The sequence below is a fragment of the Lotus japonicus genome, chromosome 4, assembly GCF_012489685.1.
Source record: "Lotus japonicus ecotype B-129 chromosome 4, LjGifu_v1.2".
Lineage (NCBI taxonomy): Eukaryota > Viridiplantae > Streptophyta > Magnoliopsida > Fabales > Fabaceae > Lotus > Lotus japonicus.
In genome coordinates this window covers 6,742,417-6,884,782 of record NC_080044.1, presented here as the reverse complement: position 1 = coordinate 6,884,782, position 142,366 = coordinate 6,742,417, and the positions used below count along the sequence as shown (strand labels likewise).

At 35.2% G+C, this 142,366-nt stretch overlaps 12 protein-coding genes, 2 long non-coding RNA genes and 1 other non-coding gene across 18 annotated transcripts in view; 7 read left to right on the top strand and 8 right to left on the bottom strand.

The window, feature by feature from the left end:
- The window catches only part of LOC130715262 (uncharacterized), a 4,347-nt gene extending 217 nt beyond the window's left edge, over nucleotides 1-4,130 (bottom strand). Inside the window, exons 1-3 of the mRNA XM_057565341.1 lie at nucleotides 3,963-4,130; nucleotides 2,854-3,165; nucleotides 1-2,421 (exon numbers count right to left, since the gene is read on the bottom strand). The exon at nucleotides 1-2,421 is cut by the window's left edge and continues 217 nt beyond it. Coding sequence (XP_057421324.1) covers nucleotides 2,124-2,421; nucleotides 2,854-3,165; nucleotides 3,963-3,964 — 612 coding nt within the window. The 5' untranslated portion in view covers nucleotides 3,965-4,130 and the 3' untranslated portion in view covers nucleotides 1-2,123. The remainder of the gene's footprint in view (nucleotides 2,422-2,853; nucleotides 3,166-3,962) is intronic.
- A 5,977-nt stretch (nucleotides 4,131-10,107) lies between these two features.
- LOC130716440 (small nucleolar RNA R71) lies at nucleotides 10,108-10,214 on the top strand. Its single transcript, XR_009012053.1, has one exon. It is a non-coding gene; the product is annotated as a small nucleolar RNA R71 (small nucleolar RNA).
- A 5,672-nt stretch (nucleotides 10,215-15,886) lies between these two features.
- Nucleotides 15,887-18,301, bottom strand: LOC130714589 (uncharacterized). Its single transcript, XR_009011345.1, has 4 exons — nucleotides 17,804-18,301; nucleotides 16,862-16,949; nucleotides 16,482-16,549; nucleotides 15,887-16,078 (listed from the first exon to the last, which is right to left on the bottom strand). It is a non-coding gene; the product is annotated as an uncharacterized LOC130714589 (long non-coding RNA).
- A 6,396-nt stretch (nucleotides 18,302-24,697) lies between these two features.
- Nucleotides 24,698-25,794, bottom strand: LOC130715037 (VQ motif-containing protein 4). Its single transcript, XM_057565028.1, has one exon. The coding sequence runs from the start codon at nucleotides 25,689-25,691 to the stop codon at nucleotides 24,885-24,887; it is 807 nt and encodes a 268-aa protein (XP_057421011.1). The 5' UTR covers nucleotides 25,692-25,794; the 3' UTR covers nucleotides 24,698-24,884.
- A 13,762-nt stretch (nucleotides 25,795-39,556) lies between these two features.
- LOC130712195 (uncharacterized) lies at nucleotides 39,557-43,674 on the bottom strand. The gene is made up of 3 exons (XM_057562032.1): nucleotides 43,465-43,674; nucleotides 42,947-43,354; nucleotides 39,557-42,886 (listed from the first exon to the last, which is right to left on the bottom strand). The coding sequence occupies exons 1-3, from the start codon at nucleotides 43,672-43,674 to the stop codon at nucleotides 39,557-39,559; spliced, it is 3,948 nt and encodes a 1,315-aa protein (XP_057418015.1).
- Nucleotides 43,675-54,125: 10,451 nt separating this feature from the next.
- LOC130710962 (serine/threonine/tyrosine-protein kinase HT1-like) lies at nucleotides 54,126-58,276 on the bottom strand. 2 transcript variants are annotated; one of them, XM_057560371.1, is made up of 4 exons: nucleotides 58,158-58,276; nucleotides 56,647-57,795; nucleotides 55,612-56,067; nucleotides 54,126-54,609 (listed from the first exon to the last, which is right to left on the bottom strand). In XM_057560371.1, the coding sequence occupies exons 2-4, from the start codon at nucleotides 57,388-57,390 to the stop codon at nucleotides 54,337-54,339; spliced, it is 1,473 nt and encodes a 490-aa protein (XP_057416354.1). In that variant the 5' UTR covers nucleotides 57,391-57,795; nucleotides 58,158-58,276; the 3' UTR covers nucleotides 54,126-54,336. The 2 variants fall into 2 exon arrangements, with proteins under 2 accessions (XP_057416354.1, XP_057416353.1); XM_057560370.1 differs by lacking the exon at nucleotides 58,158-58,276 and having other exon boundaries at nucleotides 56,647-58,119.
- A 13,959-nt stretch (nucleotides 58,277-72,235) lies between these two features.
- On the top strand, nucleotides 72,236-74,461 carry LOC130709892 (serine decarboxylase 1-like). The gene is made up of 6 exons (XM_057559022.1): nucleotides 72,236-72,380; nucleotides 72,576-72,776; nucleotides 72,857-73,088; nucleotides 73,215-73,408; nucleotides 73,532-73,668; nucleotides 73,784-74,461. Exons 1-6 carry the CDS (start codon nucleotides 72,344-72,346, stop codon nucleotides 74,354-74,356), a joined length of 1,374 nt encoding a protein of 457 aa, XP_057415005.1. The 5' UTR covers nucleotides 72,236-72,343; the 3' UTR covers nucleotides 74,357-74,461.
- A 1,327-nt stretch (nucleotides 74,462-75,788) lies between these two features.
- Nucleotides 75,789-83,122, bottom strand: LOC130714325 (uncharacterized). 3 transcript variants are annotated; one of them, XM_057564225.1, is made up of 12 exons: nucleotides 82,849-83,121; nucleotides 81,898-81,954; nucleotides 80,860-80,955; nucleotides 79,896-79,955; nucleotides 79,740-79,779; nucleotides 78,669-78,847; nucleotides 78,487-78,525; nucleotides 78,259-78,345; nucleotides 77,736-77,796; nucleotides 77,429-77,553; nucleotides 76,383-76,474; nucleotides 75,789-76,023 (listed from the first exon to the last, which is right to left on the bottom strand). In XM_057564225.1, the coding sequence occupies exons 3-12, from the start codon at nucleotides 80,905-80,907 to the stop codon at nucleotides 75,909-75,911; spliced, it is 846 nt and encodes a 281-aa protein (XP_057420208.1). In that variant the 5' UTR covers nucleotides 80,908-80,955; nucleotides 81,898-81,954; nucleotides 82,849-83,121; the 3' UTR covers nucleotides 75,789-75,908. The 3 variants fall into 3 exon arrangements, with proteins under 3 accessions (XP_057420208.1, XP_057420209.1, XP_057420210.1); XM_057564226.1 differs by lacking the exon at nucleotides 81,898-81,954 and having other exon boundaries at nucleotides 82,849-83,122; XM_057564227.1 differs by lacking the exon at nucleotides 82,849-83,121 and having other exon boundaries at nucleotides 81,908-81,976.
- A 765-nt stretch (nucleotides 83,123-83,887) lies between these two features.
- On the bottom strand, nucleotides 83,888-86,491 carry LOC130714973 (uncharacterized). Its single transcript, XM_057564958.1, has 3 exons — nucleotides 86,122-86,491; nucleotides 85,221-85,446; nucleotides 83,888-84,553 (listed from the first exon to the last, which is right to left on the bottom strand). Exons 1-3 carry the CDS (start codon nucleotides 86,401-86,403, stop codon nucleotides 84,123-84,125), a joined length of 939 nt encoding a protein of 312 aa, XP_057420941.1. The 5' UTR covers nucleotides 86,404-86,491; the 3' UTR covers nucleotides 83,888-84,122.
- A 5,955-nt stretch (nucleotides 86,492-92,446) lies between these two features.
- On the top strand, nucleotides 92,447-98,076 carry LOC130711085 (probable hexosyltransferase MUCI70). Its single transcript, XM_057560544.1, has 9 exons — nucleotides 92,447-93,176; nucleotides 93,489-93,725; nucleotides 93,933-94,146; nucleotides 94,306-94,415; nucleotides 94,490-94,689; nucleotides 95,023-95,126; nucleotides 96,524-96,711; nucleotides 96,797-96,996; nucleotides 97,480-98,076. The coding sequence occupies exons 1-9, from the start codon at nucleotides 92,918-92,920 to the stop codon at nucleotides 97,702-97,704; spliced, it is 1,737 nt and encodes a 578-aa protein (XP_057416527.1). The 5' UTR covers nucleotides 92,447-92,917; the 3' UTR covers nucleotides 97,705-98,076.
- Nucleotides 98,077-100,493: 2,417 nt separating this feature from the next.
- LOC130714386 (GTP-binding protein At2g22870) lies at nucleotides 100,494-103,105 on the top strand. The gene is made up of 4 exons (XM_057564288.1): nucleotides 100,494-101,133; nucleotides 101,227-101,296; nucleotides 102,240-102,402; nucleotides 102,500-103,105. Exons 1-4 carry the CDS (start codon nucleotides 100,656-100,658, stop codon nucleotides 102,707-102,709), a joined length of 921 nt encoding a protein of 306 aa, XP_057420271.1. The 5' UTR covers nucleotides 100,494-100,655; the 3' UTR covers nucleotides 102,710-103,105.
- Nucleotides 103,106-103,350: 245 nt separating this feature from the next.
- Nucleotides 103,351-109,974, bottom strand: LOC130712194 (linoleate 13S-lipoxygenase 3-1, chloroplastic-like). The gene is made up of 8 exons (XM_057562031.1): nucleotides 109,600-109,974; nucleotides 106,103-106,340; nucleotides 105,677-105,964; nucleotides 105,474-105,559; nucleotides 105,241-105,348; nucleotides 104,874-105,157; nucleotides 104,532-104,798; nucleotides 103,351-104,222 (listed from the first exon to the last, which is right to left on the bottom strand). The coding sequence occupies exons 1-8, from the start codon at nucleotides 109,972-109,974 to the stop codon at nucleotides 103,466-103,468; spliced, it is 2,403 nt and encodes an 800-aa protein (XP_057418014.1). The 3' UTR covers nucleotides 103,351-103,465.
- A 4,955-nt stretch (nucleotides 109,975-114,929) lies between these two features.
- Nucleotides 114,930-117,265, top strand: LOC130713955 (uncharacterized). The gene is made up of 4 exons (XR_009011082.1): nucleotides 114,930-115,619; nucleotides 115,740-115,828; nucleotides 115,937-116,102; nucleotides 116,823-117,265. It is a non-coding gene; the product is annotated as an uncharacterized LOC130713955 (long non-coding RNA).
- A 4,829-nt stretch (nucleotides 117,266-122,094) lies between these two features.
- Nucleotides 122,095-126,697, top strand: LOC130714803 (50S ribosomal protein L21, mitochondrial). Its single transcript, XM_057564751.1, has 5 exons — nucleotides 122,095-122,601; nucleotides 122,709-122,789; nucleotides 124,679-124,780; nucleotides 126,030-126,104; nucleotides 126,190-126,697. The coding sequence occupies exons 1-5, from the start codon at nucleotides 122,146-122,148 to the stop codon at nucleotides 126,307-126,309; spliced, it is 834 nt and encodes a 277-aa protein (XP_057420734.1). The 5' UTR covers nucleotides 122,095-122,145; the 3' UTR covers nucleotides 126,310-126,697.
- Nucleotides 126,698-134,507: 7,810 nt separating this feature from the next.
- LOC130715698 (probable ubiquitin-conjugating enzyme E2 24) lies at nucleotides 134,508-141,731 on the top strand. Its single transcript, XM_057565814.1, has 9 exons — nucleotides 134,508-134,836; nucleotides 135,955-136,794; nucleotides 137,150-138,608; nucleotides 138,760-138,897; nucleotides 139,153-139,593; nucleotides 139,671-139,734; nucleotides 140,394-140,533; nucleotides 140,773-141,084; nucleotides 141,241-141,731. The coding sequence occupies exons 3-9, from the start codon at nucleotides 137,160-137,162 to the stop codon at nucleotides 141,460-141,462; spliced, it is 2,766 nt and encodes a 921-aa protein (XP_057421797.1). The 5' UTR covers nucleotides 134,508-134,836; nucleotides 135,955-136,794; nucleotides 137,150-137,159; the 3' UTR covers nucleotides 141,463-141,731.
- Nucleotides 141,732-142,366: the final 635 nt, after the last annotated feature.

Below are 142,366 nucleotides of genomic sequence, written 5' to 3'. Positions count from 1 at the left end.
CCCAAGCTCTAAGTTCCTTCCCTTTATGTTCTCTATCGAATTCTCTCTCCAAAAACCAAGTTATCCCCTGTTTTGATCTGTAAAGGGCCTTTTATAATGTGCTGTCACGGGCCTGGCCGCTGAGCGCCCCTTTTTGGCCGCTGAGCGGCCAGTTACTTCAGAGGAGGGTAATTGCCACCGCCTTGGGCGCTGAGCGGCCTCTGCATACCGCTGGGCGCCCTGGGCATCTTCAAATTCCTATTTTCTTGCCAAAATTTGTCTTCTTCATTGAATCTTCATTCCTTAAACACAAATCAAGATCATAATCAAGTTTAAGCACATTCTATCCTAAAGTACATCTAACAACAAGTTATAAACAAAAGAAATTAGATTTGGTCAAGGTTTCTCATGAATTTACAAGGATAAGTGTCTATATTTCTCATTGAAATTAGGTAAAATTGACACTTATCAACTCCCCCTGACTTGGAACTTTGTTTGCCCTCAAACAAAAGGTATTATCTTTCAAAACACATATATACACATGTTCTTGAACAAGCATGAGTTCTGAATAACCATTTTCAAAAGCTCCTCAAAATGCATGAATTTATTTTGTAAAACATTTCCTCAAGGAAGATCATGTGAAGCCCACAACAATTAACCAAAATCATGATAAAAGAGCATATCAACATGAGATTCTAAGCACACTTTGAATTTCCTACTTTTCAATCAAGGATTCACTCGAAATCTTACATTAAATGCACCACTCAAGAGATCAAGGGTAAGTGTTTCACTCACATCTATCAATGAATCACACAAATCTAACTTGCTACCCATCTCAGTCATCATCAAACTGCATGGTTAATCAAGAATCACATAGGTCTTTCTAAGGGTTGTAATGAGGCCTGGTTTCAAAAGAATATTGGTTTTTCTGGATACTCAAAGACTTTCAAGCTAAGAGAGCATAAAATGACATCTATCACAACTATAAACCTTTCACTCTCTCCTTACCCAAGAGTCTCTCTTTTGTCACCATTCCTTTATCATTTATACTACACCTCAACCCTTTCATTCCCTTACACTTCTCAATCTTTCTTTTTCTTTTTCTTCTTTTTTTTTTTTATATATAACATTTCTTTTTTCATTTCTTTTTCATCAAATTTTTTATTTTTATTTTTTTAAAACAAAGATTGAGAAGTTTGGCATTGATCACTACACAAAACAAAATAAATGTTCAATGGTTTCCATTCCCCCTAACTTACACATTTATACAATCTCATTTTCCCATCATTCATGCTCTCTTAACTAAGAAAGTGAGGAGAGACATTGTTTTTCTTTTTAGACCTTGGGGTCATATACAAAACAAGGAAATTTTCAAAATTTTTGGCTTAAGTGGGGTAACAACGTGATTTCCTAAGTAAAGGTAGGCTATATGGCTAAGTAGTTATTTACACTAAAGAACAAAATGCCTTGATCATTTTCTTTCATTTCCATGCAATTCCACAAAATTAGAGACTCAAGCAAGTTCAACTATGTAAAACAATGATGATTCTCACATTCTCTCTAGTGTTTGGTCACACTCCCTCACCCGGCTTAGGTATGTATCCTTGATTTCAAGCATTTTCAAACAAATTGAGCCTAAGACCTCATGTGAATGATGCATTAATATCATGTCATGGCATCAAGTGAATGCAAAACACAATGATCATGAATTTAAAAACACAAAATCATGCACTCAGTTGGCATTTCATAGTTCATGCTTGCTCTCAAACCAACCAATTCCAAAGTAATCAAAAATTTGAGCAAAACAAAGCTCCCATCCCAAAATAAACATAAGCATAGTACCAACATCAAGCAAAGAGCTAAAACCAAAGCACAAAATTAAAGTACCAACATACTAAAGTATTTAAAATACTAAAACTGAAATAAAATGCAGAAAACTAAAAAGTCACTGAATAGTGGAGAGTCCTCAATCCTCTGCATCATCATCCTCATCCATGTCCTCTGCATCATAGTCATCTCCATCATCATCATCAGGTTCCTTCTGAGCTCCTTGTCTGCTACTGCTCTCCCCAACTTGAGTAGTTGGCATGTCCTCAAGCCATTTATTGTTCTGGAGATACTCTGAATATGGCAGGCCCACATAGTCAGGGCGTGAGCCATAAATGCTCTGAAAAACTCTGATAAAACCCAGTAATGGCTGTATAGCACGCCTTCTGCTGCTGATTTTGGCGATCCAGCTGAGCCTGCATCTGCAATAGCATTTCTCTATCTGATAGTGCTGGTGGTGACTCTGGTTCTAGTGCTGACTCCTTTGGTATACGGTTTTGGTCTCTAAGTTTCTTCAACACCTCAGTCAAAGGCTTAGGTGAGCAATGAGTGGTGATATATGGACCAGTGATTGTCTCAATTGTGTCATCATCGGGGATATAAGCTCTACGTTCCCTGCATAATGAAGTGATAAGGCAAGGAAAAATTAGAGAGTTCCCATTGTGAATACACTCAGCTAAGGCATTGGAGATGATTGCAGCAACATCCATAGACTCTTTTTTAATGATACTCCACATCAAGTAGCATTTGCTTAGTGGCAAATCAGATACATGGCAATTCGGATGGATGTTTGCAAGGATGAACGCATTCTAAATCATGGCTTCTTGCTTCATACAGCACCTAAGAAGTGAGGAACCGCAACTCATTTGATCTGTAGGAACACCATCAACACACAAATCTTTTCTTACCTCGTACTCTGAATGAGAATTTTCATTCACCCTAGTTTGATACTTGCACAGCTTGCTAGTTGCTTTCCATGGTTTCCCTAGGAACTCATTAATTGTCTTCTTATCATAAGAAACTTTAATTGTGTTAACCCACGTGTACCTCTGTCTTATTGCATCCAGAGAATGGGAAGCATTAGCATAAAATTGATACACAGTGTCTGGATGATAAGACGGATGTGGTTCAGCCACCTTCTTCCAGCCCCTCCTATTGATTTGATCCTGAAAGACTTTGAACTCATGATCTTTGAGTTGGACTACCCTTTCGGGTGTGACTCTCTTTTCAGAGATAGGGCCATATTCCAGTTGAGCAGAGAACGACATGAATTTTGATTTATCATAATCTTCGTCATCCTCAGACACATATGAGTCTAGACTTGGTGCTCGCTTGTTTGCTGATTTCTTGCTTCTTGACCTGCAAAACAATTAGAAGTTCCAAGATCCGATACTCAAAGAGGTTAGTTTTAGAGAATCAAGAAATTCAAGTTCCTATTCGAAACAAGTATCATGTCTACACATTCTTATCAAAGTAGTTTACATTCATTGTTGCACCACTTTCATGCTCAACTCATATGTACATATCACACATGCATGACAAGGAACCAAAACATATTCACATGTCCCTTGCTTTCCATCATCAAGATTACTAAACAGTACAAGAATCACAACATTCTCATCATTTGTTCATTTTTACTCATTCAAGCATTTCATCAAACACCTTTCATGCATAACCACCTCCCTTAATCTAGGTCCAATCATGATGCTCCAAATTGCACAATCAAACACCCATAGTCCATGTTTTGCACAAGTAAATCACAATTCTTAAACACATACAACCTTAGAGCATCATTTCTTTCCATTATCACAACTTGAGTTCAAGACAAAGTTTCAAATACTCCTAACTTAGAAACTCCAAAGCAAGAGCTTTCATGTAATTTATGCTTTTCAACTCAAAACTTGTACAAGGACACCCAAAGAGTATCTAGGAATCACAAAATTCAAAAACCCCCAATTTCTAATCCTAGGGTTCAATTGAATTGGAGAACCCTAACTTAAGAGGCATCATGAAATTCATCCCTAATCATGCAAATTAAATCATTCATAGTCCATTAACCAACCATTAAACATGAAATTTCAAAAACCCTCTCTTTTGAACCTAAAATTCGTGCATATTGAGAATGGAAGAGAAGAAGAGAAAAAATTGGAACTTACATGAGGAAGGAGAACGAAATTCACGTAACAAGATGGAATTTTGATGTGATTATGGGTGAATTCTTGCAAGAAGGAGAAGAAATTGGGAAAGGGGAGAAGAAGAAGAAGTATGCGTGAGAGAGGAGGAGTGAAAAAAAACAAAAGAAAAAGTGTTGTGTTAGTGACTTAGTGTAGTGTGTGCGTGTGTTTTTAGGTGATTAAAAAAAAAGAAATTAAAACTTTTTTTTTTGGGCCACTGAGCGGCCTCTGGCAACCGCTGGGCGTTCAACCCAGTATTTGAGACTGCTGGGCGCCTCTGCATACCGCTGGGCGGTGAGCCCAGTACATATTTTTTAGTGCAGGACGCTGGGCGGCTATATGATAGCGCTGAGCGCCCTGTACTATGCAGAAATTGAAAAGAAAAAAAAAAACTTAACTTAAGCATTGTTTTTCTCCTTCCAAACAAGTCCAAGGCAAGCCATTTGATTCATTAATTTCAAAAAATCATCTGAAACATGTCTAAGTTTTAAACTTCAACATTCATTACAGATTCACAATTCACACTTTAAGACAAGTTTCATCTAAATCACAACTTAGCATGCCAAGTTTTGTAATTCTCGCCCTCCTCTCAAGTTAGGATTCAAAAATCACTATAAGCATTATTCAGGACTTGTTGAAAGCCTCAAATCATCCATTCACACACTACTTCTCCAAATCACCCTTCAAGCTCCAAAATTGGCACTAAGTAAGAATTAAAGCATCAAACCATTTTGAAAACTCATCAAATGAACATGGAATTATCCTAATTTACACATATTAATATATAACAACATAATTGAGCTTGTTTAAAGAATTAGATGTAATTTTTCACTGTTTATGCAGAAAAAGGCTAGGTAGGACTGATTTATTTACTTGGAACGCACAACCTCATGCATCAATTTTTGCTAGACACACAATTCATGCAAATCAATGATTCACATGCATATTAGTACACAAAATGGATCTGTTACAACATTCAAACACAGATTTTTCACAGCTTCAACACAGAATCCATGTTTCATCCCAGTTCTCAAGCAAATCACAAGTCACAACCTTATATTTGCAAATCTATTAAATCATTGATCCTTAAGTCTTTAAACAAACTCAACATGGTAATTAAAAGCTGTGAAGCACATTAAAGCACAGATTTAAACAACACTTCACAAAATCACCATACTACTTACTAAAACTAGTTAAAAACTGTAAAATCTAACCGAACACTGGGTTGCCTCCCAGGAAGCGCTTCTTTAACGTCACTAGCTTGACGCCTGCATTGTTTTCACTGATCATCCAAATAGGTCACTGCTGCAGTAGACCTATGCACATCCTCACCTAGGTAAGGTTTCAATCTCTGACCATTCACCACCCAAGTCTTCTTAGTTTCTGGGTCCTCTAACTCAACCGCTCCATAAGGCTTGACATCTTTAACCACAAACGGACCTGACCATTTGGTTTTGAGCTTTCCAGGAAATAACCTCAACCTGGAATTGAATAAGAGTACATGTTGACCTGGCCTGAAGGTCTTCTTGATGATCTTGCTGTCATGGTACTTTTTCACCTTTTCCTTGTACAGTTTGGAAGAATCATAGGCTTGAAGCCTCAATTCTTCTAACTGATGCAGTTGATTCTTCCGGTGCTCACCTGCAAGATTTAGATCAAAGTTAAGAAATTTAAGAGCCCAATAAGCTTTATGCTCCAATTCAACTGGTAAATGGCAAGATTTACCATAGACCAATTGAAAAGGAGTTAGGCCTATTGGTGCCTTATAAGCAGTCCTATATGCCCACAGAGCATCATCCAATTTCTGAGACCAATCCTTTCGAGAGCTTGATACAGTTTTCTCCAGAATCTTCTTAATCTCTCTGTTAGATACCTCAACTTGCCCATTGGTTTGTGGATGATAAGGTGATGCTACCTTGTGTCTAACACCATAATGCTCCAATGCCTTAGCTAGCTGAGAATTCACAAAGTGAGAACCTCCATCACTGATAATCACCCTTGGTGCTCCAAAACGGCTGAAAATGTTCTTCTTCAAGAATTTTATCACAGTTTTGCCATCAGCCTTGGGAGTCGCCACTGCTTCCACCCATCTAGAAACATACTCGACAGCTACCAAGATATACTCATTAGAAAATGAAGATGGGAAGGGTCCCATGAAGTCCATACCCCAGCAATCAAAAACCTCAACTTCTAATATACTCTGCAAGGGCATTTCATTTCTTTTACTTATCCCCCCTGACCTCTGGCATTGATCACATCTCTGAACATGAAAATAAGCATCCTTGAAGAGGGTAGGCCAATAAAAACCAGATTGAAGGACTTTTACAGCGGTCCTTTCTCCATTATAGTGTCCTCCATAAGCAGAGTTGTGACAATGCCTCAGAATATCCCTGGCTTCATTTGAAGCTACACACCTTCTCAACAAACCGTCAGCTCCTATCTTGAAAAGATAAGGATCATCCCATACAAACTGAGTTGCATCTCTGAGAAATTTCTTCTTCTGATGGAAATTAAATTATGGAATTACACCTGCGGCTTTGAAGTTGGCCATATCAGCAAACCATGGCCTCTCCTAAACTAAAAACAATTTTTCATCAGGAAATGCATCTGCTATCTCCTTTTCTTTTGCGGCACCTCATCATTCACCAGCCTTGATAAGTGATCAGCTACTAGGTTCTCCTTGCCACTTTTGTCTTTGATCACCAAATCAAATTCCTGCAATAAGAGAATCCATCGGAGCAATCTAGGTTTGGAATCAGGTTTTGTCAGAAGATACTTGATAGCTGCATGATCAGTGAAAATAATAACTTTTGAGCCTATCAAGTAACTTCTGAACTTCTCAAGTGCATACACTATGGCTAGCAATTCTTTCTCAGTGGTAGCATAATTTATTTGAGTATCATTTAAGACCTTGCTAGCATAGTGAATTGCATGAAAAACCTTTTCTTTCCTCTGACCTAACACTGCTCCAACTGCATAGTCACTAGCATCACACATTAGTTCAAAATCAAGATTCCAATTAGGTGCAACAATAATAGGAGCAGATATCAAACTTTGTTTCAATTTTTCAAAAGCTTCTAAACAAGCATTATCAAAGAGAAAAGAAGTATCCTTATTCAAGAGATTACTCAATGGCTTGGCAATTTTGGAGAAGTCTTTGATGAAGCGTCTATAAAACCCAGCATGACCAAGAAAACTCCTGATGTCTTTGACATTTGTTGGTGCTGGTAGCTTCTCAATAACCTCCACTTTTGCTTTGTCCACTTCAATTCCTCTTGATGAGATTTTGTGCCCAAGAACAATTCCTTCCGTCACCATGAAGTGACACTTTTCCCAGTTTAGAACCAGATTTGTTTCCACACACCGCTTCAGTACGGTGTCCAAGTTTTCCAAGCATAAATCAAAGGAAGCACCAAATACAGAGAAGTCATCCATGAAAACCTCAATGATCTTCTCCACCAAATCTGAAAATATTGCAAGCATGCATCTCTGAAAGGTTGCTGGAGCATTACACAATCCAAATGGCATTTTCCTATAAGCAAAAACACCAAAGGGACATGTGAAAGCTGTTTTCTCCTGGTCTTCTGGATTGACTGTAATTTGATTGTAGCCTGAGTATCCATCAAGAAAGCAATAGAATGCCTGCCCAGATAATCTCTCCAACATCTGATCCATGAATGGTAATGGGAAATGGTCCTTTCTTGTGGACTTGTTCAGCTTTCTGTAGTCAATACACATTCTCCAACCTGTGACTGTTCTTGTCGGAATCAGCTCATTCTTGTCATTAGTAATCACAGTCATGCCTCCTTTCTTTGGAACTACCTGCACTGGACTTACCCAAGAACTGTCAGAAATAGGATAAATCATACCTGCATCTAGCAGTTTCACCACTTCCTTTCTGACTACTTCTTTCATGGTTGGATTCAATCTTCTCTGTGGTTGTGCTACAGGCTTGAAATCATCCTCCATCATGATCTTGTGCATGCAGTAAGAAGGACTAATGCCTTTAAGATCAGATAAGGTCCAACCTATAGCTTCTTGATTTGCTTTGATAACTTCAATCAGCTTCTCCTCCTCCTCTGGTGATAGAGAACTGCTAATGATCACTGGCTTACCTGTTTCACCCTGCAAAAACACATATTTTAAATGAGCAAGTAAGAGTTTCAGCTCCGTCTTCTGATCATCTTTCTTTGTATCAGATTCCACTGGTTCCTTTTTCTTGATATTCTCCACTACCACTTTCTCAGAGGCTATTTCCTTGAGAAGATTAAGTTCTTGCACACACTTCTCGATTTCTTTTTCCTCCAGTTCACTGAATTGTGAGCAACAACACATGTTGATGAGAGCTACTTCCAAAGGATCAAACACACAAGGCTTTTTATCAGCTTCTCTGCAAACTTCATCAATTGCATCAATTTTGAAACATTGTCCTTTGTCCTTTGGATGTTGTATGGCCTCATAGAGATCAAATTGAACTTCATCATCTTGGACTCTCACTTTCAGCTTCCCAATGTCCATGTCTATCGCCATTCTTGCTGTCCTCATGAAGGGTCTCCCCAGAATGATTGGAACTTCTTCATCCTCTGGAATATCAATAATAGCAAAGTCAGCGAGAATTAAAAATTTATCAACTCTTACCAATACATCCTCTGCTATGCCAACTGGATATTTGATTGATCTGTCTGCAAGCTGTAAAGACATCCTGGTTGGTCTCAGCTCCATACCACTTGCTCTCTTCATTATGGAAAGTGGCATAAGGCTTATACTGGCTCCCAAATCAATCAGAGCTTTTCCCACTGCTAAAGTACCAATAGTCACTGGAATTGTTACATTTCCAGGATCATCCATCTTCTCAGGTATGAAATGCTGAATAAAGGAACTGCAATGAGCTCCTAAATGAACCACTTCTTCATCCTGAAACTTTCTCTTCTTTGTCAGCAATTCTTTCATGAATTTTGCATATGTTGGCATTTGTTCCAAAGCCTCTGCAAATGGAATGTTGATTTGAAGCCTTTTGAAGATATCCATGAACCTAGTGAATTGCCTTTCCTTGTCCGCCTTGGTAGGAGCATGTGGATAGGGAAGTCTCTTCTCAAGTGGGGGTTTTTGGATAACTTTATCTTTGTCTTTCAACACGTTCTCTTTTCCTCCCACCTTTCTTTTCTCTCCACTATCACCTACCTTTTCCTCACATTTTTCTTTGGTTTTCTCTCCATCACTCTTTTCTTGTCTATTTACACTATCACTCTTATTTTTCAACACCTCCCTCTCAATCTCCTCATTATCACTCATTTTCTCTTTTTCTTCACTACTATCATCTTTTTCACTCACTACTTCACCAACATCTCTACCAACCTTCTTTCCGCTCCTTGTGAAGATCGCATTACACTTCTGATTTGGATTAGGCTCACTATTTGCAGTAAATTTTCCTTTCTGATTTTCTGCCATCTGCTTAGCCATTTGGCCCATTTGGATCTCCAAATTCTTAATAGAAGCATCTGTATTCTTCTGGTTGGCTATGGACATCTGCATGAATTGATTTAGTGTGTCTTCTAGCTTCGCAGTCCTATCCACTGGTGGTTGTTGGTATTGCTGATTCTGATAAGGTAATGGTGGTGCCTTGCTAGATGAGGGACCTGCATCTTGCCTCCAAGGTTGATTATATTGTTGATTTCCTCCCCTAGGGTAGTTGTTCTGGTACTGACCTTGCCTCTGCTGATTTCCCACATAGTTCACTTCTTCCTGATTCTGATCACAGCTACTAGTATGATGATCACCTGCACAAACATCACATCTATATACCTGTTTTCTAGAAGAGGAATCATGCATCTCTTTTAGTTGCTTTGGAAGATCTGCGAGCTTTTGTTTCACTTCATCTAGTTGTTGTTGGAGCTGCTTGTTTTGAGCCAAAACAGCATCATTTGTCCCTAGCTCAATCATTCCACCTCTCCTTGGTGGACCACGATGGTGTTGATCTTGTTGGTCGTTTAGAGCCATAGCCTCAATAATCTGAATGGCTTCAGTAGGTGTTTTAGCCATAAGAGACCCTCCAGCTGTAGCATCCAAGATCAGCTTGCTTTGTTTGTGCAAACCATTTCTGAATATATGAATTTGAGTTCGAGCATCAAACCCATGATTTGGGCACTTTCTCAGCATAGACTTAAATCTCTCCCAAGCTTCACATAGGCTTTCACCTGCAAACTGGGAAAAAGTAGAAATAGCAGTTTTACAATTCATGAATTTTGATTCAGAGAAATACCTTGCCATGAATTTCCTTTCAAGTTCATTCCAATCAGATAAAATGGTTTGTGGCTGATCCAAAAACCAGTCTTTAGCTTGCCCAATCAAAGTCAAGGGAAAGAGCCTCAGGAACACAGCTTCTTCATCAGTTTGTGTAAGGCCAGCAGTGCCACAAAGTTCATAGAACTTTGTCAAATGTGTGTACGGATTCTCATGGTCCAAACCAGCAAATGGGTTGGCATACATTAGCTGCACCAATCCGGACTTCATCTCAGGTGGCTTCTCATTACCTGCAGGTCTTCCGATTCTTGTCATATTCCTCGGTGTGAAGTTCACAAAACCTGCATTATCATCTCCATTTTCACGACCTGGAGCAGCTGCCATGATGTTTTGTTCTTGATTTCTTGAAGAGATTAAAGAAGATGATGCTTCTTGTTCCTTTCTTTGCTTAGCTAATTGTTTTCTCCTCTTTGTATTGCTATTGTTTCTTCTAGCTGTAGCTTCGATCTCGGGATCGAACAATAGTTGATCAGCTGAAGTTTTACCTCGCATACACAAAGTGAAAATACAACCTAGCCAAGAAAGTTAGTAAACAAGATAATTAAAGATAACAAAAGAAAGAAAACTATCTACTATATTAACAATTGCTCAAGATAAGAAACTAAAGCAATGCTTTTGTATTGACGCAATTCCCCGGCAACGGCGCCATTTTGTTGAAAGATATTTACTTAACCACTTTCGAATCCTTCAAGATTCAATCGTAGTATAGCAAATGGTTTTTATCGTCCTCAGGGAATTGGAAATACAACGCTGTTCTTTAGTAAAACCACTTAAGCAATGAATTTAACAAAGTTTTTGATTGATTGTTTCGAAATACGTCGTAAATATAAAGGAAAGCGATAATAACAACGGGTTTAAACAGATTGAGAAAACTTGTTAGGATTGGGTTTCGCACCTTAACTGTTATGAATCCGTTAATTCAACACATATGAATCATTCTATTCTTGATTCCATCACACCAGTTCTTATCTAACTCATTAATTCCTTACATGAGAAGATTAACGGTCCGCTCTCCTAATTACCGATGTCTCGCATAACTAACAAAGTGAAGCGTGATTGATTCGGGTGTTTAACGACTAACAAACCTAACTCTATGTCTAGCAATTAGGATTATTAGATGATATAACCTAAATCCAATTCAAATATGTAGTTTTCACTCACACATCAAATCTCTAATCAAGTTCTAATTGATCAAGTTAAAACAAGCTTTAAGAACAAGATTATGCCATTGAAATCAAGAGATAGATAGGTTCATATGCATAAGAACTAAATTAGATACATAGAGTCAAGGTACTACACCAAATCCTAACAAAGAAAAGCTTAGCTATCCATAGACATGGAAGCTAGACAAGCTTACAAGAGAAATAGGATGGAAGTGATGATCCGTGCCGACTTTGGCGTAGCTCCAGCTCGATGGAAGCCTACCCAAGCTCTAAGTTCCTTCCCTTTATGTTCTCTATCGAATTCTCTCTCCAAAAACCAAGTTATCCCCTGTTTTGATCTGAAAAGGGCCTTTTATAATGTGCTGTCACGGGCCTGGCCGCTGAGCGCCACTTTTTGGCCGCTGAGCGGCCAGTTACTTCAGAGGAGGGTAATTGCCACCGCCTTGGGCGCTGAGCGGCCTCTGCATACCGCTGGGCGCCCTGGGCATCTTCAAATTCCTATTTTCTTGCCAAAATTTGTCTTCTTCATTGAATCTTCATTCCTTAAACACAAATCAAGATCATAATCAAGTTTAAGCACATTCTATCCTAAAGTACATCTAACAACAAGTTATAAACAAAAGAAATTAGATTTGGTCAAGGTTTCTCATGAATTTACAAGGATAAGTGTCTATATTTCTCATTGAAATTAGGTAAAATTGACACTTATCAGAGAGCGACATACAGTTGTCCATGAGTAAACACAGGTCTTGGAACGTACAAACCCACATGAGAAAGAGATTGACATTGACTCTTGTTTATAGTCATTGCAAAGCATAAAGTCACCGAGAATTGCCTTCGAGAGATATTGAAGGGAAGGCCAGAGTCAAAAGGCATTAAAGTTATCCTTGGAATGTACTCTGTTTTACCCACCCTGATTCCTGATAAAACAGTTGCAACCATTATATATTGAGTAAGATGAGTGACTCTCAACCGGGTTCCATTACACAAACCAGCCGCTTGGCCTATGTTTCGAAGAAGCATGATCGAAACTCCAACTTTCAATATCAGTCTGTGGTTTGGAATTCTCGAGCATTGAACTTCGTTTAAAAACTCAGAGGTGAACCATTCTGCGACAATGTCAGAATCTTCATCCGATCTACATGGGGTATCATAAATCAAGTACTCTCTCTCGACACCAGGAAGCTTTGGCAACATGTAAATTGCTCCTTCTTGGAAGTACGAATCATTTTCCAAGTTCGCCACTAAGTCCGGATAAGCAAAATTAACAATTCAAGAAGAGGATCAGGACCTTGTCTAATCAACAAATATAACGGAATCTCAATTGTGGTTTCAGCCTCGTCGATGGTGTTAACTGTTCTGTCGCCCACCTTAAGAATCCACTTTGCAAATTTTCTTATTTCTACAGCAGACGCTGAGGATGAGACACTCTGTAATCTCATGTTTACTGTCAGTTTCATCACATTGCAATATTTTCATAAGTAGGATGAAGTGAAGGTCGACCCCACAATATCAGCTCGGCTTCCTTTTGTAATAACCGGAAGAATTTGCGTGAAGTCCCCTCCCAGTACCACGACCTTACCTCCAAAAGGACTGTCGTAACCAAAATTTGCTCTGGTTTTCATTACGTCATTTAAAGACCTGTCCAAAGCTTCAAAACAATGTTTGTTCATCATTGGTTCCACATCCCATATAATAAGACTCGCCTTTGGGAGTAATTCTGCTTTAGGAGACCCCTGACGAAGGTTGCACGTGGAGACTTCATTTATTGAGATGGATATTGAGAATCTTGAATGAGCAATTCTCCTTCCGGACAACAATAAAGAAGCTATCCCACTGGAGGCAACATTTAAAAAAATTAAACCTTTAGAGCGCACCGTAGTAGACAATGTTTTCCACACAAAAGTTTTACCCATTCCTCCAAAACAGTAAAGGAAAAAGAACCCTCCCTTATTAGACATGACTACATCCAACACCTGGTAATACACACCCATTTGTTCTCTAGTAAGTGAACCGACCAACTCTTCATGAATTTTGGTCATCTCTTCCTTATTGTAGTTGAGCTCATCCATAGCGAACTTATTTTCAAAATTCATATCACTAAATTAGGCATTCGTATGTTTTTAAGAGTTATGGTTTTGTATTGTAGTTCCTTTTCAATTTCAATTAGGCACAAATTTATCAGCTCGTTGTCGTCGATTTGGAGATCTACATCATGGATGAAATGACCAATTAATAGCATGGAAAATTAAATACATTAAAATAAGATTAAGATTAAATTCTGAACAACCATATATCCCTACTACGTTTAGCCATAAACAATTACATAAGCTAATTAAAAGACACTCCGTATGCAATACATTCAGACTCTCCATATGCAACTTTATGTATTTCTAACATTCTTAAATTGAATATAATATTAATTGTGTAATGAAATTTATTTTTAATTAGTGGTTTATTGCTACTACTTTAGTTGCATATAATAGTAAAATGAGTAAGAGATATATATTGATTAGTCTAAGTGAAGTTTGTCTTCTAAGGGATGAGGGCCGAAATATATAGGGAGTTTATTATGTACAAATGAGAGTTTGACGGGAAATAACCAGAATATTCACATACTGTAAAATTACCCAAAGTAAAATAAAACTTATGAAGGAGATCATGGCAAACAGAACCGTGAATTTTGTTTCCGTTGTTGTCCATAAACACCATTTTGATGGACTTTGGGCACTATTGACATTTAACTCTCCACATACTGACAATTTTCAGTTTTATACGCTAGTTCACCTTAGCCAAAGTGATGCTCAAAATAGACTTTATATGCAAGGTCATGGACTCACACAATTCAGCTATTGAGAGAGAGAGAGAGAGAGAGAGAGAGAGAGAGAGAGAGAGAGAGAGAGAGAGAGAGAGAGAGAGAGAGAGAGAGAGAGAGAGAGAGAGAGAGAGAGAGAGAGAGAGAGAGAGAGAGAGAGAGAGAGAGAGAGAGAGAGAGAGAGAGAGAGAGAGAGAGAGAGAGAGAGAGAGAGAGAGAAGAGAGAGAGAGAGAGAGAGAGAGAGAGAGAGAGAGAGAGAGAGAGAGAGAGAGAGAGAAGAGAGAGAGAGAGAGAGAGAGAGAGAGAGAGAGAGAGAGAGAGAGAGAGAGAGGTTCAAGATGACCTAGGTTTTTCAAATGTCGTAATCAAGATTCATCGATCATCTTTTCTTAATTATATAAGCCCTTGAATGATAGCTCAAGTAGTAAGAGCTAGGGACATAAGGGTGGGGTGAGATGAAGGGTGAAGAGTTCCGAGTTCGAACTCGGAGGAGGGATTAATTTACTAACATTTCTTACAACTAACATTTACCTATAAAAAAAAAGCTCCTGAAATTATAACTCCATGTAATTACATGAAATTTGTTGCGATTTTATTTAAGAAAGTTTTTCCTTTTTAATAAAATTTTTCCTTTTTGTTAGATTTTTTTAAAAAACTTTTAAAAATATTATAAAATTTCTGTTTTTTTTTTCAATGTAGATAGGGGTTGTGGGTTTTTCTTTCTTTAATTTATGAATAATGTGAAATATAAACAAAAAATAATAAATTACCTAGTTTATCACCTAAAATATAGCACGGCTTTACAATCAAGAGATGATGAATTCAAAATTTTCATTTTCATTAAATATAATGTTACATAGTGGTTGAAGTTTTTTTTTAGTAATTTTTGCTAGTTTTTACTTGGCTTAAATGCACTTTTGGACCCCCAAGTTTATATTTTTTGCGACTGTTGACCCTGATCTTATTTTTCTACGAATCAAGACCCTAATCTTTCAAAATGTTGCACCATTTACCCTTCCGTCCAAATCCGTCAAAAACTTGACTGAACCCACTTACCTAACCTTCCGACGGAAGGGTAAACGGTGCAACGTTTTGAAAGATTAAGGTCTCCATTCAAACTAAAAATAAGATCAGGGTCAACAATCGCAAAAAATGTAAACATGAGGGTTCAAAAGTGCATTTAAGCAATTTTTTTTAAATCACCCTTTTATCCACGTGGAAGGTCATATCAGCGTGTTCCGTCAAGTTTTTGACGGATTTGGACGGAAGGGTAAACGGTGCAGCGTTTTAAAAGAATAGGGTTCTCATTTGTAGAAAAAAAAAGATAAGGATTGACAATCACTAAAAGTTAAAACATGAGGGTCAAAAAGTGCATTTAAGCCTTTTTACTTTGATTTTTCTAGTAAAAAAAAAAAGTTGATATTTCAGGTTTATTTTTAATTCATGAGTGTATGATATATTTGTTAAGATTAATAGCATTAATCTTAACAAAATCGCTTGCAGAGATTAAAAACTCTTGGCAATGTATGTCATGGGAGAATCTACTATGGTTATGTATGAATTTGACAAAAAAAAATTGAAACATAATTTGACAAATGCCGGTGTAAAAGTTTTTTTAGATGATATATACTCCAAAAATTATAATTGCCATTGGTCTCTTTCATTAAATTTACTTTTCTAACATTCAACAAAATTAATTACACTCTTAATCTATGTGCCACCACCTAAAGTGGACAGATAAAAAGAAACAAAAGAAGTATGTCTTATTCTATCTTGTCTTCCATAGCATGTGTTTGACGCACCATTATCAAACCTCAATCTGTAAATTTAGTAGTATATTAGCAAATTAAATTGAAATCATAATACAAAGTTAAACTAAATCTAGAGGATAGAAATGAATACAAAATATACTCATAGATTTATGTGAAATATTTTTCTGATATGAAAACGAATTCAGGTGAGATCTTTTTTCTCAATACCGGCATCGACAATTATCTTCTTGTAACAAAAAAAAACCGGCCCCGACAACAAAAAGCTTAAAACTGTCCCAAAATTCATTCATAGAAGAGACATAAAGCAATATACATACAAATTTGTAAAATAAAAGAACACATTACCGTTGATAAAAGTTGTATTGTTAAAATAAGAATTGGTATCACAAAAAAATAAATTTTCAATACAATACAGATTGAAAGGATTCAATAGGAAGAAATAAAAATTACCTAATATCTTCATTATAAATTTATCATAAAAGGAATCAACCTTCAAATAAGCTCTTATCTTCGTCTACCTGTAAAAGAAATGCAGATAAATGTTGAAATAACATACATAACAATGAAAAAAAAATGATGTTCATCTATCAATATTAATTTTTTTATCAACAAACACATCAATACATGAACATTACAAAACAATAATGAAACATGAAATGAGTTAAAACATGCTTTGGCGAACAAAAGACACTCAATTCTACTTCTAGAACTACATGAAAGAATCATTAAAATTGAAGAAGAAGGACTACCAGAAATATGACGAAAATGATATGCCTTTGAGTTATAACAATTATTAGTCTACAAAGCCACAAAACATTATTTTGACATACCTGGAATAAAGAGGCTAAAGCAAGAAGTGAGAATCTCGTTTTTGAGTTTGAAGAATATGCACTCTTAAATCTCAATTGTGATTTCCCTCTGTAACAAAAAAAAAAATTCTCAATTGTGATGGGGATAAATTCATAATGAAAAATTTAATTGAAGTGAAGGACCATGTTGCTTTTGAAGCATATCTGATATGAGGTTTGCCATGGTTGAGATGAAGAAGGGAGAAATAGAGAAAATTGTGTGAGAATTTTGGAGATGGAGAACGTATGAAGGTTTTTTTGCTCTTCTAACCCTTTTTATTTTCTAATATAGATTGATATTGATACTCTATATAAAAAAAATATTTTTTAGGAAGATTTTTTTTAATATAAACTATCTAACAAAGATACATAAAAACAAAGATTCAATGTTTTTATTTTTTTTTCCAGAAAATTTGCATAGATACATAAAAACTACCAAATCACAATAAAAACTCATAAAATCCTGAATTAAATGAAAATCCGAAAATTTTATAAAAAATAATTAATACTCTAAAAATAAATATAAAATAAAATAAAAGGCCCACAACATAAGAGAAACTATCCAATTAAATGACACGTGAAATTTAATATTTCCTGAAATTAGCATTAAATAAATAATAAGATAAATTAAGATAAAATCAAGAAATAAACAACCTAAATCCTAATCAAATCTAAAATTTAAAAAGGTAATAAATAACGATAGATAAAAACTACAAAAATCTAGCAAATCACAATAAAAACTCATAAAATCCTGAATTAATTAAAAATCCGAAAATTCAATAAAAATACCATAAAAATTAATTAATAGTGAGGGGATTCATATCGGGATGTTTTCCAAGGCTACGGGGGTGCTGTGGGCGTATGAGACAGAAGTTAAGGCTATCTTGACAGCGCTGCAATTTTGCAAGGAGCAGAACATTAGACCTGTTGTGATTGAGAGTGATTCAATGCTCGCGGTCGGTTGGGTGAGAAATAAACAGAACAGGCCTTGGAAGTTGTTGAATGATTTGCATATGATTGATCTGCTGATGGAAGATGTAGGATGTGTGGGTGTGATTCATATTTTTCGTGAGGCAAATACAGAAGCGGATTTCTTAGCTAAATCAGGGTGTGATAGAGCTGTTATGTTGTGGGAAAGGCTGGTTTAGAGCTGTCATGGCTATGGGAATGATTATGCAGATATCATGTGTAGGTGGAATGTATTGTTATATGTGAGTTTTGCTTTTTGTTTCTGGGGAAGGTGATATACTATGGAAGTGGTATTGTGAGGGTGGTGGGTCGTGGGTGTGATATAGTTGGGGCATGTTTTGTTGGGTGTTAGCTTTGGGTCAGGAGGGATGTGAGGATGTGCTTTGGTGTTAATCTTTTGTAGTTAAAGTTGTTTGATTAGTTATAATGGCTTTTGGGTGTTATGTGGGGCGTTGGTGGGTGCTGTGGTATTATTATTACTTGTGCAGGTGCTGTTTTTTTGCTGCATAATTTGCTGCATAAGGATGTCATTGGTTTATATGGATGGTTGATATTGGTGGCTGATTTTGGATGTTTTTGTGGCAGTGGAGTGTACCAGAATTTGGGAGATTCACCTTTGCTAGCTTGGGGATATCTTGTGCTCCTTGAGAAGTTGTTAATGCTGTTTTTATTTTACATTTTGTATGCTGAGATTTTCAGTGGTTTTGGATTGAAATTCTTGAGATTTGTGTACTCTTTTTCCTTTTCTATGGTTTTTTCCCACAGGGTTTTCCTAGAAAAGGTTTTAATGAGGTTCAATCTCAAGTGTGGGCATAGTGGAGGGGTTGTGTTGGCAACTGTCTTTTGGTTTTCTTTGTAACTAGACTGATATGTCCTCCACATGAGAGTGTTATTCTCATGTTGTTCCTTATTTCAATATATTTATTCAGTTTACAAAAAAAAAAATTAACTAATACTCTAAAAATAAATAATAAGTTAAATTAAGAAAAAATCATGAAATAAACAACATAAATCCTAATCAAATCTAAAATTTAAAAAGGTACTAAATAAATATAGATAAAATCTATCAAAATCTAGCAAATGACAATAAAAACTCATAAAATTCTAAATTAATTAAAAATCCGAAAATTCAATAAAAATTAATTTATGATCTAAAAATAAATCAAAAATAAATTAAGATTAAATCAAGAAATAAATAACCTAAATCCTAATCAAATCTAAAATTTAAAAATAAATTTTTTATGAGAATTAACCTAAGAATGACACGTGCACCGAGAGTTAACGTGAGAATGACACATCATTAAATCAGTCTGATGGAAGTTCTTCTTTTCTAATATATATTGATTGATTGATATTGATTTGTTATTGGTTTCTAGTAGTCTATAGTTTTTACTGTTTTAGGATGAAAACCTACTGAGAATACACAATTATGGTTGAGAAAAATAAAATTTGAGATATTGTTTCCGTCCAAAATGATACACATATACCATTAATTTCTATCGCATATCCCACTCAGTTATATAAAATATTCATATTTTAAAGCGCATAAAAAAAACTCCTGAATCAGACAAATAATCTGTTCAATTCTGTGCAAATATATTAAAAAAATTCGCTTTATTTCTAAATTTTTTGTATATACACAAGCAAAATTACTAGCTTGAATATTTATGAAGTGGAAATTACTAGCTGGGCTAATGAATTTCCAAACCACCAATATTGCTCTGTTTCTCCACACCACTTCAAAATTTGTTATTATACAAAAATCAATCATCATCATCATTTAATGTATTCAACTTGTCAATTAACTTTCAACCATCACCCATCCCACGTAACTTTCCTACATGAGCTTGAGTCAAGATTAACAAAAGGGAATAAATAATAAAATATTTATGTAGTTTTTATTTCAGGGAGTACAATATTAACCAATCAAAATTTAAAAATTTATCATACCAACAACTAAATAAAGAAAAAAAATATTTTCATATTTTTTAAATTTAATTGGTTGACGGCGTATACAATTATCATTTATCTTTATCCATTCGAAATATCAGTACATTACCTACAAACAACAACAAACCAAATTCGGGTAATCAAAAAACTATAAATCAAAAACAATAATGATTAATGAAAACATAAGAAGAAGGGTTCGACCATCGATTAACATATGCGGGCGGTGTATCTAAAAAGAGGGGGAAAAATTCTCACACCACAAAAAAATTGCGTATTTATTTTTGTGACAGTTTAAAACTTGGCTTAATTCCACTTTGGGCCCCTGATGTTTCATAAATGTGCGATCTGCACCCCCCGTGTATAAAACGTGCGGTCAAGGTCCCTGACGTTTCTAAAACGTGCGATTAACGCCCTTCCGTCCAAATCCGTTTGGTTCCTCAGTTGACCAAACGGAAAATGCTGACGTGGCATTATTTAATTCATAAAATATAGGCTACGAATTAGTGACGGAAATAATCCGTCACAAAACCCTTCAATGCTTTTTCTTCTTCCTCACACATTTTAGAATCAACGGAGACAGGTTGGATCCAAACAGAAACACATCAAGTTCAAAACTTTGTGATAAATATGCATTCTACAATGCTAATTGCCAAATACCCAGAAGTAAAAAAAGATTATTTAACCCATAATAATCCCCACGACCAATCACAAAAAAATGACAAATTGAAGATTCATCAAATTTCTCAACCAGAACAAATTCAAGAAAGACTAGCGTATGCAATTGGGAATGGAGGAAATTGAGAGAAGGCCATACCAGAATGAGGGGTGGAGGCGAAGACGGAAAAATCAGTGCGACGTTTGGGAGGAGGAGAGCTTCTGGGTTGTTCAGAATGGTTGGGCATACAATTAACCATCTGGGTATAAGGGTATTCCTCATCTTCGCCATTGGTGGAGCAAGAAGAAGAGAATTAGAGAACCCTAGAAGAGGAGGAAAATGGGAAAAAGAAGAAGGAAAAAAAGAAGACAATCTGATTCTGATGGGGCCATAATAAAGATTGAAACTTTGAGTTTGTGAGATTCGTTAATTACATAGATTTAAGAATTCGAGTTTGACGATGGAGATCTGCACGGCTGTGCTCGGAGGCTTCCAATGCGGCAATCTCTGCGGCGATGCGGCTTGTGAGGTTACTTTGGGCACGGCACGACGCGGTAGATCTGGCACGGTGTTGGGGTCCAAGTCCGGTGATGCTTCAATCTAAGAGAGGGGTTTTGTGTGGTGGTGACGGTTGCATTAGTTGTTGGCTAGGAGGTGATGGTGGTGTGGGCTCTCTTTCAGCTTTTCCTCTGGTTGAGATTTGGGGTTGAGAGGGTGGAAGGCTTTGGTTGGATTACGGTTGTACAGGGTAAAGGTCTTGGGTTTATTGCTGTGTTCAGAAAGTTTTGTCTAGGATTTGAGTTTGGTTGAAGAAGGGTGTGAAGGTGCTTTTGATTAGAGTTGGAGGATTTTTAATTTATTGGGTAATAATTTTTGGGAGGAGAAAGATTAATTTTTATTTAGTTGTGTTTATATGAAGATGATGGAAAAATGGAATGAACACATGAATATCTGGGTTTTTCAGATGAAGGTTTCTATCCTAACATTCATGTTTTCTGACTTTTTAATTTTTTATTATTATTTTTATTTTTATGTTTTGAAATAATGTTGAAATAATTTTATTTGAAAAATGAATTCTTAATTAATTAAATAATGCCACGTCAGCATTTTCCGTTTGGTCAACTGAGGAACCAAACGGATTTGGACGGAAGGGCGTTAATCGCACGTTTTAGAAACGTCAGGGACCTTGACCGCACGTTTTATACACGGGGGGTGCAGATCGCACATTTATGAAACATCAGGGGCCCAAAGTGGAATTAAGCCTTAAAACTTTGATAATTGATCAGGCTAAACAAGTCAAATCACTCAAGGAGGTATTGACTGAAGAGGAAGCGGTGGAACTCCGGCTAAGGAGAGCTTTACTTGGCGGGGGTGACGAGGAAGAGTTGGGGGGCCGAGCACTATGTCTGAACCAAGGCACTCCGATGCTCAAGTTATTGGTTATGTCATTCAGGTAAATCTCTAAGTTATGAAGAATAGATTGCGTACCTGAATCCTCTTCTGAGAGAGCCTTATGTACTCGTTCACAAAATAAGGGTAGCCCAAGGAATGTCATGAGTGCCTAAAATCTGGGAGCGTATGGAGCGTTAAATCCCTTCGAGGCATCGACTGTCTACAATGATCCAACGACCAAGGGTTCCTCATTAGTGGGGACTAGGTCTTGAACCTCACACCTACTCCCTGCATCTAGGCCATAAAGTCAGTGTTGGGATTGGTGAGGTGATGAGGTTCTTACACTCATGAGCGACTGACTAGTCTTGTAGCTAGGGTCGTGCCCGAGTTTAATCGGTAGGAGACGACCAACTTCATGCTTGATCGGGAGGGGGCACAATTCGATCAACCTAGGAGATGATTGACTATAGAGCCTCCCGGAACAGTAGTCCCCTAGCTTTCGTCCACAAAGATTGTGGCGCTTGAGTTAAGAGAGTGATTTCATCGGCAGGGGCACCGTTCGATTAACTTAGGAGGTAATTGGATGAGGAGTATTTCGGAACAGTAGTCTTCTAGCTTTGATCCACAAGGGCTTTTAGGGCCGGTTTCCCAGACCAAAACAAAACCACTAAACACATATGTCAATTCAATGTCGAGAACCACTAGAGTCTACGTATAAGTACTAAATTAAAATAAGCATTAGTGGCCCCTAGCAATTCAAAGGTATGGGCGACATAGTCAAAGATGCCAGCCAACCTTGAATTTTCTTCATCATAAAATAAGATCAATGGACATTCAAAGGGTTATTATCAAATAACGCTTCAAATGAAAACATGCCACATGAGAAATGTTGTTTCCTATCTTCCCCAAAACATGATAGCGAAAGGGAAAGTAACATAGACGATGATGGCCTTGATAATGGGCTAGCAAAACGCCACAAAGTGTTTCAGAGCAGTGCACATGTTAAGTTCAAATTCCCAATAAATGCACCACCAACCGAGCGTTGCAAAGTCCTTATAAATCATTCAAACAAACAAACAAACGAGCAAACAAACAAACAACAAACACACTAGCTAACAAGTTCTAGTATAATCGGTAGATAGTTGGACCTCTGAAGCAAATAGTCGGATGTTTGAAAATTTGTTAGGAGATGTCTATTCATTTCATATAATTTGTAAGCCTTAAAATGATTAATCTCATAACTGCTGACTATATGAATTGTGAAGATAATTTGTTAATACTAAAAAAACAAACAACAAACACAAAGTGGTTATCTCTCAAAGTGGTCATCTCTCAAACACCATGTTTTCTGGCTTTCCCATTTCCATCATCTTTTCTCTCCTTTCATCATCACAAATCCCACTTCCTCACTCAGCCTCCCTTCACTTTCTCATCATGTCCCCATTCATAACAGTTGTGGTCTCCTTCGAGTCAAAAAGGATAATTAAAAATACTGAAATCGTAGAAAGATGAACCATCTTTGCATCATTGCTTTTTGCGACTGTTCCAAGTTTCTCATTCAAGACCCTGACCCCTAAAGAAAATTGGGGTCCCTACTCCAAAGGAAAAGAAGAAAAAAACCAAACTTAAAGAGCAAACATACATCAAGATTGTACTTTTTTTTCTGTTCACAATTCACACCATGAAGTGGATGAAATTTATTGCGCTAACCTAAACACTATACTAACAAGCTAGTTTGACTTCTTACAATGCCACAATTTCAAGGAAAGGAGACGAATTCATCACATTGAATAATCTTAACTGTTGCTAAAAAAAAATGTCACAACAACAACGTGGTAGTACTAATTATGAATCAACCTTAACTATTACTCCATAACGGTGATTTTATTTAATTGTCTTTTTAGATGCATGCTTTGAATTTTCGATGAAAAATAACAGTCGGCAAATTTTAATTGTACGGTCCAGATATCGTAAATGCGAGCATCCGGTTAACCCAAATCCATGGATCTCCGTGATTGTGAGCCTCTGCAATGCTTTGGGAAGAGAGGCACAAAGTACATGCATAGTCTACTCTAACCAGTGGATGCTTTGTACACAAGCACACAGAATGCCTTCATGCCCTGCATCTCTTGTTGGCACCTTCCCCTCACTCGGAAAGACAACAAAAAGGGTCAAGATTCCTTGCCCTTTCTTCTACTCTTTGTTTGACAGCTAGCCCAAACACTTCTTTTTGCTCTTAATGTAAACCAACACACTTTTTTCCCCACATGTTCCAGTTTCTTCCCTATCATCTTAGCAAAGACTATCAACAACTCTAGCTGGCCCCTTAACCATTTTAGTCTCAAGTTCAATCTCTCATTGGCGCGATATTTATAAAAAATGATTTGTTAAGAGATACATACATCATTTATATACTGTGATCTCTAAACCTCGAGAGAATTTGTCTCATGTCGGCCGTGAAATACATGGGTAAAAAGGAAAGAAAAAAACTAAGCAAAGACTTAACTATTGATATTTATTGTTATTGAATACTATTATTAATGCCCTTCGGTTGAAGCAAGTGAATTGGATCACAAAATTCAAATATGGCATTAATGAAAAGATTTGACATTATAGCCAAGGGTAGTAAATCCTCTGAAATTCACAGCAACCTTGCAGAAACTACATTAAAATCAATGGCCGAGGAGGAAGAAGGGTAATATTTTTTCTCCCATTAAATTCACATGGATCCCAATAACCCTGATCGGCATGCCTCATAATAATTGATGAATTTAATGGTGCGCACGTTAACTAAGATTCACATTATCAAATCAAACCTTGCTTCTTTCATGAACAGAGCAAGAAACAGAGGATCAAAATCAAAGGCAAAAAGGGCATATAATTTTCAATTTTACATACAATTGAAGCAAGATTCTTGCATTTTCTGCATAACCCATTACAATTTCATCTCTCTTTTCCTCATCAATGTCATTGATAATTTGATATATATAAGAATCTTACACAAAATCTAAAAGAGACAAAAAGGGTGAAAATTAAAATTCAAGACGATGAAGATGAACCTGAGGCTCTAGGTGAAGTTGTAGGAAACAATGGAAGCAAGCGAGGTTCAGGGTCTCTGGGAGTGGTTGAGGGAGAAGGGTGTAAGAAAAACCCTTTCTCCTTGATAGCTTTCTCTTCAGCTTCAGTGTTCAAGCTTGGGCTTGAATTCCCACACCGGTGTAGGTTCCCGGCGGCGGCGCGGTTGAAGGGGTCCGGCAAGAGGGGAGTGACGGGGCTGAGAACAAGCGCCGGGAAGTCGAGGATGCTGGGGGAGAGAATCTCCGGCTTCCGGGGAGAGAATCCGGCGGAACCGGCGGAGTGATGAGGAGAAGAGAACACAGGGAGGAGTGGGTTGAGCTTGAGATTCTTGAGCGAGTTTCTCCGCTCGTAGAGCTTGAACCCTGATTGGTGCTGCTGGTGGTTCTGCTTCCTGGGAATGGTTTTGATCGGCGGGATGTGGTGGTGGTTGTGGTGGTTGTGGTTATGGTGGTGGTGGGATTTGTTGGGTGGCACGGCGGTGCCGGCGAGGACTTCGGAGGAGGCTTGTTTGGCGGTCTCGGTGGATCCGGTGAGCATCTGGACGACTTGCTTGAAGGAGGAGGTGTCGGCTTGGACGAAGGTGGTTGGATATGGGTTGGCGGAGTCGGATCTGGTGATGGGTTTTGGCGGGTACGGCGAGGGTGACGGCGGAGATGGGATTGCTCCGCCATTGTTGCTGGTGCTGCTGCTGCTGCTTGAGCTGCGAGGAGATGGGAGAAGGTGGTGGTGGTGGTGGTTGTTGTTGGTTCTTGGGGATTTGGAATCCATGGTTGACTGGTTAGAGAGAGGAGAAGAAGAAGGAGAAGAAGAGAAAAAGAGAAGATATGAAATGAAAGAGAAAAGGTTGGAACTTTTGTTTGGTTTGGTAAGAAATGTATTTGTAGGTCCCTTTGAGAAAGTGAACACAAGCTACAATGAGGTGAAATTGTGTTCGGAAAATGTTGTCTTCACACCAATTCGACCTCCGCTTATATAGAGGTAGAAAGAGGAGTGAGAAATATAATGTGAGATGTGATAAAAAGAGAAAGTAAATGCAAATTAAATGAGAAATTAAAGATATGTGTAAATATATGAAAGTTGAAATAATATAAAATGATATTTTATTATATAATATTGTTATTGTTCTTTTGACCAAAATAATATATAATGCTATATTAAATGATTTCTTTGAAAATAAGAAAAAGCATTAATTATTGTGATGATGTTGTTTGACCCAATCAATTTAAACATTGAATAGATTAGTTAATGTCTTTAAAGGATGCATGACATCATTTCACTCACATGATATTACTTTTATAGCCTTTATAAAATAGTTTTGGGATATTTTTTTGTTGATTTTTTTGATATTAGATATATAACTAACTAGTATTGATCACGCGACATGCACAGAAAGAATAAAAGTACTTTGTTAGCAAATATTAGACATTTTCGTATTTTCTCTCTCATTTTTCTTTTTTAAATACGTATACTACCTATTTAAGTTTTTTTTTTTCTAATACTAGTTACATTCCAATTTTTTTTTCTAATTTATTATCTTTGAATCAATGTACCAAAACCATTTTAATATTCTATATGTATATACGAAAACATAAAATACAAATAACTTGAGTTAATTTCCAAATCAATTATTTAAAACTATTTGATATCAATTTTTTATGGCATATTTGATATCATTTTGAACTTAAGATATGACATTCCATTTTTTTATTTTGTTATATAAAAATTTACAAAAGACTTTATCAGCATACATCTTAATGATAGAAATGTCACAATTGACTTTTATTAATTATTTTAATATCATTAAAAACAATTAAATGTCAAATTAATACAATAGTTATTTTCAAAAAAAGTCACAATTGACTTATGTTAGTTATTCTAAGGTCATTAATAAAAATTAAATACCATATTAATACATTAATTATTTTCAAAAATATAGAATTATATAATATATAAATTACTAAAAAAAATCAGAAAATATAAATATGACGTCATCTACCTACCTACTATAGTATGAGAGAGAAATCTTATGAAGAAAGGCATAGAATGAGGGGGTGACACTTTTCGAAGTTACCACTTTTTAGTTTCAAAAGTTGTATATATAGTATAGGATACTCGTGGTTACATTGGTTTCCTTACAATATTTTTTAACATTATAAACAAATTATTACAGTTTAAATAAATAAATATTAAAATATTTTTTTAATTATAAAATATAATAAAATAAAAAATAATTGTGTTAAGACATTTTAATAAATAATATAAGAGTTCTTTTTGTGTAAATAATTAATACTACTCAAAGTTAATCACTGATATTTTAATAATTATCATTGAAATAATTTGTAAATTTATTAGTTTGATAATGTAATATTAAATATTATTAAGAAAATTTAAAATATTTAAATTAAGTAAAAAGGTTAACTAATAAGTGTTTAATATCATCAAAGAAGTTTTAATATCACTTTTTATACTTTTTACTGAGAAAGTCATTTGTTGGATTATAAAGACCAAAATGAATAAGGTAATTTTAACCTTTAGAATTATAATAAGTAATAATGTAAATAGTGTAAAATAATAGTTAGTGAATTTACATTTATTCAACTTATTTGGTTGTTTAATGTTTCCCCACAGCCGATAATCATGACACTAATCTCACGAGACTCTTATCATGTTAAGTAGGTAGGCATTTCAAAAAAAAAAATTATTCAACTTTAGGCATTATTATATATTTGTCTCTATCATACTTCCTCGAGCCATTTTAACAATATATCATTGATAAAAAATATATTTAAATATTTTTCAATAATGCACATATATGTTCTAGTTAATATTAAATACATTTTAGTGATACCATATAAAAAAGACGTTTTAGCGAGATTTTTTAATTTTAAAATTATTTTACCCATATATTTTATTAATAAGTATTATTGTGTATTATTAACTAATTTTATTTTTTAATATTTTTCAAATGCAAAACTCAAGTCGATTTAAGTTTTTTAAAAAAATTCAATTTTAAGTTTATGAATGTTGTTATTTAATGTAAGTAGTTGAATAGTTTTTGTATATACTATATTTTTTTCAAATTTTATTGTTGTTTAATATTTTTATTACAAATAATTTTTTTATTTCTTAATGTGTTTTATTTTCTTGAAAAGTATTTCTTAATGTATTTTAATACAAAGGCATGAGAAACTTATAGTTTAATTCATTTAATGTAAAAACTTAAATCTCCTTTACATATAAGGACGTGGACACTTATTGGCACAAAGATGAGATTATTGCTATTCGAGCATTGCTTAACAAGGAATGGAGAGTGTCTGTTAATTATGTACCCCGGGAACGAAACCAAGTTGCTGATGCCCTCGCCAAGCTCGTTGTTAATGAGAATTGGGATTGGAAGCTCTGGTCTCAACCACCACCAACAGTGATATCCCTGTTATGTCAGGACGTTCTTAGCTAGTTTCTTTTGTTTTGTTTGCTGTTTTCTTTCCTACTGTAACCAAAAAAAAAATAGAAATTTTTTAATTGTAAAACTATATTATCTAATTATTTTATTATAACTATAAGTGAGTGAGTGAGTGTAAATTCATATTATGGACACTAGAATGAGGTAAGTTATTGCTCGGAAAATGATTTCATCACACCGATTCCACCTCCACTTTTATAGAGAGGCAAGAAGAGAAGTGAGAAATATAATGTTTGATGTGATGAAAAGAAAAAACAAATGAAAATTAAATGAAAGAGATATATATGTGTAAATATGTCAAATTTGAAATTGTTGAAATAATTTAAAAATTTAATTTAATTATTTTATATTGTTAATGTTCTTTGACCAAAATGAAATATTATGCTATATAAAATGATTTTCTTTGAAAATTAGAAATAAAACATTAATTAATGTGATGATGTTTTTTGACCCAATCAATTTAAACATTGAATATATTAGTTAATGTCTTTAAAGAATGCATGACATCATTTCACTCACATTATATTAGTTTATAGCCTTTACAAAATATTTTTGGAATTGTTTTATAAGGAAAAAAGTAAATTACTTTCTGAAATAAGTTTGGGTCATATGCGACTTAATTAGTTCATGACATTTAAAAAAGTGTATTCAACGCCTTAAAGTTTAAAAGTGTGCAAATTTATTCTTATATTAATATTTTTGTTACTTTTTAACACAATTTGTTAATTATCTATATTCAATTCCTAAATTACCCATGTTATTTCTCATGACCTTTTCCCACTCTTTTATTTTCATTTTATCTCATGTCATTTTCCTATTTTATATCATATATTGTATATTAAAAATCAATTACTCTATTGTTCAAAATATTATTGTTAATGTCGCTTAGTTTTTTACATTTCTATTGTTCTTATCAAATAATTGTTTGTTTTATTTTTCCTTATCACTAGGTTTTTATTTCAAATGGATTTTTCCTAAGGAAAGTTTTAATTAAACATTTTTCCTATGTTTGGCCGGTCAAGGTTTGTTTGTATGTGTTACTTTGGTGTCCCTTATTTCATAAGAGGGTTGCTCTCATGTACTTTTCTCACTCTTTTGCTGAAAAAAAAAGTGCTAACACTATGCGGACTACCATAATAATTAAAAACTCACAGAAAATATAATGACATATTTTAAAATTCTAATAATAATATTATGAAATCATAAAGTAATAGATTGTTTAGTATAATATATAGTAGACATGAGATATATATATAAAAAAAGGGGAGAGAGTCATGAGTAGTTAATAGGGGTAGTTTTTGCAAAAAAAAATGTAATAAGAGTAGTTTAGGAAATGAACATTGATAATAAAAAATTGTGTTAAAAAATAATCGAAAATGATTACTTTGCGCATTGTAAAAATTGTAAGAGTTAACAAAAAAAATACATATTTTTAAACTTTCAATAAGATAATTTTTAGTGTATTTGTTTTGCACTTCAGGACACAAAAATTCAACTTGTGAAAGTTCCAGTTCCATAAGAGAAAAAAGTTTATGTGCTCGTTCTCGACAATAACTTATAGTAAAGGAAAATATTTTTCACATATAATCAAAAATTACTTACAAAAATAATTTTGAAGTGTTAGATTGTGAACAAAAACCGACCTGTAATATAGAGAGCATTGAAAATAGATGGAAAAAATGAAAAAAAAAATAGTGATTTTTTTTTAGAAAAGGATAGAACGCATAAGGTGTGTAAATAGTAATTTTAGGTAACTGCTCTGGCGCGCTTCTTCTATGGAGCTGCTTCTCGTTCTCATTCTACTCTACATCTTCTCTTGCTCTGTTACCCATTCTCAACCTACTATTCGTCTTCTCTAGCTCTGTTGCTCAGTCTCGTAATGCTTCTGTTTGAAAAGATGAGAGAACACGACACACATGGCAAGTCTTATCGCAGTCGTTCTTCTGCAACGTAGTTTACAATTGTTCGTGGTCGAGTGCAGGGTGGCCGGAACCCAGATCAAGAGGGTAGTGATGTTGAGATTGGCGAGGAGGGGGAGGAAGAGGATGGGTCGCATAAGAACAAAGTTCTTCTCCTTGAGAATTTCATCATGTTCATCGATGGAATCTTCGAAAGGGCAGGATACCCTAAGATTAGGAACTTGTTCGCCCAGATTGGAAGGACCATTAAAGTTTTTGTGCAACGTGAACGCAAGATCGACAGGAGATTTCGATTTGTGTTTGTTCACTATCTATCAAGGAAGCACGCAGAGGCAGTGCTTGCTCTGCTTCATGGGGATAAGGTTGGTGGAGTCCATAGGGGTTCTGATTGGAGATGGATGAATTCTGATTTGCAGACTCGGGTAGATTTGGGTGTTGGGTTTATGTCTTCTTCCATTTCCTGGAGAGGCGTCGTTGCGGGTAGGCATTGTGAGCGACTCCTTTCACTGATAGAAGATTGTTTGTTCGTAGGGCCATGGAGTGGGTGTGTGCAGGACAAGAGGTTCTCCGATGCGGTTCTGTTTCCTAAACTTGAGTTTGATGAGCGCAGGATGGAGGCTCAAATTAACGGCATGGATGGCAATAAGTTGTTGGACGCTTCTCTTTTTCCTGAGATTGTGTCGGCCAGAGTTTATGTTTTCTCTAGTAGCGCTTGGATGCTGATGACCCGGGTTTATATGATGTTTTTAGGGTTTTTCCTTGTAGGTTTTGAGTCTTTTTCTTGTGTCTCATGTAGTGTTTCATGCATTCTCATGCATTTTTACTTTTTTTTTGGTGCATTTGCATTAGTTTAGTAATTTTGTAGTTTTATAAGTGCTTTAGTTGCATTTGATTAGAGTTTAAAAGTCATAGGCAATTTCCACTTGTTTTGGAGCCTTTGTGCAAAACTAACCTCTGAATTTCTAGATATTTTCCTAGCTTTGTCATCAAGTTTTCAGGTTGTAACAGCTGAAGAAGGAGTGTCTAGAGGTTTGGAGAATTGAAGAGAGGCTTAAAGAGGAGTAAAGGGGAGTTAAAATGAAGATGAAAAGGTTTTCCAGCGAGTCAGAGCGCCTAGGCGTGCTCCATTGGCGCCTAGGCGCCAATTGCTTTTTCCAGGGTTCTGGAATTGGCGCCTAGGCGTGCTTAATTGGCGCCTAGGCGCCAATTACCTTCCAGAGGCTCGGTTTCAGCATGGAATTAGCGCTCAGGCGCTCTGAATTGGCGCCTGAGCGCCCGGAACAACCCAAACTCGTGATTTTTGCCTATAAATAGGATTCTAGTCATTTTCTCTTGTATCTTTTCATACTTTGTAAAATTCAGAGGCAGAGGATCATCTAGGAGAGTGAGAGAAGGCTTCCAAGCTTGTAATTCAGGTTCTTAGCCAAGCTCTCTCTTCTTATGCTTTGGTTTTCATGTAAGACTTTTCATGTTTAAGTTATAATCTTAAGTTCTTTCCCACATGTTCTTCTTCTTCCCTTGAATCCCATTTTCTGAATTTCAATCTAAGCTTGTATGCATGCTTGCTTTATACTATTCTATAATCAGAACGGAAGTTTGTTATAGATTAGGGAACCGATTTGGGATTACCCCTTCTATACTTGCTACTAGGAATAGAGGAAGGGTTGGGGTTTGTTGGCCTGAACTTTATAATCTTTATGCTTCAAACAAATGTTTAAGTACACAAGGAATTGGGCTTATCTTTTGGTTTGAAAGAATTATCTATGCGAGGCATCGATAGGTAGTTGCTTAGGCTATAACATCAAGGAGAGATTCATGAGAACATGTGCTTAGAATGATGTGCTTGAATTGATTAGTTGAGCAAGAACCCAAAGTAAATCACTCTTTCTTTTCATTTTCTGTTTCATTTCTGAATTTATATTTTCTTTTTCCTTATTACTACTTCGACATATGTTTGCCTCAATAAAACAAACCTTCATACTCAAGGCTTAAGCTGAATTTAGTCACTCACAATCCCTGTGGTTCGATATTTAAAACCGGGTGGATTCGTACACTTGCGGATTTACCAACAGATGCCGGATCGGCTTTGCGGGATCGAGTGCCGGAGACTTCTCTTTTTGTAATTATTCATATTAAAATAATTACATAATTTAATTTAATTGACATTATTTATCATCTCAAAAACAAATAGATTTATACTTTAACAAAATAAGTTTATATTTTCTATATAAAAGATATTTTATAGTAATTTTTTTCTTGCTTCATCGGAAAACATAGTATTTTTTTGGTAACTCTATAGTATTAAAAATTGAATAATAATTATTTCATAATAAAAATAATTATACTTTATTGTTTTAATAAATATAATAAGGGTATGGAATTTAAATAAAATGATAAGGATAAAAATGAGAATAAGTTCAATAATCTTTAAACTTTAAGCTACTAAAATAAGCTCATTTATCAATCACTTTTTGAGAATTTTTAAGCTAATCAAATAAGTTTTAAGCTAGTTGAAATACCATGTCGAACATAGCCTAAGAGAGTGAAAGAAGAAAAGAGATACGATAGGTGATTTAATATGAAAAGAAGAGATATATGAAGAAAAAATGAGTGAAAATAAGATGAAAGAGAAATCATGGTAGTAAGTATCGGCCGATACACCGATACGATACGCGATACGATACGTTTTTTTAGGTAAATGATACGTATCGTACATGTGTATCAAATTGTCCCTGTATCGTGTCTGTATCGACTGTATCGTATCATGTATCATTGTATCGCGATACGAATTTGTATCGCACGATACAGAAACTGGGCAAACCGGGTCAGGTTCGCAACCTAGTTCGGATATTTTATTTCATTTAGCGTTTTTTTACGGGTTTTTTTTAATCTGGGTCAAAGTGGGTCGATCCACCTGACCTAATCCATTTAGGGATTGAAATTACCCTAAATCCCCAATTTCAACTCTTGACAAGGGTTCAACTTCAACGCTTACGAGTTCAACTTCAACGTCGTTCACCTCTACTGCAGTATGGTTTAAAGCATAGTTTAGCAAGTATGGAAGTGTTTTGCATTTGTCATGTTATTGATGATTTTGAAAGAGATGAAGACTTGCATTTGTCTTATTTTGATTAATTATATTATATATATCATATATTTTTCATTTATGACTTATTTTTGTGTGTCTTTATATCGTACGATACATAATACGATACATGAGACGAAAAATAGGCCTTTCGATACACGATACGATACATGATTCAACTACCATGAAAGAAAGTAAAATGTGAATCAATCAAGATATAAAAAAATATCACAAGCAATGTAATATGAAAATATTAAAGATACGAAGAAAAATTAGATAGAATTACAAGGAAAAAAAATTGAGTGCGAATCAATATATATTAGAAAAGAACAACTTCTAGCATGATGTGTCGCTCTCACAGGCCAAGTTAGTGACGTGTTGCTCCCAGATTAATTCTCACCTAATATTTTACATGTAAGCTCTTTCTCATTGGCTCCACTTGCCACATGTGCCCTGATTTTTCCTTACCTTATTTCTCCTTAATAAAAAAATACATTTTTAAATTTTAGATTTGATTAGGATTTAGGTTTTTTATTTCTTGATTTTATCTTAATTTATTTTTGATTTATTTTTAGAGTATTAATTAATTTTTATGGTATTTTTATTGAATTTTCGGATTTTTAATTAATTCCGGATTTTATGAGTTTTTATTGTGATTTGCTAGATTTTGATAGTTTTTATCTATTTTTATTTAGTACATTTTTATACAACTTCTAGCATGACGTGTCGCTCTCACATGCCAAGTTAGTGACGTGTCGCTCCCAGATTAATTCTCGCCTAATATTTTACATGTAAGCTCTTTCTCCTTGGCCCCACTTGCCACATGTGCCCTGATATTTCCTTACCTTATTTCTCCTTAATAAAAAAATACATTTTTAAATTTTAGATTTGATTAGGATTTAGGTTTTTTATTTCTTGATTTTATCTTAATTTATTTTTGATTTATTTTTAGAGTATTAATTAATTTTTATGGTATTTTTATTAAATTTTCGGATTTTTAATTAATTCCGGATTTTATGAGTTTTTATTGTGATTTGCTAGATTTTGATAGTTTTTATCTATTTTTATTTAGTACATTTTTAAATTTTTGATTAATTAATTTTTATGGTATTTTTATTGAATTTTCGGATTTTTAATTAATTCCGGATTTTATGAGTTTTTATTGTGATTTGCTAGATTTTGATAGTTTTTATCTATTTTTATTTAGTACATTTTTATACAACTTCTAGCATGACGTGTCGCTCTCACATGCCAAGTTAGTGACGTGTCGCTCCCAGATTAATTCTCGCCTAATATTTTACATGTAAGCTCTTTCTCCTTGGCCCCACTTGCCACATGTGCCCTGATATTTCCTTACCTTATTTCTCCTTAATAAAAAAATACATTTTTAAATTTTAGATTTGATTAGGATTTAGGTTTTTTATTTCTTGATTTTATCTTAATTTATTTTTGATTTATTTTTAGAGTATTAATTAATTTTTATGGTATTTTTATTAAATTTTCGGATTTTTAATTAATTCCGGATTTTATGAGTTTTTATTGTGATTTGCTAGATTTTGATAGTTTTTATCTATTTTTATTTAGTACATTTTTAAATTTTTGATTAATTAATTTTTATGGTATTTTTATTGAATTTTCGGATTTTTAATTAATTCCGGATTTTATGAGTTTTTATTGTGATTTGCTAGATTTTGATAGTTTTTATCTATTTTTATTTAGTACATTTTTATACAACTTCTAGCATGACGTGTCGCTCTCACATGCCAAGTTAGTGACGTGTCGCTCCCAGATTAATTCTCGCCTAATATTTTACATGTAAGCTCTTTCTCCTTGGCCCCACTTGCCACATGTGCCCTGATATTTCCTTACCTTATTTCTCCTTAATAAAAAAATACATTTTTAAATTTTAGATTTGATTAGGATTTAGGTTTTTTATTCCTTGATTTTATCTTACTTTATTTTTGATTTATTTTTAGAGTATTAATTAATTTTTATGGTATTTTTATTGAATTTTCGGATTTTTAATTAATTCCGGATTTTATGAGTTTTTATTGTGATTTGCTAGATTTTGATAGTTTTTATCTATTTTTATTTAGTACATTTTAAAATTTTTGATTTGATTAGGATTTATGTTGTTTATTTCTGTATTTTATCTTAATTTATATTATTATTTATTTTTAGAGTTTTAATTATTTTTTATGGTATTTTTACTGAATTTTCGGATTTTTAATTAATTCCGGATTTTATGAGTTTTTATTGCGATTTGCTAGATTTTGATAGTTTTTATCTATATTTATTTAGTACATTTTTAAATTTTAGATTTGATTAGGATTTATGTTGTTTATTTCATGATTTTATCTTAATATAAAATCTGTGAGAAGTGATTTAAATCAATAATACATCCCATCAGCAAAAACCCTCTTAAAACCCTGTCTACCTCCACTATCTCCTCCATGGAATTCATCTCCTCCATGCAATTTTCATCTCATCTCTCCACTGAACGAAACCACCCCCACAAAATCGTCTCATATCTCAACGGAACCACTTTGCCATCGACTTGCAATCGCATCCCTCCGATTTGCTGCCTTGGACTGATTGGGAAGGTTGCAGATGGAGGTTTCAAATTATTTTCTTCCTTTGCTTGCATAATATGTTATGGTTTTTTTCAATTTTATTTTACTTTACCTTTAACTTTCATTCACTCATGTTTGACTTCAAGGTCAATTTCGTTCATCACTTGCCATGCTAATATCAAATTCTTTTCTTCAGGTTTTTTTTTATAGATATTCCACCAAAAGAGATTCTTTGGAAGCCATGGATGGTGAGTCCATTTTATATTCTATATGGAATTTTGCAATATTTTGATTTGTTTTTTATGTTTTCTGATTCTCCTTTGTATGTGATTCTATTTTATTCGTTTTTCTTAATTTGCATCTAAAATTTGTGTCCTATGTTATAGGAGGTGAAACATTAATCTGTGTATGTTTTGATTAACCTAATCATTGTCAGTGAAGTGGATTGAGGGAGTGAAAGAATTGAGGGGAGAGAAAGGAGAAGTTGTAGATTTTTTTCCTTGCAACTTTTTTATTTGGTAATTTTTTCTTTTTGCCTGCTTCTTGCACCGAGGAAATTAATTATTATTGTTGGTGCTTGCCGTTACAACTACAGAACCACATATCATGGATGAGATTTTACTGCTTATCTTTGTTCGCTCAAGCTATACTATTGAGGTTAGACTTTTAAAACTGGTGCTATCCTTACTAATATGCTAAACACCTAAACCAATGTTCTAACAATAAATTAATTTCCTTGGCTTCCCTGAAAACATTTGACATGAATTTATCCGTAGGTACAGAACGACAATGAGGTGCATACCTCTTTCTGACTACACTCTCTGATTCTCAGCTAGCTGAAGATGAAACATGATTGATGACTCAAGATCTTATCTTGCTCTCATTTCAAGTAAGCCACGAAACATGTGAGACCAATACTCATGGAGGTTTTTCTCAGTCCATTATATGTATATATTCACCAGATAAGAGATAGAGATGTGTGTTTGGTGTTGCACTACTGTGATGCATATGTATATATTCATCAGATAAGAGATAGAGATGTGTGTTTGGTGTTGCACTACTGTGATGCATATATAGTTTTACTGACTTAGTTCATCAATTCTACATCTATCTATCATCATTACATATATTAAAAGTCACTTTTCGAAGGCAATATTAGATTTTATAATTAATCATTGTTCTACTATGGTTCAATTAATCAAACTTTAGTGTGATTAGAAGTCTTGCTTGCATGAGTGTGTAATTATCACATTACGATTTAGTATCAGCATATGTTTTTGATTTGGTTATTGTACTTTCAACAACAGTGCTACATAAAGCAAAGAGTTGTTTTAGCCGTTCAACAAATATAATGGGTCTAAAATTTCTAGAGGGGTTTTCTTCCATTCATCTTCTTTAGTAGCATGTGATTAGTTTCCCCTTACAAATAGATCTGATTGGTTATGGAAACCACTGGAAGGCCATAGCCAAAAAGTGGCTTCAATTCATTCTTTGGCTTTCATATCTGTCTGCAAATTTGATTGCTATCTTTGCACTTCATAGCTATATTGATGTTGCACATATTGCTATTATGTTTGGTGGTCTTTAGTCTATCCTACTCTAACATGTCTATCAATCTCACTTCATGAGTTCTTGATTTTCTGTTACTTAGAATGCAGATACGGCTGGAAGCTGCTGATTTGGAAGCAAGTTTCATTTGAATTAGCATGAGTTCATATTAATTCATGTTAAAGTTGGACAACAATCAAGAATAGCACCTAGGATTGCTGCTGATTTGGAAGCAAGTTTCATTTGATTTTTTAATTAGAAATAAATATTTTTAATGATTTAAATTCAAAATGTGATACCTTCTTACTTTATGAAGTGCTTTTTTATGCCAGAGAACATACTCTGGTTGCAGTGAAAACAAAATTTGCATATGATGTTAGGTACTGTGTGGAATTTGTGAGTGTGTTTGTGGATAATTTATAAGAAAAACGGTGGTGATAGTGAGGTAGAGAAATCTGAGAGAGATTTTGGTGTAAATGGAGATTTTTCTTTCTTATGAGATTGGACTTTTAACCCTTATCCACACCATTCGAAATTTCCATTACTATTATTTTCGACACTTATGTCACTGACAAATAATAATTAGGTTCTGATGTAATGTATATTCTTTGTAATGGAGAATTAAGTAGTTGTTTTTAAGAGTCTTTTATATATAATTCAGATGCAAACAATATGCACTCAGCTATCACTTGAGCACTAGAGCAAGTAAAGGGAGCATACTACGACTGCTTTACTATTCTGAATTTTTTTATCGCAGAAATGCTCCGGTAAGTACAACAAGCTCAAAAGCAGAATAGCATGATGAAACTACTAGATATTATTAATGAACCAAACCTTTCAGTTCCAAACTGTCAAGACCTTCGCTAGAAATTTGTTCTAAAGTACGCCCATTAGTACTACTATAAGAGCAAAGCAACATGCTTCTTATATTGGGAGATAGACAAAAGCAGAGGTTGCCTTAGTAAGCTTTCTCACCTGGATCAACAGAAAAAGCAACTGAAACTCGATCAATGAAAGTTGGAATGACAAGGTTTACTCTTAAAGTCTTCTGCAGGAGGAGGATACAAGAGATCGACCTTGAAGCAAGCAAGGTACGGTGGGTGTCATCATCTTCATCGATATTTCCCACCAGATAGACTTGAGAAAAGACTTTCAGGCATCCTGAGAGTAAGGAGAAGCTGGATCTAAATGTATTAGAAAGAGCCTAAAAGCTTTTATATATAGGAAGAATATTTTACATGAAAATACTTCTACATAAAAATAAATGTTAATAAGATTTCATCGGAATTTTTTTTTTGTTACAAGAAAAACATAATATAATATAGTTTGATGTTAATTTTTTACTACATAATAATATAGTCCACTTTAATTTTTTTGTACAAATTATTATAGGAGTTAAATTCTCCTACGGGAAGAAATATATTTTAACAATAAAGTACCTTCATTAAGTATTAATTAATGTATCAAATACAATAACAAATTTCGCGGTACATTCTTTTTTTTTTCTAAGATTAAAATGTGTTCTGAATGCTTTATTGGTGATTCTTCATATCTATAATTTGTGTTATTGTCTTTAGACTCATGAAGAATGTGAAACGACTTCATGTTGATATGGGTCAAACTTAGTTTATTTTATTGTGTAAAAAATGAACTCGCATAATCACGTACATAAAGAATATTTTCTCTTTTTTTCATTGTAGATTAAATCAGCTATTGTTTATTAACCATCATTAAACCACATCCCCTAATATGTTTTGCATAATTTGAGATTTGGTTAACCAATTTTTTTATTAGTTATTCAATTGTACGAAGTTCAATCTATACAACAAGGGTTTTAATTTAAGACTTTTTGTCCACTTTGCTCATCATTTCATACTATTCTATTTCATCAGTTGTTTATTATATTTTTAATGATTAAGGTATTAATTGACCTATCAAATATAATAGATGTATTCCCCGTGCAACGCGCGGGTAAAAAACACTAGTAAATCATAATATTTTCGAATTTTCTGTAAATTTTTTGAACGTGGCAAACTTAAATTAAATCAACTCAAAACCGGCATAGAAGCCAAAAGATCCGCCTGCAAGAGGCAAAACAAACCCGGAGGGCCCTCCTCTATCCAAATCACATCGGAAAGGGTAGAGGCGTTCCGAGCCATGAAATCAGCGCAAGCATTTCCTTGTCTACGGACAAAGGATAAATCAACAAAGTCAAAGAAACGCAAAAAACTAATACAGTCATGAATAACAGAAAATAAAACAGATCTCCCCGTGCCTTTCTTCCAAGCGTAGTACAACTGCAAAGAGTCCGTCTCAAACTGAACTCGTCGGAACCCCAATTGGGAAGAAATCTCCATCACCCACCGGAGGCCAAGAGCTTCTGCTATAGTTGAGGACGATGCCACCGATGGGTACTTCGATCCTGCTGCAAGAATTTCTCCGTCACCATCACGAGCCACAAACCCGAAACCAGCTAGATTATCCCTTCCCATTGAGGCATCAACATTAACCTTAATAACTGAAGCTGCTGGTCTACTCCAAGTAGCCTTCCCATGTCGTGGCTCCTCACCTGCATGAGCTGTGGCCGGAGCCACTATCCCCAGCGTTTGTGTGCGAGCAATTACCGTTGCAAAATCAAACTTTCTCTCCTCAAACAGCCACCGGTTTCTAGCCTCCCACAAACAATATATCATGTTTTGCACCTCAGCCACAACCCAACTATCCCGCTGTTGGAGCACCTCACGCATGAAATCAGTGAAGAGTGTACCTGGATCAATCCTTACCCCGAGCTTGACAAACCAACAGCTCCTGGAGACATGACAACGAAGGAAGAGATGCTCAATCGTCTCATCCTCCTCCCCACAAACTGGACAACATGGATCCACATCAACCTGTCTGTTCCGCAAGTGCATGCGAGTTGGCAGCGCCCCAACACACACCCTCCAAGCAACCTCTTTTACCCGGGGTAAAGACTTTGCCTTCCAGAATTTCCGCCACAGCCCCGTCCCAAAGCAAGCACCAGCAGACGTAGAAGAAGACGTGGAAGCCTGACAAGATAATTGTTGGAGGAAAATGTACCCGGAATTCGCCGTATAGAAGCCATCGGACGTTCCCATCCAGTATAGAAGATCATCAGCTGGATTATTGGGTAGAGGGACAGCCAATATGCGAGCTGCAGTAGCTGGACAGAAGGTCCATTCCACCAATTCCTTGTTCCAAGCTCTCCTGTCCGCTTGAAGTAGATCAGACACAAACTTAATTTGGAGCTCCTCCACCACATCATGTCTATAATTAATTGGAGCACCATGAGGGAGCCAATTATCATCCCAAATTCGAACACTGCTGCCATTTCCAATTCTCCATGCATTCCCCTTTTGGACCATATCAGCCGTCTTCAAAATACTAGACCAGGCAAAACTCGGGCGATAACCTTTTTTGGCACCAATCATTGATTGAGCTGGGAAGTATACCGCTTTAAAAACTCTACCAAGGAGAGAGTCTGGGCCATTAAAGATTCGCCACCAGTTCTTTGCCACCAAAGCTAGATTAAAAGATTTAAAATCCCTGAAACCGAGTCCGCCGTCCTGCTTAGGCTGGCACAAAGTTCCCCACTTGACCCAGTGAATACCACGACGCGTAACATCTCCTCCCCAATAAAATCGTGAAATCATACTCTCAATCTCATGGCAGAGGCCATCCGGTAAAAGAAAGCATGACATAACATATGAAGGTATTGCCTGTGCTACAGCTTTAATTAGCACCTCTCGCCCTGCCCTAGACATAGTCTTCTCTTTCCATCCCTTGAGCTTCTTCCAGACCCTCTCTTTCACAAACTGGAAAATTTGGTTTTTCGACTTCCCAATGATGGTAGGGAGCCCCAAGTACTTATCATAACTTTCAACTGCCTTCACATTCAATAGCTGTTGTAGCTCATAATAACGGTTCTCTAGCACATTACGGCTAACAGAAAGCATGGACTTGTCCAAATTTATTACCTGCCCAGAAGCGCGTTCATAGGTTGCCAGAATGGTTTTCACACATTCTGCTTCCTGAACCGACGCTCGGGCAAAAAGAATACTGTCATCTGCAAACAAGAGATGTGAGATAACAGGCGCAGATCGGGCAATCTTCACGCCATGTAAAGTAGAATTAACTATAGCACGCTGAATTAAAGCTGAAAAAGCTTCTCCACATAAAATAAATAAGTAAGGAGAAAGAGGATCTCCTTGTCGCAAACCTCGATGAGGTGCGAAAGTCGGTTGCGGGTTACCATTAACCGTAATTGAAAAATTAACTGTGGTAACACAAGACATTATAAGCTCAACCCATTGTGTAGGAAAACCCATATGGGTGAGAATACCTCTCAAAAAAGGCCACTCCACTCTATCATAAGCCTTCGACATATCAAGCTTTAGGGCCATCATCCCATTCCTTCCTGTGACTTTCTTCTTCATGTAATGGAAGCATTCGAAGGCGATTAAAGCATTGTCCGTGATTAAACGACCTGGAACAAAAGTGCTTTGAGCTTCACAAATTAGATCATTCAAAATAAGTTTTAGACGATTAGCAATTGTTTTGGTAATCAATTTAAAAATGACATTACAAAGGCTAATCGGCCTATACTGGTTAGCGCACACCGCTTTCTTAACCTTTGGGATCAAGACAAGTAAAGTTTGGTTGACAATACCTGGGGATAGCTCACCATTGAGAACCTGCAAGCAGAAATTAGAGACATCATCACCAACAATATTCCAGAACTTCTGAAAGAACAGAGCCGGAAAGCCGTCCAATCCCGGTGCCTTCGTAGGATGCATTTGGAAGAGTGCTTCTTCAATTTCCTCGCGCGAGAAAGCCACAGTAAGTATCCTCCTGTGGGCATCAGTCACTCTGCCGTCAACTAAGGAAGCAACCTCCTCAATGCCTGAAGGGTTAGATGATGTGAAGATCCCCTCAAAGTATGCTCGTAACACTCGGGCAATGTCATCATTCTGCACAGATTTCCTCCCATTATCATCCTGTATCTCCTCTATCAAATTTCGTTTACGCCTCTCAGTGGCCTTTGTATGGAAAAATCTGGTATTTCTATCCCCATGTTTCAACCAGTTAGCACGTGAGCGCTGACCCCATACAATTTCTTCTTGTTTCAACAGGTCATCTAGATTTTTTTCCACCACTCTCGTCTCAGTCAGCACCTGGTTCATTTGCACACCTTCTTGGAGCCTTTTGAGGAGGCCTCTGGTGTCTGCAATCCTCTTTGGTAGCTCACCATATTTTTCCTTACCCCACGAGTTTAGGGTTCTCCCCACATTCTCAATTCTGTCAATCACTGTATTGTGCCGCCTGCTCCATCCCTCTGCCACTATTTCAGCACATTCCTAACCGCTTTCCAACCATAGTTCCTCAAACCGAAAAAGCCTCATTCTGTGTCTTCTCACCTCTGCTCTGCGCACACCACTGTGTAGAATAATTGGGCTATGGTCCGACTGATGTCGAATCAAGTGAGCAACTCGTGTGACTGGCCATAACTCCGCCCAAGCAGTGTTAATCAAGGCATAATCCAGCCTCTCCTCAACCCTCGTGTGATCAGTTCGGTTGTTTACCCAAGTAAAAGTATTTCCTGAAGAATCCACCATGTTAAGCCCACAATCTACACAAGCTCGGTTCGCCACCTGGATCTGATTAAAGTCAGGTGGGTCACCCCCAAGCTTGTCAGATGGGGAAAGTATATTATTAAAGTCACCAATGCAAAGCCATGGGATTACATCCACAGGTTTGTCTCGTCTAACCATCTGCCATGTCCTCCATTTATTCTGGGCCTCGGGATAACCATAAATAGCATTCACCTGCATAGACACTAACGGGAGGTCCGGATGGACCAGGTTAAAAAGGATATGGTTAAGTGAAGCATTAATAATAGTTACCTCGATCTCTTGTCGCCACAAAAGGCACAAACCACCAGCTCTCGATCTTCCACGGCCCGCACATTGGACCGGGAAAATATTACCAAGACCCCCATACCACGATGTTTTAACATTTCCGCCGAATACTGTTTTGTTTCCATGAGAAACACAACATCAGGAGCTTCAGAGTGGATGAGCCCACGTAGGGCCCGCACTGCCGCCAGGTTCCCAAGCCCGCGGCAGTTCCACGATAGGATCCTCATTGAGGTGGGCGGGGCTGCTCCACAGCCGCCGCCATTCCCAATCCATCATCAGTATTTTTCTTCTTCAAAGGTGGGGATATCCCCGAGCTTCCGGTGCCAAATGCGGAAGAAGTCACATTGGTCCTCTTTCTTTGGTTTACCACCTTTCCCTCCTCATCGTGAGGATCACCAATTTTTATTCCTGTTTGGAGTGGCTTAACTGTATTGTGTGTGTTATGCCCAGGCACATCAAATTCAAGATCATGAAAAACATTAGTGCTCTCACCGTACACAGTAGGAAAGTGTACCTCCACCTTGGTGCGAGTTGCATCATTCTCAGTAAAATCATCAAACTCCTCAAGCTCGTCATTTTCATCTTCTTCCTCGGTTTCAATGGCTTGTTCTTTGTTCTTGTAGGAAGGTTGTATATCATTGGGTGCCCTGAGCTGTCGGCCTCCCCTTTTACGTCCACGTCCTCGTCGTCCAGCAATATCCACTTGGGGCCGTGGCGGTGGTGGTGCGCGTAGCCACGCCCCAAACTTCTGGTTGTTCTGGCCTGGTACGATTGCCACAGTGCAATCCTGTTCGCGATGATCGATCATCCCACATCTGAAACAGAAGTCATATAGTTTCTCATACTTGAAGGTGGCCTTGTATGGTGCCTTCCCCCCTCCGGCGGCCACAAGCTGTCCCTTACGAAGTGGCACGTCAATCTTCAGCCATACACGGATGCGGAGGCACTCTCCATCTCTTCGCTTATCCCAGTCAAGGAAGCCCCCAAAATTAGAAGCCAACGAACGGGCAACCTGTTCAGTTCTGTAAGGATAGGGTAGTCCATGCACCTGCACCCAAAACGGCACCTGGGTCATTGGGATTGCCTCTGGATTAACCTCAACATTATATTTGTTCAGAGCTATCATGTGTCTGTCGAAACACCACGGCCCTGACCTCAGAACTAGGTCTCTGTCCTTTGTTTTCTTGAATCGGAATGAGAACAGGTTCTGTAAATTTGAATTGGGCTTTTGTGTTATTTTAAAACAGAAACCGCCAAAAAGAGTTTAACATTTGTCATTGACTCTCAGGCAGAGCCCATAACATGGCTTACTACGGCAAAGCATAAGCAATTCTTCCTTATGCCTTGTTTGGGACGCGGATATTATCACCCCATTAATGGTAACAACTCCAATTATACAATTCAGGAAACTGTATCATACTTTGATTTGATGCATCATATTCATTCCTACGTCCAATCAAAATACCTTTTAATAATAACAAGATTATGAATCTGTCTTTTTAATTAAGCATTGCAAATTTGCAATTCCGTATTACCCCTGACAAATAGTACTGATATACATGTCCCACTGTTTTCTGCAAACACACATACATCTCAAAGTGTTCAGTCTAGCTAGTATAATTTTTTTGGTACATGTCAGCTAAAGATTCTTAGAATTATTTAATGTCCCCACCCTCCTCTATGATACCTAGTAGGTAATTTAGTTACTAAAGTTTGTAAATGCAAAACTATATCTAGTTTTGTTTGGTCAAGATGAAAAGAGTTATCAATTGGGATATAAATTTAAAACTTTTCCAAATTAAGGTTCATCAAAATTATATTGGACAAATGTCTTTGTTGATCCTTCCATGTTAAGCTCTTGCAGAGGAGGAGATCCAGGTTTGTTTTTATGTGTCAAAATGTTATATGCTAGTCGCATTTACTTTCCTAGTATTACCACAGTATTAGAAATACTTTCCTTCTAATCATTATTACTTAGCAAACTACCCTTTTTTTACTTTTATTTTCTAAATGAAACAATTTGTTATTTCTGACCTTGAGTAAATTGGCAAGGGTCAAATTTCCTTAGAAATATCTCTTCAGGAATGGAGTAGGGGAGTGGATGTAGAGAATGGGTTTTGTCTATTATTCTTTGGTTTTAGTTGACTAACAAAAAGAAATTTTCAATTTTGGAGTTATTTAGGGTAGAAAATGATTTATCTTTATTGTTATGAAAGCTACATATAACTGAACCATTTTCCTGTGCTCATTAGAAATAGTACATGCTTGATTCTCTTTAAACAAGATTTCAGACTTTAAACTTATGTATGAAAAAGTTCAGTAGGCTCTAGCTAGTTGAGTTAACCTTATCATGCAAGATGTGGATGTTATTCACTCTAATAATCACCTCATGTGAATACCGATTTTTGTCTAGGTCCATTTTTTTTAAAGAAATACAAAAAATAAAATAGATTTTCACTTTTATATTTTTTCTATAAAATTAAAATCTCAAAAATAGAAAATCATAAGAAGTAATACAAAATTAAAATACCAAAGTCTTGTTAAAAAAATTAGTGCCAAACTGCCAATAATCAATTGGGCTAATTTTCTCTAGACTGGCCCATCATTTGTTTATTGACTCTAGTGATCACCTCATTTGTTTTTTATCCCCGTAGAGTCGCAATCTTTTGCATCTTCGTATCCCATCCTGGCCTTGATTTTGACGTCTCCTAGAAGATGCCAATATTAGAGAAAAATAAATAACTCATTTTAAATTGATAATGTTCACTTCATATCTAACTTCAAACAATTTTAACAGTTTAAGATATCAGTTATGATATATAGACACTAAACAATACATACAACTCACATATGCTCTATTTTTCTCTATATTTCTCACCTTTTATCGCATCACACTCATCTATCATATTTATTTTTTCTTTCTCTTCACCGTCTTTCTCATTATGTTTGTTCACGTTCATTGAGTGTCTACACAACATTTTCCTTAAAATATAAACGAAATAGTCTAGATTTTACTGCAAAGAGACTCCAGATCGAGTTCAGCAGATGATCTATTTAGGAGTTAGAGGACGTTCTTTTCGAATACCTTTGCTTTTTCACAAGTCTAACTTAATGATGCCCACATAGAGGGTTGACAATTAATTCTCGATCGATTCTAGAATCCTAGGCTACAAAGAAGAGCAAGAAAAAAGTAAAAGTGAGTGGTGAATCCAATTCCTCAATTTGTATAAACCAAACAAATGCTGTAAAATGATGGGAGGGAAAGGAAGGGACCACAGTCTGAACTCACAAGTAACACTCATCAGCACAAGGTGCTTTCATCACTCTATCTGTGTTCGGACAATGCTAGCTAGATGTAACCACAAAACACGTTTTACCAAAATCTTTATTCGAACGAATTGATGACAAGCCTGCACGGATGATGAAAATGCAAAGTTTTTGATGCTGTAAATTGTCCTAATTCATTTTATATTTTGAATTTCAAGTCTAAGGACCATGGACAGGAAATCATGTTCATGAAAAAATTTCAGAAAGGCACAAAGAAATTACAACTTGTTGGACATAATTGATTCTTTTAAAAATATAATTATTCATGTGTAATTATCCAAAAACTTAACCCTTATATAGGATAATCGGTTCTTAACATAATATCAAGATCTCTTTGACTAATTGTTCTAAGAATTCGATTTTTGACGCCCCACTTGAACAACCCGACCCGAACCAAACATATTTTAGGAGGTGGTGTTGGATAATTTGATCGGTTCGGATTTTTTTTATTAAAGCTGATCACTATGAGTTTGGGTATCTGGTTTCGGGGTTGATGACCCGAGGAACCCTAACCAACCTAATGCTACGGAACTAGGAACATTTTTTTGCCTAGTTTAGCTGTAGTGAGTGTATTTAGCCTAGGTGAGGAGTCCGGCCCATTACATTTAAGTTTTACAATTACCCTAACACATTTTAGTGATTTTATTTTTGCCTTAACAACCAAGAGGAGTCTCGCACTCTCTCTGTTACAAAAATAAAACTCTATGATGCCACACCCACTTTGCGAAGTCCCCTTATACGACGATGTACCTTTGCGTTGTCCCAATCTCTGACGAACCCAATGAATGAATTTGTGGTGTGGTTCGACAGCGAGAAAACAATCTTCAAGTTGGTACCGTTTTTCCTTTGAAAAATTGGTTGTGGAGGTGGGACTTGGTTTGACAGAAAAATGGAATTATCTGCTGAGAGAAAAGTGGAGCTTCTTCCCATTAAGACTCAGTTGAAGAATGAACCATTGGTGTGCACTCCATGAGAGTGAATAAAATTGAGAAAGACGTGAAAAAGATAAGAGTTAAAGTGAGAAAAAGAGGGGGAAGCGGCCGATTGATAAGAATAAAGATGGGGGAAGCATGAGATCATGTGAGGGAAGGAAACTAATCCTTGTGGTTGTGAAAAAAAAAATTGAATGAAAATTAATTAGCTTGTGGTTATGAATATTGGATATAGGGTGAGTGGTTGAGAGAATTCAATTTTTTTCCAGATTTTTATTATAAAAATTATTTTAATGAGGTTCTATCAACTATCCAAACCAACCCAACTCAATCTCATATGATTAGTGTGGACTTCAAAACACCTCAAATTCGAACGAAACCTAGTCTTTTTTTATCAAAGATAAAAATTTCGTTGATAACATGGGTCAGACCCATAAGCTGAAAGGGTAGTACAACTGGTTGACAAAGCCCACGAAACCTAGTTCAATTGTACCCATAATAAGGAAAATAAGTGAAGAATACTAATGCATTTTGGCTCAACCGCAAGAGGTCCAACATTGTAGAGCACGTAAGGAAGGCCATGATACACGAAGGGCTTCTCAGGGCTTTAGGCCCGTGGGCCAACTCACCAAAACCACGTTGCACTTGCGGGCTCCATCCATAGCTGGTTACGTTCTTCTTTGGGCCTTCAATGAAGAAGTAACTGTTCTTATCAGTGTGGCCTGGTTGGGCCAATTTGTACTTGGTGTTGTTGCATTGTAGCTTCACAACTATTAGAAATTGGGATGCCTATACTCAACCACAAAAGCTAGCTCAAGAGTTGAGGTTTGCACAACCCTTATAAACACTTGATTGGCCTTATCTCTAGCCAATGTGGGACTTCTAACACACCCCCTCACGTCCAGGATTTGAACAGACTGGAACGTGGGAACAACAACGGGTGGCCCAAATATGGGAGGTCTCCACACAACAAATGGATCTAGGATAGGCTCTGATACCATATTAGAAATTGGGAGGCCTATACTCAACCACAAAAGCTAGCTCAAGAGTTGAGGTTTGCACAACCCTTATAAACACTTGATTGGCCTTATCTCTAGCCAATGTGGGACTTCTAACACACCCCCTCACGTCCAGGATTGAACAGACTGGAACGTGGGAACAACAACGGGTGGCCCAAATATGGGAGGTCTCCACACAACAAATGGATCTAGGATAGGCTCTGATACCATATTAGAAATCATATTAGAAATTGGGAGGCCTATACTCAACCACAAAAGCTAGCTCAAGAGTTGAGGTTTGCACAACCCTTATAAAGCTTATCTTGGCTCTATCTCTAGCCAATGTGGGACTTCTAACACACCCCCTCACGTCCAGGATTGAATAGACTGGAACGTGGGATCAACAACGGGTGGCCCAAATATGGGTGGTCTCCACAACAAATGGATCTAGGATAGGCTCTGATACCATATTAGAAATTGGGAACAACAGCACCTACATGCAATTTCAAAAGGACATAGTCTTGTTAATTGTCGTTTACATCTAATAACAAGTGTATCTGAGGTTGTCACTTCAATGAAAAAAGTGGTCTTCTTAACTAACTACAAAGCTTTGACCAAAAAAAAAACTAACTACAAAGCAACTTTTTGAGCGTTAGATTTTTAACCAATTTTGTTCCCTAAATGTGTTCCCTCTAAATCACCTTAATCAACTCAGGGCTCGTTTGGTGCGACGTATAGTATAAGGTCTGATAGTATAAGACCTGATAGTATTAGGCCTGATAGTATTAGGCCTGATAGTATAAGCCCTGATAACTTTCTTATATTATCCAGCGTTTGGTCATACTCTGTATAATTTACCATATCGTTTAAAGTAATGCAATTTTATGTTTAACGAAGTATTGAATAATGATATATAATAAAAATCAAATATGGAGGTGATTATAACGGTGGTGGCGGTGGTGATGGAAGTGGTGGTAGGTTGGTGTTGGTGGCGGTGATGGTGATAGTGGAGATAGGTTGGTGGTGGTGGTGGCAGCGATGGTGGTTGTGGTGGTGGTGATGATAGGGTGGTGACGGTAGCGGCTGCGCTAGGGTGGTGGCTACGGTGGAGGGTGGAGGCAATGGTGGTGGCGATAGGGTGGTGGTTGTGGTGTCGGTGGTGGTGGAAATGGAGTGGTGACGACGATTATGGTGTGGTGGCGATAGGATGGCGGTTGTGGTGGTAGTGGTGGAGGTGGCAGCAACACCGGTGGTGGCGATTGGGCGGCGACGGTGGTGGCAGCGCTGGTGGTTGTGGTGTTGGCGACGATAGGGTGGTGGTGGTAAGGCGGTGGCGGCTTAGTAGGGTGGCGGCGACGGTGGAGGGTGGAGGCAATGGTGGTGGTGGCGATAGGGTGGTGGTTGTGGTGTCGGTGGTGGCGGTGGTGGCAATAGAGTGGTGGCGGCGATTATGGTGGTGGTGGCGATAAGTTTGTGGTGTCGGTGGTGGCGGTAGGGCGGTGGTGGTGGTGGTGGCGGCAACACCAGTGGTGACGGTAGGGCGGTGGTGATCGGGTGGTGGCGACAACACCGGTGGCGGTGGTGGTGTCAATGGTGGTGTAAGTTGGCAGCAATGGAGGGTGGTGGTGATGGTGACTTATACGTCACAACCTTATCATGTCTTATCCATCACTCACATGATGGATTAAATAATACGTCATTTTAACGTATAAGGGGACCTTGATGGGTAAGCTTATACAATACAATGTCATCACCAAACAATAGATAAACTCATAATGTATTGTATAAGCTTATACTATCATGTCTAATACGGCGTGCCAAACGAGCCCTCAGTAAAATTATGCTCGGTTGATTCAGTACTATTTTAATATGTGTCTTACTAAATTCAGCTTATAATACTAAGAATGGAGGTAGCTTGGAAGCCGGTGAGGCACCTCCCACAACAATTTGACTTTTCTCTCATACAATACTACTAATATTATAAGATAATATATTAATTTGCCCCGATAAAAAAATATATGCCCCCCATAGCTTTAAAATTTTATCTTTGATGCCCCACTAAAAGTTTAACTTTGTCACTTTTGTTTGGATTGTATTACACATTTTTGTGTGTAATTTCCTTACCTAGCAAGATGAATATCCACTAGGTCATAAAATTAATCAACACAAAAGAAGTGCCTTTCACTTTATTTCTATTTCTTTCAGAAGCTTCAAAAATCTCTACAACTATGCGTTTTTATCTATTTATCTGGGAGAGCTGAATAAGAGGGACATCTTGCTCAATCTTCATTTTTTTCTCCTTTCCACCAACACCCCATGATCTGTCCATTTTTTTTTTATCTGGGAGAGCTGGAGGAGAGGGTCATCTTGCTCAATCTTCATTTTACTGCATCAGTCTTCATTTTTCTCCTTTCCCCAACAAAGTTGTGCGAATTTTGCTCCAGGACACCACCAAACTTATCTTCATTCTGCTCCTTATTTGTGCTCATCTTGAAAGAGAGCATTTGTGCATTCTATATTCATTATTCTTCTCATGAACTCTAGTTAGCTCTTGAAACAGTAGAAAAAAAAAAGCAAGTTGTTAGAGCTTCATGTAAGCGTTGAGTTATTCTTCGTGAAAGTCAAACTACTAAGGTGAAAGAAGCATTGCAAAAGGGAGAAATCACAAGTGGATGTGGCTTGAATCAAGAAATGGCGATCAAGAGGACAAGAGATACTAGATGGAGCTCACATTATGGTACTGTTGGCACTAAAAAATTATGCAACGACTATTAAGGCAGCTGAAGCAACTCACCAGCCGACGTGACAAACTAGTTGTTAGGAATGTTAGCTGAAGGGGTAAGAATATCCTATGACACACTAAAGAGAAACGATTAGAGGTCTAAACATGGACGATGTTTGAGCAAAGGTACGAGGAGCTCATACTATTTGGGTTGCTTGAATCCTACAAAATAGAATGATAACCCAAATAAACCCAACTACCAGAACCCCAATACGAATCATTAATAGGCAGAAAAACTAAAACCCTAAAACCCGCCAAAGTACTACAATAAGAAATCCAAACAAGGTCATGGAGACCCAAGATAACCCATCGAAATACCCTTCCCATATCCCACCAACCTCGATAAACAACAACAAGGGAAGCTATAGATCATAATCAAACAAACAATGCACATAAGCCCTTCCAATTGCGACCTTCGAAAGCAATAGAACTTAGGCGGTACAACCCACAACACTCATCCATGTACTCTTCGTCTGTGGTATTTGACGTGATCTGCAAGTGCCAGCACAACGTCCTCATTTGAGCATTGAAAGACCACCCAACCTCCTTCCCTACCAAAAAAAAATTCGCCTAGCTCTAGTCAAGACACCATTAGAAAATTATGCATCTGGTAAGTTTAAGGGATTTTCCTTGAAATGATTAAACTCTGGGCCATTCATTTTGAGCTTTTTAGGTTAGTTTTGAATTCAAACTTCCTTGGTTAAGAAAGTTAACCATGGACCATATTTGCCTTGGTTAACTTAACCTTGACCACATTTGCATAATTTTAAAATTAAAGGGACTAAAAGATTTGTATAATTCTCCCCTAATACCACTTTTGTTATTAAAAAAATCATAAATCAAAGGTTAACAGATCCAAAAAAAAATCTAGGAAGTCACATGCAATCTCCATAAGATTCATTGCACATACTTAACGGATGCATGCAAGAGTGCCAAAAAACAATTGCTTGACAAGACAGACATAAATTGTTTGTACAAATTCATTTATGGTGAAAGTGTCGTGATTGTGACTCATCTAAATGCTCAACAAACAACGACCAAATAACAAATTTTACTATATTGTGTGCAAAAAGATAGTGTAGCCACAGTTAGTTGAAGCCTTGAAGGCACAGCACAACATGTCTCCAAAGTGAAAAAGCCCCTAACACTAGCTAGGCTTTAATGTCACATGCGTGCAGAAGCATACCTGTGTATATTAAGCTACTGATAATGAGACTTTCAGAACAAATAAAAACAAAAATACAGTGTTAATTAATCCGTATCAACTACATAAGTCTAGTAATTTACTTTAATGCCCACAACTCTTGACAGATATCTCAGGATTGTTTGAATACAATTGCTTGGCTTATCAAAAATATCTCAGGATTGTTTACCTTACAATGATAATTGCTAAAGCCAATCATGTCTTTTCCTTCAACTTCCATTGATGCCATACTCTTTATCTCTCCTTTTCATCTTTGCAATGCTCAATTGAGAATCATGCTACTATGACAGAGCTGTGTCATTCACATCATAAGAAGTATTGTGTGTTTGAATTTTTATTAAATTTAATATTGATTTACATTCAACTCAACGTCATAAAAAACTTACTTTTAATAAAATATTTGCACTAACAAACATTTACATGTGTGTGTTTGGATCAACGTTGTAAAAATTGATATTAAATAAAATTGATTATGAAAAAAAATCGTGAATTAATTTATGTTTAGATACTTTTATACTCTCTCCGTTCCTTTTTAAGTATCGTTTTAGAACAATTTTTTTGTTCCTATTTAACTATCGTTTTGATGTTTTAGGTTCTATTTTGTCAATTATACACTTACTTTTTCAATAACTTCACTTCACATTTTCCAGAAAATTCTTCTTTCTTAATAACTATGAAGACATTTATGACTTTATGATTGGGTGAGAGTGGTAGGTGGTTTAATGATATGAGAGAGTGGAAAAAAAACCTAACAATCCACTATCTTGGTTGGAGAGATTTATGACTTTATGATTGGGATGTGAGTGGGTAAAATGGGAAAAACAACTCTAATAATCCACTATCTTGGTTGGAGAGCTTTATGCTAAAACGACACTTAAAATGAAACAGAAGGAGTAAGAAACATGATTTTTGTAAAGTAATATTGTAAAATATAGTAATAAAATCTCATAATTGATTATATCCACTCACAAAAGCTACTCTATCTTAGTGAATGTTTGGATACGTTTGACAACCGTGCAAAAAAAATACTAGCACTCACTTCAACACAAAAACTCAGTTAAAGAAAACTCTCCCTTGAGAAAAAGGTACTTTAAGTTTAACTTGTATTTAAACACACCCCCAGTTAAATAACAGACTCAACTTCATATGTGAACAATCAAACCTGTAATGCTAAACAAACTACTAAAATCCTTATTCAAGCTCATGAGTGCTAGAGTAATCTTAGTTGACTTAAACAACTACATAGTTGATTACTCGTTTAGAATAAATTTGGGAGTCTCCAACCGGGAAACTATGCACACTAGCAGCAGTTATTCTCACTGGTCGAGTAATCAGAGCTCGTTGCATCTGATAAAAAAAATTGACACATTGAAATATATAATTTAAACAGAGATTATAGAAATTAAACAAAACAAAAACCACTGGCCCCCCAACAAGAAAAACTACTAGTCTTGTTGCTATACCATAACTATAATTAGTCATTTACACAACAGAGAAAACAAAAGGTATTTTTACCTCAATGTACAAGCCTACAAATCAAATTAATCTCACAAACAGAGAATCTCAACAAACAAACCTATTCCAAACCATTCAATATTAATTACAATGGACCTGGTGTACTACAAAAGCCAGGCCACTTGGAAGATTCATGTAAATTTAGGTTTAGGCATTGGACCATTACTTTGATGCACAGGACCAAGCTTTTGAATCCAATGAAGAAGCCCTTTTTTATGATCCTGGGAACAAGGGTTTTGCACCAAGGTCAAGGTTCCATCGCGAGCGAGCGAAGATTCAAATTGCTCTAATACCTTAACAACCTGCCAGAACTCGGGCCTTTTGTCTGGATTCAATGACCAACATTGCTCAATTAAAGCTCGCATAGCCGGTGGGCAGTTTGAAGGGATAACAGGCCTTGAATTCTGCATACCAAATCACAGAAGTAATTAGAATTTCATAGGTAAACTATGTCATATGAACTTCATAATAAGAGATAAGAAATAATATAAACAAGGAAGCTAATCAGTTTCACTTTCATTCTAATTCTGATATATCAACTACCAAAATAGAAGAAATGAAATTCAATAGCAAAATCGTTCCCACAATTACCTAATATTTGATGATCCTAAGAATCTATTAAGCCCTATGCTTATGCTACATTATTAAAGGAAACAGAGGGTCAGAGGCATATGCAATAATTTCAGATAAACTAAGTTATGTTAGTATAAGAAGTCATTTGTATGATTATACAATCTGTTTTCTTTTTTAATCAATTGGTCAGACATGCCAAGTATGGATGAATATAACTTCTATACTCACTGCACAATTGTTTTCAAAGCAAAGGAGATACCTCACCAAGGATTCTGACTATATGTAAAAATTACATTGGTTTTTCTGTAAAATAGAGTATTTTCATCACATAAAAGGGTTACTTGATTGCAATTAATGATTGATTTCCTCAAACAGTGAACAGTGAGAAGAAAGATACCTCCTCTGGCAATCAAAACATCAAAATCGGAACTTGAATAAAATTTCGCAATCATGATAAAATTACGTGGAGGAAGCTTTGCATAAAGAAAAATATGCCTTTCAATCAAAGCATAAAATTTTTGGATGTTGGAAATTTTCACAAGGATAACAAGACATGAACCCGACTGTTCGTGAGAACATAGGCCATTTTCATAAAATTAGTTCAGGCATTAAAGACATGTTAGTAAATTAAAAGCAAAGTGAATAATTAACTGAACACAGGTAGACCAGGGTTTTAAATTGCGGTCCGCAAAGGCAATTGCGGCTGCAACATACAGGGTTCAGGGCTCCTTGCATCCGCAATTTCTGCCGATCAACCGCATTTGTCTACAATCCCGCAACACAGCCGCAACCACCATTTAAAACCCTGGTTAATTGCAAATCAAATTACATACCTTATTTACGACTGCAAAAGCAGCCTGGATGGGAGTCATATCCTCATATGGTAATGTCCCCGTCAACATTTCCCATAAGATAAGCCCGAAACTGTATACATCAACCTTCCTCCCATAGGATTTCCGTTTGATCATCTCAGGCGCCATCCAGCGGTACGTACCAGGGTCATCAGCAAGTAAATCGCAGGATCCGTCCTCACAAGCAATGCCGAAATCAGCAATTTTAAGGCGAAAGTCTCCATTGATAAGGATATTCTCTGGTTTAAGGTCTCGATGAATGACACCTTGAGAGTGTATATATTCCATTCCATGAGCCATATCCAGCGCAAAAGCAATCAGCTTTTGTAGAGAAATTGTTTTCTTCTCCAACTTATGCAAATAGGCCCTGAAGGAACCTTCCGATAGATATTCTGTGATCACACAATAAACAAGTGGCTTTCTGCATGCTGCTATGAACTGCGTAATCAGATTGAGATATATGAGAAAACACATATAAAATACCCACCTTGTTATTACAATAAATTCTGTCAACATGATATGAACTGCATAATCAGACAAATATATACGAGAAATGATGCATAAAGCAGAATCCTTATTTTTACAGTTGATTGTTTCAACCTAACTAAAGGGTCAAGTCCAGTAAGTAACGGATTTGCCAATCTTGTATGTTTGGATTTCCGTTACAATGACTTGAAAGTACTTTTTCTCCAATTCACTGAGACATAAACTTCAGTCAAAAGTAGTTTTAATCATATTATTAACGGAAATCCATGCGCACACAAATTCAACAAGACATAAACCAACAGACAAAACATATACAACGTTCTTAAGGTGCTTGTGGCGCTGTTCTTTGATAAAAGTTGTGACATTTGTATTATCTTTTGGTCATCTGATCATAGTTGAGGTGAAAAGATGTAAAAAAACAGCAAAACACACGCACAAGCAGGTAGTACTTTAAATGTTTCCAACAGTATATATAATTTGTAAATGCTAAATAGCATATGTGAAAGAAGGGAAAGGATTATATTTGATTACCTTTATAACATTTTCATGGTGGAGGCGAGATAAAAGCGTCACTTCACTGATGAATTGTTTCTCTAATCGAGCAGCCAACGTTCCGTTTTCGTCATCATCCGGGACCCTGATAAGTTTTACAGCAACAGCTTCACCCTCGTACACGCCATGGTAAAGCCTGCTGTGAGCCCCATAAGCAAACCTGAGACCAACAAAGAGCTTGGAGAGGTCTACATTCCATTCTTCAGCTGTTTCCACAGCAGTTACCTTCCCTCCGCCGTGGTCAAAATACTTTGTCCATCCAGAGTCCTTGTGCTTGGACTTGCCGCCGCTTATTTTCATTGATGCAAACATCTTCATTGGACTGGAAGTAGGGGATTTAGAATTCGACACATGATGAGAATCCTTGTTCAGCAGCTTCCCCATGATTTTCTTATCCTCAACACTCCTCCGCGGACCGGGAGTCGAGAACCTCTTCCGTTCATGCCTGGCTTCCTTGAAGGTTTCAGAGACATAAGTCGCCGGCAAAGGAGACAAAGATCTCTGCTTCATCGTCACAGGAGTCTTCTTCTGCACCTGTGAAACCTTAGAAACAACAGGAGGAGGAGCTGCTGCTGCTAATGAAGATGCTGATGGCCTTGATTTCAGACCTGAACTCTGCACTGCCTCTGTCTGCAGGTTGAAAGATCTCGAATAGTTCAACCGGTGACACACGGTGTGCGAGTAATTCGTCCTCCGCACCCACGATTTTCCAGCTTCATCCATCTTACCCCACACAAGAAAACCTCAAAAGATCACTTCTTTCCACACTATCTAGATTTCACAACTCACAAGGCTCAGAAGTACCAAAAGGGTGTTGTTCTAAACCAAAAAGGAACTAGATTTCCTCAACCATGATGCAGTTCAAAACTTCAAATCATGAAAAATAAAAAATTTCCCAAACACTATGAGAGTACCACTCAAACAAATCAGAACCCAGTAAAAATGAATTGATCTGAGAAGACAGATCCAGTTCCATAATATGGTAAATGAAACCCAGAAAAAGCTAAATTAAGAGCCAACAAACATTGAGAGAGGCTAATGAATCAAAAAAAACTTGACCTTCCGTAACATCCACAGCAGACACAACCTTTTACCAACAAAGTCAAACACCCCACCTTCCGTAAATGCCTGGAAATCCCACACAGATACCAGAATAAACAAATGAATCAAACAAAATGTTAACTTTAAAATCAAATCAAGTATTATAAATTAAATAAAAATTGCTTGTTTATCTGTATTGAAAACGATGATAATTCATTCAGAAACAGCCATGATTGAATACCATTGACTACACTAATCAATGAAAATAATAGTGATTATTTTAATCAGAGACAAACCCATTAAACTATTTATACAGAAGCAAATCAAGTTGTCACGGATAGGAAAAATGGGATTAAAGAAATGGAGAATGACGAAAAGAAGAAAAGGATGTTAGTAGTAAAAATATACTCCAGTATAGAAGAAAGAAAGAAAGAAGCATGTATATATACCTCAACCTCAAAGGGTCTTGTCTTTCAGCAAAGTGGAGAATTCAACTCGGCGTGCTACTAGGCTAGAAAATTCCTGCACCTAATGACATTTTCCACGAAGAGAGAGAGAGAGATGGTGGGGAACAATATTATATATATATATATATATATATATGTATATATTATGTATTATTTTGGAAAAATATTTTTTATTTAATTAAATTTGGTCAATGTGAATGTGAAATAATAAAATATTTCGTTTGTGATACGCAGGAAACAGGGGGACATTGGATGCACCAAAATTGCACATGATGTCTTGAATTTGAAGGGTGATGATGAGGCTTGTTCCTGTGGTAGGGTTAGTGGTGACCGGGTAGGGTAGGTGGTGGAGGATGTATGTTTAATTGTTTGGACAAGAGATCTATACATCACTTTTTTGCAATTATTATTTTGAGGGTTTTATTATTATTATTATTATTATTATTATTATTATTATTATTATTATTATTATTATTACATTTGAAAAATGATAGTAAATGTTTTTTTATGAAAACATATTTTGACTCAGTTGTCAAGGACATATCATTTTCAATCAAAAAGTTGTAATGTTATATTCTTGTTGTTGATATAAGATATTTTTTTTTTTGATAAGCATCGATATAAGAGTTGTGTTGGTGAGTGATTTATAAGTATCTCTATAAGCGACATATAATTTCAAATACATGCTATAACCATGTTCGTGACCTAAACGAAATCCACTCAAAAATATTCTTCATAATTGTTTTTTGTATATTTGATATTTAGTTTCATTTTAAAAGTATGTTATCTACTAAAATGATTTTTTTTATGAAATTTCAATTAATTTTAAAATTTCGTAAGAAAATGTTTCTTTGCTCTGTTTAATTAAAAAATCCAATCAAGTTTTTTCGAATTATAGGGTTAGAGTTCATTTATCGTACACAACTTTTTCCTTGTACTAAGTTGCACAACCCTAATTTTACATATTATTGTAGGTTCTAAGCAGGTCAAAATCATATTCTAATTTAAAAATATATATTTACTTCCTCCTTCTCTCTACCACCTTCCTCCCGTCAACCTCCACGCCATCCACCGCCGACACCACCACCACCAAATCTTCTCCTCCATCCCCCACCAATCACCACCCCTTCCTTCCTTCACCACCGACTCCACCTCCTTCCTTCTCTTCCCTTTCTTCCTCCTTCCCTTTGAACCCAACAACACCACCACCAAAAAACCCCATTCAATAGCACCACCACCACCCATAAACTCATCTACTTCTTCCCCTTCCTTTCCGCAAATTTTCGCATAAATGAATAGAGAGAGCTCAACAGTGAGTCAACAACAACAAAAATCTAGAAACAATCAAAGCAAGGGAGCTTTAAAAGAGAGGGAGAAAACGACATGATCTGAGAGAGAAGAATGTCACGACTTCGCTCGCAAAAGGGGAAAGAGGCGATGTTGACCCCGGGGCGCAGTGGTGACGCGGTGGCCATGAGATATTCGATAGTAGAGATGGTCGTCAAAACATTGAACGGTGGAGGAGACGACCACGTGCGGTTGTTTTGGCTTCGACAAAGAGGGCTAATGTGGTAGTGACATGGATCCTAGGCGACGATGGTGTGGCTACTTCAAACAGAGTGAAAACAACGGTGAGAAGAAGGGCGTCGCTGGATCCAACAATTTCCACGACTTTCGTCGTAGGGTTTGGGATATGATTTTGATTCAACGGTTGAAGGAAGGTTTCTGGTGAGTTTTTGTTTTGGTGGAGAAATGAGTATTTATGGAGGAATATAATTGAAAGTTTCGAGTTTGACATGGTGAGGAGAAGATTTGGTGGTGGTGTCGTCGGCGGATGGTGTGGAGGTTGAGGGGAGGAAGGTGGTGGATAAGAGGAGGAAGCAACTATATATTTTAAAATTAAAAATATGAGTGGCATGAAAACCTACAATAGTAGGTAAAAATGAGACTTGTGCAACCTTGCACAAGATTTTCTTGCGTATGGTAAATGAACTCAAATTTACATTAGAATTAAATATGTTTTAAGTCTCTATCTTTGTAAAACGAATCAAATTGAGTCGTTGAAAAAATACCCCTTATATGTTAGGCGATTTCTCTGGTACCCATTTAATAATGGAGGAGTTTCATAGCCTTTAGGATTAGTTTCCCATGATCTCTTCTATAATAAACTTCTAAAATTTGGAACTTAGACTTCTATACTTTAAATAATGAACAAAAGGGTGTCAAACCTCTTATTTTAAAAGGGTACCGGAGCAACGCTCTAAATGTTATTCCTGAGAATTTCTTACAATCAAATTAAACTTTTATGCATACGTGTCTTCAATTTTGACTTGTCAATTATTCACTATCTATGCATAAACATTCAACTTTGATTATAACATAACTACTTATGTAAGTTAGTAGGGGTATACTATAATTCATCGTAAACAACAATTATTTCAATAACTTGCTCACACACATCCATCCGTTTATGCAATTTAAGTATATATAGCTATTTTAATATACTATATATAAATTTTGTTTTATTATAAAAGTCCATTAACAACAATTCTTTTTTGAACAAAACTACGTGTGAAAGGAATAGAAAGGTGGGAGAACGCTGAAGATAAAGTCAAGCCAAGGGGACAAAATATGTAAGAATAATGAATTATACTTTATCATTTTCTTTTTTAATCTCTTATTTTCTATTTTTTTTTATCAATCTATTTTCTTATTATATTACCTATCATATAATAATATTACTTACACCCTCCGGTCACTATTATAAGCAAAAAACAAGCTTTAAAATTCATTAAATAAATGATATATCTAGTTTATAATAATGACTAGATACATCATTTATTCAAGAATCTAAATTGTTGTTTTTTACTTATAATAATGACCGGAGCGTGTATTTCTTTATGTGAGTATTTTTATCTCTCACTTGGTGTCAATGAAATAGAGTGCAAACTAGATATTATACCCGTGCGTTGCACGGGTTTATTGATAATATTTTTTAATATTATATGAAAATTACTATAGAGTAATTATATAAATAATAAATATTAAAATATTTATTCAATAAAAGAAAATATTATTGTGGTTTAGATATTTAAATAGAGAGTATTAGAGTTTTTTTATGCATGAAAATGTTTGTAATAGATTTCTCTTTATGTAAATAAATGATATTACAAAAATTTAATAAATTTTTTGGTTAATGATCAAATTAGTCTCAGAGTTTGTAAGCGAGTTTAATTTTAGTCCATATGAGAAAAAATTATGTTGGCAATCAACTTTACAATCACTGGTAGTTTTTTACTGCCACTAAACGTCATATATCCTCAGAGGGACTAAAATCACACCCGCTTACAAACTTAGGGACTAACTTGACCATTAACCCTAATTTTTTTTGAAAAGGAAAATATTATTAATAACATGAGAAAAGTTGAGAAAATGTTTTTACTACTATATAATAGGTCAAAAAACACATTTGTAAGTATTTTTTTTAAATAATACATGTCTGCGATATATTTATAGTAACTATCTTATAGAGAAATTTATTTAATTTTTAAACTATATTTCTAGAGTGTTCATTAATAAATTTTATCTAGAATATTATTTAATTTAAATTATTAATATTTACTACATATAAATATATTTCTTAATTTTTCCCTCAATTTATGATTGATGGTTACTATTCTGACTATTTTTAAAAACTAATTAATAAATTATTCTTTTATATAAGAAACTGAAAAGTTGACAATTAATAGTTAATAAAGTTTATAACATAAAATATTCATAATAATTTATTACTATCATTATTAAGACAAATCACATGTAAATTTATTTTATTTTTTTAAATAACACGCGACTACATTATAGTTAATTTAAACAACATAAAAAATTATTTCATATTTTAAATGTATATTTCAAGATATATATTTACAAAAAACATTCAACCATTAACTAACTTCAATATCTAACATGTTTGTTTTATTTAAAAGATATTAGTTTGTGCTATTCTTGTATATATTTTCTTCAACCTTAGGTTAATAATTAATTGAACTGAAAATGAAAATAAAAAATTAATAAATCTCGCCTCTAATATATATATATATATATATATATATATATATATATATATATGAACTCCATATCTGACTTTAGTATTTAATTTTTTATATATACGTAAAAAAAATTATCGGTTAATTTTTAAAATTCATCAACTTATGATTGATAATTAAAATTAAAATAATAATTTTAATATTATTTTAATTTTAACATATAAGAGTTTGAAATTTTTTACAATTATTTATTAATTTAATTAATTTTTACTATATATTTTTATTAATGTAAAGATAGTCAATTAAAATTATTATTATTATTAAAAATTTGTCCTCAAGTTATAATTAATAATTAAAATTTAATCAACATTAAAGAATATTTTAAAACATGAGAAATTGAAAAATTTTACAATTATTAATTAATATAATGAATAATAAAGTAGATGTAGTATTTTTTAGTTTTGTATTTAATTATATGATGTATTTAATACAAAGGTAAAGTAATTAATACAAAAGTTCAAGTGTACTTTACATATATATATAGATAATATCACTTACACCCTCCGGTCAATAAAGGAGTATTATTTAATATGTAATGCAGATTGCAGGCTATATATATTTTACTTTATTTTCATTTTTTGTGATTGTTGTTAGTGTGGTTGAACCAAAGAAAGAGTCTTAATTTCTGAAAGACTCAAAACGTTTCGTTTGCGGAGTGGAGGAATCCATGTGTCACTATCGAAGGGAATGAGGCCCTGCTTATATTTTCAAAAATGTTTTTGTCATTTTATTTTTTGACTTTTTGTCATGAAAATTAAATACTTCAACGCCTGCTTTGTTTTGTTAGGTACGGTTCGCACAACACGGTAGGGTACAATACGGTTCCTGGCTGCATCTCCTCATTTGGCCTTTTGGTCTCAGGTTCCATGTTAGTGTCTTGCCTCCTCTAAAAATGAGTCAATTCATTCTATGAGATACAATAAGTTATTGCACAATTAGCTGTGATTGCTTAATTTAAAAAGTCCATAAAAATAATTTAATTATGATGATTTACTTTACCCCATAAAATTAAAGTTCATGCAATAGGTTTAGGTGCTCACTAGGGTGGGCAAGTTTCAAACTGGTCCACCATCATCATATACCGTTGGATTTGAGAATTTTCGAATATTTTTTATTGGATGGTTAGGATTTAATGGATGAAAAAAGGTGACAATGATTTTGTGTTCATAGACGACGTTGTTCAGCGTCTCCGGTTGTTAGGAAGCACAACCTTCAAATACCTCTTCGTGCTTGTGAGAATCTGCTTCGTTACATGATGAAGGTGAAACCACATGGTTCTTCCTGGGAGTTTTATTTGGAGATTTTGGGATGTGGGTATCCCCAAAAGTTTATCTCTTTAACGTTTTGATGCACGGGGTTTGTAAAGTTGGTGATATTAGGAGTGCTCGGATGGTGTTTGATGAAATTCCCAAGAGGAAATTGCGTCCAACGGTTGTTAGTTTTGGAGGTGGTGGTGTGGGAGTGATGGGGGAGGAAGTGGGGTAGAGGTTCTGAAACTGGAACTCGCCGGAGCTGAGAGGTCAAGGGGCGACGATGGTGACATCACCGACGGTGAGATGGATGAGCTATGGAGTAGCCGCCGTAGCCTTTGGGGAAAACATAATGTTGAGGTGGGGAGGGGTGGTGAGGTGTGGCGGTGTTGAGGTGGGGAGGGATGAGTGAGGATTGAGGAGAGAGGTTTTGTTTTTTATAATTTTTTTATATATATTTGTATTTGTAAAATACTATTATGACCATTGTTCCACCAGTGGACCAGTTTGAAACTTGCGCATCCTAGTGGGCACCATAGGTTTATATAAGACTTTTCCTCCAACTTACCAGTAATAGAAACTATTCGAATTAAATCATTTTTAAATTTTATTAGGGTTCAATAATATTTATATATTTAAAATCAACAGTAAAAGTTTTCTTAAGTTAAAAGATATTAGATAAATATAGATAGAGTTGAGATACATCCCCTATCAACATTATAGAGATGGCAAGAAAACTCAAACCCACGGGGCCCTACCTGAAATTTCGGGCGAAACCCGATATTTTTGGGTTTGGGTGTAGGTCTGGGTTTCACCCGAATTTTAAAACTTGTTTGCGTTTGGGTGTGGGGTTGATTAAACCCGCACCCGCACCCAAACCCGAATTTGTGGTTGTTTTTGTTATTTTGTTATATTATTTGTGGTTGTTGTTGTTTGTTGAAGACTTCGGCCGATAAGTTTAATTAGAAGAATATTGAAGAATGAAGCTTAATTAGACATTTAGAATTGAGATGTTTATAAATCCATGAATTATGTTGTTTATCAGCTTATATTCATGAACTATATTTTTTCCTTTCTATTGGAAAGATAATGAGGTTTAATCAGCTTATGTTCATGTTGTTTCCGTATCGGGTATTTGAGTTTTTTGCGGGTTCGGTGCTCACATCGGGTTTTGAATTTGAGTTCGGGTTTAATTTTTGCACCCATATTGGATTTGGGTTTGAGTTTGGGTTTAGGTGTTAAGTTCGGGTTCGGGTGTGGAAATGACCAAACCCGCACCCACGAGGCCTATTGCCAACCTACTCAACAATGGGTACCGTAACTAAGCCAACAAAAACTGGTAAAACCTCCAAACCCCTCTAAAACACCTAACCAGTAAAAGTTAATCTCTTATAATATGCGGTTACCTTTTTTTAATCATATATGTCAAAATTTATAATCAATTTCAAGAGTTTTTATTTATTTATTTTATAAATTTAACCAATCAATTTAATGTTTGTTAATTTCAAGAGTTTTTTTTTGGTACTAATAAATTTTATACACTTATAAATATTTGCTCAATAAGTTATTTTTAATTTTTATAATGTATAGCACCAAAAGTATTATGAAAAGTAGGTTGAAGTTTGAGTTATTTTATTTTAGATTTAACCAATCAAATATTTAAAAATCGGATGCTTCATTCACGACATATTATCAAAAATTAAAATAATAAGAACGCAAGGCATAAAACATCGTTGCGTACAGTGTCGGCCAACATTAAATGAGTTCTAAAGCAAACTTTAAATTAATGTCTTTTTACTTAAAAAATATTTCTTCATTAAATCTTTTTACATAAAAAATAATTTTTTATTTAAAATTTATTTTTCAAGTTTTTTGAGATGCAAATTTCCGGCAGACTCCGGTGCAGATCCCCTAAGCCGATATTGCACCCAAGGTTTACACAACTGATAATCTAACTCGTGCACTCGAGGTAGAGTACCTTAGAACCTTCACAGATCAATTGCCCAAAAATATCAGGTAGGAAAAGGATAAGAGATTGTAGCAAAACAACACAAAATGTATGAGATGTTTTGTGTTCGGTGCCTAGAACCTTTGATGCCAGACCAACACCTTTTATAATAACTTCCGTCTCTAATTTTGTCACTAGGTACTTGAAAAATTAATCTGTAACAATTTTATCAAATCTGTCACTAAAGTCGTAACTATTAGCTATGAAGTATAATTTGCCTATCTGGGAAATCCCATATAACATGGACAATTCAGACATAATTTGAAATGAATATAGTTGTTGCCAAAAAAAAAAAAAAATAAGTATAATTTGTCACTAAGTTCCGTCACTAACTTACACTTTTTTAGAAGTGGATTGGGAAAAGAAGAAGATTGGGGAAGAGGAAGAAGATGAACAAATAGTAATTCAAAAAATTGTGAGGGTTATAAACTGATACGAAAAGGCCACGTAATCACTTTTTAGCTGAGCTCAACACGTGAGCTGACGACTTATAGGTAGAGAGTCATTTTTTTTGTACATAGGAAAGATAGGTAGAGAGACATTAACGGTACATATTACAAAAAAAAAATCCATAAACCTATTGCAAAGAATATTTTTCATAACAACTCAATTAGATTCCGCTTTAATAGTTAGAAACTAAAAATATATGTATTGTAAGCGTAAAACCATTAAATAATATTTAAACGCTTCATGTTAATTAATGTCTTGAAATTTTGAATATTTCAATTTTAATATCTCCGCATCAGAGCGTGTTTGTGACTTTTTTTTACATCGGAAATATAAATTGCACACATCAGGAATTTATCTTTGTACCTCCCCTACCCAACCTATATGTCTCTCCGCTCCTACCACTTGAGCTATTTTACGGGAACGTGTTTGTCACTTTAAATTAGTCAAATTTGGTGCATTTAAACTTTAATACGAAACTAAAGAAAATGTGAATGACTTTTCTAATTTCAAATTTGCATGCACATGTGATTATTGACGAGTCATGGTTATCATAAAAACTCTTATGAACTCGAACTACACCTAAAGCTTTATTCAAACTCATTTTCACTTATTAAATTTCACTCACCAGGTACAATATAAATTATAAACCATGAATAATGCTCTTTTCATACTTTAATTTCACTCATACTATGAGGAAAATGGGATACACATGATCCACAATACAATAAAAAGAAAAAAGTAAGTAAAAAGTGAAATGAAACTAGTATGAATAAATCAAGGGCTAATGATTAATTTCTCTCTAATTTTATATGCGAGTTTATTTTTTTGTCAAATACAACAACATACAGTATAACCTACACCAATGTTCTCACAGACACCACCTTGTGTTTTACTCTTATACTTTTCACGACATCTGTCGTCACATTTCTTTGGGCCATCCACGCAGGGCCCTATGCAATTGGACCCTGGCTGTGGCCAATCACAACATTCTGCTGCTTTTGCTGGACCTGCAACTACAACAAGGTTCACAATTTTCATTATACACAGAATTCATAAGTTAATTAAACTATTGTGAATTAAAAAAATATTATGATCATGTTCCATATCTTCTGGTGTGAGCCATGAGATTCAAAATTATTAATATGTGAGATTTTTTGAAATTTTTATTTTGGGTGCTAGATGGGTAAATATCTCACTCGCATTCATTAACCCAACAAGGAAACTACATATGAAGTTTTGAACTAGATTGATTTTATAGTTTTTGAAGAGATTTTTTTTTTATCAAAGATCAAATATTTAATTTTTTAAATTATGATATTTTTTTATTTAATTTTGTGAGATACTCATTCAAAATCAAAACATATCTTATGGAATTTTATAAGAATCAAAGACTAAACACATGTTCTACCATGAAACTAACTAAACAAATGTTTACATAGGACATGAAACAAATATTACAACACTCACATCAGTTTCAATTTTTTTTATCTGACATAGTTTAAAATAAAAATATTAACATAAACCAATGTAATAATAGTAATAATGTTCAATGTTCAGAAAAAAAAGATAATATTAATAATGAAAAACATAGCAATCCTATATTTCAAATACTGGGCCAAGCCCATCACTTATTAAAAAACATTCCAACTCTTAAACTTGGGTACTGGCCCGAGAGCCCATTCTCACACTCCATGACCTTAGAGGAAAACAGGGTTTGGGTCAACACAAAAAAAAGTAAGGTTTGGGAGAAGAGAGAGGAGAAATCATGAGAGGGATATAGGTAGAAGTGGTCGCGCTGCGGTCTGGCTACTTTAAAGTGAGCGGTAAAGCAAGTATTACAACCATTGATTGAGTTATTTCATTTACATTTTTCGGAGTACATAATCACTATAAATGATTTTGATGTTTTAACAAGCTCACTAACTTTAGAGGAGTCAAACCTACGTGCAATTCTTGCAAACACCAGTTTTCAAGTTAAACATTTTCCATAAAATGAAATTGGATAAAATTCTTGCGCACAGAGATTGAAGTAAAGATTAAAAAGACAAAACAAAAATTGATATTAAAGTTATAATAAAATAAAGATAATTAAATATGGGCAAATTTGGGTACTCTAAGAGATAAATCTTACCAGAAGAGAGAACCAAAGCAATGAAGAAAACTCCAAGAAGAAAAGGTCGTCGAACGTAAAAAGACATTTTAAGTGTATTTCACTCTTGAACTCTGAATTTCTGTAGAGAATGAATGGTTAACAGTGCATATTATATACTATTTATTGACAACAAGGAGGTAAATTCCAGATTGTGTAACGTATAAATTAATGAAGGAATTAAAGAAACAGAATAATTATTGATTTTGATATGAATTTAATGGTAATGTACTGCCGGTGTAAACATTTTTTACACAGACATCCAATGATATGTTGCCAAATCAGAAAATAAGTTTTTAATTTAATTAAAATAAAAATAATCATAAATGCATTTAAATACGTGTCATTAAATTATTGGATGTCCGTGTAAAAATATTTTACACTAATAGTGCACAATCATTAAACTCTTTTGATATAGTATATTATTCTTCCAACTTTTTTTAACAAAACCATCATTTACTCATATTTTATATTTTATGCCATATTTAAATTGATGGGGCTATGAGTCTAACAGTAATTATAGAAATTGAATAATGTTGCTTTCACACACCTCACTTTAGGGTGGAAAGAGGTGGTAAGATAAAAGATAAGAAAAAAAAGAAAGAAAAAAGTGAGAAAAACTATATGATGTGATAGATAATAAGAGGAAAAAAATAAAAATAAAAATAAAAATGTGTAGAAATAAATTGTATAAAAAATAAGGTGTGAACATATCAACGAACTGACCCGTGCACTCGGGCAAAAGGGATTGAATAAGAATAAGAGAATTTTGTGAAACACGTGAAAGGAAAAAAAAAAAAGTTTTTCCCCACTCTAATGCCTCAATCAGCCTTCATATAGATATAACATATATCCCAGACCTTACTACATGCGGCAATCAATCAACATTTACTACTTCCTAAAAAAATTAGTTGCAGCAGTAATGCTGATTAAATTAAAAGAGCCATCTAAAGGAATAATATTGATTTGGCATATCAATATAACCGGTTTCAATTTTCATAACGAATACCATAAAGACAAATGGATAGAATAGCTTGATATCATGCCTAGAATGAAATAAACTCTTATTGCACATTTTTTTTTTGGAAGATCTTAATTCACATTAAAAGACCGTATCTGAAGTTTGTGTATACACCCTCCGGTCACATATATAAGCAAAAAAATATTTTTTTAGATTCATTCATTTAATGAATGTATCTAATTATTTTAATGACTAGATACATTCAATAAATGAATGAACCTAAAAAGTGTTTTTTTCTTATATATGTGACCGGATGGTGTATGTATAAGGAAGAAATAAATCTAAGAAATTTAATGAGAATAAATAATATTTATTATACCATTGATTCCCATTAAATCACAAATGTTTCCCCATGCAATTTTACTAATTTGTGGCGGTTTAGTTTCGTAAACAAGTATAGTTTTGGGATTAAACTTTAAGGCTCGTTTGGTGGTCAGGATAAGATAACAACAAGATATGATAAATGATTGAATAGGATGTGATAGAAACAATAAAAAAAATGTCAAATTTTCCTTTAAAATAAAAAATTCATAATATTCATAAACTAATATCATATCCTGTCAGGATAATTTCTATCCTAACTTTCCCATGATTACTTTTACATGATAAACAGAACATGATAAGGGACAATATAATGTTATCATATCATACTGGCGCAACAAACAACATATTATTGCAACATAGAATTATTGCTATCATATTCTGTCTGTTTATCCTATCCCCCAAACAAGCACTAAGGGTTTATGCTAATGTAAGTAAGGTAGAGTTTGGTAAACGGCAGGAAGATGATGAAACTAAATGTAAGAATTATGTTCTGTGTTTATCATAAAGCAATAAAAAAACTGAAAACCTAAGAAAACACTCAATTAAAATATTTTACATTGATAAAATTATGCCTGAATTTATTTCTTATTTTTTCCTGATCGGTAGGTTTCACTCTTCTTCCTCATCCAGCGGCCTCTCTCCCACCCGTTTCACATATAATTTTTGCTGCAATCCAATGCATCACCAGTCGCACATCAGATAATTCACATCACTCATTTCTTTTGTGCTATGAACATGTATTGGTTTAATATACCCAGTTCACTCATTTTCTTCTCTTTCACAGCTTTATATCATTCTCATGTATAGAGAAATACCACCGTGGCTTAATTAGCATCATCAAGAGCCATTTATGCGTTGATTTCCACATATAAAAGAATGTCAATTAAAGGCAATAATTCGAGTTTAATGCTAATAAGAATTTCAATGGTAAAATTGATTTCTCAGGTCAACGAGCATAAATTCAATTGAAACACATATACACAGAATTGAAACCGAAACAAGCTTTTAAATACAATTCATTTTTCCTCTCTCTTCTTAAATTGATTCAAGCTTTTAAATTTCAAAATCAATGGCTCAGATTTGGATGGAGAGAGGATGGAGGGAAGATGGATGGAGAGCATCCAAACCCAAATTATATCGTTTATGTATAGGAAAAGTATTTTATTTTGTTATCTTTTACGTTTAATCAAAGATAAAACATGATGTATTTAATCAAAGATAAAACATGATGTACATATACCATTCTTTTCTGTCTAACTTGTATCCATCAAACACAACGCATATAATATTATTGTTCTATTCCATTGTGTTTCGCTATGGTCTATACTATCTTGTTCCATGACAAAACGCTAGAGAAATTTTGTTTACATATTCATCTACCTCTATTTCACTAAATAAAAAAATGTTTCCTTTTAATTAAAATTTAAAAGAATAGCTCAAGTGCTAAGAGCTAGCTAGGGTATACATGAGTTGAGTTGAGGATGAGAAGGTCCATGGATCAATCCCATGAAAGCTGAATAAATAACATGCTGGAATGGTAAATGATTGAAATGTTGTAAATAAACTTAAAAGCTGAAAAGTAAATACATGAAATTAAAAAGATAAAAATAATGCGGAAAATTTGTAATTTGATTGATTGATGGATTGTATCTTGTACAAATGACCTTACTCTATTTATAGAGACAAATTCAGCTAACCTACGACAATTAACAAACACTTTTCACTACCCACCCACGTTTCTCAGCGTTTACAAGCATTTACAATCGTAGGGTGTTGGCGATTGCTTCTCCTAATTAGCTTGAAAGCTTGGTTTAAGTTGGTCTTCCTTGCATCTCCTACTTCTTAAGCGGTAATTGCTTTCCCTATATTAAAGGGACAAACCACTTAGTGTTCTTTAGCACGTGAGACCTTCTAGAAGCTCGTAAAATATCTTCTATCGTGCATTGAGTTCCCGGCATGCACCTTTCCAATCTTGTCCAAATTCAAACTTTTAGTCGTTTTACTATGTGTCAATAGCTAATCTCATCGTCTCAGCCAACACTTCTCAACGGCTAAGTCACCACATAGGATAGACGAGGTATTTCAACTCCCTTTAACCTTGCGTATTATTAAGGGTCATCCCTTACTTTTTTTGTTACAAGAGGGGCAACGCCCCGACAAAGAAAAACGCTAAAGCGACACTACCAACTTAGGAGTGGGTGGGAACAACAGACATAAAATCCTTAGCAAGCAAACTATGGCACTCTCCAAACGGCATAAACTTTTGTTTTTTTCTAAGGGCCAACACTTACTAATCCTCAGTCAAGTCTTTTTCTTTGTTTAATGAAATGTAATGTTAAACTGTTCTATATAAACAATGGAGCAGTTGTTGCAAGTCAATTGGAACGTGTCTCAATTCAGAACATACCCACGGGGTTTGTTATATATATCTTTTCAAATATTACTTTAAGGCTTAAGCTGTTCAATATTGAAACGATGATGCATTATTTTATGATAACTTAAATTAAGTAATATGATGATGTAGGCATTCATCTACTAATTAAATTAAAGAAAGAAAATACAGTGAACTAGCTACTACGTGTAAAACATGTTTGTTTGTTAAGTCGAATAAAATAAGAGAAAAAAGAAAATCACATTTTCTTAGCTGGTCAATGTTTAAGTGCGAGGACACATTTTCAGTGTAGGAAGTAGGAACTTTCCGCTTTCTGCATTTATAGTACCTTAATTATATAAAATGCAGTTGAAACCAGACACACCAACATAAGCAGAAAATAGAGTGTGAAGTTCACAGCTAGAGAGAAAGCAATACAGAGAGAAAGTACAGCTAGAAAATCAGATATATATTCAGATTTTAGAGGCAGCCATGAAGGACATGATTCTTGAATCCCTTTTACAAGCAGGCAAGCATCATTCTTCCCTCTTCTCCTTCCTTTTGTTTCTTTTCATTTTCAGATAAAATATGTTAATTTGCATCCTTTAAAACTTATAATTATCAGTTCTTTCATTTCTAATGAAATTTTATTTGTATTTAGTCTTATTAAACATTAAAGTTATCTGATTTTAGTTACTCATCACAATGTCTTTCAACATTCCAGCATTCAAAGATTATTTACATAAGGAGGTCCCAAAATTTAAAAAGCCCTACATAGAAGAGGAGAAGAATGTTGAAATCCAAGAGAATGAAGGACATGTGAACCTCGACATCACTAAGTGCTTCGGGGAGACACGTGCCAATTTGTCTAAAACTATTGCAAAATATGAAGTGATGTTGAACCAAAACAAATCGCGTTGTTTAGGTATGTAGTATCACATTTATTGGCTTTTTCCAATTGATTTGTGCTTATGACCTTTTCACTAACGATATTCCCCAAACCAGGCTTCCCTGTTAATCAGGAAATTAACTATGACGCATTGACACCGTTGTTGCGCTACCACTTAAACAATGCTGGAGATCCATTTCTCGGAAGCGGTTATGGTCAAAATTCAGTAGAATTTGAAGTTTGTGTGCTTGATTGGTTTGCCAAACTATGGCAGATGGAGAAGGGCGAGTATTGGGGATATGTTACAACAGGTGGAACTGAAGGAAATTTACATGGAATTTTAATGGGGTGAGTTTTTTTGTACTTCATTTCTATAAACATTTTGAAGTTTTACTAATAACTAGATATAATGATCCTTGTATATGTTTATATATATCCTAAACAAAATCATTAATTTGTGTTTATTTTTTTTAGGAGGGAAAAATTTCAAGACGGAATTTTATATACATCACAAAACTCGCATTATTCGTTATTCAAAATAGCGATGATGTACAGAATGCAATGTGTAAAGGTCAACACTTTGATTTCGGGTGAGATAGATTGTGCTCATTTCAAGAGCTTACTTCTATCTCACAAGGACAAACCAGCCATCGTCAACCTAAACATAGGTATCTCATCTTTGATACTTTTGTTCAAACCATATAATTCACAAGCTTAGTCACCACCCACAATATTTCCCATGTACAAAATATATAAACACTTTGCTAAATCCATTTTTCTTAAATGTATAGGAACAACTATGAAAGGAGCAATTGATGACATTGATCTCGTAATACAAACATTAGAGGAATGTGGATTTCCTCGTGATCGATTCTATATTCATTGTGATGGAGCTCTATCCGGAATAATGTTGCCGTTTCTTAAACAAGTGAGTGACAATATCAACCCCAATTTTAAGTTTAACAAAAGTATTTTTTTTATTATATACATGATTTCTTGACCAATATAACTCATTTTATAGTATTGTCCGGATGATTCAACAGGCTCCAAGGATTAACTTCAAGAAGCCCATTGGAAGTATATCTATTTCCGGCCATAAGTTCTTGGGATGCCCAATTCCTTGTGGTGTTATATTAACACGTTCAGAACACGTCAATGCTCTAGCTAGAGACGTTGAATATATTGAATCAAGGGATGTCACAATCACAGGCAGCCGTTGTGGGCTTGCGCCAATTTTCCTTTGGTATGCTCTCCAAGAAAGAGGTTTAATAGGACTTAAGAGAGAAGCGCAAATGTGCATCACAAATGCACGCTATTTGCTGGATAAACTTCATGGTAATAGTATTGGTGCAATGCGAAATGAGTTTAGCAATACCGTTGTATTTGAAAGGCCTCAAGATGATGACTTTGTGCGAAAGTGGAATTTGTCTTGTGAAGGAAATGTTGCACATGTGGTTGTGATGCAACATGTCACTACTGAAATGCTAGACTCATTTGTTAGTGAACTAGTTAACAAACGGTCTGTTTGGTTTCAAGATGGACTGAGAAAGTCTCCCTGCATTGCGAACAACATTGGAGATAAAAATTGTGCTTGTACATCGCATAATTCATTTTGAGGGTGGGAGGAATGCTCTGAACAGATATAAATATGATCATGCTATTATAATTGACAAGATGGATATACTCTTCAATCATTACAAAGATTTATAAATTTTTCCAAATCTTTCTATTTTCTGTCCTGCTTTGAGAGAATTTTGAGACAACTGAATATATATAAAAAATGTGAATTTTATGAATCGATTGTTTAACTAAAATATTGTTGTTAGACCACCTGGCATCTAAGTTCCTACAGCTCTTTTCACAGTCAGAAACTTTAACTGAATCTTCTACTCTGCTTTAGAATGTATAAAAGCATAAACATACATTGTGATCAACAACATTTACAAAACTTACCTATATTGGTTTTGATTTACTTTCATTTTGTACTATAATTAGAATTTAGAACAAATGATAGTAAAAAAGCAATAGGTTAATCAGTTGTTTCACTACTATGTAGGCTTACTGTGATTTTTCCCGAACATCAAGTTAATTTCACTTGCACCTTGAGGTACTTATCAAACTATCCGTGTTCAAGAGTCATTTCTTTTATTGGTATAAAGAGCATGTAGCACAATAACATACTAAGCCAAAAACCAAAAATTATGTAAGCATACAATATTAGTATAAAGCAAGAAGATATCACCTACATAATACACTCCAGATAAGTCAAACCGAAACTGAAAAACAAGGTGAAATAAAAGAATTTAGGCAGACTCACTTTTGAGCAACACCTATGCAGAATTTGGTAAGTGGCATTTTTGAGATAGTATACTACATCTAAAACTTTTTGCTTAGTTTTCTTTTCTCTACAATTCGTTGTGCAGGTTGATGTCCAACCCATTAAACGTAAGGGAATTAGCAAGAAAATGTCAAATCAACCACTTTGTAGTAGAGGTAATAACTACGGTAGAGTCAAGTGAAGCAAGGTGGCTAGTTATACAAAAAGACAGGCAATGAAGAAAACATAATAAATAAGCGAGTGAGACAGTGTTAGAAATGAAGAAAAAAAAAACAAGAAAAAACATCATAGTAAGAAGATAGAAAACTCACATAGAAAGAGAAACCTCTAAAAAAAATAGAAAACCTCCTACAGGAAGAAACCCTGGGAGGGAGGTTGTGTGGCACTTAGGTTGAAGAAGCTCTGCTATGATTTTATCGTTTGTTTGAGTTTCGAAATCTATATTATTTGTGAATTCAGTCAGGTTCGATCGATCACTAACGACTAACGAGAAAAGCTTCCCACACTCAAATGTATTTTAAAACAGAACAATTTTGTGTGGATCTTATTTCTTGATCATCCCTAATTTTAAAACTCCTATTTACCCAACATATAACATGACTTGAATGGGATCTTATTTCTTAATCACCCCTTATTCCTAGCAATTACTAACCAAAATAATAATCCACGGTTCATCACAAGATCCGCAAAGTCGTTAAAATCGACTAGTCTTGTAACAAAATCAGATCTATACTCTTTTTCTTTTAATTGGCAGAGAATCCAAGGCTTTAAATTTTTTCCCACATCAGGATTAAAGTAAAAATTACAAAGTAAACCAAAAAGAGTAAATTTCATACATCTGTCAATAACAATGAAGATAGAATGACAACATACGCCATTAAAAAGAAAACGGCAATCTGTATATAAAACTTAGGATTTTCCCTCATGTTTGGCGATGTCACCGCCCTGAAAAGCAGGAAATTAAATATTATATTATAAAAACCACTAAAAATCCATAGGGAGGGGGAAAGAAAAATGAACATGCAAGCAGAAGATGTAGCATGAATGCATGATGAGAGTGCATATCAGTTATTCAACTAATATTGTGATTTCACTTTGTTACTGGATAATGAATGGAAAGCTAGCTATTTCATTGACCAGGTATATATTTATAAACAAAATTATAAATCATGAAAATTTACTAACCAATTAACAAATTCAAAGCTAACTGAAGAACTGAATCTAGAACTACTTAACAGTTACAGACAGTAACTAACTAACTAACTAACTAACTGATGAATTTTCATTGTGCAAGACAGCGTTACCTAGCAATTCGCTGAGAGAGTCGATGAAAAGGTAAGCTTTGTATGAACACGATGCCTGGTCCAGTTAGAAGAGCTGTCACCACATGGTCACCCTGCAATTTCAAGATCACAATCATATGCACCACATTAAGACACGTTTTAAAGATATGGCATGAAGATTGAGGGGTGGCATGGCATGGTGGTCGCATATCGAATAAAGTGCAGAACCAATAATAGGTGATGAAAACACTCCAACAACAACTAAAGTGTTTTCTCACTAGGTGTTGTTGGCTACACGGATCAAATGATGACGTAATGTTTTATCATAAATCATTTTTAATGTAAGACTGCTTAAATCTAAATTATTCTTAATACTTTGATTCACAGTTTTCCTTTGTCTTTTCCAATGTCTTCAACTATTGTACTATCTTTCACATAATTCACCCTCATTATTGGAGCTTCTACAAGTCTTATCCATACAGGCCTGATAACCTAAGATAAGACCTTAAACATTTTTTTTTTGGTTCTTCTTTTATTTTTTTCATCAAGGTTACCACTTGCACATTTTCTAGTTGACAAGAGGGTCAAGATCCCAAAAGAAAACAAAACTAACAAGCTGCTTTAAAAAGGCAGAGAAACTCCAGCAAAATCATCATAAACTACGTATCGATACTTCAAAAAAAATCCAAACCCTGGTTGGTTTAGTAATGTAAAATCCCACAACATATCTGCTCAAATAGTAATAATCAAGGTGACAAAAGAAGTTATCAGCGTGTAAATTCTTTAGCAATGACTTGCAATTGAATCCTAACATTTATAATAAGGAAGGGAGAGATTTACCTCCCTTTTGACTAACCCACACAATTTATAAAGCACAAACATCTTTGGTCACAAGCAACAATGACAACAAAAATTTAAAATATAAATTTCTATCATTAACCTAATAATTTCTGCTTTCTACTATGCTAAACATGCACCATTCTTGAGCTTACATAAAAAAAAGTACTTCATGATAACAGTATTTACCAGGGAACTTAAAGAGGGTTTCAGATTTGGAAGCTACTTACTCCAAACATAGTCCTTCTTGCAGGGCCATTATTTTTTATTTGGACATTGACTGTACTCGTAACAGCAACGATGCAAGAAACATCAACAGCTAGAACTTCACCAATCTCAAGATTTTTCTGTACAACTAACAATAAACAGAATCCAATAGAGCACTACAATGAGAAATAATAGAGGAGTCCAAAGATAGACCTTAATCAGAATGGTATTCAAAAGCTGAAAGATGAAATGAAATGGACAAAAGATCTAAATGGGAACCCTAAAAGAACACAAAGCAATACTGAAGTATATATATCAAATAAAGTATACCAGATCCACCCGCTAGTATGAATGCAACCCCTTGACCAGATAGCTTCTGCCGCAAGAATCTCTATAATACATTCATGGTCTTAGATAAATGATATGGAGATATGCATGACAAAGAAAATTCAACCTATTCAACAAAATTTACAGTTTCATTGTGTTAAAAATAACTAAAACAGAAATCATTTGCTATATGTGGTGGTCGATTACATAATCAAACCACACAATAAATAATGCAAACAGTTAAACAAAGTGTATGTGATATATGAACATGCAATTGTCTATGGGTCACTAAACATGGACAAGTAATGTATCCTAAGAAAAAATATTTTTTGTCCACAATGCCTTTTGGTAAACAACAATCAGAATATCCGTCGAAGCCTATGCAGATTGAAACATCTAGGAGTTAAGAACGTTGTCCATTTCATGTAATTTATCAAAAGAAAATTGAGTTTTCTAACCAGGCAAGTAGTACCAAGTTGAAAACCAAGAAAATAGGGAAACATCCCAAGTATCTGAAATATCTCACCTCAGCACCAGCAACAACATTTTGTCCCCTCTGATCAAATGTGTTGCTGACTTTCACATCATTGACTGAGCAAAGAAATGCATCTGGCTACAGAAAATACAAAATGAAGTTAAGTTTGTATTCTGGTCCTCGGATTAGAAAAGTAAACCACCAAACAGTAAGCCCACAGAAATCAAATTTAGTATCTAAAATCAAACCAAACAACAGTTGCAACCAAATTAATTATACCTGGCACAAAATCCCTCCATTGAACATTGCTAAATCAATCTGTGTTTGATCAAAACATAGTTACATATAAAGAGAAATCCAATTACATAGACACAACTATGCATTTCAGATAATGAATTTCAAGATTTAAAACAAGATAAGTAACAGCCCATCATTTAAATGATTTGGACAGAAGTACAAACCGGGAGGATTCGTGCAAAATAAGGTGCAGCAATTCCAACAAATCCATCACTGGGTCCAGAATTGCATAGAACAATGCTAGTTATAGTTTTTCCAAATAACCACTGCCTAAAGCCTACTTCATTCTCTGGAAGGTAGGCATTTTCCATTTCAATGGATCCAGACATAAAGCACATGGAACCTGCAATAGCATAGATATTCAATTGAAATATTAATAGGTGTAAACCGCAAATTCCAACTTCAAGTTATGTACGCATGGAGATACAAATGTATAGTATATGTTATGTGGATGTCTCTATATGCATGGATACATACATACATAGTATATACACATCACAACTAGGGCTATAATTAGTAAAAAACCAAAAGAAATTATATGAAAATATCCACATGCCTAATAGTTATTTCAGATTCTGGTTAAGTCATACTTGATGACACTTCCCATTGAAGAATGAGGAAGGAATTGAAAGAATCACAAACGTGCTCACTGGCGAGCTTGTGAACCAGCAAGTCACAAAAGGAATTTAAGAACTAGGAATTTATTAGTGATTATTGTCTGTCAAATAAATCATTTAAATGGAAAATGTTAAGCAAATTAGAACAATTTATTTGGACCAAAAAAAATAATCAAATAGAGTTTCATTGTGATGCACGGCCAGTGTAAAACAGGTTTACACAGACAACCAATCATAGTATGTCATGTAGGAGGAACAGTTACATTCGTTTTAAATTTTAATCAAGACAGAAGTATATTTTCTAATTTGAAGGAATTCAATTGGATGTTACACTAGCAGTGCATAGACATTTAGTCCTTAAATACATGTATAGCAAACAATTGATGCTCAATTGTCATGACCATTGACTAGTATTGGCCATGTAAAACAGAAACATTAGGAAACATGATTGACCAAAGCCCTCATTACCAAATAACCATGACCAATATAAATCATGTTTACATCAAGACCATATTTAAAAATATGTTCTGTATTTACTTCATCTGAATTCCAACTAGAAATATCATCAGTGAAATCTAATGACCCGTGAATTAAAGTGCCCAACAGGCAACAACTTACCAGGCTTTGCAATGATTTTTTCTTGTGGCTTCAACATAATCTGTGTTGCAAGAACCAAATGAAGTATGATGTTACACAATTGTAGATAATAATCATAATATAAAAAGAAAGGCAAAAAAATAGTTGACAATTTAAATTTAGGATCGTCAAATATACCTGAACGACCTGAGATTCACCACCTAAAATCTGAAAAGGTATGATTTCATCTTGTGGGCTCTAAAACAGCATTAAATCATCATAAGATTATGAAGGATATTTGAGAACAATGTAAAATATCAGGTATTTTGTTTTTGTTATGTTATCTTTTTAAGATAGAATATGATCCCATAAATAGTTGAGGGGCACAAAGACACTTAACAAACAATGCTCAGAAACTGATAACAATTAGTGTATCTGTCAGGATCAGAAAAATCCCAACAGCGGAACGGTAGAAAAAAGAAGATAAAGGATAACTTTTACAGTAGAAAAACAGTATCACAGTCAACATATGAATAAAAGTAACATGAAAAACTCTCCTTTTTCGTAAATTGGTGTGTACGACTACTAGTCAGGATTACCCATTGTCATGCATCTATTTTGGTGGTTATTTGAGAGGTTAACTTCTCCTTACCATCTTATACTCCTCACCCTAAGAAGGGAAGCTCTCTCACTTAGAACGGTATGCATGCAAATAAAACAGAACCATTTATCAATTTAAATATTGCTTAAGATACACCAAACATCAAAGAGTCTGTTTTAGACAATTCATTTGGAATAGTCCACAAGAAATATTTACATTCCATGGACAAAGGAGTAAATCATCATGATCCTGACCTCGAACCAAATGTTGTTGACTATACAGTGAAGCTAGTAAGCTACCTCATCATACTAACTAAACACTAATATCAATTGCAAAAGCTAAGTAACAAATAGAAGAAACATAAATAATCTTCTGGGAGACTCCAATTTCACAAAATAGTACCTAGATGATAAGTCATCAATGAGCCCAAGATATTAATATAGTATTCAAACTCACCTAAGCAGTTCCAGAATCTAGTTTAACAGAAAGCAAATGATTGAACCCAATAAAAACTTCAAAAATATTTTCGCTATCATGAACGAAAATAATTGATGCAAGTACCTGATAAACATAAGGCTGAAAAGGCGTTGAGAAGAATGGTGCAGCCATAGCCAATAGACAGGGATTCCTTGAAGTTCCCAGAGATATATGTTTTATCTAGAAACAAAACACCAACAATCAATTCCACTATGTAATAATTTTTTTTTGTTTGAACGTTACAATGGATACAAGGATTCAACTAATCACCCAATAAATGAATATTACTAACAGGGAATTTATCTTATCTTTTAACTTATAAATGTGAAGTAGGCAGGTTTGATCCCAAGGCTAGTCATTATATCTTCTTTTAACAAAATTCTGAGCAATGAATTGCCAAATTCAGGATGTAGCACCAAATGGAGGTCAAAGTTACAAAGTACATATTAGCTTCCATTTCCATATTAAACCAGTGTTGTCAAATAGTGGATATCGCGGCGCTATAGCGTAGCGCTTTGAGGGATCACCGCTATCCTCTATTTCCGCTATTTTCTGCTATTTGCCACTTTGAGGGCTTGACATAGAGGATTTTTGGCTTTCCGCTATTTTCCGCAATCCGCGATTAACAACATTGTATGAATCAAACTAACAGTTTTTTTGTTTCTCTTAATCTTTTGGCTATGAACTCATCCATCCTATAAGCAAATCAAATGAAACAAAAGAGGCATTCTTGTTTCCCAATCAGTTCAAAAGGTGAAATCTTCATACATCATTTTTCAGCTATTGCCATTTTGACAGATTAAACTACCCAAGTGGAATGAGCAATCAAGTTTGAAACTTTATAACATAGTACAGCTTGGCAATCAGGTAAAAACCCTAAATCCCCAAAACACTTGGCTAATGTAGATTTTGATTATTATCTTTAGTACATTGACACACCCATGTGTGCATTTTCAACTCAATTTCTTCTCTGATTACTCATGAAACTAGATTACAAACCCAGAATTGAATCATCAAGACTAGCCTGATGATTCAATTCAACCCCATAAAGAAAAATTGTTGTTGAATAATGAAATGTTATAGAAAATTAAGCAAGAAAGTATGAGATCGGAGAAATCGAACCACCACGCACGACGATGAATCACTTCTTCAAGAGCGACCAAACACCAGAGTCTTCATCTTCATCGCAGAAACAGAGCTCGCAAAGGATCAAAGAGTAAAAAGTGTTTTCTATTTAGAATAAAAATATGGCTTAAATATGTTGGAGGTCCCTCTAAAATAGGGATCTTTTGGTTAAGGCCCCTACAATTTTTTTTGGGTGGAATAAGCCCCTAATGTGAAAATAATATATAGTGATAAACCCCTGCCGTGAGGTTCCGTTTAATTTCTCATGATTCTGCAAACGACGCTGACGTAAATTATATTTTGTGAAAATTATTCAATTAAAGAGGGTGCCACGTAAGTAAATTAGGGTTGAAAAAATAAAAACCCAAGTAAAAAACTCAAGTAAAATCCCCAAACGTACTTGTGTTTTTTACTTTGGATTTTCATTTTATTTTTATTTTTTGATCCCTCATTTACTTACGTGGCACCCTCTTTAATTGAATAATTTTCACAAAATATAATACACGCCAACGCCGTTTACAGAATCATCATAAATTAAACGGAACCTCACGGTAGGGGCTTATCACCATATATTATTTTCACATTAGGGGCTTATTCCACCCAAAAAAATTTGTAGGGGCCTTAACCAAAGCACCCCTATTTTAGAGGGACTTCCAACATATTTAAGCCTAAAAATATATATAACTGTAAAAACTAAACAACTGAAATTATTATTTTTTTAAAAATGATTTTTTGTAAATGAATTAATTTCAAAAATTACAATAATTCCAAACAAATTTAATCACATTGTGGGATCTAGTGGGTCCTCATTGTAACGATTGGTGCTGAGAATCAGACATCCAAGTCTAGTGAAGTAAAGCCCTCTCAAATCAGAAATCGTGAGAGGCCATGAGCGATGGAATCAAATCGATGCGGGAACATTAGGGTTTGTTCCTTCGAGACACAAACCTGATTTGAAGATTAAGAAGGTGGTTGGGCGTTCGAATCAATAGCGAACCTCTCTGATTTGCAAAGATGGCTTCTTCTTCAACGGAGAATTGTTAGCATCTCTTCCTCCTTCTCGTAGCTGTGGTTGCGAAGATTGGAGAATGGTAAAGAAAAGTTGTTATATGTTATTGATAATTTAAGAGATGATTAGAGCGATTGAAACCGCATAGAAAAAGTGTTGAGAAATAGGACAGTTATGGCGGCGAGAGCACAAGTAGAAAAAAGAGGAAAGGACAAGGGTGTGGTGTGATATGGTGTGGGTGTGGGGGGTTTCTTTATATTTCCTTTTTCATATAGTAGTCTTTTAAATTAGAATTATAAAGTAAAATATTAATTTAATTGAGCAATAATAAGTGATAAATAATATAATTTAACTTAATCTAAAATATTATTTAAATTATTACTTATGTTTTACAAATTAGTCTATTTTTAAATTACAAAAGTTTTATCATTGGTCAATTATTTTAACTAGATAATCATCAAACCCTTATTTCTCAGTTTTTTACTCAACTTTGGAGCATTGTTCATGTGCACACTTTTTTTGGGGAGGCCAAGAAGGATTCGTTGGGTTGCGCTTGCCAAATCGACGACTTGCTATGGGGAGATGCGGTTGTTGTACGACTAGGGTTTGGCGGACTAGTTGCGTCGATTTTTATCCACAAATCGCATTGTTGAAGTCGATTGTTTACAACTTTTTAAGGCATGAAAGATGGTCTATGCGGAAAGTTCTTATCTTGATTTTATTGTTAGGGATTGCCATGACCTTGCTCTTCATTTTGATTTTGTTAAGTTGTTTTTTGTTAGTCATAATGTCAGTTGTGTCGCAAATTTCGCGGCTAAGGAAGCACTCTCCACACCTAATTCCGTATGGGTAGAGATGTATCTCTAAGGCTTATTTATTGTATTAATCGTGATGTAACGACTTTGTTTCTGTTTCTTCTTGATTAATGAATTTCCTTTTAAAAAAGTGTTTGAAAAAAAATTATCATAAATTTCAGTATAAAAGATATAACTCAAGAATGCTTCATTTTATCTACATATACATATAATACTATCAACAAAAATAGAATCTTAATTAACCTTTGAAGTTCCTTGGAATTGCTAAAAACTATTTTTGCATAGGACAAAAAAGCTATATTTTTACGTACTTAAGAATATGTTGGCCTGACTCTTCTTTTCCCTATATAGAAATAAAGCAAAAACTATATCTTGATAAAAAAGTAAAAACTAATTAATCACACAACTTCCACAGCCGTACAGTGCATATTGGGAAGCTTCTCAAGCAGATCCACTGTTAAGAGTGATGCCTTTGGCTTCTGTTTTGGCATCCCCTGATCAGAATATCCCATTGAAAGGGAAGTGGTTGAAATGTTCCTTTTACATGGACCCAACCACTTGGCTTCCATGTACCTCAGCTTCCTCCAAGGTCCCATGTGCATTTTGTTTTCTTTGGTGCACCTTTTGGCTGCCATGCACAAGATCTTGATCACGTTGCTTAATCTCTCTACTTTCCCCACATACACCTCCGGGAGCCGCCGCACAAGGCGGTTGTAGCCCTCGCTTGCCCTCGCTAACTCGAACTCTGCTCGGAAATTTAGCTCTATGATCACCCTAACATCTCCTTTCCCTTTGCTACTTTCGATCACATCCAGAAAAGTATGCTCCCCTGCACAGTTATGGTCAAATAGTTATTAGCTTTTGATTTTATTTTACTTTTCTGAGATTATCCACTCATTCCCTAAGTGAGAATTAATCTTTTAAATTACTATGAGACATTGACACTAAATATGAAAACCCCTCCCAACAATATATTTTTTGATACATATAAATCAAAGATTAAACTGAGGACCACATAAGGCTCTATATAAATTTGTGTTGGGTGAATATGTGACTCGCCTAATCCAACAAGTACAATTCGTTGAGTGCAAGCATTGGAAATTATGATAAGATATACCAATTATTGTTTTGAAGTAAAAAAATTAACCCATACTTTATACATCCAAGTCCCACCAACACTTTGTTGGCTGGTTGTGCTTGTGCTTGTGCTTGTGCATGAATTTGATTTAAAACTTGTTCCTACTTTGTACCGATTACTTTGAACTTTCAATTAGAGATCAAGTTGCTCTTGATCGTATACACCTAACACCTAATAAATTATAATTTATAAAGCTAATGAACGTCATCATTTACAAATGTTGTTACCAATATATTCTCTCTTTATCCCCACACCCATACTAGAAAGGTCTCTTTTCAATTTTTTATTAGAAAATGAATAGGAAAAGTGTCACAGATTAAATGTTAAATAAGGAAAAAGGTGCATTTGTTGTATTTACCAGATGGAACACTAGAGTTTCTCCATTTGGTTTGGCAAATGGCACTGTTAAAACCTGCCTTCTGAAGCCTTCTGGAGACTTCTCTCATCAAACAGTTTCTACAGTAGCTGGCTGCCAACTCTCTGCTGCAACCGCACTCTATTCCTGAGCTGTATATGTCATGAACCACTTCTTTAGTCGCATTTCTTATCCTTGACTCCACCGAACTTGTTCTGCATAGGTTGGTCTGCACCAAATCAAAACCAATTTGGTTACCACAACAAACACTTCTAAATAGAACAAAAAGCCAGCTAAGCTTTTGGGACAAAAATAGAAATTAATGGAAAACAAATCATGGAGTACTAAAACACAGGCACAAATATAGCATCTTTGAAGCTAACCCACTTGTGCAGTTTTTATTTTCCACCTATTGTGATTCTTGATATTATAGAAAGTTAGGAAAAAATGCTAATTTTTTTTATATGATATCATCCCAGAGATTAATCCCGAATCTCGATCTGAAAACATGTTAAGTTGTTAGATTTATCTTGACAAATAATTTTTCATAACATTATTTAAGAATCGAATCATGAACTACACGCTTAAAGAGTCTAACTATATATCTACCTTTGTGTACAAACAAATGCTATTGGTACAAATTCAATTGCAGTCACAAAACTTTCCAAATTAAAACCATTGTTTAAACTTGAATAAGATATTCAAGTAATATTCAAGGTTCCCGTGACCATACTTTTTATATGCTGTTCAGTATTTTAATTTTCCAGATCTCAAGTTTAATTGAGACATATATATGAGATGAGAATGAAGAAGAAGCAATCATGCAACTTAATTACTTCCATGGTAATAAGATTCTAATGAGTAAAGCAAATTAATTAAGAAATAATCAAAGACCAAGAATCACCTGCAATAGCTGGAATTGGTTGTCCCAAAAACTTGTATTCTCCTCTGTTCTACCATCATCGACCCTCTCATGATCTTCATCCAAGTCCATTTCAATTGGACCAAACTCATCGCTGCTTGCCCTTTTTCCTAATGAAATCTCACCAATATCATCTAGAAACTCAAACTCCACATCAACAAAACTCGTGTTCTGCTCATCAGCATATAATCCATAATTGAACCTCTCATGGCTCCTCGATTCTTCCCTATTGAAACCTGCAGGCAGGTATCTAGTTGCACCCATGATGATGATAATGGTCAAGAACAAGATCAAGAAGACCAACAACGTTGTGTGTTGTTATTTGACTAGTGGTGTGTATGGTGTGGAATGAACTGTCTTATATATATAGGACAATAGGACAATCTCTAGTGTTATCTATCTCTCTCTAATCGCCGCGCGCAATGCATGTGTGTGTGGGTAGGTGGGTCCTAAATCCTCATAATTGGGTTTTGATTGAGATGAGAGCGGTGATGTGGTTCTATAATTGGGACATGTACAGCATGGATCCACGTCAGTTTGGTAGCAATCATTTTATTTCATCCAAACCAAACCAATGGCCAAACCAAACCATCCTAATCCAGTATGATTTGTGAACATACATACAGCGATGTATATTGGAATGAATCATCGAGTGTGTGATGCAGCGAAGCAACGTTGCAACAAGATCATTCTTTAGCCTTATGTTTATCTCTTGGGCTAGTGGTGGGACATGCTTGTCTAATCCACTTTATTTTCTACCTGAATAAAACAAATAAATTGATTGAATTATCAAATTGATATCTCAAAATATCAGACGCTTACAAGTTTGTTCCTATAGCTAAGATAAGCACATAATCTTGTAGTCTTTGATCATGTAAAAATTCAGTGAAGAATTAACTTGATTGACATTTTAATTTATTTAATTGTATTTGTAGGGACTAACTAACATAATTTGACTGGTATTTTTCACCATCACAGACCATGAGGGGCATTTTCTAGATTCAGGAAGAACTTGTAACCAAAAAAAAGATTCAGGAAGAACTTACCAGCATTCAAATCAGCAGCAACAAATTTGGTTTTCGTATGGTACTAGAATTTCATTTCTTAATCATGATAGTTCGGGATTATTCTTTTTCTTTTAAATTGGGATTATTCCTTACTAGCGAAGCTGAATGTCTAAATGAATAAAACTCTGGTAATTAATTATACATTATATATTTTTTTGAAAGTAATTATACACTTTATATATTGCCAAAATAAATCATACTTTATTTTACTTTATTATTTATGATAAAAAAAATATTTGATTAAGAAACATAAATGCCGTCATTTACGTGAGCGATAAGCTTATAAAAAGAAATAATAAAAGGAATAAATTTTGAAAATGTTTTTTTTTCTTCTAATGTCAAATTTTGAAAAAGTTAATAATCTATTAACATGTGCTAATAAAAGAAATAAAATTATTCATTGATTTATTTATATGTTTGAGATGTTAGACTATAATGATATAAATCTTCTTAAAAATGAATTAGTGACTTATTTACTTTAACTTATACGAAATCATGATTTTAATATGTTTAGCTCGTTAATAATCCTATAAGTTTGTTGACATGTTAATAAATATATTTTTTAATCTACTCGAATGTTTTATTATAAAACAAACTTTTAAATAGATTATACTTGTAGAGTGGACAAGCTTGATATGAAGCTACCATAATCAGGGCTTTGGCTTAGTGTTTTTTAAAATATAAAGGGAAATCACGAAATATTATTAAAAAATAAGAACAAATATGAGCATCAATTTAATAAAGTTTAAACTAGCTATAAGTTACATCAAGTAGCTTATTAAAACATGATAAACTATTACAATAAGCTCATTTATCTAGCTAACATGCACCTTGAAATAACTTTTAAGCTAGTTAAATAAAATTTAAATTAGTCAAATAAGCTTTAAATTAATTAAATGTCTTGCCAAACATAGTCTAATTAAGTTTTAAACTATTTAAATCAAGTTTAAACTAGTTGAAAAGTCTTATCAAACAAACGTGGATGGTTACGTATTTGCATTTAGATTACAATAAGATAGGTCAAAAAAATAGCAAATCATTTTTTATTGAAAATCAAAATCAAAATAAATTATAGTGATCTAGATAGTTTTTTGTAAGTAAATTATAGTGATAAATAGTTATTTATTGGTTAGTGAGAATAAAATTTTATCATCGTAGAGATTGGAATGATGAAGTAAGCACTCCAACCTGCGTAATCGTGATAACTTATTATATTAAGAGTAAATTAAGCACATGAAATTTGTAAAATTTAGTGTTCTTCCAAGACATAGATAGTCAAGTGCATTTTGTGGTTTAAGGTTTAGTATTTTTTTTCTTTTCAATATTATCTTAAGGCAAAGTGGCCAGGCGTCTTTGTAATTCACGGAACATGCAATAATTGGATTAGCGTGCCAATTTTGACTATGCTTCGCCGCGTCTTTGGTGAAAACGACATGCATCGGAGGTTACTATCATCTTCTACAGCAATGTTTTTGGCATGTCTGATTTCCTCCTGATCCAAGAGGATTAATATAATTAGAGATGGTTGTCAAAATCAGTTTTTAATCTTACTGTTAATTAAATAAGAGGTTAATTCTGTTCACTTGGCCATTTGGGGGTGGGTACGTGATGGAGTAGATGGCAGGATATAAGAAATGAATAAAGATGGCTACCGGTCTACCACATATGAAAAAATATATGATAAATAATGTAATAGAAAAAGAAGAGAAATATGTAGAAAATGAAGACTGAATTTTCTATCCATGTTATCTTCTATTCTACAATCACATTATGAGTTTGTGACACATCATTTAAGATTTAACGATATTTGGTTACTACAGTCATATCATGTATATTTTACAACAATATATGGATAATGTGATTGGTGGCACGGGAAGGGATGATGACACAAAACGGGAATATGATTTCTCACGAGTATTTTTTTAATAAGTAATTGTTAGTTGTTAATTGTTAGTAAATTAATTAATTTGTTAGGGTTTGAACTCTAGCTCACCCTATAATCCTTTTATTTTTCTTAGTTCAAGTGAGCTATCATTCCCCTGATTTTCCATGGGTAATGACAGCATAATCTTCTGTGGGTACACTCCACGTCATGTCGAAGTAGCTTTGATGTGCTTGTTGAGCTATCTTAGGCTATACACCTTTTTTTTTTGTCAAAGGCTATACACCACTAATGGGTCGTCAATGTGTATTTGGGCCTCATGGACTAAAGATTGACACTAAGAACATGATTGAGCCTCTGATGGGCCTTCGTTGTGTCTTTGAACATCATGGACCAAAGGTATTGATTTTGACCCAAAAAAAGACCAAAGGTTGACACTTTTAACATGATTGGCCTGTATGCCTCTTTTAGCACCATGGATTAAACAATTAAGGTTATTTTGCAGTGTCTTGCGGATAAGTTAGTTGAAAGTCAAAAAATTAGTTGATAGTTGAAAATTGAAAACTAAATGAATACAAAAGTAAAATATTTGGTAGAACTAAATATTGAAGAAGCATGATTTTTGTAAAATGATAAAAAATGACATCCTTATATATTACTCTTTTAACTTAAAAAAAAAACCTCTAATACGCCTCTCACGCAAGAGCCATTTGGAGTTGAAGTGTGGATAAATACACACACTCACCTATTATGGGCTTAAATTTAAATTTTTTTTATTAAAAGAATTAGGCTGTCAATGATCAAACTCTGCATCGCTTAGTCATATGGGCTTTGATACCATGTCAAACAACAAATTATTCCAAAAGCTTGAGTTGTTAAATAAGAACTACATGAATAACTTTAGAGTTTAATGGATATGCACTGACATCCGATCAATGTTTGTCACGTAGGAAAGATAATTAGATTCATTTTTTATTTTAATTAAAATAAAAACATATTTGTTTATTTGACGGAATTCAATTGGATGTCAGACAGTGCATATCAATTAAATTCATAATTTTATATTATTTTTCTAACAATGAGTCATCCAACTTGCCTGTGTCTTGCAATTGTTTCATAAATAAGTTAGCTTTATGTCTCTTTACTAACTATTGAATGAAATGAACCTCACTTTGCAGGTTGTTTTAATTTGGTCAATTTAGTATTCACTTAATTGAATTAATTGGATTGTAGCTAGTCGGCCCGAGCATAACAACTTTTTACAATCTATATCCTGAATCTAACCTGTCCCTCATGTGAAATCATAGTTTGTTCTATATGTCAAAGAAGCGTTTTTGAAATTTTATAAGCCTAAATTTTTCAATTCGTATATACAAGGGGGTAATTTGATCTGCAACTGCAAAATGTCAACACTTTTCATAGAAAATTAGTAGAAGAATTGAGGGTTCATTTGATTCAGATTTTTGTCCATTGCGTTGAGGCTCTTTATTTAAAAAATTTGTGATGTTTTAAAGAAAAAGGAAAGAAACCGAAAGGATATCTGCTAAAGGAAGCAATAATATTGACTACTAACTTCACCAAATTGAAAAGACTTCGATGCTCTAGGTTCCAAAAATTAAATATGATGTACAAAACCAAAAAAGTTGATGCACTTAAATTGGACCCACCGTCACCATTAGTTAGAAGTTTTTTAAAATCAAACTACCTTTTAGTCCACTTTTTTTTTTTTACTAATTTAAAAAGTTTTTATAAATTAAAACTCACAAGCAATTTATCTTCCACATTCTCTCAAAGTGACCACAATCCTCTAGTGCCACAGCCCACTAATGTCGTGTGATACTCTCTAACATGGTTGATGGTTCTCATAATCAGTGGTCGGACTGAAAATTGAACCACTTGCCGGTTTGATTAACATTACTTCAATATAAAAGTGAATAGATGTAAAAATATGTTTGGAAACCTATTTAATCATAAGAAAATTATTTCTTTAACAAAAAAAAAATCAAAATCAAAAGTAAAAGTATTTTAATAGAAAAATTCAAATGGAGGTTGCAGTTCTGTTTGGATGAAAGTGTTCCATTTAAATGGTTTCCAAACACATTAGGTCATATTATATTCAATATCTAACTTTTTTTCATCTTAATTAATGTATCTTCATAACCGATCGTTGTGAGATTAATTATTTGCCCCACTAAACATTAGAGCACCGTGCAAAGAATTTTGTCTATCACAAAAGTAGAAAATCAGTCATCAACCATTTAAATAATAAACAAAGTGCTAAACAACTAACTATAACAACCCACTTTATTACACTCAACATGTATCTAAACCCTAATCTTAATTGAATTGATGATATAAAATTCTAACTAAGTTAAACTTAATATTAAAAAATGCTAGTAATATTCACTTTAACACCCACTTTTCAACCGTCATTTATTTATAAATTCATGTAGGATCCACTAGAAATATGAGCTTAATTTTCAATTTAGTATTGGTTCAAAAAAAAAAAAATAGTATGACTCACATGATTTCAACCGAAGAGTTTTGAAAAATAAAATGCCAAAGTGTATGTTTACCAAACACAATGCACAAAACACACTTGTCCTGTTCCGTCATGTTCTATTCTGTTCCGTCCTGTTCTGTTTCGTTGTAAAACGCTATCTATATGTTTATTTTGGCGTAAAAGTTAATACAAACATAATTTACGTATCTCCAAAATACCAATAGAGATTAGAAAAATTTAACTTAACACACTAACTTTAACATGATACATGTTCTTCATTCTAAGTGGTTCATAACCAACAATCCAATATATCAATCACCTAATGATACTCCTGTTAATTAAAAGACAAAAAAAGGTTTCAAAAGATAAAAAAATAAATTGTTAAATCCTCAACATCATCAGCCATCATCAACCAACGACATTTGGTTTGGGGGCGCCGAACCATTGCCGCCACAAAGAAACCAACAAATAAATTAAAAAACAATTAATTAATCATTCAATTAACGCCATTAATTAATGCAATGCTTTTTGTTTAAGTTAATCAAATTTTCTTTTATAATTAATGACAATAATTAATCACATTGATTAGATCCCAAATGTCAAGCAATGAGCTGTGTGGGCAGCACCATTTTCTGTGTCATAATAATGAGGTAGCCATCAGTGTCTGAAAGGTGCAAACATTGTAGTACAGACTAGCCTATCACAATGTTCAATTAATGTTTCTATTAATTAACCAGAAAAATAAAATAAAATAATTTCCAGTTTCCATATCTCTGATTTTTATTTTTTAATTTTATTTTCCTCCCTCTTAATTTGGCAATTTTTTTCCTCATATAAATATTCAATGAAAATTTATTTCCCTTCTCAAATCATCATCATCAAAAAATTTATACATAGAAATTTCTGATCTCAGATTTCTTCCAATTCTCAGATTTCAGAAAACCCTACAGGGCCAATCAGAAACCCTAGATTTATCATCTCCCAATTTTGGAAGAAGAAAGGGAGAATTTTGCTCGTGACCCACTTTCTGTTTCAGTGTAATATAACCGAAATTCAGTTGATTTGGACGCAACTCCTCCATTTCCGTGCCTTGATTTCTCAGGAAACGCAAGTTCCATGTCGGTTTGATTTCACCATTTTTGGAATACCCAGAAAGAGGAATCATCTGTATTCGCTTCCCTTTGTGTTGTTGAGTTGAAGTGAGAGTGGCATTGGCGAGTGCAATCGAATTGGTGAAGTGGGTCTTCGTTGAAATGCGTATTTGGGGAATTGAAGGGGGTGGTGAAGAAGAATGAGAGGTGCATATGAAGGTTTTGTTGAGATATAATGTCTGGAGGTGGAGGTCAATTGAGTATTGGGATTCGTTCTGGGAGTTATGGGTCTTTGGATAAACAGTTTCAGAACGGAGCATCGCCTATTCAACCATCAGGAACTGGACGCAAGCCTTCCAAGATGCTTAAGGAGAAGGAGAAGGAGAGGTTGTTCCTTTGGATCTGCAAATTTGCTGGCCGGAAGAAGGTTGGAATGCTCTTCCTCTGTCTCATCTCCGCCGCGGTTTTCATCTGGGTTTTGTATGTTGGAAAAGGTTCCTCCATTTCTCACACTTTCTCATTCATCTGTGATCAATGCTATTTTGTAGTATAGATATAGTAGTATGTTTCCTTTATTGCAATTATCATGTTACAAGTTTGAGTTTTCAGGATTGTTTCCTTTTTTGTAAGTAGTATTCAAATTGGAGTAAGCTATCCTTATTGGATATTGGTATTTAGTTCTTCTTTTTGGTTCAACTAGGCTAACTGGAATATGCTGCGAGGACGAGTTGTGATCCGCGTTTGTTTGTTTGTTTTTTGCTTGAATTGGAAGATAACGCGATGCTTGTGATTTGTATTGCTTTCAGGTGAAGATTCTCAGGATGGAAACACGGTGCAGAGCATTAATGTTAACGACAGTGTGTCCATGAGTAATTCTCCACCTGAGATCTCTGCAGCAAAGGCAATGGGCTTGACTACGAATTTGGCATTATCCCCTCCACCCCCTGACTATTTTCTGGGCTACCATCTTCCTATTGGGCATCCTTGTAATAGCTTCACACTCCCTCCTCCACCAGCTGATAAAAAGCGTACTGGGCCACGTCGTAAGTTTTAGCTTACTATTTTGCTGCCTAATGTATCTTATAGCCTAATTGACACTTAATAACTTGCAATAGTTCTTATTGTCCCTGTATATATCAATGAATTCTTCAATTTTTTGTGGTTTGCGCTGATATGGAGAACCTGGGAAAATTGTAAACTAATTAGTTATATGGTATTTCTCCTTAATATTCTTGCTTGTTTTGCTTCAGCATGCCCTGTATGTTACCTTCCTGTGGAAGAAGCCATTGCTCTGATGCCAGCACTGCCCTCACCTTCTCCAGTTCTTAAGAATTTAACATATATCTATGAAGAAAATTTAAGTAGAGATGGAGAATTTGGTGGTTCAGACTTTGGTGGATATCCTACTTTGAAGCAGAGAAATGATTCTTTTGATATACGAGAATCAATGAGTGTGCATTGTGGGTACGTTTTGCTTTTCTTTGGATGTTCCACTTACTTAATTATACACTCACCAATGGAAATTCTTTATGGTGGTAATTGTCTGCACCAGTGGTTGAGCATTGTTGTACCCATTTACTGACATGAATCCATTCTCCATCTTCAATGATGCATGTTTATTAGATTCATAAGAGGAATAAAACCTGGCCACAACACAGGATTTGACATTGATGAAGCTGATCTTCATGAAATGGAGCAGTGTGATGGAGTGGTTGTTGCATCTGCCATATTTGGTCTGTATTATGTGATTTTTGCATTTTTTACCTGTTTAATTGGTAAATGATTATAAATTGAATCTGTTGTTCAGGAAATTTTGATGAGATAAATGACCCGAAAAACGTAAGTGATCATTCGAGGATGACCGTATGCTTCCTCATGTTTGTTGATGAAGTAACTGAAAAATATCTGAGGAGTTCTCGCAAGCTGGCAATCAACAAGAAGGTTGGCTTGTGGAGAATTATTGTTGCTCGTAATCTTCCTTACATGGATGCAAGACGGAGTGGGAAGGTCAGAATTATATATGACAAGCACAATCATGTCTGTGAAATAAAAATTGGCATGTCATTGTTAATCAATTTTCTTGCTGGATTCTTTTAAGGAGTTATGCTTTTCATTATGATCCTGTCATTGCTGTGGAAAATGATATTGTTAGCTGTGGTTTCATTTACATCTCAAAGGAGTTAGTATTGATATACTAACTGACTAGCTGTTCTTCAATACAAAGAGGGGGGGGGGGACTTAGATCAGTAGTTCTCCTAGTATTGCTTCCACGGATGTGTTTTCTAGTTCATAGAGCAGTACTTTTATGTACGTTGTAACTTCCACTACCTTTTTCCACAGATTCCAAAACTTTTGTTGCATAGAATGATTCCAAATGCTCGCTATTCTATATGGCTTGATGGAAAGCTTGAGCTTGTTGTGGATCCATATCAAATTCTTGAAAGGTACATCTCAGTACATCTCTTCAGTACTATATACCTATTCATTCTAAATTTATACACGAAAGTGTTATAAAAATTCATTCTAGTTCTTCTAGTCTTTGTTACGTAGTTTTGCACGTGGTTCACTGTTCTATGTACTACTGTTTAGATAGATATGACATCCTGCTTGTTTCAAATTACCACTTCTGATGAGGTTTGAAACCAAACTTCGGCTTAGGAGGATAGATGGGGCAATTCACTTGAGACTCAATGTAGATCCAACTTTCTTCTTGCTTGTGGAGCTGGGGGGACCACTGTGGCTCCTCTCTTCTCGAGAGTTCGTGCATCCCTTATCACGTATCAGTATATGGACAGCCATCTCTCGAGCAGGTTCAGCTTCAATGGTAAAAGAAAACTAGAGCATCTATCACCTAACTACGTACCGTCACAAACCAAGAGCTACTAGATCACCCCGAAGACTATGCTGAAGTTGGAGAGGAATCATAAATTTTGTTTCAATTTTTAAGAACCTTGCAAAATTAGCCCCATGGCCATAGTTCATTGCATTCAGGACCATACATTTTCAGCAGCATGAGCCTAGACATACCTGATGCGCTAATCTGATCTCTGCACTTTCTTTTAATGGAATGTACACAAAGAGGAGAATAAGAAGTCCTCTAAGAAATAAGTAAATTAAACCAAAAGAGTAGTAGCTAGATAGAGCTCTTAAATAAATGTGAGAGTCATTTTCCTTCTTCCCAAACTTCTCATCAAGTGTGCATGGCATGCCTCCTTGCAGGTCCCAAAATACCATTGATGACCGCTCAGTCTATAATTATTTTATTTTGCGCTACAGGGCTATGGTCATATAGTGACTAGAAGCCCAGGATCACTGGCTGGAACACCAATACTGGGTGTAGATATATGGCCAAGATAGCCCTTATATATGGGAAGACAATCCTCACCTCTTGAGCTAGCTTTTGGGGTAGAGTTAGGCCTCCCAAATTCTAATACAGACTATTTAATTGAATTGTTATCTGTTTAAATTAGTTTAGTTGATTTCTTTTTTGATGTTTACTCTAGACTATTACTGGCTTTGCAATTGATTTGTTAGATCTTTTTCTTCCTCCTGCTCTATGCTGAGTCTTACTTCCATTTTGGATGGCAATCCTAGGTTTTACAATCTGTATCCGCATGAACAAAACCCTGGTAGTAGCTGTAATTTTTTCCATGGAAATCAAGCTTGAGTGTTCTTACTGGATTTTTATACATGTTGTTCTGGTGATGGTACCAAAATGTAATTCATTTGGGACCATACTTCACACCTATGCTGTTTCTGACTTTTGACAAACTTGATTATGCTTTGTCTTGCCATAATGCATGCTTAGGCACCTAAACTACTAATCTTTACCCTTATTTAGGTTTTTGTGGAGGAAGAATGCAACTTTTGCAATATCAAAGCATTATAGACGCTTTGATGTATTTGTTGAGGCCGAGGCAAATAAAGCTGCTGGAAAGTATGATAATGCCTCTATTGATTCTCAGATTGAGTTTTACAAAAAGGAGGGATTGACCCCATATACAGAGGCCAAGCTTCCTCTTATAAGTGGTAGGTGAAACTCCCTGTATCTATCTGGGATGAGAGGCACCTGTTTTATTTTATTTTTCTCTCAAACTTCTTGGCTGATTTGCAGATGTTCCTGAAGGATGTGTAATAGTAAGAGAGCATGTTCCTATTAGCAACCTCTTTACTTGTCTTTGGTTTAATGAAGTTGACCGATTCACTTCAAGAGATCAGATCAGTTTCTCAACTGTCAGGGACAAAATGTTGTCAAGGGTAGATTTTCATTTGAACATGTTCTTGGATTGTGAAAGACGCAATTTTGTTGTTCAGGTAACTATTTCGTCTTGTTTGTCCATCAGATTAAAATAACACTTTTGATAGCTTAGATTTCCAGAAGTTAATTGCTGATTCTGAAATGTTTTGGAATGCAAGATGTGCACATGCACACACCACTTTAGAAAGCTTAAACTAACTTAATAATGATAAGATCATAACAGTTTCTGTGTTTGTCAATATTTTCCATATTGATGATCATCCTTGTATATTTTCAAAGATAAATCCCTTTCCTCTTCCCTGCTTTTTTCTGTATTCATGATGTTTTCACACTTAGATGTGAACATTCTCTTATTTTATTATTTACGCAATTGGACATTCAATTTTTCACATTGCATGGGGAGGATATGACCAACTCTATCGGCTAGGGAACACTCTTGGTTCACACACGCAAAAAAACCAATTTTATTGCAAATGTAATTCCATGCTCACTTTCATTTACCTCGCTTTTGTTTTTTTTTTTTTGTGGGGTGTTCACAGAAATACCACAGAGATTTGTTACTGCGTCTGGCTCCACCAGTGGCCGTTGCTCGCCTTCCCCCTTCATCTCCGCCGCCTCCATTGCCTGTGCTTGAAACGCCGCCTGAAAAGGTTGTAACCACAACCATGAGAAAAGGCCCTGGAAGGCGTGGAAGAGATAGAAAATCTGGTTCCAAGCGCCACCGCAAAGTTGTTGCTGGAAGCAGAGACCCTGAAGCAAGTTAAAAGTTTTGTTTGGGTGATTAAGTTGTTATTTTTTAACATATATAAATTCCACCTACGAAAGTCATTCATTGCAGAGCTGGAGGGAAAATGTGCAAGATGAGTGTTGTATTGTTTCCACATAGACGCTCCCATTCTTTTTTATTTTGTGAAATTGTCCATTTTTGTTAATTTTTTACTGTACATATGATAAAATTTTCAATAATTATGATATGGGTTGCCACTAAATTCCACACGTTACGTGGTATCCCATTTTGCTATTCCTTGATGATAGACGGTGTACTTCCTCTCTGTTGTACTCCATGAAAGGTATCTATTATCTATATTCATGGCATTTATTAATACAAGTAATACACGGCACTGTTTTTAGTTTCAGTTGGGGACCATATTTCAAGTCATTGTGGCTAGCGTTGAAGTCCATCTTTATTGTCTCAGATTGTTAATTTGTTCTATGAATATTATCTAATGTGACACATATGGTTTACTAATGTGCTGCCTTATGAGTTCTGTGGAAATGGCGAAATTGCCTTATTCGTTACTTTTTTGGAGAATAAATAGGAGCATGAGTTAGATCAGATAAGTTATTACATTTTTACTTTGGTCCTGCCAAGTAAATAAGTGAAATGGCTGTGGATTGTATGGTGCAGGAGGAATCATTTGAAACTAGACTAAGACATGTGCATTGCGCGGGTGATAAAAATTGCATAGGAGCCATTTACGCAGCAAATTGTATCTATTTTTAAGTTTTTCAAGGGAATTAGATCAACCATGATGACTAAAAAACATGTGTGATTATCTATCACGGTACTGATTATTGTTAAGAAATATTTTGTTTACATTTGAAGTGTCTTTTTGGTTTTTGCTCTACCATTTAGAATGAATGAGTTCGTACAGTGGAATCTATAAAAAAAAATAAAGTACTTGTAAAGAAGTCATTCACGGTTGAATCCAAGCCAATTGCATCCTCATCAAGTTTTTGAGTTAAAAGAAATCAGCCATACCTACCAAAAACACTAATCATTTGGTTGTTCACTTGCCAAGAAAATTCTTAGTATTTAAATATGTTTGTATTTACCATATGCAGCTTTATTTAGATGAAAGAACACCCTCATGCTTTTGCATGCGTATTTGGGTTAAAATTCACCTCGTTCCATGATAAATGAGTGATTGATCGAATCAAGTATCAATCAATCAGTCAAAAATTGTGTTTGGTCGAGATGTTTAGGAAGGGTAGACGACAATCCAATCACGATTTGTGATTCATCACTCCCTATTGTGGCACACGATTTGTGTTCCGAGGGTGGTGGTGGCGCTGGTATCAATCAATCAGTCAAAAATTGTGTTCGGTCGAGATGTTTAGGAAGGGTAGACGACAATCCAATCACGATTTGTGATTCATCACTCCCTATTGTGGCACACGATTTGTGTTCCGAGGGTGGTGGTGGCGCTGGTTCCAATCTGAGGGTGCTTTTCGTGTTCGAGTGGGAACACAATCTGTGTTCTGAAGAAGTGTTGAACGACGTCATTCCAATCTAAGGTGTGGTTTTTGTGATGATCCAATGGTGTGTCATGTGGCAGCTTGATTTGTGTCTTGACATGCAGTGGTGGCGCCACTTCCCTTATGAGGGAGAGCTTTTCGTGTTTGAGTGGGAGTACGATCTGTGATTTGAAGAAGTGGTGGTGAGAGCTTAAGCCATTACAACTCATATTTAGCATATGAAACTTCTTTTCAAAATAATGAAGAGTCGAATGATTTAGCATGTTTATATTAAAAGTTACCTACCTGGTTTACCAAACATTATTATACAATATATATTACAAAATGTGTAAAAGTACATAAAATTAATGAATAATGCTTCTTTTACATAACTAATACTTATGGCATTTCCATCATGGCATAAGACTCAATGTTTTCTTCAAAACAATTATTTTTCATAAGTAATAGTTGAGATGTTTTCATCCTACCTCAAAATTCTCAAAACACTTAATTTTTTTTTTAATTTTGATTCATCTACACTCCTCTTTCTCTTTCTCATTTTCACTTACTTTCTTTTCTTAATTCTCTTTTCTTTTCTATTATATCTTATTTTTCTCTTTTTTCTTCCTTTTTCCTAAGTGTAGGTGAGATTGACGTGTCATTTCAAAATTATAGCTCCCCAAACTTTAAGAAAAATCTTATATAATTGGTCTCATTTAAAATTTTTATGATATTTTGTCATATTGTATATAAAATAAAATAAAGCTTAATTGCAACTTTAGTCCCTAACGTTTACAAAAATCACGATTTTAGTCCTTCACTAATTTAATTACTCCCTCCGTTCCTTATTAACTGTCCACTTTGAAGAAAAAAATTTGTTTATATATATTTGTCCACTTAGAGTTTCAAGAGAGCATTAATTGATGTGTTTCTAAGAAATGTCCTTACTGAAACAATAAATGAAGAAAGATAAAATACATTTTAAATAGTGATATAGGAAAACAAATAATATTTTTATGAAAATCAACATAATTAATTGCTTTCCTTAATTTGTGTGAATCTTCTCTTCTTGGACAGATAAATAAGAACGGAGGAAGTACAAGACTAGTCCCTCACGTTCCCTCCAGTTTGCAACATTAGTCCTTCCGTCTAATTATTAACGGAGAAAGCTTATGTGGCAACACACATGTCTCTCATGTGACCATTACTAGTTGCGCGTTGTTTTGACCGACCTGTCTTTTTTTTATAAGCAAGCTCCCTACGACAATCCTTGGACGACTCTCGGCTCTTGAGCATGTTGGGACAAGAGATTAGGCGGCAGTTGAAAGAGCTGCTCGAAAGCTTGACGAACGGAAAAAACCATTTATTCTTGTTAATAGTAAAAGGAGTAAAGTGGTTTTAAAATTATGAATAAAAACCCAACACCATCCCCATTCCACAATACCCCTAATCCATTTCCGGCAGTAGGTACGACACGATGACGGTGGTGCTCCGAAGAGGAGCGGTGGCGCTCACCTTCCTCATCCCCTCTCGTTCTTCATTCTCTTCTTCCTCTTCCTCTCTTTCCATTCCCAAATCCACCACCACCACCCTTTCCCTCCTCTCCTTCCGCCGCAACCATTCAACCCCAGCAGCAGCTTCCAAAACCAGTAGCAGCCCCTCTTCACTCCCTCTCTCCGTCGAACCCCGCTTCCTCTTCATCCCCCCTGGTATCGAACCCGACGAGGTCACCGACTCCATGATCCTTCCCGCTTCCAACATCGTCGTCGGACCCTACGCCGGCGACTCCCGCATCAAGGACGTCGAGTTCGTCAAGAGCAGCCCCCGTGCTAGAGACTGCCCCAAAGATGACCGGCCTGAATTCGCCGTGCTCGGTCGGTCCAATGTTGGCAAGTCTTCCCTCATCAATTCCCTTGTTCGGAAGAAAGAGCTTGCTCTCACTTCCAAGAGACCAGGTAATGTGGAAACTTTGAATTCATAGTAGCTGCTTCTGCTATTGCTTTTGCTTTTGCTTTGAGTTTGTGTAATGTGTTTTTGAGTGCTTGCAGGGAAGACACAGCTTATCAATCACTTCTTGGTGAATAAAAGCTGGTACCTTGTGGACTTGCCTGGTTATGGGTAAGTGGCTGAGTTTCTGAAATGCCAATTTATGTTTCTATGGTTCTGTTTGATAGAGGGATTTTACTCTGGTGTGGCAAAAAGATTATATCACAAAATTTGTAAAATTTTAGAATATTTATGTTACATAGTGATATTGGGTGTTGAAAGTATATAAGGGACAATTTGTTGATTGTTAAGATCCCGTGTCGACTAGAGTTATGGTCAAATCAGTTGAGTGCAACAAGGATAGACTTTCATCTCAATTCATGGTAACTCAAGTTGTGTGCTAATGTCTGTTTGCACTGGTGCTAGCGGAGATGCAAACATAGCCTATTACAATCTTTGCCTTACTAGCTTACTTTTAGAGGGCGGGGGAGGGGTGGGCAGCCTTACCTTGTATTTGTTAGAGGCTAATTGTATAGCTTGAACTTGTGATATCTTCACTTGGCAAAAACTCTAGCAAGGGGACCAAAGACCCATTGAGTGATGGGAGTGTATAAACAAGTTGCAATTGTTTTAGTGATCCAATCACATTTTGGGAAAATCAAAATTTTTGAAAAAGAAATAAACAAACTACATATAGTTATTAGAAAAACTCTAAACCTTGTCATAAACATAGATCTCTAGTGAGGAGATAATCTGACTCCTTGTTTACTTAATAAAGCTGATTGATGCAGGATTTAGGCATGGGTGTGTTATAAAACAGTGGAGTTTAGTATCCTCCATGTTTTGAAATTTCTTGAATTGGTTAATAATAACCAATGTTTCTATCGAAATGCTAAGTCACAATGTTGGATGTTTACATGTATCTACCAATTTCCATGCTTGGTCTATGTTTTCCTCATTGATATTCTTTCCTGTATTTTTCTGGATTGCAGAGGACTAAGTTTAGGGTCAGTGATTTGTGGAGTTACTGTAAACAATTATTTGATATTTTTTTCTTTTCCTTCTGTTTATGCAGCTTTGCTAAAGCATCTGAAGCTGCTAAAACGGATTGGGCCTCATTTACAAAAGGGTACTTTTTGAACCGAAATACTCTGGTGGCTGTCTTACTTCTCATTGATGCAAGTGTTCCGCCCCAAAGAATTGACTTGGATTGTGCTAACTGGCTTGGACGCAATAATGTATGATGCTTTTTATATTGAGTCCCTGCAGGAATGTTGTTAGGGTGCTGTAAGAACTAACAAGTCTAATATTCCACTGAATTTTTGCCAATTGCAGATACCTGTTACTTTTGTTTTCACAAAATGCGACAAAATGAAGGTTGCAAAAGGGAAACGGCCAGATGAGAACATAAAGGAATTTCAAGAGATAATCAAACAAAACTTCAAGCAACATCCGCCATGGATTATGACCAGCAGTGTCACTGGATTGGGTAGAGATGATCTTCTCTTGCATGTATCTCAGCTGAGAAACTACTGGGATCAATAGGGAGAAAATATTAAACTTAAGTAAGGTGACTGTCTACAAGAAGGACATGCCATGCAGGAGCAAAGTTCAAATTACAAAAGATGCAACTGCATAGAAGAATCATGTAGAAAGGCTATGGGTTGAGCTGTATCACTCATAGTCTTTCAGCTGGATCTTTCATCAGGATCTTTGTTCACCTCAAACTTCAACCTGATATATACGGTATCTAACATGAGAGTGAAGTTTGAGTTTGTTTCTGGATACTGGAATTTTCATATGCTGTCATGTTTTGTGCCTATGGGAGTAAACTAACACAGATAGTCTTGTATGCTTTCAACTGCAAAGCCTATAATTTTGTGCTGGCTTTTATTTATCTTTTGTTTCAAGAGTAAATATTTAGGCACACCATTTCCTTGACTTTTATCTAAGAATTTCTGGAGGAAAATGCAACTTTTGCAAGACTTGAATTTATGTATTTATTGAAAGTGAGATAAATAAAGCTGCCGGAAGTGTGAAAACTCCTCTATTGATTTCCAGATTAAGTTTTATAAGAATGAATTCCTCCTAGATTATTAACATTTCAGTTTGTCCACTGAATTTGATTATTGCGCCCTGCACATACGTACAAATGATTTCATCTCTGCACTGCAGTGTCCATTCCTTTATTTTATTGTTGGCTGTTTACAGGGTACCGAATCTCGAATCCATTTTAGTCCACATAAGTTGAAGCATAATAGAGCATTGTTTTAGTTCCTGGCATGTCAACATATTCAATTACTAGGCTGTTACACTATTTGGCACCCCTCGTCCAGTGGCTCCACATCCTGAGCTTGGCATAAGCTGTTCATACGGTGAAACCCCAACACCGCACCTGTTCCTAAGTTTTGGATCAGTGTTTCTTTTCTCAATCTCCATCTCAATATTTTTCATGTCCATTGAAAATTGCCAAAATGCCTCAATGATCTCAGGGTCTCCTGACCAAGAAGAGATGTCATTTCTGTCTCCTATATATTCCTCATCAGGGGAGTGTGCTGAACCTATGTTGATCACAGCCATGAACCTTGTTGCCTGAAATAAACTTGGCATTGATGACAGGAAGTATCTCTGTGGATCCATCATAAAAACTGAGTAATCAGAATCCTCCTCATTGGGAAGTAGTTTTCGCATTAATGGTGAACGGATTGGAACATATCCGCCATAGGGGTATTGACTAAAGTTCAAGACAGCATGCTGCGCTGTCACAATCCAGATAATGGCGGTAAGCATTGAGATGAGATCCTTATTGGTGGCAAGTTTTGGCCACCAACTAGCATTTTTATGATCAGGGTGTCCAAGATTGATGTATTCTTTGTACCATGATTGGAGTTCATTGTCAGCAGAAACATCATTGGAACCTTTGTAGTAATGGTTCACATAGGTTTGAACCAACTTCTCTATGCTGAACCATATGAGGAGTCCATCAACTGCATAAGGATAATCTTCAATAAGAAGTCTAATGCCATGAGGCTGGGTTGCATCCAGAACTGCTAAACCTCTGAAAGAATTGAAATCAGTAGATCTTGTTAATTGCCATCCATGGCTTGGTACTTCGCAGAGGACAAAGCTAAATAAGGAGAGATATATGAAGTTTGTTTCAATCGGGTAAGAACCAAAATACAGAATTACAAGTAGATTGCTTATTGTATAATCAAGTGCATATCCAATATATTGAAACAGAAATTTAATAGTACACGCACCATATATAGTGCTCCAGTTAGTACTGTTAGTGTAAGATTTAAGAGGCTAGCAAAATAAGTCCTACATATACGTTGCACTGGTTAAGAAGGCTGTAAATTTTATTTACCTTCTTATAAGATCAGCAGGAAGGCCTTCCATGTCAAAACGCCACCAGTCTTTGTAGGCAGCACAAGTAATTTGCATGCAGTATTTCCCAGGAGTGAAGTTTGCCTCAATGTTACCTTCGGCATTGATGAGTACCTCACGAGTTATTGAATTTGTCTTGAGTGTGTATCGCATATGGGGATGTAGAAGCTTGAAAATAGGATGCATCACACTTAGTTGCCGATGGGCGGCTATTATTAATGGTTCCATGCATGCATGTATTCTTAACCTGTTTGATTATCAAAAGCCAATGTCATCATGTAAATTACTAATCTTTTATGAAGGGAAATAAAATTTATCATACCAGTGGTGCACAAGTGTATGAACTCCAGCATCATTAGAGCAAACATGGGCTTTGCCAAGTTGCCAGAGCCAATTGGAGGTGTGATCTGCAGGAGGAGTTAGAACCTGCTTGGATGTCGGGAGAGCAAGTTCGATAGCAATGGGTTTCAGAGTTCCCATTTTGGTGAGGAAGAAAATGGTGGTTGTTGCATATGCTTTGCGCCCATCAAGACCATTAATCCGATCCACGAATGGCAGGTAAATATCATGATAGTCCAATATGAACAACTTATTCTCTTCCAGTGCCTAAAATTTCGAAGCATATTACATCTTATGAATTGTCACTACCCTGGAACTTCAACTATGGAAAAGATGACCAATTTTTATACCTGTTGGATAGACATCCCTTCAATGTGGCCTTTAATGTGTTCTTCTTTAAGTGCTGACTCTAGTGAACCATATATAGAGGGATCCAGTTTGCTTACAGGTGGGAAAACCTATGGGGAAAAAGTGACAACGTGAAACCCTGTTTTTCTCCCTCTCTTTCAAGTAATTATTAATCAGACAAGAGTGACAAAAAGAAACAAGTTGGGTATAATATTTCATCAACGTTATAAGTTACCTTTAGCCTTTCAATACTTAGAGGGTTTAACCCAGCAAGCACCTGGCGTCCAAATTCATCATCAAGTAAGAAGTGTGATTTTCCCCCTGAAAATAATTTTACTTCATTTTAACTTGTATGTATGAAACCACACACACACACATTCTTTGACATGGAGAAAATTTATTTGGTTTATTAGAGAGATACCCTTTAGTTTTACTTACTTGAAAACAACTTAGGAGGATCAAATTTAAAAAAATCTTCTAGAGTGGGCATAATCTGTGGCAGGAGCTGAGACTTGGATTCAGAGTGTCCTGGCTCTTTAATAAAGTAATCGACATTTGAAACTCCTTCACTGCCCATGATGTTATCCATGAAAGTAGGCATAATATTACGCAGCACTCCTATAAATTTTCCTTGATCAATACTTTCTCGCTTTATGTCCTCCAACTCTTCATCCCTCGGTACGTATATTGACTCTGATTCAATAGGCCTTGACTCCGCCTTCGGATCTATCCATGTTTGCATGATGTGAAGATGGGAAGAAACGTAATGAGTTAGTGTGTGTTTGTATTTCAGTTCATATTTGTCAAAAACACATTTATTTCAATGACACACGAAACATGGATTGATCAAAATCACATTCAAACCTTTGATAGTGGGTGGACGTCCAGTGCGACAGCGTGTAGGATGAGGGTTGTGTGGACCACCAAGTGTTGGTCTTGCATATTCATCTCCTTTATCTGGATCACCCAAATCATTGTATACATCAAAGTCATAGATCCTGTCTGAAGTTAACCTGCGACCCCTGCCATCCCCTCTGAAAGATCTTAGTTCATTTTCTCTGAGTTCTTTTAGCCCATTTGGTGTCTCACAAGGAAGACAGACCTGATGTATACAATGTGCACCAAAGTTAGAAGATGAGTTTATTTCTCAGTGGTATTTACTATTTAGATTAGCATAGTCAAAATTGATTTTGTACATAACTGACTTTAATTAACACGATTAGGGTAAAAGTAAGTTAGAAGTGAAGTGATTTATGTTTGGATACATTTATGAGAAAAATGATTTCTGTTGTGTAAGGTTGTGAAATCTTATTATAACATTCCACAATTGATTATAGACACCACAAAATTTGGTTGAGAGTAAAGATAGAAAGGATGGAAACGGATTGATGTAGGGGCTAGACTCAAGTCAGACCAAACAAAATCAATGAAAAAAGACAATGCCAAGACTTTTCAATAGTCTATTGTATTAAAAAGGTTAGACTTGCATAACTTAGAAAACTTTGTTAGCGAGACGAACCTATTTTAATAATTATAATTAACATCAATTCATTTTACTATTGATTGTTGTCATGTAAGATTTTTATTCTTTTATATTGAAATTATATACTCATTGAATTATTTACAGATTTAAATATGTTGATATACCTTGCTACGAAGTAAGATTTTAAATAACTTTTTCAGCCTCAGTAAACCCAGTACAACCCTATTTAATTCCATCTTACATATTAACCTATAATCATGTGTGCATGTTTATAGATAGTTTTGTTTATTTTAGCTCCATAGTTACCAAGATTTACAAATGTTTTACTGTGGAACACATGTTTAAATAGGCTACCAGAATTTAAGAAAGGCACACCAAACCTGATAAAAAAGCCTATAATAATTATATACGTAATCTTAAATTTTTTAATTAGGACAGACATTCCAAAACAGCTTAACCTATTTTGATAATGAGAGAGCCATTTTTATCCATTAATTAATTGCAAGGAAAAAGTTTCGTGTATTTCTATTATATCTTTTTTTGAAAGGTATTTCTATTATATCTTGGACTTTTGTGATGTAGATCATTTTAATAGTTTTAATGAATTAATTATGTGTCACATGCATATCTGTACCAAAAATGTGTTACATGCACATACTTCAAATCATTACTAATTTATAGTCCTCCACCCCCTTCATTCAAACAAACACATGTTCACCAGTTACCATAAATTAGTAAATATATATAGGTCAGGCGGCCATCAATGGCAAAATAGGAGTAACTAACCACAGTGGCGGAACTAGAAATTTTAGGAAGCCTAGGCAAATTTTATGATTAAGTTTTTAAACTTTGCATTTTCTTATAAATTTGCCTTTTCTCTAATTTTTTTTTGGGCCAAAAAACCTACCTAGTCCAAAGAAATTTGTATTTTTTTTACTTTGAGCCAGGGCATTGGACCTACCAAGCCGTGTGGTAGGTCCGCCACTGAGGTTGGGGATGGGGGCCGGTGGCGCGGTGTGAAGAATTAGCTGGTGGATATGTGAATTTTTTTAGCAGCAAATTGAACTGGGTAATGTGAAAAATGAAGAAAAAAGTGAAAATGATGTTGATGATGATAAGATTGGGAGGGGGGAAGATGAAGATGCACGATGGAGGATACAGGGGAGTTAGGATGACGATGGGGAGTTAGGATGACGATGGTTGGGGGATATTGGGATTAGGGTTCTATATTTTTAATTTTATTATGTATTTAATTTTTTTTACTTTTATTTATTTTATTTATTTGATGATGTGTCATTCATAGTAGTGTAATAAGCAAAAAAAAAAGAATCAAAATAAGAATATTCCGTTTAAAATTGGATGGAAGCTAACGGTGGACCTAATTGTCACATTCTAATTTTTTGTATACCAAAATTGCTCATTTTAAATTAAGGGGATCAAAATTGCACAAGGGGTATAGATCAGGGACGAAAAGTGCAATTAAGCCAAATTTATAATATGTTTATAGTTCTTTCATGCAAAATAATTTTTTTGTTTATCAGTTTATTTTATTAGAGTTAAGGAAAAGAATATATCTTATATACGAGATATTCTCCTACATATTAAGAGGGGTTGATTCTCAATACTATCTATATATATTATTTTCAAAAATTAATAAGAGATATTCCTATTTTTTTAGTAAATTTAGAAAAAATTCAAAATAATAAATTATTCCCTGAATTTATGATTCAAAGCTGCGAACAATCAATTGGGACAAAGACCATAGGGCCAAACTGCAAAGTGTTGTTTATTATTTTTTTTTTCCAAAAGTAAAAGAGTGTATTAATATTAGCTTTGAAAACAAAGCTAAAAGGGAGATAAAGAAAGCAAGGGTGATTAGTAACAACAAAAAGCTAATCACCCCACGACATAAGACGGTCCCCAAGATAGCAAACCGAAAAGCTATACAACAACCCAGAACCCCAAACCCAACCAAAAAACAAAGTGTTGGTTAATTAATTTGTTGAATTTGTCAAATTCAAAATTTGTAAAAATTATTAAGTGAAATACCTTTGATACATATTACTCATAAAATAAGGGTAAAATGTCATCTATAATAAATAGAAAATGTCATCAATGATAATATGATTAGTTTATAACAATAAATTCATAACAGTGTCCCTAAATCACCCTCATTTATAAAAATACGTACCAATTAAATTTATGTCATATTTTTTTTCTCCATATTATTGATGTACTTTCTTTATAACATACTTTTATATAAACCAAAACACCCTAATTTTAGAGGGGCTGGAAACATATTTAACTCTTATTTACATTTAAGTTACAATATAAAAAACTCTTATTGAGTTTTGCGCTAAAGAACACATCGACAGAGTGTCAAACACAGTTAACATTTGAAACTCATCTAATTCATACTATAACAGATAAAACATTTAAACATAAAAATAAAAATAAGATAATAATGACATATAAGTGTTTGACTAATTGAAATTGTATGTCTCAGTAAATACATCATTCTATTATTCTATAAATATCAAATACCCAATAATTGTAATTAACAGTTTAGTTCGTAATAAATTATCCGTGCACGGACAAACGGGATCTATACTAGTTTTTGTAATTAATAAAAGCAAGATTGAAAATTAAATATAAAAAAAGACCCCCTTTTTTTAGTCATAATAAAACATATCATTTACAATGATTAAAACATTATATTTGTTTGATGCCTTTGTCTAGATTCAAATATGCCAATAACAACGAAAAAAAAAACCAATGAAATCTCTGATTATACTTTCAACTTTCAAGGCTTAGGAGAGTTGACAAATTATAATGAATTTAGCTAGAGATACTTACTGGGATCAAGTTGTGTGCTAACAAGCTGAAGAACAAGACCACCTTTTCTGGGCATGAACATGCCTGCGAGAGTGTTCATCACCATATTCTGATTACTATTTCTCACGGCAACTAGAGCCGTCAGCTTAATATTGCTAGTGATCATAGCCTCCTTATTCATGGATTCTTCACCCTCAATGTTTGTTGTTGGTGCAATTTGCTTCTCCTTTTGACTAATCACTCTGAACTTCTTCTTACTATTATTCCTACTTAATGAATATTGCAGCAATCTCTGTTGCTGAATGGAATGGCTAAGACTGCTGAGAGGATAATGGCGTCCTTGAAACCGATTCAAAGCAATTTTGTTAGGTAGCAGGAAAGCATCATGCACGGCCAGAACAATCTTGCTCTCAGCCATTGTCCTCTGCTCTGCTGTATTCCAAACCACATCAATTTGTTCACATATATATAATGTTGATAATGGCCCTGCATGGTCACATCACAAGTCTAATCCCAATAAAAAATGATTATTGAACTCCGAAATAATGTTCACATCTTTGAACACGTGATTGGGCGGTACAAATCATTGAGTTATTTATATAAAAAAAAGGAAAAACACATTTTTGCCGGTCGCCAACGAAACAATAGGAATGCATTTTATTATTATTTATAATTGCCACAAATCCGATTGTCGATCTTATATTCATCTCGCGAGGGTCTAAATTGCAAGTTATGAAAATTTGAATCGAATTTATTCTTTCAGCTAATTAAATTATATTTTTGTATAACAAAAACTTCATCAAGTATATGTGGAGCCGTTTATTATGGACCAGTTTTTTCTGGTCTATATTTGCACCACCCTTCTTTTGACCTGCTATTGCAGGTTTCCTGGTTTTAAAAAAAAATCAAAATATATATTTATTAATCACAATAATTAATTAGTGATAATTTTAATTAAGTTAATTAAAACCTAATTCCTCATAATCTCTCCTCTCTCCTCTTCATCTTCTACCTCTCAATTTCAGAAATCAAAACCTCATTTTCATTGTTCTTCCTCATCATCATCACTCTGTTCTTCTTCCCCTGTACTGTTGCTTCCTCTGTCCAAGACCAGCCTCCAAACCAAACACCTCCACTGTCCATGACCCATCAATCCTCCAAACCAAGCACCTTCAAATTGTACAAACCAACCCCAACGTCTTAGGAACAAGTGATTCCATTTCCACCACAATCAACCTCACCATTATCATCATCATCATCAACACACTCATGTTCAGTATTTCTAAGCAAAAACGACAACCTTTTACTCCCTCCATCTTCAACTTCAATCTCAAGAGATTGCAGCTTCACTTCCTCTCTAACACCAGAAAACCCAGAAACAAAGCCAAGATTCCAAAAACCAAATAACAAACCCAGAATTTTGCTCCGCATAAAACAACCTGTTAGAGCATCAAACCCCCCACAACCACTAAACAATAACAAGAACAACAAAATGAAAATAAGAATTTGGAACAGAGATTGCAACATCGCCCACCTGCAAGAAACATAACTCAAAGAATCCATCGCATACAATAACAAGAACACCTAAATGAAAATAAGAATAACAAACTCACTCCCAACCCAGAACCTCCACCACCACCAACCCAGAACTCCTCACAAACCCCAGATCCAAACCACCACCCAGAACCCACTCCCAACCCACCACCACCCAGAACCCAAAACCCCCCACAAACCCCAGATCCAAACCCCAAACCCATAACTCATACAAAATCGAAGGAAAAGAAGAGAAGAAGGAGGTGGGTCGTGATTGAAGTCTTAACCCAGAAATCAGACGCCGCGAGAAGCGGAGGTGGCTGGCGCTGGCCGAGGAGATGCAATCAGATCTGGAAAAAATTTCGGAGGCACAAAATCTTGTCGTTTCCCTCTACTTGTCTCAACTTTTTTTGAAATTTTTCGATTTCAACTTCACCCAACCGCCTTAGAGAAGATCCACGACCCAGAGCTTTTCTCTTTCGATTTTGTGATGGTGATGGAGTTCAGGGTTGTGGTGGCGGCGGTCGGGTTTAGGGTGGCAGTGGCTGTTGGGTGGAGGAAGAAAAGAAGAAGATGAACTAATTAATGACTATTTAATTTGACCTAATTCAATTAACCTAATAATTAATTAAAGATTAATAAAATATGTTTTTTGATTTTTTTAAAAAAACCTATTATTGTGGGTCAAAAGGGAGTGGTGCAACTTTGCACCACACAAAAGTGGTCCATAATAAATTTTTCCAGTATATGTAGTCTTATGAGGACAAAAATGTTTCTAGCTGGAACACTATTATTCCACTTGAAAAATACAGTGGAGTATAAGAGCATCTTTAACCATGATACTCACTAAAGTATTTACATTCTACTTTTTACAACTTCCAATAATGTCACATCATCTACACCTTTTTATTAATTTTTACTCCAACCCAACAACTTTTAAAAGTTTATATAAAAAATTATTTTATTAATTGCAAGTTTTATTTAAACCTTTTACATTAAGCAATAATAAATGCAAACACACTTTTCATGACTAGATTGAGTATCTACACTCACATACTCTCACTAGTCATGTTGGAATTAAAAATATGCTCCAATGGTAATAGATATTGGTGAGAGTATGTATTTGACATTACATACTCCCATTGGAGATGCTCTAAGGTGCAATAGCTGATGGGTCTTGCACGGGTGCCATAGAGGTGAGGACCAATAAGATCAAAGCATCTGTTTAGAGGGAAAATTGGAAACCGGCACTTTCTAAAAACTGAAAATTTAGATATATTTAAAATATAATATGTGAATGACACTTGCACCCCTAACTTTCTCCCTCATTACTTGAAGAAAGACACAACCTCCTTCACTGGCAAACTCGCCGCAGCAGCCATCTTTGGCCAACCACCGCGGCGGCGGCGGCACTGAGATCCGGCACGGTGAAAACCACCGTACAACCATCCTCTTCATCTCAACATTCACAACCACCAACCACTCCACAATCTGGGCACCACAACTTTACTGATCTGAAACAAGAACGCCCCCATTCACTTGCTGTCATAAGACTCATCCAAAACTTGAACAAGTAACTTGTATTTAGATTTTTTTAAAAAAAACTTGTATTTAGGCCAATCCAAATTACAACAAGTAGTAATTGATGCAAATAAACCTCAACAAATACATAGATCAACACACAACACAAATAGATTTCCCTCTTTTTCCTTCCAGGTCCACCACCAGCAATCTTCCCTTTCCTCTTTTATAAACTCAACCATCGCCGCCGAGGCACATGAGGTCGACGGCTCGACGCCGAACGTGAATCGTTCCAGGAGATTCTCAGAAACTTGTTCATCTTCAGAGCTTTGGGGAGAACGAGAAACACAAACCCATCATCGTGCGGCGGTGGCTCCGTGGTGGTTGGGGACGAAATCCAAGATCTGAAGAGTGGAGCTGAACCTCGCGCGGTGAACTCGCCGATGGCGGTGGCTACGCGACGGTGCTCGCCGCGGTTCCAGGGGAAGATTTTAGTGATCCAGACAGAGGAGAGAGGCAGAGCATATGAGGATTAGGCCCACCTGCTTTGCAAGTTGGGGATGGAAAGAGAAGGGGGATTGAGCTTGAGGAGGATGATGAAGAAGATGGAAGAGAGAAATCTGAGGAGATCTGGGTTGTTGCAGAGAGAGAAAGAATAATTTGAAGGGTGGTTTCGTAATCTTCTATTTTTTAAACAACAGGTCACCTTACCCACTATTATGGGTCATTTCTACTCTTGCATGGTGCAAGACCTAAGGCACACTTGCACCCTAACGGCCACCGAAAAATACATGTATTAGACAAAAATTGATGAAAATTAATATAGGGTTTACTATAATACTCTTACTAGATTTTGTAAAAGAGTAACTTAGCATCTAACAACTTTTTCAATCATAGTTTCATTTTACTTATATTTTAAAAGTAATATTTCTTTCTCTCTCTCCATGTATCTCAGGTAGCGTTTGACATACATGTTTGAACGGGACGGAACGGAACATATGGGTTCTGTTCCACGTTTGTCACGTTTTTAAGATGGAACAGAACAGGACATGAGGCTCCAGGAACGGAACATTTTGGTTCCATGAAAAAGGGTGGAACGGAAGAGAACGGAACGGAACACTTATTACAAAGACAAAATTACCCTGAATCTATTCTTGTATTTCCTTAACTTAACCCTTTCTTCTTCTCTATCTCATTGAGCCATCTCTGTTTCTCATATTTGTCATTTTTTTTACAAAAACAAATTGCCTCTTCACCCATCACTGGTTACCGCCATTCATTCGCCGTCGCCGGCCTCCATTCGTCGTCACCGACCTCGACGGCGGAACCACCATGCATTGTTGGGTGCCCAAATCACACAAGGGAGAGGGACATATGGTGCAGGAAGAGATCGAGGTAACACACTAGTTCACGATTTGGCTTCGTTCGCAGCGGCCTGAGCATCCACGACGACGGATCTAGCCATTGGGCGTGATGGTTTTTGTTGCGGCGTGGTGGATGTCCGGTGGCGGACTGGTTGCGCATAATGGGAGCTCGACTTGATGGAGGCAAGGCTTGCCGGTGGCTGTAGCAGAGCAAGGTCCCTTGGCTGTGAGAGGAAACGACCATGAAAGGGGAGAGGCCATTGAAGCTGCTGTTGCAGGCTTGCAGCGTTATGTTTAATTTGGGGAAGAAGCGTCTTTTGTCTTTTCCTTTTTTTTGAAACTGACTTATCTTTTTCTTTTTTTTTAAATGTGTTATCTTTTTACTCAATCCAATTTTTATGTTTATCATTTTTTTTGAAAGGAATTTTTATGTTTATCTGTATAAAACAAAATGTAATATGATATGAATTTTTTTTCTTTTATTTGAACGTTGATATGAAAAAATTATTCTATCTAAAACAATGTTTTTTAAATACTTATCTAAAACATTAATAAGGGTATATATGTAATTAATTTGATGGTTCTCATCTGTCCATAATGTATTTACCAAACACAGTGTACAGAACATGAACATTATTGTTCTGTTCCTTCCCGTTCTGTTCTGTTCCGTTCCGTTCTGTACGATTTCCAAACGCTACCTCACTCTCTCTTCTGTTTAGAGCCACGCTTTGTTCAGCATCTAAAGGACAAGGAGTGGTACATATGCATGAATCCTCCCCAACATTTTTTTGTTAAGTTGATGTCCGGTAGTGTGTAAGTTATTGTCAAGGACTCAAGGGTGATTAAGAAGTTTTGGTCTTATCTCTGTACCTTAAATTCCTTTCGTTCTCTTTCTTCTTTTTGATTTTGACTTGGTTGGACTTGGCAGGGTCAGGGCCTTTCTCGTTGGGCGATCATATCAGACCCAAAGCGGGTGATCCCATTTCAGGATTCATGAAATTGAAACAGGGCATTGTATTATCTTAATTCCTCATTTAGTCCCCCTAGCCTCCACTTAATTCTTGTAGAATTCTTTCTAAATTTTCAGTAGTTTAGATAATTTTACCCACTTAATTCTATTATACATAATACGTACCCAGCAACACTAAATAAAAAAAAAGAGAAATGCTATATGCCACGAAGCCACTATTGCATACAACGCACGACCAATGAGAATGACTTCTAGTGGAAATCATGGGGAGTAAATGGTAAAATAATAAGAGTAGGCAAAATCCACCCTGTTATCTAATAATTTTGAGAGTGAGGTACTCAAACCACACACACTCTATCAGGAAGTTCCACGTCAGCTTTTTAATAACAAAAACCCCTTCTCTCTTTTATTTCCTGAAGACGTGTTTATCACGCGCTAAGGCTGCTCTTGGTTTTCCTCTGATTCAATTTCACTCTCCCGAATCAAATCCCTAAATCACTCCTCTGTAGTTCCAAGCTCTATCCTCGGTCCATGTGTTTCTGTATGTTTCAGGATTTCAATGTTTCTGATAAGTCTGGTGAGATTTACGGAGGGTGCTATTACAAGGGGACACATGGAGTTGTTGTTATTGATAGAGATTTATATCCCATTCCAATTGATACTATGAAAATAGAGGTGAAGGCAAGGATGTATACTACTTAACAAATTTCTTATGAATGACGTTGAAAATGAGATAATGACTTTGTTGAACCTTTTTGTTAGAAACAATTCTTAACCATTCATCTGGTATTTCAGGTGAGTAATATGTTAGGTGAGTAATAGCTTGTGCTAATTGAGCTTCATGAGATCAATGAGATTAGACTGCAAAAATAATTAAAGTCAAGGTGAGTGACAATTCAAATTTTTTTTTTTTTTAATTTGAAATTTGCTTCTGATAAAGTTTATATCTGGATGGGGGTCTGAATGCACCATTATCTTTGATGGGTTTTCAGATCTGAATGCAAGTTATGATGTAGATATGGGGATTGAGGTTTGAATGGACCATTATACTCAACAAGATCAGGGAGCAGAACAATGAGACTGTTAAGGGCCTCGAATTCATGATGGAGGATTGGATCAAACATTTTGAGGACCTAGCTGGCTCTCAGGAAATTAATGGTGTGCTAAACAATTTGGTCTTTTCATTTTTTCTCTTGGCAAATAGCTTGAATTTTTCTTCTTCTTTTTAATTATGTTATCAATTTGTGAAGTGAATATATGAACAATTAGTTGTTTGTGTTTTGATATTCTCATGGGTCTGATAAATAGGATTTGGACGATGTTAACTGTGTTATCAATTTTTTGAATATATATATATAAGCAGTTACCTTACAATTTGGGGATGTATGGAATGAAAGATTTGAGCATTGTTATGCTCCATCAAGAATTTGAGAATCACCAATCTTTGTTGCTCAAGCTGGATAATGGTTGGGTTCCTAGCTTTTAGTGCTCACTGTAATCTTGGTTGCCAGGTGAGGATATTATTAGAAAACCTAAAAAACGAACAAGATGAAATTTGAGGATTGTGACACTTTTGTGTGCTGCGTAATTGGATGTAATGATTCACAAGATATAACTTGGTTGTTGTTTTCTCTGTATGTTAGACTGTTACTTTATCTGTTAAGTATGGTGTGGTAAAGAAACATATATTATTTTCCTTAATGAGCTTAGGCAGTGAAGTTCATTATCTCAACAATGTGAATGCAATTTTTCATTGACAGACACATAATGTGAGGGTGGAAGTAATCTGATTTGTGATTTTAATAATTCCAATATACTTCATAGATGATATAACCTTGGCTCACTTTTGCTCATCTTGTTTTTCTTTTTTCTCCTTAGCTATCTCTCAATATGCAAATGAATTAGCTATCTCTCGTGGATGGAATGGATGGAATAGAGGACACGGCTCTTGCTCTTAAGACGATTCTTTTAGGTGGCAGTGTTACACAAGAGGTCTAAAGAAGATTGATAGTTTCAACCAATGAATGGGTTAAGAACTTGGAGATGTGGAAGAATTGAATAAGCAATCTACCTTTGATGCTTATTGGGATACGGTTGAAAGCGAAAATGTGGTTGACAGTTCAACTATTTCTTCCATTGATCAGGATTTTAGCATAGTTGATTTGTCCTCAAGCTGGAATTTGAAGGCTCAAAATTAAAGGGATTTTTTTTTATATTGTGCTTGGTATCAGTTTTGATTATATATATGGTTCCTGATTTGTTGTATTGCCTTTTTTTCTGTTTATTTGTTAGCTCAAGTCTGATTATATACTTCTTCATTTATTTAAAAAAAAAAACTCTTACAGGATCTCATTTCCTTAATACACGATAAGTTGGGTTGAAGTTTTTGATAAGTTGAATTGATCCCAATTGAACTTTCTTTAACGCTTGACTTTTTAAACATGAATTGTCGAACACTAAATTAGTACATATTCTCTTAAATTGCACGTTACTAGCTAATCCAATGTGCCCATTGATATCTTCGTGCTGCTCCATCTCCCATAGATGGAGCATTGCAGACTTTGAGGTATCTATGTTTAAATTGACTTTGTATATTTATTTAGTACTCCCTCCGTTCCTTAGTACTCCCTCCGTTCCCATATATAAGTCACAATTAACTAATTATCTTAGATTAAGAAAGTAGTTAAAATCTAGTTAGAAAGCAATAAATTTGTAAAATTTCTAATTAATTTTCCTAAACTGCCCCCATTTAAAAGTTTAGCAATCCAATTAATTCTTCTCTTTACCTGAAAATTGTATTAATATCCCACTATCTCTAAAGTTGTACTACTCCATATAACAATGAGTCATTCATTATTGTTTTAATTGTACATTACTCCCTTCAACTTAAGTTTGAGTAGCATAAAATCAGATATGAATTTATCATGTGAAATAAAACTCCCTCCAACACCAAAATTTTCATCCAAGCTTTGAAATGAAATTTTTATACTAAAAATTTTCCCACCAATTTTGTTTTTATCTGACTCCATGTGTGTGTACATATGCACACTTGATTTGTTAGACTTATATTGAGAGCAACAACACCTCAATTCATCAATTTTTTCTAACTTTTCTTGTGCCAATTAATTGTCTCGGTCACCAAGTCAAAATGTTGTGAAAATTTGGATTAGTTTATGGAGTAATTAAATTTAGTGGTAAATGATAGTGGCATGGGGAATGATAAGCAGGAATATATATAAGGGTAAATTTGGAAAACTGAATTTAATGCTTTCTAGATATCTAAAAAGTGACTTATATTTTGGAAATTTTTTTTTTCTCAAAATGTGACTTATATATGGGAACGGAGGGAGTATAAGTCACATTTTTTAAAAAAAAAAATTGTTCCTAAATATAAGTCACTTTCTAATATCTAGGAAGCATTAAATAATTTTTCCAAATTCACCCTCATATTTAATATGAAAGAGATTATGAACTTTTTGAATATTAACTTGGAGAGAGAAAATCGTAGGAAAGTAAATAAGGATATAGTCTAGAAAAACTAATCATTTCCTTTACAAATTTATTGTTACTAACTACTTTTCTTAATCTAAGAGAATTAGTTATTTGTGACTTATAAATAGAAACAGATGGAGTATAAAAGTAGGTTGTAGTAGTGTGTCAAAGAAAGTTTCAGTTTCTTATTTTATCTCATTGGAAGAACTACACATTGAAAACTGCCATAGCATGCTATCAGTATTCACTATATTTATTTTATTTCATTGAAAGAACTAGACATTGAACTCGAGACCATGCTTAAGGGGATAAAAAATGTATCACTTATAACCTAAAACGATAATTAAATGTGAATAATCTAAATAGTGAAAATTTTAAAATCTTATTGTATTAAATTTCAAGTTTTTGTTGAGCATCTAGATACCAATAGAGTTTGAGCCCTGAACTTTGAAAATTTTAATTCATCAAGTACCATTTATGCTATCTATACCAGTTACTAAATATCAAGTTAAACATATTATAAAATATCTAACCACTACACAAAAATTAAAACCCTTATTAAATTTTTTAATCATAAAATCACCCGTGCATTGCACGGGCTACATACTAGTTATAACATGTCGGTGGATTCATCACTGCAATTATTGTGCCGTATATTTTTTTCTTGCGGGAAGAAAGAGAAGCTAGAGAAAAAAAAAAACTATAAAAAAATGAGTTGTCTAAATTATTCATGAGAAAGTTTAGATTAAATAACTCATTATTCAATTACATTGGAGATAAATGAGTTGAAAATAAATGAATAAATAAAATATAGAAATTATAACTTAATAACATGATGGTTTGGGTTACACTACAGTGGTCCAGAAATCATGGCAAGGACTTTGAGTATGAGTGTTGAGGTGCCAGCTAGGGTGGGGAACTTTCATAATGGTCCACCGGTGGACCACTATTTAAAACCGTCAGATCTTCGAATCAAAGAATATTCTACAGATGAATGGTTAGGATTGAAAGGATAATAAAAGGGTAAAAGTGTAATATATTTTTTCCTATTATTAAAAATTAAAAAATAAAACAAATTCCCAACATTTCACGTTCTTCTCCTGAACCTTTCTCTTTTCTCTGCAACAAAGCACCATCACCATCATCATCACACCTTCTTCTCTTCCTCACATGGTAGCCGCCACCACCACGTGCCACACTACCTACCACCCATGGACGAGTACCGCCGCACCACCACCACCCCCCATGGACGACATAAAACAGAGAAGACAGAACCCTAACCACCGCCCCTTCAACTCTCGATCTCCGGCGAATCACTCAACATTTGGAGAAACCAACACCACTGTTACACTCCTCTCATCATCCGCAACAAAACCCCTCACTCAATTTGCCGTTCCGCCGCCGTGAGCCGCCGCCGGAGGCGATTTCTGGCGAGCCCGCAGCACAGCCACCATCTTCTCGTTTTTTTCCTTCCTGTGCAGCACGACCACTTCTTCTTCTTCTTCCAACGAGTCCTGCAGCCCCAAACACACGAGCCACTACGAAGTGCTGCAGAGGAAAGTGAGGCTCTACTCGGATCTGTCCACCTCACAAGCCAGAACGGAGGTTTACAAGGTAAATCGGAGGTTTCCACGGTCAGATAGGAGGTTTCCACGACTAGATCAATTGTTCAAGCACTAGATCGAAGCTTCCGGCAGCAGATAAGTGACATGCAGATTGGAGCTTCACCTCTTCGTCGCCTGTTGTTATTTTTGTTCATCTTCTGTAATAAAAATTAAATCTTTCATCTTTATGTAAATTTTTCGATTTTTGGGTTAGTGAATTAATTGATGATTTTAGTTATGATTTGCTTCTGTTCATCTTCTTCTTCGTTTCTGCTAAAGTTCCATCTTTTTTTGGTTGATTAAGGTGAGAGAGAATATTATTTTGAGGGATCCTAAATGGGTTTCCTAAGTCGATGGCTCTGATTTGGATTGCTACTGTATGTGCAATCTGGTATCACAGAAATAATTCTGTGTTCAGAGGTGAGGTAGTGGAGGTGGACTAAATCTTTGAATCTGGGCAATTCAGGACATGGCTTTGGCTAAGAGCAAAAGTAAGGGGTTTTTCTGGATCTCATTATGAATGGATCTCAAATCCCAACCAATTTGCCGTTCCGCCACCCTCCGTCGTTCCTCCGCCGTTCTGCCGCCTTCACCTGCTCACCTAGGCATAGTCTCTGGCTTTCTCTGAACAGTAAGTGAGGAATGAGGAAAGAGGGTTTTATTTACAATTTTATTTTTATTTTTTTATAAATTACTATTATGACCCTTGGTCCACCGGTGGACCATTATGAAAGTTCCCCACCCTAGTCGCCACCGAGTGTTGAAGGTGGGATTGGCTTGTTGAGATGGATTGAGGGTTGTTCTGAAGGGTGGTGTTTCCATTCTTATTCTCCTTTCTTTATATCTGAACTTATTTTTGAATTCTACACAGTTTCATGCCTCATTTGATTGACGGTGATTTTAAATTTTATGTTACAACTTACAACACATGATGAAAGTTCAACGAAACCAAACTTTGTAAGAGAAAGGAGCAGCAGTAGGAAACATTACAAAGGATAAAAGGGAAAAGCTTTTTCAACATGACTGTTCTTGTTCACTTTGATACATCTCCATGTTAAATAGAATTAACATTGATTTAGAGGAGCAGCATTTGAGTTCAAGTCTATCATGTTCAAATAGATTCAACAACATTATGAAATCAAGCACATCAAATTCATTGAGCATAGCAAGGATTAAATAAGAAGAACATGCTGACTTGGATGAAATGAAGCTAATTCTTTTTCTTCTCTTCTTCTACCCTTGTGCTCACCTCCTCTCTCTATGTGTCATGAACTCCCTCCTTCTCTAATTTTTTATTCTTTTGATATTGGCTCACTACTGGAAATCAATGATCAAAGGATGTGACCATCAATTCAAAGTGTTTGCACTCAATTTAATTTCTTTCACCATTTCTTCCTCTCTTGTTCTCGTTTGAAAGCAATGAAAATTGCAAGCTGCATAGTAGCTTATTCATGAATAATCATTGATTGAAGAACAATATTGTGAGAATCATGGATACACTAAGATGGGAATGGGAGGTCTGCTTTCTTACACGCTCCCATGAGTAGAACACCGTTACTAATGCTTTAGCTCGACAAAGCTTCGCAGTCGCAGATGAGTCTTCTATGCGTAGAGCTGGGTATGCGGGTTGCCCGCCCCACGTAGGCCCGCCCCGCACAAGCCCGCCCCGCGATGACCTGCGGTCCGCCCCGCATTGACCCGCCCCGCACTAGCCCGCTCCGCGTATGCCTGCATTTTAACGGTCCTCTATTTTTTGGGCTGTAACCCGCACGAGTCCGCGGTCTCGTGGGCCGGTCCGCGGACTTCAATCCGCTTACCCAGCTCTATCTATGCGTATCTGGAAATTCCCTTCTCACTTGTTATTTCTTTATCTATGAAATCCCCCTTTCTTTTTTGCCTTCTATTTTTCAGCCCAAGAATGAATAAAACCCATGTCATTCTTGATGGGCTTAGCTTCATAGCATTGGGTCTAAGTTTCTTGAACATGGCCCAATTTCATTCATTGTGACAAAAAAAAAAAGAGTGTGTGAGAGAAAAAGAGTGACAGTGTTTAAACCTAGCTCGTTCGTTACCTTCACCTTCTTCTGCAACACCACCTTCCATCCATGGCGTATAGACGGTGCCTGCAAGCGTTAACGCGCCAAGCACACGACGCAACCACCTTCCTCTTCACCCACCCTTCTTCACCTTCTCTCCGCCCTTTTCCCACCGCCGCCATTTCCTCACCCATTTCCACCAATCCCAGACCCATCTCTGCTTTTGCACAATGGTGCCACCTACGCTATTTCTCCACCTCCAAACAAGACGATCACGTCAAAAATGGTGCAAACAGTGAAGATGACGATGGAGATGAAGATGATTATTCTGATGAGGAAGATGATGAAGATGAAGTTGAGTATGATGTTGGTGATTATGTTGCTGGTGGGTCAAAGGGGAAGAAGGTGTTGACGGCGGAGGAGAAGGAAGCAGAAGCGGCGGCTATTGGGTACAAAGTGGAGGGTCCTCTTCTCGAGAAGGATGGGGTGTTTAAACCCTATGAGCCTGTTTTTGCTGTTGTTCAGGTTCAATTTGCAAACCTTGTTTGATTCTGGGTATTGCTGTTTTGTTTTTTTTTTTTGGTTTCATCTTTTTAGTAATTGTGTTTGTGTTTTGTTTTTGATTAGTTTAGATTGGTTCGCACCAGTTTAAAGTGAGCAATGGGGACAGCATTTTCACTGAGAGGTTGAAATTTTGTGAAGTGAATGATAAGGTGAGTTATCCTCTTGCTTGCTTGCATGTGTATATGAGAGTATGGTTGGATTTTAGGTAGAGGGTTTGTTCCAAATTGGTACACTTCATGGCTCATGGGGTGTTTATGGAACTTTTATTGGTTTAAACTTCAAATTGAAGACTCATGTGTGACTAATTCTTTTGTAACCTTACCTGTGTATATATCCAGTTCCATAGTATTAGTAACATGATTCTGTTACTGTACTACTGATTGAGACAAGGATCACGATACGAGCAATAATATTACTGCATTGGTTTCAAGAGGCTGCTGTCTCTTATTTATTGGGACAGCCTGTTGAATAGTTGAGAGCCATTATTGTTGTATTTATTTAGCATGAGAAATACATTACCTTAAGTATTAGGGAGTTTTCAAAATTATAAATCTTTTGTTGTATACTTTTTCTTTTAGTGCTTGTTTAAAAGATTCTATCTTAGGACTTGGGTAATTCCAACCCTTTGCTTTAGGTTTCCCTAATTAATTTGGCAATGGTAATACATATGCTGAATTTTTGTTGTCATCTTGTTCCTACTGTAAATGATGTTACTACTTACATATTTTCAAAGTAATTTCTTAGAAGTGGTGCTTACTTAATGAAGGGCTATTAGTTGCTCACTTTGGGTACTGTGTGTGCGTGTGGGTGTTGGGGGGGGGTATCAAGTGAGAGCAATGTTTATTGCTCAACCATCCATTTATAATTGTATGGTCATGATTTGATGCTCTCATCTCTCATAATAACCATTGATCTCACTTGATATGCCCCCTATATATATGAAGACTTTGAGAATCTTTTTCAAATTTCAAAATTAGATAATAATTGAGTGATTTTTTTAGATAATGAGTCATGTATTTTGGCAATCTCTTAATTTATACTCCCTCCGTTCCTAAATATAAGACCTATTCCAAAAAATTGCGCTTATTAAGGAAGCACTTAATGTGACTAATTATTGTATTGATATTTTAAAAAAGCATACATTCTTCCTTATTTAACCTTTGTTATGCACTCACCATTGATATCCCAAAAGTCATATTTAGTTGGATTAGTAGTAATTAATGGTAGGTGGTAACTTTGGAATTGAAAACATATAATTAATGTGGAGGGTAAAAATGGAAGAGTACAAAACCTTTTGTTAGATTATTGTAACTAGGTCTTATATTTAGGAACTTCAAAATTTTGAAATTAGGTCTTATATTTAGGAACGGAGGGAGTAATACTTAATTCTTATTTTAACAGTTTTAGTTTTTATATCAGACTTTGTTTCAAATTATTGTTGGATTTGGAGTTGTACTCTCTACCTAGTGGGAAGTGACTTTTTTTATGATGGGGATGGAGGGAGAAGTAAATCATAGGATTCTAGCATGGTGGATGGAATAAAAGAACGTCTTAAGTGCTATTTAATGAGAAAGCGTACCTCTCAAGCTTGTTGTATACTTGTTGAGACAGAATATTGATGGTGAAGAAGCAACAAGAAAATAAGCTCAGTGTTGTAGAGATGAGAATGTTAGGATGGATATTTGCACTTTCCAAAACAGGTAGAGTTAGGAATGAATGCATTAGGGAGAAAGTCTGTATAGTACATATTGTGGGGAGGATGAGAGAATATCACTTTAGGATGTTTGCCCATGTTTGTGTATAATTTTTTGTCACCATTTTGATAGTTCTATCTAGAAGCCCTTTGTTCCCTAGTTCTAGATACACTATACGATTGCACTATTGCAGTATATCTGTGTCAACATATGTTGGTAATCTTTTCTTATTGTATACTAATCGATGGCTTTTTTATGTGTACTTGCTATTTGTTATTTTCTTTCTTGTGGAATCTTTTGTGCTGGTTAATTGAATATTTTTTTTTGTTTTTTGCTTAATGCAGTTGATTCTGAACAAAGTTATGCTACTTGGATCTGCTACTCAGACAATTATCGGCAGACCCACAGTGCCAGATGCAGCTGTTCATGCTGTTGTCGAAGAGCATGTAAGTGTAGAATTTCCCATTTCAGTCAAATTTGGTATATTATACTGCATTATATTCATGTATCTGCATACAAGTTTCTTCTAATAATATGATAACCTGTAAACTAGTCAAGAAAATAACAAACTGTTGATTTTATTTTGCACACTGTTTGTTTATGAAAGGGATTTTTTATTGAATTTGTATAACCAGGCATAGGTCAAAGTGTTTGTTAGAAATATAATATAAAACCATTCATGCGTTGATAAAGCTTTTGAAATTTGGTTCATGGCAGTGTTCAGTTCAGTCTCCTTATGTTTTCCTGGCAAAACATATTGGGAAAAAAAATTTACCTCAAATAACCACCCACACGAAGAACAACCAAATTTGAGAAAAATAGAGCATGTTAAGCCCAAAATGTGTAGAAATGTACGGAGTGATTCAAGAAGGACCTTATGGAAATGGAAGTATAATGAAAACAAAAGGTCTATGATTGTTCATGGTAGTGCAATACAAGAAGGGGAAAGGAAGTTGTGTATAGAATGTTGGAAACATGAATATGTAGATACAGAGCGGCTCAAGAGAAGTAAGTGTGAAAAAAAATCTAAAACCCATAGTTGTATAACCTGGACCAGAGCTTGGCCTTGTCAAATGGCTGGGTGACTGGGTCAACGATCCAATTGCATATTGCCATATTGAGCAGTTGAACTGAAAAACCTAGACCAAGAAGGAGAAAAACATAACATAGATTGTTAATATGCAAATACCATAAACCAGGGTCTGGATGGGTTGATTTGAAAAATTGCTCAGAACTCCAATTGGACTGGATGAGTGGCTAGGTCTTGAGTTCTCTTGTTGGACTGGCCAGGTCAAAATTAACTGCACCAACGTGCTAAAATTTAAGCTAGAGTACAAAAACTTAGTACTTTAAATAATAATACTGAAGTGTAAAAAGTAAAAACAACCAAACATTATAATGTAATCTTAAAGATGTTAAATGTAGAAGTTCGTTTCTAAATGTCAAAAATTTGGGTTGCCTTGCTTCATTGATTTTTTTTCTTGTTTGCCCTCTTTTTTTTAATACTTTGTAAGTAGGATCCCTTATCCTCCTAACTCTGTAGTTGACTTGTCTTTTGTCTTAATGAATTTCTTTTATCCGCAACGCGAATAAAAGTTCATTTCAACATGGAGAGCCTGAGGGATGAATTGAAGTGTAATTGTCATTCTTTCTTTCGATCCACTTGCATGTGTGCTCATTTTTCCTTCATATCAGGCACTAGATGCAAAGGTAATCATTTTTAAGAAAAAGAGAAGGAAGAATTACCGAAGAACCAGAGGGCATCGCCAGGTGTGTTGAAAAGCAATTATATAATCAGACATAGTTTTATAAAAAAATTGTTGATTATTGATATTAATTTCGCTTGAATCTTCAGGAGTTGACAAAGCTAAGGATAACTGATATTCAAGGAATTGAGAAACCTCCAATCGTATTGGACGAAAAGCCCTTGAAAGCTGCTAAGAAGGAACAGGAAAAGGTTGCAGCTCCTGCTTAAAATGGATCTTCCCCCTTGATTGTTGACAGTAATTGCTAGCTATATGTCTCAGTGAGTTTTGAGAGTTGGGTGGTACATAATGAATGAGCTTGATTGTATTATTGAGAAGCTCCATCTACATCTGCAAATTGATATATTAGGTGGAAATAGTCAGGCCATCCACTCGGTAGTAAGGTTTTGTAGGATTGATTTCCAAAAAAAAATCTTTTCCCTTTGTAATGTTATATTTAGTGGTTCAATATCTGAACAAAAATCCATTGATTCTTGAACAGGTTTCAGTGTCTCACGAAATTTAATTGACTCCTGTATTTTCGTGTTTGTTAAAGACATGATGCTATGTCATGCATTGTGCAAATTTCTGACAGAAATAAAGCATTCAAATTTCACATCTGTAAGTGTTACTGTGTGCTTCGTTGAAATTGAAATCTCTTATCTAAAATGATTGAAAAACATTTCTATTGGATGTAAAAGCTTTAGCTCTAATGGCAATAGTTCTATTTGGAGATTGTTTGATCTCAAGATCTTCCAACTAGTCGACTTCTCCTGTACTTTTCACTAGGAACTATATGATTCCTTTGTAATAAACACTTTACAATTGAGGTGCAGCTTTTAAAATCCTTTGGCTATCTTCAAGTACCCGTGCAACCAGATGTTAGCACAAACTTTACTAGAAGTGAACGAAACTCTTTTCATGTATTGAGATTAAAGTTTCATTCATATTATCTTAGTATTTGAATTAAATTTGCTAATAAGGAAGTTATTCTTCTTGTTCGCTTGTCTTAATCTTCTCATTGCATATTGATTCAGTAATTATTCTTTAACAAGGAATTATCTGGCAAAACCAAATCTATGCTCTTGTAATCTTGTGGTCCGTGGATATGAAATACAACATAAGCTGTTTTATGAACAATGAATCTGTTAGGATTAGGACTAATTAGGATTTAGGACCACAATCTTCCTTGTGTCAATGAATTTGCTTCTCTTGGGAAATCTCTTTCATTAGCAGCCACCCCTTTATCAGAAAAAATAAAGAAAAGAAAAATCTGACATGTCAATTGCTATTATCCATCACAAGCTAAATCCATACTGGTGGGACATTTACCAAACGTTGGATAGAGACCTTTAGATTTTCCACAATTTCCTATAGACAGCATATGAGGCTAAACCTATCCAATGCAAACAGCTAGGCATCTCATACTTTCTTCTTTGATTATTGCATGGCAATGAAAATGTGAAGGAGCATACATGTCTCCTCATCCCATGGTTGACCTAGGATTGATCTACACCTGTAGGATTGATCTACACCTGTGGCCATAAGCCCATAACACTATTTGGCCCATTTCTACCCCACCACTACCTCATAGACTAGATAGACCCTATAAACTCACATTGAGCCGGTTTTAATGTTTGTTAGAAAGTATGAAAGTAGAAAAATAATAAATCTAGATGCATATGAGTTGCTTGCATGTTTGGGCCAATATTTATAAGGATATTATCATATTTTCACTTATATATAGACACTTTAGACAAAAAAAAACTTATATATAGACCCTGCGGAATAGAGACGGTGATTTCCATCCCTATTTCTAATTTTTATCAAGAGAATTTTATCTCGGTTTTCATCCTAACAGGAAAATTTCCCTAAGAACACTGCCCTCAAATGAGACAATACCCGCAAGGATTCCCATCTCCAAGTGGAATATTATCATCTCTAATTTCCATTTAACATCCCTCAAAATGAAAATTCAAAGCAAAGACATATTTATATATAGTTTTTTACATATGAGGTCAATGACTTGCTTTAAAAACATTTATATGTCTCATTCTATAATTTTGATCCTTCTTCTGATTTCCAACTCGTAGCCACAGGAAACTTTTTTGTGTGTTATTTGGGTTGTTGCAAAGGTTAAAGAGAATGAGAAATGGCAGAATATCTCGCTTCTTCCATGGGACAAAGTGGTTCTAAGTGGACTCACTTTCTTTGTCACCTGTCAGTCTCTTCTAACTAGTAAGGAGTTGGCAAATCGCACAGCACTTCTGCAGCTGCCATTTTCGTTTTATTTATGATTACCCTAATAAATTATTTCTTGCAAGTTGCAACAGATAATCTCCTCGTAACTAAACGGGTCGATATAGTAGTTCAACACTTTCTTAAGTGATTCAGGACTCAATTTTCAAGTCTTGTGAATGAAAAATCATTTTTAGCTAACCTCACACGGTTTAGTGCACTAACAGTAAAATGAGAGATTAATCTTGCAGCTTTCAGTTGTGGGGTACTTCCGGTAAAAAAAAAACCTACTCAACTTCTTTCACCTACAACATAGATAAAATGAGCCGGGATCCTCTCAAGTGTAAAAAAACTTGAGAGTGTCAAGTTTTACCATAAAATTGTTAAACATTTAAATTGAAAATGTATGAAAGTTTGCTGTTATGTGATCTACTTTTATGAATGTTGAGATTCTTGAAAACTTGACATTGAGATGAATTTGCTGTTGCATGAGACCATTAGTTTGCTATCACTCTGTTCACAATCTGCACATATCTTTTGCTTCAATGTCATGGTGAATGGTGGGTATTTCTTGAATAATGCTTCTTAGACATATTGCACGTATTGCGATATTTTGGGGACCCCCGAATTTCCTATGGGATTCTCTGAAGATTTTGCTCCGAATGTCCAATTTTGATAATTGTTGCAGAAATACTAGATTAGAAAATTTTAGTGGTTGTCACATTCATTTTAGTACCACAGCAGGAATAAATGATCATCGGGTGAGGTAGTTTATAAGCGAGCATTATATAGAGGAACTATTCCAGTAGAAAGACCAGCAATAAGGCTTGTGTACTCTGTCCAAGTAGATGATGAATCAGGGGAGGTAGTTTTCCCGAAATCACGTTCTTCATTTGTTTATCTTATACTTCACTTGGATTCTTTTACTGAAATGCAATTTTAAAGTTGTGTAAATTTGAAATTTTTTTCTATCTAATACGAGAAGAGATGGAAGTTGATGATGGTACAAATGAATTGACATGAGAAATATGAAAAGAATGAGACAAGAAACACAACTGCTGCTCGAGAAGCTTGTAATTACTTTTGTCATTGTGTATTATTTTTCTTACATGAAGTTACATGTAGTTTGAACTTATGATTAATTTGATTGACATTGTGATCTTATGTTGGCTCATTATTATATTGATATGATGTTTTATTATAAACGATGCATATGTTCAAATTTCCTCGTGATGTGTACATTACCCTTTAGTTTGCTGGTTGAGATTGTCAATGTAAACTTGGTGATGATTTACATCATCATTTTCTAACAATTTCAGACTGTAAATTGGTGCTCTCCAGTAGGTCACACACTCCCCTAATTTGGAGACACTAACATAGTAATTTCAAGTTGAATGTAGTGTTTGTTATGGTCGAGAGTGATTAATTTATGGTTCTGTAAGTTGTGATCAAATGATGTATCTCATTATCATTTGTGCATTGACATTTCATATTACTGTTGACGATATGTAGAGTCGGTTGTATAAGCTGACTCTAAATAATGTCGGTCTATACGAACGACTTTATTACTTAATAGTTTGCATCAGCCAATGTCTCTGACAAGGTTGTGTTGGCCTAGAGTCGGCTAAACCAACGCTAATGCTTAGAGTCGGTCACATGGTTGACTTTACACATTAGCTTCAACTATTTTAACGCCTGACTGACACTAAATCGGTTGTAGCGACAATTTTTTCCTTGTTAGTGTTTCTTTTCAGCAGCCAACACTAATTCAGACTTTTCTTATAGTGAAAGTCTAAGCCCTCTACTAAATCATTAAAAATACACATTTCATCAATCATGTTTTCTAAAAAAATAGTCATTAAATTATTCCTCAAATTTTCATGTTCAACCACATTAGTCCTCTAATATTTTTTTACTAAATTGGTCTCTTGAACATGAGTTATCATTCATTTACACTCATAAAATTTTTCATTTCAATTGCAATTCATGTTTTAACTATCTCTTCTTTTTTAATCACAGCTTTTACTTTGTCTCTCTTTTCTTTTAAATTCTTTCTTCTCTCCACTTCATTTCCACTTAATGAAACTTTTTTCCTTGAAAGATTGCGCGTTATCACCATGTTAGTCCTTAAAAAACCCTACTATCTAGTGACATCTTAGAGCAGAATGGATCTCTGCTGCCAACTCTTTGCAGCTCTCTCTACAGCAGAATATATATAATTGTACATTTGTACTGTTAACTAGTAAGTGCAATAGGCGGCATACATTAATTAATTAATTTTTTCAATGGTAGCAACAAGGTGAAAAGTTATGGGGGAAAAAGAAAAGAAAGGCATGCAACTATACAAATGCATATGTAAAAGTCCACCTTGGTTGTGATTATTATATATGAAGCACTATCCTGCTAGTGGTTCTCAAATTCTGTTTGAAAGAGTATTTTACTAATAGTGGAGGGCCATTTTAAAAACCTACCCTGCCTTTATTTTGTAGCGAACATAGATTTTGCTAACATGTGGATTTCTCTCTCAATATCTCAACTTCCCTTTAAAGTGCAGGTCACAGTAGATGCACTAGCTATCTACTAGGTGAAAAGAAAATGACATCAACAAATGCTGGACAAGTAAAAAAGTGTGTGCTTGGTACAAACAATGAACATACTTCCATTTTGATCAATTCTATTTACCTTTTATTTTTATGTGGATGTGAATGCATTTACAGGTCTATTTACACTGATATAAGAACACTGATATGAGAATCGTCTTGTAATATAATAAGGGCTACCATGGTTATATTTCTACTGAATGTAAGACTTTTAAACACACTCCCTTATGCCTTAAGGGTGGACACCTTGAATGTAAAATTCATCATATCCCTTGTTAATTTGAGACTTCTCAACACATTACAAGATGGAAATTTGTGGCAGCAAAATAAAAAGTTAGCATCATGGAAGGGTGATTGAAAATGGAGTTTACTCTATGTCTCTATTATGTTTCCTTTGTGCTTAATACAGGTGCATGTGGTCCGTTGAAGTTTATTAGTTTGTAGATCCTTTCAAAAGTTAAATCAGGAAAAAGGGTGGATGTAATTCAACAGGTTCAGAATAAGCATGGTTTTAGAAGCACTTTTAGGTGATGTTTTGCTATAAAAGTACAACTCTTGTCATTTAAAAACCTGTGTGCTAGCAAATTCTGTGATAGTCTCCACCTGTGATTACGAGCTCATATTTTTCAGCTGTACAATGTTGAAAAAGTAGAATAATTCCCTATCCACCTTGAGCGGTTAATATCTCTCATTTCCCATGACAGACCACACACCAACAAAACTGACACGTAAACTTCCATTTCAGAAGTATATATAATTATAATGGTACAGAGGTGGCTCAAATAGTGCTGTAATAAAGCCTTCAAATGTGGAGCTTTCACCAAATTCCATAAAAATTGACATCATACAATGGGGATTATAGAAAGAGGAATGAAATTAGCAACCAAAAAAAAAGTAATGAAACTTGCTGATTAATGCTCACATTGTTCCTTAATTACAAGGTTGGGAATTCGATCTTCACTCCTTATAATATGACACATTTTATGATTAATCATTTATTATTTAGTGTAAGCACCCGCAATAAGAGGATTATTGAAGGTTGTCAACGCTAAATACTCTAATATAAAAAAATGAAGAGGAATGAGTATGTGAATATTCGAATTGACACCTTTGAGTGCAGATTGGTATAAGCATTTAAGCTAACCACTATGCTAATAATTTAATATACTAGAGACAATTGGTGAAAAAGTAAATGAAGAGCATTAGCAATTACATACTGTAGATCCTTGAACATTAAATAAATGTTCCTGTATGTCTAATAGCACATATGAACAAGAGTGGAGTTGATGAAAGTTGCAAATTAGTGCTTGCATAGTGCAGCCCTTACTGCATATATAAAAAAATCAGAGATGCACCCCCACCTCAATTATAGGAAGACTAGTCCAATTTCTGACCTTACTTTGACTAATACCAATTAGATAAACTAAAATTTATAATTCTCTTGCATAAAATAACCTCTGATAACACTTCAAGCAAGCTAAAACATTGCTATTCACAAGTTAATACACTAGTAACATCAGAAGGCCAAAACATTGCTTGCTACCTTTAAATGCTTGACTATTAAAGAAGAACATTCATATCCCCATAACTTGGTCCTCTACAATCATCAAAGGTCACCGAAATGAATTTAGATTCTCAGTCGCCTCTCCAGCAGATAAATCATCATAAATTCTTTAAATTAATAAATTATTTTTTATTTAAATTAATCAAAGTCATTGATTATTACAAAAATCAATAGTGTATAATTGTGCAGGAGAGAGCCGTAGAGAATCTCTGCTGCGGAGGATCCTTAACAGGAATTTGGTATCAAATCTTGGGCATATGCATAATATAGAACAGAAGCACAGTAAATCTGAAGTCCAACCAACTAAAAAAGATAAAAAGGGATGGTTTTAAAACTCATTGTTGTAAAAAGTTGTTAGGAGTTGGTCACTTTCACATTATTGTGGCCTCTAATTCTACCTTTACAACTAGATAGTGTCTTAGTGCTGATTAAGTCACATTCTTTAAACTTTGGCAACTAAGAAAATAATTTATTCTAGTTTTAATTTGTGATTAGTTTCATACGTATTATAGAACTAAACTGATTGGCTCCTACTTATCCTCTCTGTTCGTTAACTGTGAAGGCAAATGTCATGTAATATACTCTGTCTACTAGAGGAAAAAAGATGTGAAATCACATTACTTGTCTCCACAAACATTCTAAAATTGTCCTTTTGTCTTTAGATCATAAGCATTCCACTCAGTTTTGAAGCATCAAGGATATTCTCTGTTTTGGTTAGAAAAGTAACATGTATTGCAAGGATATTCAAGAGAATAAACTTGAGATAACCTTGCTTAATGGATAGAAATTGCTATTATCGGAAAATTTAGTGCTTTTATCACTAAAGCATTTAAAGAAATAGATTAATTACACTATAATGACAACACATGTTCTCGACATTAAATGCTTTAGATTACTACTTTTTTTTTGCAAATGTTGTTAACCGGGGTTTCAGCAAAAAAGAAGTGAAGTATTGAAAGTTTTCTTGTAATGCTTATCATGTGAAATAATGTGAGAACTGTCCTGCATCAAAATAAAAAAGAGTGCACCAAATGGCTCGATTTTTAGAAGTATGTATTTTTTTATGGCTGTCCCATGAAAATAATTCGAAAATCAGCAAATTACCAATGCATTAGTTTCATGTTATGTCAGCTAGCTGCTTCAAGTTAAGTGGTGGAAGAAAATAATAATAATAATAATAAGAGGAAACTAAGCAAAAACCTCAATAATTGGTTCCTCTTTTCAATTTCTATAGCTATGTGAGAACAAATTTATAGTGTCAAAATTCAGTCCATCCTGTTTCCTAAATGCCTTCTGTCATTTCAATAACCATATATAATTGATAATTCTAGTTGATTGAAAAGGCATGGTACAATATTGCGGTGCATAGCTAATAGCTTTACACTGCACAAACATATTCCATATGTTAGAGTAGTATCATATTGGTGAGTGACAACATCAAATCTTTGTTTTCTCGACTATGGTCATAAATGTTAGAGCACCTGTATTTTTATTTTTATTTTCAGACAACCTTTAAACTCTAAAATTACACTCTATTGTATACCACAAACGATACGGCACCTCTTAAAATAAAATGAGAAGCACATGTACATCAGGTGTTTAGGCAAATTTTGGTCATAAATATAATATTAAAATATTTGATGGTCGATGGTTGAGATTGAATCCAAATAAAATTGATCAACGTCCTCTCAATTGGATTTAAAAATAAAATAAAATAAAACAATCCTCTCAATGGCTAACGTTCTCAGGTTTTTACAAATTGAAATGTTGTATTTATGATTTATCGGTCTTCATATACACTAAATAAATAAATTCTTTAAATATTTATGTATAGAAAAATAGACAATCCATTGAAATTACCATTTCAGTTCAAAGTTTTGACATCTGTCTGTGTGACATAACATGAGGGCAAACAAGTAATTACAGACTAACTGTATTGCAGAAACTTGTGTGTCAGTGTCAGATACTGTTAGGTATATTCTCTTCTGTTGGTTCAAATAGTCACTCTATTTATGGATCATAACACACCTCCATTGGTCACACTAACACAAGTTCCCACCATTCACCAAAACCTTAGCTGCATTTCACCGAGCTTGCAATGGTTCCTAACCTCGGTGTTGATGTGGAGGATGAGGGAACAGGCTGTGGAACTAAACCACCTATTTGAACATTTTCCACCTCTTCACTCTTCTAATAAGCCTGAAAATTTCTAATTTAAGAAGAAGTAGAAGAGAGAGCAAGATAGCTTTTTGAAAAAGCAAATTTTGGGAAGTAGCTTATTTTCAATTTGTTTTGTTCTTCTGGGTGGAGTTGGAGTTCCTTCATTTGGTTTATTTGGATCCAACCATCTCAAAGGTACAATTACAAATGATACTTTGCTTTACTCTGCAAATTTTCAACTCTTAGCTTGGAATAGTTTAATTGTTAGGGTTAAATAGATTTTGTATACTCTTTCTTATGCTAGATTTTGGTGTTTGAGTGTGCTGGACTCAATATAGTTGATTTCCATATAGCATGATTATATTTGACCCCATTTGCATACCAGCTTATTAGAGCTTATCTACTAAAAAAACACTAAATAAGCTCCAATAAGTGCTTTTTTGTTTGCATCCAAACAGGCTCTTAGAAGAAGAGTGAGCAAGATAGTTTTTGAAGCTGAAAGTAAATTTTGGGAAGTAGTCTATTTTTAATTTGTTGTGTTCTTCTGGGTGGAGTTACTTTATGTTGTGTTTAGACTTTAGAGTTATGGTGGGTACCTTTTATGGTTTATTTGGGTCCAACCAACTCAAATGTACAGATGATTCTTTCTTTTGCAAATTTTCAACTCTTAGCTTGGAAAAAATTATTGGGGTTAACATGATTGTGTTAGAACTGATTTCATATATATTCCAAGGTGTAATAAATTGTGAATGATTGCTTTTGGGATTATTCTTCCAATTAGAGCAATGAATTTGTGACTAATTTGACTGGCAAAAAAATGATAGCTTTTTTCATGGATGGTAAAATATCATTGTTTTCTATGATTAAGTTGTACTATCTGGTTTCTCTCTATGTCCTTTTCAGTTTTTATAGACAGATGGCCAGAATTGATATTTTCCCCTTTTCATGGAATTTGAGATGCGAAATACCTCAGTTGTGTGGAATGATTTTCCTACAAGATTTGCTACTAATTCAAGATATTAATGTGCATGAATCTTAGGAAAATATTAGTTCTCACTTTTCTTGTAATTTCTATTTTTTTTTAATCAAGACTCACAGCGATTCTGTAAGATTCCATTTCTTTGATAAGCAGTTCACTAGTTTAATCTCAATCCTAGCTTTTTCTCCTGCCACCTGAACTATGGTGCTACATTATAATTTAGTCAGCTTAACTATCTGTAACTGTAATCTCATTCTTTTGATATGTCTATTTGATTTTCATATTGAAGAAGCCTGTGAAAGTATTGACTAGTCTATGCTTTCTTTTGTTGCAGGCTAAAAAAATGATCTGGTAATAAAGGTACTTTTTTCTGTGAATAGCTTAAAGCACTCCAGATCACAACTCTGAAATTTTATTGGCTTTAGATATTAGCCAATCTCCCTTGGTACTAGATAGACCTGATAGAGTGTTAGGCTTTGATGTGGGGGGAAATCTCCTTTGGCGATATAATTTTCAATCTCGTTAGAGTAAATTTTATTTTCTTTCTGCCCCTTATTTATTTTTGAAGCTTCCTCAGTATTGTGCAAATCTCCTTTGGCAAAAGTTACTTAACTTCCTTTGGTTGGATTCCAGGTAGTAAAAATATATGAAAAATCATTTTATCCTTGAGTCAAAAATCAACCATTCAGAAAAAACTCCAGGAACTCCACCTTTCTGGAGGGCAAATCTCCTTTGGCACCTTTTAGTTATCTTGGTCTGCTTCCTCTTATAGCTAGAAATTTTACTTTGAGTGACCCCCACAGAGAAAAATAAGAGAAAAAAAATTATTTGATAGCTGTAGGCTTGTAGCAAGTTGGTATTTTGTTTGAAGTTTGTCTCAGAAGCTTCTTTCTGTGAAATTCCAATTCAAGTTGGGCATATCTCCTTTGGCATTTTGGAGTCCTTGATTGACTCCTGGTATCCTATTGGGAAAATCTCCTTTGGCATCAGATCTCCAGTTCCAGTGATCAAGATAAGTTTTTGGAGATACTGAGTAACTCTATGTGACAAGAAAAAGCACCAATCAGAAGTATTTTGTATGATACATAGTTATCCATTGAAGTCAATATCGGCATACCTACTTTGATCAAAATACATACACACTGAAATTTGATTATCCAGTTTCCTTGAGAAGGTAAGGATCTTCTTGAATCCCTATTTACTGTTAATGTTCATTAATATGTTAATTATTTTTCAACAATTTAAAAATATCCATATCAGCAATTCTAATAAGGAAAATACATTACTAATTTATTCATGTTTTTTGCATAGTTCTCATTCAAAGAAATTTTTTTACAAGTTTAAACTCTACATCTTAATGAACAATTTGTGTTCTTTCTTCTCAAGGCAGAATAATTCTGATTCCATCTATTTCAGAATCTTGTGACAATTTCCAAACATAGACAAACACCTTTTTTCTACACTATTTCTGTGTTGTCATGTTTTTGGATTGTAGTTTAATTGATACTACTATCAAAATATTATGACAGGCATCCAGTGATGGATATTATTAGTAATGATTCGGACTGGGAGACATCCAGTGACAGCAGCAGCAGCAGTGAGGATCAAGAAGAAATTAATTTTCAATATGGTGGGCAAGCTCAGAGCATACTATCATGTTTAGAGGACAGCATTGAGAAGATTGATGACTTTCTCTCATTTGAGAGGCCATTTGTTCAAGGGGATGTTGTCTGCTCCTTGTCAGACCCCTCTGGACAGATGGGAAGGGTCACAAGTGTTGATGTGTTTGCCGATTTGGAAAATGTTCGAGGAGAAGTACTGAAAAATGTAAACTCCGAGAAACTCATGAAGATTCGGTCTACTTCAGAAGGTGATTATGTAATTAAGGGGCCATGGCTTGGTCAGGTTCAAAGGGTGGTGGACAAAGTGACTGTATTGTTTGATGATGGAGTTAAGTGTGATATCGTTGCCTCGGATAGAGAGAAGGTTTTACCACTGACTGGTAATTTTCTTGAAGACTCACAGTATCCATACTATCCAGGGCAGAGAGTAAAGGTTAAGTCCTCCTATGCTTCTAAGTCAGCTCGATGGCTATGTGGCACTTGGAGAGACAATCAAGATGAAGGCACTGTTTGTGCTGTGGATGCAGGTTTGGTGTATGTTAACTGGCTTGCCTCTGTTATTGTTGATTGCAATTTGAATGTGAATGCTCCACCATGCTGGCAAGGTTCCGAAAACTTGACTGTGTTGTCAAGTTTTTCACATGCAAACTGGAATCTTGGGGACTGGTGCATGCTCTCAGCTGAAGGCCAAGAGGAACACAATGTAGAACATGCATCCACAGGTGGTCTTACAATGGAGCATTGTATGGAAAGAGGGTATAAGAGAAGAAACCCTAGTTCTCATATTGGGGAATTGTTCACTATTGGAAAGATAAAGACCAAAGTTGATATTGTGTGGCAAAATGGTGAACAAACTTCAGGATTAGATCCCCAGAATTTACTCCCAGTGAATGTTATAAACACTCATGAATTTTGGCCACATCAGTTTGTGCTGGAAAAAGGTGCTTCTTATGATCCTCTTAGGCCTAGCAGCCAAAGATGGGGTGTTGTCCAAGGTGTGGATGCAAAGGAACACACTGTAAAGGTACAATGGAAAACTGGTTCCTTATCCGACCCGGATAATTTGTCTGGAAACAATATGGAGGAGACTGTGAGCGCCTACGAACTTGTAGAGCATCCAGACTACTCCTGTTTTTATGGTGATATTATGTTCAAGGCGGCTCAAAAACAGTTTGGTTACCAAGCTGCTAAAGAAAAAGAAAAGTCATCGAATGACTTGAATGCGGATACTTCTCTTAAAAACGAGAACCAAATGGGTTATCAGGATGGGTTCTCTGATGACGGCTTCCTGCACTGCATTGGCAGTGTTATTGGTTTCAAAGATGGTGATGTGGAGGTGAAATGGGCTACTGGTTTCACAACCAAGGTATGACATATACTTTCTTCTTTATGAAGAATTCCTTGTTTTTCATAGTTTTCCCATAACAATACTGATTTTGATTTCTAGTTTTAATTTATACATTAATTTTGTATATCTATACCAAGTAATTTATGGACTTTTTTTGTTTGCCTAACAGGTTGAGCCTTATGAAGTTGTTCGGATTGATAAACATGAAGGTTCAACTCTAAACTCCTCTACTTATGAAAGGAATGTTGAGGAGTTAACGCCTGAGATCATTGAACATGGAAGTCTACCTTCTGACCAGAAGGGAAAGGTGAGTGCAATATCTTTATCTGTATGGATCCATATGTATTCATGTATATTATCTGATTTGGATGTGAGAGAGAGTTAATATAGCAAGAGAAAAGAAAATACTAAAAAAGGAAATTTCAAAGTCTTTTAATTTTGAATGTGCAAATTATAGGCATTAATTCCTAAATTATATTCTTGAAAGATTAATTTCTGACTAGGTGCTTACCAAATGCAACAACCGTCTAGCTATAAACTGAATGTCTTGTTTGATGATCAGGACTCGTTAAATGGTGATGGTAGTGGAGAGAATTGTGAAAAGTATCCTGGGGAGTGTAGTTCCTTTTTCCTTCCAGGAGCTGCCTTTGAATTTTTCTCCAGTCTAAAAGCCAGTATATTCCAAACATCTAGTGGAACTTTACTTTCAGGATCAGGAGCAGTTTACTCTGTACCTACATTTGAAAAAGAGAATGGTTCTGATTTTCATGATAACAAAGATTTGGAAATTTGTGACCTGTACACTGAGCCACATCCAGTGACTGAGTTGCAATCTGATGAAGACAGAGCTTTATATCCAGAAGTAATTAGGATTCATGAGAAGAATGAATTTCCATTTTCTTTAGACAGCAACTGTTCAAACCAGTTTAAGCAGTTTGATATTGTAGAAAACTGCTCTGAACATCATTTTATGGATGAGGGAAAGGGGTTTTCAATATCACAGGTTAGAAAATTGATCATCACTTGCCATGACACATTATTAATTGATATATTAGGCTGATTGCTTTCTCTCCTTTGTAGGTAAAAAGAAGTTGGGTAAAAAAGGTTCAGCAAGAGTGGAACATCCTGGAGAAAAATCTTCCTGGTGAATACTTTATCTTGTTTATATAAACCACATTGTTTTATATACTTGTTTTCCTTTTGTAATGTCTTCTTGGTGCATCTTAATTGTTATATAATTCTTAAACTCAAAGGAATTGTATTTGGGCCACTGCCAGTCTGCCACTATATGGATTTAGATTGATAGTCCTCATAATTCAGCCATTTTAATCTTAGAGGGAACCATTGTGACTGACAATATATATATATATATATATATATATGATGACACTGTATCAGCTGTTAACATTCTTGATCCATAGACACTTCAGGTGGCCAAATAGGGAGGATTAATTTGCAGACAAAATTTTGATGTTAGGGAGATAAGGAGCCTCAGGTTTGGTAGATTACTACAAAATACAAACTAAAATGGTGGTATTTATAAAGAGAAATAAAATTATTAAAATTCCATCAAAAGTGGGAGTCCTAAGTTTAATTGATTTAGAATGCAAAGATGTGTGCATTAGGGGTCACTGATGATCCAATCTGGAAACAAGCTTAAAATAAGTAGCCTGAAAGGTTATTTTGATTAAATCCATGTGTTGATTACTTGATTTAATTATGAAAAGGGAAATCTGTTATGCTACGCTGTAAATACTCAGCAATTTCTTCAAATGCACTTACAATCTTTATTGATCTAAACAGATAATATTTATGTTCGTGTGTTTGAAGAAAGAATGGACCTCATGCGAGCCGCAATCGTTGGTGCATCTGGAACCCCATATCATGATGGTCTATTTTTCTTCGATATATGTTTCCCTCCAGAGTATCCAAATGAGCCACCTGTAAGTTTTTGAATGTAGTTTGCAGTGCTTGTTACCTATTTTCATTTATGATTCATGCATCAGCATTCAACACCCGCACTTCTTTATTGAAATTTGAAGTTCAGCTTAACCAATGTGTTTTGTCGAAAATATTTCATTCTATACTATAGAAGCTCATGTCCAAAGATCTCAAGAAAAATCAATATCTATATTTGAACAAACTCTCATGTTGTCACCATGGCTTTTGAAATCTCATGCAGATGGTGCATTACAATTCTGGTGGGCTCCGCTTAAATCCGAATCTGTACGAGTCAGGGAGAATCTGCCTGAGTCTCCTAAACACTTGGACAGGCACAGGCACTGAAGTGTGGAGCCCTGGTTCCTCCACTATTCTTCAAGTCTTACTCTCTCTGCAGGCTCTTGTCCTTAATGAGAAGCCTTATTTCAATGAGGCTGGATACGACCAACAAATAGGCAGAGCCGAGGGAGAGAAGAACTCTGTGAGCTACAATGAGAATGCTTTCCTTCTCACAACCAAATCAATGTTGTATATATTAAGAAAGCCACCAAAGGTAAAATTACTTCTTCTATACTTCGATTTTCCTATATTGGCTTTCATGTTGTGTGTGGCCCTGATTCTAGATGATTATGCAAAAAAATGGAGCTATTGGAATCTTTAAATGCTATTATATGGATAAAATTGTAACTGATAGTGATGCGTGATGCAGCACTTTGAGGCACTGGTGGAAGAGCACTTCAGAGAACGCTCCCAACGTATACTTCATGCTTGTCAGGCATATCTTGAAGGAGCTTCCCTTGGATGTGGAAAATCTGAATATGAAAACCAGAAAGGGACTTCTACAGGATTCAAAATTATGCTTGCTAAGCTCTTCCCCAACCTTGTAGAGGCTTTTTCTAGTAAGGGAATTGATTGCAGTCAGTTTGTTTGAGCTGCAAAGTTAACTTTCTTACTAAGTTTAAGTGACCCTGGAATTTCCCGACCAACATATTCCAAACTTGCCTGTAATATCAAAATGTTGACACTTATCTTTTGTGATAGAAACTATAAGCTTGTTAGAAACCAATTTCTGGGATTTGTACTTTCATGATTTGGTTACTATATGTGGAAATTTATCAAAATAACTGACCTTGTGTCTGTTGTATGTATGTTACACATCATGGCTTATAATGTAAAATATGGAAACAATGATTGAAATGATTTGCTTGATGTGTCTTTCTATCATCTGTTTAAAAATGATATATCTATTTTATGATATGTAAAAGAAGGATTGTAGACTTTAGCGAAAGCATAGCCATTGTCGTGACTCAGTGCATATGCCAAAAAATAGAAGTCATCTTTCACTGAGTTTTAGAAAGACAGCTGTGAAATAGAAATACGACCTACTTGAGCACTTAAAACTCTTTTCAATGTATTGGATTCTAAAAAGTGATATGCAATAAAATCGAATCAAATTGGCCTTAAATATTAGTACATTACCTTATAATGTGAGATTTTATAGGCCTTCATTCCAAAAGCCTCCTTCAACTAATAGTTTTTCTTCCTCCAACCCGATATGTGAAGGCTAATCTCCTAAGGTATCATCAAGCATTAAAGGCTTTTAATAATGTTTTTTTATTATACATGGACTCGAAGATCAAATTCAAGACTATAAGGAACCAAACACTTTCCCTTCAGACTAACACATATTTGTTAGATGATAGACTGATCTCCCGAGATATGTTTAGGCACCATAGTGAAACCTCTTCCAATAGTCTTATCTCCATACACAAAATTCAAGCATCAAACTCATGATCACATGCTTAAAAGACTCGAGGCACTCCTCCTTGGACCAA

What these genes read in the sequence shown, in the direction of transcription:
- LOC130712195 (XM_057562032.1), bottom strand. Translation starts at nt 43,674, where the DNA reads ATGAGGATCCTATCGTGGAACTGCCGCGGGCTTGGGAACCTGGCGGCA. An exon ending in TGGAAGATCGAGAGCTGGTG is followed by an intron (nt 43,355 to 43,464) that starts GTTTGTGCCTTT and finishes GTGTCTATGCAG; the next exon opens with GTGAATGCTATTTATGGTTA. An exon ending in GTGGTGTGCGCAGAGCAGAG is followed by an intron (nt 42,887 to 42,946) that starts GTGAGAAGACAC and finishes GAAAGCGGTTAG; the next exon opens with GAATGTGCTGAAATAGTGGC.
- LOC130714973 (XM_057564958.1), bottom strand. Translation starts at nt 86,403, where the DNA reads ATGGGTGCAACTAGATACCTGCCTGCAGGTTTCAATAGGGAAGAATCG. An exon ending in ACCAATTCCAGCTATTGCAG is followed by an intron (nt 85,447 to 86,121) that starts GTGATTCTTGGT and finishes GATTTGGTGCAG; the next exon opens with ACCAACCTATGCAGAACAAG. An exon ending in AAACTCTAGTGTTCCATCTG is followed by an intron (nt 84,554 to 85,220) that starts GTAAATACAACA and finishes ATAACTGTGCAG; the next exon opens with GGGAGCATACTTTTCTGGAT.
- LOC130709892 (XM_057559022.1), top strand. Translation starts at nt 72,344, where the DNA reads ATGAAGGACATGATTCTTGAATCCCTTTTACAAGCAG. An exon ending in AAACAAATCGCGTTGTTTAG is followed by an intron (nt 72,777 to 72,856) that starts GTATGTAGTATC and finishes TCCCCAAACCAG; the next exon opens with GCTTCCCTGTTAATCAGGAA. An exon ending in TTACATGGAATTTTAATGGG is followed by an intron (nt 73,089 to 73,214) that starts GTGAGTTTTTTT and finishes TATTTTTTTTAG; the next exon opens with GAGGGAAAAATTTCAAGACG.
- LOC130711085 (XM_057560544.1), top strand. Translation starts at nt 92,918, where the DNA reads ATGTCTGGAGGTGGAGGTCAATTGAGTATTGGGATTCGTTCTGGGAGT. An exon ending in AAAGCGTACTGGGCCACGTC is followed by an intron (nt 93,726 to 93,932) that starts GTAAGTTTTAGC and finishes GTTTTGCTTCAG; the next exon opens with CATGCCCTGTATGTTACCTT. An exon ending in CCATATCAAATTCTTGAAAG is followed by an intron (nt 95,127 to 96,523) that starts GTACATCTCAGT and finishes ACCCTTATTTAG; the next exon opens with GTTTTTGTGGAGGAAGAATG.
- LOC130714325 (XM_057564226.1), bottom strand. Translation starts at nt 80,907, where the DNA reads ATGGCTGCACCATTCTTCTCAACGCCTTTTCAGCCTTATGTTTATCAG. An exon ending in GTGAATCTCAGGTCGTTCAG is followed by an intron (nt 79,780 to 79,895) that starts GTATATTTGACG and finishes CTTGCAACACAG; the next exon opens with ATTATGTTGAAGCCACAAGA. An exon ending in CTCTCTCAGCGAATTGCTAG is followed by an intron (nt 76,024 to 76,382) that starts GTAACGCTGTCT and finishes CCTGCTTTTCAG; the next exon opens with GGCGGTGACATCGCCAAACA.
- LOC130715037 (XM_057565028.1), bottom strand. Translation starts at nt 25,691, where the DNA reads ATGGATTCCAAATCCCCAAGAACCAACAACAACCACCACCACCACCAC.
- LOC130715698 (XM_057565814.1), top strand. Translation starts at nt 137,160, where the DNA reads ATGGATATTATTAGTAATGATTCGGACTGGGAGACATCCAGTGACAGC. An exon ending in CCTGGAGAAAAATCTTCCTG is followed by an intron (nt 139,735 to 140,393) that starts GTGAATACTTTA and finishes TGATCTAAACAG; the next exon opens with ATAATATTTATGTTCGTGTG. An exon ending in TATTAAGAAAGCCACCAAAG is followed by an intron (nt 141,085 to 141,240) that starts GTAAAATTACTT and finishes TGCGTGATGCAG; the next exon opens with CACTTTGAGGCACTGGTGGA.
- LOC130710962 (XM_057560371.1), bottom strand. Translation starts at nt 57,390, where the DNA reads ATGGATGAAGCTGGAAAATCGTGGGTGCGGAGGACGAATTACTCGCAC. An exon ending in ACCATGAAAATGTTATAAAG is followed by an intron (nt 56,068 to 56,646) that starts GTAATCAAATAT and finishes CTGATTACGCAG; the next exon opens with TTCATAGCAGCATGCAGAAA. An exon ending in CTTTTGCAGTCGTAAATAAG is followed by an intron (nt 54,610 to 55,611) that starts GTATGTAATTTG and finishes TTTGGTATGCAG; the next exon opens with AATTCAAGGCCTGTTATCCC.
- LOC130712194 (XM_057562031.1), bottom strand. Translation starts at nt 109,974, where the DNA reads ATGGCTGAGAGCAAGATTGTTCTGGCCGTGCATGATGCTTTCCTGCTA. An exon ending in ACGTCCACCCACTATCAAAG is followed by an intron (nt 105,965 to 106,102) that starts GTTTGAATGTGA and finishes AAACATGGATAG; the next exon opens with ATCCGAAGGCGGAGTCAAGG. An exon ending in TCCTCCTAAGTTGTTTTCAA is followed by an intron (nt 105,560 to 105,676) that starts GTAAGTAAAACT and finishes AATTATTTTCAG; the next exon opens with GGGGAAAATCACACTTCTTA.
- LOC130714386 (XM_057564288.1), top strand. Translation starts at nt 100,656, where the DNA reads ATGACGGTGGTGCTCCGAAGAGGAGCGGTGGCGCTCACCTTCCTCATC. An exon ending in TCTCACTTCCAAGAGACCAG is followed by an intron (nt 101,134 to 101,226) that starts GTAATGTGGAAA and finishes GAGTGCTTGCAG; the next exon opens with GGAAGACACAGCTTATCAAT. An exon ending in ACTGGCTTGGACGCAATAAT is followed by an intron (nt 102,403 to 102,499) that starts GTATGATGCTTT and finishes TGCCAATTGCAG; the next exon opens with ATACCTGTTACTTTTGTTTT.
- LOC130714803 (XM_057564751.1), top strand. Translation starts at nt 122,146, where the DNA reads ATGGCGTATAGACGGTGCCTGCAAGCGTTAACGCGCCAAGCACACGAC. An exon ending in TTTGTGAAGTGAATGATAAG is followed by an intron (nt 122,790 to 124,678) that starts GTGAGTTATCCT and finishes TGCTTAATGCAG; the next exon opens with TTGATTCTGAACAAAGTTAT. An exon ending in ATGCTGTTGTCGAAGAGCAT is followed by an intron (nt 124,781 to 126,029) that starts GTAAGTGTAGAA and finishes CCTTCATATCAG; the next exon opens with GCACTAGATGCAAAGGTAAT.